At 39.2% G+C, this 139,120-nt stretch overlaps 3 protein-coding genes across 3 annotated transcripts; 2 read left to right on the top strand and 1 right to left on the bottom strand.

The window, feature by feature from the left end:
* Positions 1–1,637: 1,637 nt before the first annotated feature.
* On the bottom strand, positions 1,638–4,411 carry ccn1 (cellular communication network factor 1). The gene is made up of 5 exons (XM_007243358.3): positions 4,145–4,411; positions 3,707–3,920; positions 3,112–3,456; positions 2,800–3,002; positions 1,638–2,674 (listed from the first exon to the last, which is right to left on the bottom strand). Exons 1-5 carry the CDS (start codon positions 4,193–4,195, stop codon positions 2,372–2,374), a joined length of 1,116 nt encoding a protein of 371 aa, XP_007243420.3. The 5' UTR covers positions 4,196–4,411; the 3' UTR covers positions 1,638–2,371.
* Positions 4,412–17,531: 13,120 nt separating this feature from the next.
* Positions 17,532–125,421, top strand: ddah1 (dimethylarginine dimethylaminohydrolase 1). Its single transcript, XM_022677288.2, has 7 exons — positions 17,532–18,021; positions 98,137–98,236; positions 100,236–100,309; positions 102,298–102,417; positions 114,243–114,386; positions 118,901–119,011; positions 124,082–125,421. Exons 1-7 carry the CDS (start codon positions 17,731–17,733, stop codon positions 124,178–124,180), a joined length of 939 nt encoding a protein of 312 aa, XP_022533009.2. The 5' UTR covers positions 17,532–17,730; the 3' UTR covers positions 124,181–125,421.
* A 3,392-nt stretch (positions 125,422–128,813) lies between these two features.
* Positions 128,814–132,275, top strand: c13h1orf52 (chromosome 13 C1orf52 homolog). Its single transcript, XM_007236609.4, has 3 exons — positions 128,814–129,227; positions 130,376–130,577; positions 131,408–132,275. The coding sequence occupies exons 1-3, from the start codon at positions 128,937–128,939 to the stop codon at positions 131,569–131,571; spliced, it is 657 nt and encodes a 218-aa protein (XP_007236671.3). The 5' UTR covers positions 128,814–128,936; the 3' UTR covers positions 131,572–132,275.
* The last annotated feature ends 6,845 nt before the right edge of the window (positions 132,276–139,120 follow it).

Here is a 139,120-nt window from a genome sequence, read left to right as displayed (position 1 = left end):
GGTGAAATATATTTGACGTCAAGGTCCATAGACCCTGTAATAAAACTTTTAGACTCTTTGGCCCGTTTTTCTGCGCTACAACTGCGCACCCTCTCCGCTTTTAGACTCTTTGGCCCGTTTTTCTGCGCTACAACTGCGCACTCTCTCCGCTTTTAGACTCTCTGGCTCGTTTTTCTGCTCTACAACTGCGCACCCTCTCCACTTTTAGACTCTTTGGCCCGTTTTTCTGCGCTACAACTGCGCACTCTCGCTGCTTTTAGACTCTTTGGCCCTGTTTCTGACACCTAGCGTTCAAACTTTGAATTGCACATTATAAAAACCTGCTTAACAGCGGGCCAACTTTCATTCTATTTCTAAAATACCTCGCGCGCCGGTCCAAAAAAGGAAACGGGCCGCAAATGGTTATTCTAACAGGCTAATAGGTGTAGCTGCTAGCTCCAAACCATGCATACAGCATCCCATACATCTATAAATCAGTTATCTGTTATCAGGTAGAATTTGACACAATGTACATTCTTAAAAAATATATTTTTTTATGTTCTTATTTGTGTTTACGATTGCGTCATGGCAGCTCTACGCCGAGCTCCCCTCTCTCTCACTCACTCTCTCTCCTGTATTTTTAGAGAGGGAAGCTCCTCTGTGGCCTAGAAAATGAACAAGCTGCTCTCAAATATTTTCCAACATCTGCCGGCCATCAGCGCGTCTGCATTCCTGAGCAGGCTCCGTTTCACCTGGATCAAACCTCTGTGTAGATATATCATCATCCCGGGTGGGGGAGGAGGAGGGGGAGCGATCCAGACAGACAGACAGCTGCCCCACTGAGCAAAAAAAAAAAACCAATAGGCTTTACATATTTCTGTCTCAGCCATATAGAGGTCAGGCCCGCTCTAATGTACCTGATACTGTCGTCTGAGGCGGCGCGGTTCCTGTGGGACGTGGTTCGGCGCACAGTGGCAATAAAGAGGCCATAAATCAGGCCTGCCGTGTGGAACAGAGGCTGTTGGTGTTGAGCTTATCTTATCTACACTGTTAGCTGTGTTTACTCTGTCTAAAGAGCCAGTCTACTACGGCAGCGTAATGTTTTTACCCTGTTAAGCTCATCCAGGACCTAATCACGGTCCTGACCGCGGCAGGAAGACTTTATGAGCTTTAACGCTCCGGATTACGCAGACACGTTCACAACTCATCAGCATTCCTCGGGTTCTGAGGAGAATCTGTTGTGAAGGGTTGGTTCAGACCGTAAATCAGAAGCCTGAGCGTTCAGGCCCGACCGTGTCTACTTTCTCCAGTGAATGGAAAGTAATACTCTCCCTCAACACAGATTCCTGCTGTTTGAGAAAGCACTCAAGATTCCTGGCATATCTTCACGCTTTTCTCTCGCTAATACAAGGCTTTAATCAGGTTGGTTATTAGCTGACAGCTAATACTTGCTCTACAGAGAGAATGTCAAGTTAAGAATGGAATTCTACCCTCATCCACCTCAGCTCAGATTGACTGTTATATAACCTGCAGGCCATTTTAGATGTTTTTCACTTCATTCTCTTTCAAGTTCATTCACTGGCTGCAGTAAAGCTTATACCTCAAAAACATGTCACGTTCATTCAACAAGGGATACAAAAGATACCAAGACACAAAGATTAATGTCATAAATAAATCTTTTTTTATTTGTAACATATAAAATTAGATCATTTTACACTTTATTCCAGTATGACAATATTCAAATAAAGTAGCTACATTTCTGATAAATAATATTAATAACAATAATAAAAACATTCATTCTTTAAGTCAACTTTGTTGCTAATTCTCTGACGTCGGGATGGTTTTCAATAGCTGCCGAACAATATGAACCCATTTGTCCACATTAGGAAGGAATGTTACCACATATATTGTGTTGGAATACCACAGCATGGCGTAACTGATGAAATGACAGGAGCGTGGTTTTTATGAACGCGAGCGAAATGATGCATGTGCACATATGCATATTTGGAGATACATACACATACAAGTCTACAGTTGTAGGGATGCATTTTGTGTTCAGAGATCAAAATATACACACAAGAAATTGAACATTAACAACTACGTTTTACAAAATGTACTTGACTTTACAAGTTGCTCCATAATGAAGCTACCAAAACGTATTGCTCCACTGTGGAGCGAGTCTTTCAAAAGTTGAAAGTATCGAACGCTGACAAGGCCTCAGCAAACAGTGCACTTCGCCAAACTCCTCAATGAAAGCCCATGATTCCGTGGGAATCTAACGGTGGTAGTCGACTGGCCGAAGGGGGTGGGCCTCCGATTTCCAGCCAAGCTGCGATTGGCCGCTCTGACGTCACCATTGACGTCATTCCATAACCGGGATTCCCTCCCCGCCTTAGTCTCTGAACTTGTGTATGTCGTTGAAGAGCCGGTAGAAGGGGTAGGAGGCCTCGTTGGCGTGGGGGCAGTTAGAGGTGCACTTGCAGGTCTCGATCAGCATCACGTTCTTGTTGAAGGTCTCGCCGTCCTCGCAGCGGAACTTGACGCGAACAGTACGGGTCTGCTGGGGGCTGCAGCAGCGACCATCCACGCAGGAGCCACAGTACTTGGGACGGTACTTCTTCAGGCTGGAGCAGCCGGCGAAGGTGAACTTGACTGGCTGGGCGGACTTTTTGGTTCTGTTGCACTTCTTCCCTTTCTGTTTTTGTCAGAAGAAAAGAAAGAGATTCGAGATCAGTCAAGTCAGTTATCAATCAGCTAATGAGCAATAAATAGAATTTTAGCACAATGATACAGTGCATCATTTGTGGAGGCAGTGCTTACCTTAAGACTGGAGTATGGAGACTGTGTGCAGGGGCGGACCTCGCAGATCCTGCTCTCCTTGACCAGCTTGCACTCTGCGTTGTTGTTGGTGACCCTGGTGGAGATGCCGGTGCCACAGGACTTGGAACACTGTGACCAGGGTGTGGTCTGAACAATGCACTTCTGGCTGCCGAACATGTGGGTCTCAGCATGGACTCTGAATGCTGTGAGTGAAAGGAAGGCAAGCAGTTTAGATTCCACTCAGTCAAGAACGATGGAAACCAGCCAAGATGTTCCAGCCTGCTAGACTGGGAGTTGAACTCAAGAACTTACCGGGAAGAGATTTCAGGCCAGCCTTCACATTGGCCACCAGCTCGTTCCGGTTGGTGAGGTCGTTCTCTGTCTCGTCGGGCATGATCTCCTTGCCGAAAAGCTTGTCGGAGGGATCCAGCTGTGCTGAGTCGTCGCACACCCATTCCTCGCAGCACTGGCCGGGTACCTTGACCAGCCTGGGGTTTGAACAGCCCAGGGTGGGCAGGGACAGTTCCTGGGGACAGAGAGGTATGCAGCCTACTGCTCCGTCAATGCATGTGCACTGGTGTTTGCAGTTGGGCTGGAAGCTCTCTCCATTCTGGTAGATCCTGCTGTTGTACTCGCAGGGTCTGCCTTCGGATTTGGCTGTTGAGAGGAGAAGAAGAGAAGACGTTTGGTTATTGAGAATTCAGTAATCCTTTCTGTTTTAACATGCAAAGCTAAGGAGACATTAATTATCTTACTAAGTTATTGAGTTATATGTTTGTGATTGCTGATTAGACCACTGCCACTAGACTGTGTTAACAACAACGGTTTCTCTGAACACTGTGCCTCTTAACTTTTGAACATTTAACTTATGCCATGCTTAGATTTGGAAGTGTAATAAGAAACACACCTCGGCAGATGCCTCTGGCTGCTCCGAAACTAGCCCCGAAGTTGCACTCCAGCCCTTTGGTGTGGTCGCAGGGCTCTGTCTTGCTGCAGTCTTCATTCAGCTGCCTCGCGCACACCTTGCAGCACCCGCAGGCGTCCGACACCAGGCTGACTCCCGGTGCGCACTTGGGCAGCTCTAGGGGACACTCGCACTCCTCAGGGCATGTGCTGAATACCTGGAGAGCAGGGCAAACATAGACATTAGACATAAGTCCACTACAATGAAGTCCACTACAAATAAAGTCTGCTACAATAAAGTCCACTCAGTTGGCTACAGCTTGGTAATATATCTTACAAGGATTAGAAAAGTTTAATATTTAACATTAGACACTATATAGACCCTCTATACAGTCTACAAAGATAGTCTATAAACAGTTACTGAGTAAAGCTGAAGACTTACCATGCTGAAGCCCCCCAAGAGTATCAAGACCACTGACAAAAGAGACATCATCTTGCTCTTCTTCTTCTTCTTCTTCTTCTTCTCCAAGAAACCCAAACAAAAATGGACAATTCCTTAGGCGTTAAGCTCCTCTTCAGTGCTCTGAGGGTGAGCACGCGGCGGTGTGTTGTAGTAGGTGTGTAGGCTGGAAGCCGGAGGAGCTCCTGTGCTCTCGGTGAGCGCGCTTCGCTGTGTGCTGTGAACGCGCTCCCATCCCTCTCCTTATATAGCGCTGAGCGCGCTGACGCAGAGCGCGCGGCCACTGCTGAACTGATTCCCAAAGAATGCCTGGAATGTTTCTTGGCGCGATTTTCCATCCGAGCTAAGCACCACCCTGTCTAACTTTTCTCTTTTCCTCTCCCCCCTCTTTTTCTCCTCCTCCTCCTCCTGCTGCTTTTTCTTCTCTCTCTCTCTCTTTCTCTGTATTGCCTGTGCTGTGTGTTTGTTGACATCCCTGCTGAAAAGACGAAGAGCTCTAGACTAAGCTCTCGCTGGTATTTGTTTATTTTTTTTTTGGTTTCAGATGGTCTAAGCTGGTACTGGATGGTAAAATAAGAATAAAAAAACTGGTCATATCGTTAAAAATATATACCATATGTTTATCAGCTAGCTGGTTAATCAGTTATTGGTTGGCATACTGTGTATAGAACCTGATTTTGGCTTGTTAAATAGCTTATTAACCAGTATAGTCGCCCTTGGTTATGCTGGTTAGCTTTAACAGGTTGATCCTGGTCCTTATACAGGACCAGGTTATCATCCTTTGGTCATATTGATGCTTTTAGATCATTTAAACAATTTAGTGAAAACACATAATAAAAGCCTCAGTGTTAAATCACTATTTAACCATACTTTTATTTTGTAATGAACGAACATGAACCAAAGGACTATCAGAGTGTATTTTATCAACTTTTTAAAAAGATTCCAAGAAGTTTAGCCTGTAATGTTACAGAAATAATGTTAAAGAATGTTCTAAAAATGTGTGACATAATAATGGTTTACATTACAATGTTAATAACGCAAAAAAATTGAACAAGGCTAAATATATAAAACCTTTTTTTTTTTTTTTTAACAAAAATTGTTAACTAAAAGCTTAGTCCCAAAGCTACATTTTCTTTGGGATAAAAAAAAATATGAGCAAACAAATTGGACAGTACGAAGGTTGTACAATAAACTGTATTTTTTATGTTTATTGCTATATCAGTTTATGTGATACATCACAACACATTGAAAGATCTTTGCATTACCTGCCTGCAGCACCAGAGCAACTCTTCATGCTGCAGACTGTACACATGTAATCATGTGATGTTAAGAAGCTGGAGGCAGAGCGAGGAACTACTTTCCAAACTGGGAAAAATGACTAACATCCAGTCAAATGCTAAGAAAAAAACCTTAAATAATTTTTTTTATTTAAATGTATCTTGATTCACATCAATATTGGGATTTCCAATAATGTTATAACTCCAAAATTGTAAGCAATGAATTACCAAAAAATATTGTTTTATTTGATTCACTTGATAATTATCAACACTCTCAATACAGCTTGCATTGCATGAGCCTTTAATCACTTTAAGCTCTCTTAAAAGCTCATTTCTGTTAACCAGTTCAACTAGGTCACCGTGTACCATCAATGTACGTTAGGTCTTCTAAAACCCTAAAAAAAAAAAGGCGAAGATCGCTGCTTCTATTTCTGGCTTTTTCTCCTTTTCTCCCCCCCTCCCCTCCCTCTCTGGAGCTGTAAGCGCTTCCAGATGTGGAGAACTCCAGACGTAACGCTATGGCCATATTTGGTATGGCAGTAGCCTCCATTATGAACATATTTCTGCTTCACTTAGCCAGCCACAAAGCATTCCTGACAGCTTCCAGGGTTGTTCAATATGTTCCCCCATGGAGGAAATTCCTCAGTGCTAATTCAGTTTCCATACAATCTGTCCTTCATCTGTTTTTTTTTCCCTCCTTCAGGAGAGAGGAGGAGGAAAAAGAAAAGTGTAACAGTGATCCAAGTTTTCCATATAAGATGTTGGTTTGGGTTTGAAGGGGGGGGGGGGAAGAAAAAGACAGAAAGCAAAGCTGCTTTTCTCCTACGTGGTTCAAATAAGTAACATTCCAGTGAAATACAGAGATTAGAAGGTCCTGCATAGAGCTGGGGAAAGTAAACGGAATACACACAGAGAGAAATGGATGATGAGATGAATAGAGATGAAGCAACAGGCTCTATTTAGTGTCCCTCAGTCTCAGTGTTTACTCGTCTTTAGGGGGGTTGTTTTAGTCCTTTCTGGACAGACGCATAGCAGAGAGGATGGGAAGAAGGTGTGCTGAGGTCTTCCTGCTGGTCTACTTCAGGTAAGCCTTTCTCTCACTTAGTATCTGGGTCGAAACACTGACTGACAGGAATCGTTTTGCATCCATCTGGTTGTATAAGATCACTATAGGGGGTGGGTTCAATACTGGAAGTGGTAATGCAGACCTGTAGGTGTCTCTACTTTTGGGAATTAGTTCACTCTGCTCCATAGAGATTAAAATAAAAACCACTTCATTAAACCATGCAGAAGTTATTATATTTGTTCATATGAATGGTATAATTTCACTCTCATCAGGTTTGTTGGATTTGCAGATTGATACACACCACTGCTTTTCATTCAGCACTGTCAGAGTTAAAGGGGTTCTGTATGCGGTCACACACTCATTGTCAAGGAAATGTTTGTTTAGATCATTACGCCCAGAAGGAAGTGTTGGATTGCAGTGTTAATCGGAAGGAAGATAAAGATTATCAGGAAGAATGAATGATAAAAGATTTTTTATCTGATATGGGCAACACTTGGAAATATTTATTGAGCTACACATACAGAAGTAGTGCGTAATGTGTTACACACTTGTTAGGCAACAAGCCAGACTTCTCAACATGTAGAGAGTTGTAGAGGTTCCTAATGAAGTCCTGTGATAATACATCCCATTCAGCTCCAACTTTCTCACACAGGTCAGGTCCTGCAGATTGTTCAGTAGGGGTGGAGTGTTGATAGAGCGTCCAATAGCATCCCACACATTTTCAATCAGGCACTGGAGGGTCTGGAGATGTAGCTGGCCATGATATAGCATCATCATAGCAGGGCTCTCAAGTTTTGAAGTTTGGTGGAAATGTGATTGGAGGGGGGGGTGCTGGGTGCTGGTGGGTGCGCAGAGTTCTTTTTCAGTTGTACCAAGTTGTGGATGCGCCCTGTTCTTCTTCAATTGGTCAACAAGGCATTGGGGGGGGGGGGGGGGGGGTTGCGTGCAGTCAAATCAGACAGTTCTTCGCGCCTGACACTCTGGCTGAAACTCCACCCTCTTTGACTAGGTCTGCCTAACAACAGAGCAATCTATATTCTGATTGGCACATTATATGTACATTATAATGTACAGCCGATGGATTGGCAAGCGAGAGAAAAAACATGTGTGAGCGTGTGAACTCGCTGAGGTGCGTGTGTCACACGCTCAAAGCCTGAGACTTGAGAACACTGATCATAGTGTCTTTTTAGTGTAAGCTCTTGTGATTGTAGCTGTATGTGGATGAGCATTGTCCTGTTGGAATAGTGCACCAGAGTGTGTGGTCAGAAAAAGTAGAGCCACTGGTTGGAGGACCTCATTAATATACATTTGAACTGTCAGATTGCCTTGAATTTAGACCAAAGTAGGAAACAAAATTGTACCCCACTCAGTAGGCCTTCTAGACATGTGATACGTTTTTTGATTAGTATATATGTACACCCTATTAAACTCTCAAAAAGTTCATAGGATACTTACAGTGTTTGTTTTGTTCCATCTGGATTGATATGAACACAATAGGTCTTAGTGTGGTACTAAATTTACTCTTTATAGTAGGTCTAAAGTATATAGTATATATAGAATATAGTATAGTAGGTCTAATAGTATGGTCTATTGGTAAATGGAATAGAAGATATTAGGCTGTTTTTTCTCCTGTTGTTCCTCATGTTCCTTGGTGAGGGCTGGCAACCCCCTGTCTCTGTGCTGATACATTTAGTGTCATATTTCCAGTTAGGAACACTAGATGGAGATGTATTGTACTGAGTGTCACTGCTCTACTGCTTTTATTCTGCCTGAACAGAGAAGTGAAGTGCTCTGAGAGTGTGTTTGTATCAAGGATAAGGGGATGGCAGAATACTTTAGCTAATAAATATTTTATCAGAAACGTTTTGTGAAAGTGTAGTTTGCTGGTTCAGATGACTTTGAATGGTTTTATGTAACTGACATATCCAAAAAGAGTCTTTTTAAAGAGTAGGAGTCCAAGGCAAGACAAGAAATGATAGACACTAACAAATCCAAGACAGGTTGGGGAACAGATAATGGTACATTACAGAATTTTGGTACATTTCAAGGGTAGTCACTTCTGAAAATTTGATCTTAAATTTGATCATTTTTAGTCATATATTTAATAAATACAGGTAATAGACTTTCAAAAAGTTTGATTTGTCAAGCTCAGATATCGAAGCAGTTTTTTAAATTAGATTATGCTATATATTTGGTAACTTACAGTAACAGGGTTGCGAGTAACAGGGTTGCAAATCTAGGCTAAGTTGTGGTTTACCCCAGGAACAGATGCTAACTATAAAATGTAGCTATGTATACAAGATACAAAAAGGACAAACATGGTTATATAAGTATATAAAGTAAATTTTGACTCTACTCATTATTAGTCTTACAATATGAGTAACAGGGTTGCGTTCACTGAGAGAAACTTGAAAATTGTTAGAGCACTTACTCTTGGTCTTGCCATGTGGGCAGAAAATGTCCTTGTGATGTCACTTCCTTTGTGCCAGTAGACAAATATTTTTAACTCTTTCTCTGCAGGTAAAATTCCTTATGGTAACAGGGTTGCGCGCATGTTGTGGGACACAACTTGATAGCATAAAAACTGTAACATGCAAAACAATGTAGACCAAAGAAGTTGTTTTCATAAGTAAAGAAGACGCACATAAACAATATACCAGAGGAAGTCATTTATTTAGAGCTTTTTTTCATTGTTAAATTTGCCAAACGGCCATTTTTTGAGGTGGTCAAAAGGTATTCGGTCTTTTGAATAATATCTAAGGAGCTTATTTTTTCACCATATTTTGTTTATAGTTTGTCTTATAACAAGTACATTTTTCACAAAAAAAAGTAATTTAGATATTTTGGATATGTACATTTGAAATTTAAGTGGTGGGACAGGAAATGTACCAAAATCCTGGAATGTCCCTACTAGCAGTTTAATGACACAAACACTAGATTTGTGTCCAAGATGACACTGAGTAAAATTCTAACAAGTCCAAAACAAGAAATATTAGTGAAGAGTCCAAACAGTTTAATACATAATTAAACCTAGTGTAAAACTACACAGCATTTTAATTGGTGATTATCAGTTGAAAGAAAAATACAGTCCAGCACTTGACCTTATTCCTGGTGGAGAAACTGACTTCATGTATCTAATTCCTACACTACAGGATTTATAAAGACTTAACTGATGTTAAAAAAGACCCACATTTAAAGACATTTTTCACAGATTCTGCTGTCCTTAATTGTTTATTAGTTATCTACCACCATCCCCCTCCACCCCACACCAGTACTTTATTATTTAACTTGTAGTGGTGCCAACACTTTCAGTCATGCCTTTAAGTAACTACAGGGGTTGGACAATGAAACTGAAACACCTGTCATTTAAGTGTGGGAGGTTTCATGGCTAAATTGGAGCAGCCTGGTGTCCAATCTTCATTAATTACACATTATTGCACCGGCAAGAGCGGAGTGTGAAGGTTCAATTAGCAGGGTAAGAGCACAGTTTTGCTCAAAATATTTCAATGCACAAAACATTATGGGTGACACACCAGAGTTCAAAAGAGGACAAATTGTTGGTGCACGTCTTGCTGGCACATCTGTGACCAAGACAGCAAGTCTTTGTGATGCATCAAGAGCCACGGTATCCAGGGTAATGTCAGCAGGATTAACTGTGGACACTGTAAGAGGAAGTTGTCTGAAAGGGATGTTCGGGTGTTAACCAAGATTGTATCCAAAAAACATAAAACCACGGCTGCTCAAATCACGGACGAATTCAATGTGCACCTCAACTCTCCTGTTTCCACCAGAACTGTCTGTCGGCATAATAAATTATTGTGGTCTAAAACCAGGTGTTTCAGTTTCATTGTCCAACCCCTGTAGATTTAAGCTTCAGGTTAAATTTAGGGTTAGGTTGTCTGTACTAGAGCAAGCACTACAGCAGAATGCAGGCTGAAGGTGAAGGGGGAACAGTGTTCTAAGTGAGCTTTACTGCAGTCTTTGGCCTCTTCGGGCTGTAGAGGCCTAAATGAACTCATGCTGTTAAATCCAATTTGGACGCGTGACAGGAGAAATATTTAGCGAGTGAGCCGAGGCGTTTTCTGACGCGTAACACGCGACTCTCAATAAAGCTGTATCCGTCTCCTTATGTCACTCTTCTCTGGATTAAACAACGGACGCATAACTCCCGCTGCCTGGAGGAAGTGAGTGCAGCATATGCAGGATTATAATATAATAATATAATTATGATTACTCTTTACTGCTGACATCTGTTTCTGAGTGTGCTGTTCAGACACCCCCCCCCCGCACCCCCCCTCTGTCTCCCAGAGGAAGCGCTTGTTTTAGGAAACAGTTCTGTCATTGGATTCCAGTGTCTCAGTGGAATCAGCTCAAATTTTTTTCTATCCTGTAATCAAGCATTGAGGAAAAATTACAAAATCCGTTTTGCGTCGGGAATGTTGTAATGGCAGCTATAATACTTTCCATCAACCCAACCAACCCCCCCCCCCCCCCCCCCTTCACTGGAAAAAGGAGCATGTTTTATTGTGGATCTGAATCTGTGACTCATGGCCAAAGCGTGCCCTGTGGGGGGTTGTCCGGAGAACCAGATTTTATGAGACTGGTCAAACATTCTTCATCATCGTCAGCAGCTGCTTTTTGGTTTTGGTTTTCCTAATATAGGTGTACTACAGAGTTTATATTCAGTTATACAACAGTTAGTTCCGACCTCACAATCTGATTGGTTGAGAAGTGTTCTAGCCGTGCTGATATATGTGATAACATCACGGCTTTCTCACACTAAACTTGTATCACTCCGCCGACGCATTGCCGAGTAACGGCGTATACACACAGGACACCCGCAGCAGCGTTAGCTTAGCACAGGCTAGCGCTCAGCCGCGGCACGCTCGCCCGCAGCGCTGGCTCGTCTTTTACGGTTACTGCCATCTGACAGCCAGAACGCTAACCAGCCAGGCTAGGCTAAGCTACGCTGAGCTAATGCTGAGCTAAAGCAAGCTACGCTAACCTAACCACAGTCCAGCTGGCTAGCTAAAACCAACACCACCCAGCAAAACAGGCAGAAATGCTTAAAAAATGCGCAGCTTTGGCTGATATAAAGAGCTGTGAATTATCTGCATAACAATTAAAGTTAACATCATGTTTTCTAATGCTCAGTGGGAGCATGTATAATGTAAATAAAAAACGGTCCTAAGATAGAGCCTTGTGGAATTCCATATCTCACATTTGTATTATTTGAACGTACATCATTAACCTTTAATAACTGATAACAAACAATCAGTTAAGTATAATTAGAATTATAAAAAAAGGCTGTTCCAGGGACTCCTAAAATGTTCTGTAATCTTTCTAGGTGGACAGTATGATCTATTGTACCAAAGAATGTGCTCAGGGGTCAAGCAACACCAGCAGAGATAAAAACAAGAGCCTTGTTTAGAGGCAAGAAGCAGATTCACTGGGTTTTGCTTTTCACACAATCAAACAAATGCCCCTTGATCCCGCTGACTGTTGACTTCTAAAGAGATTGAAAAGCTGACTGTGTTAAATTTGGGTTGGAATTGGAATCTGCAGAAGCATTGACCTCCAAGAGGAGGGTTCTATATTCTTCTTGGAGGATTAGTGACCACTGATGTATTTTACAGTCATAATATTTAAGGAATCAGTGTGCTCTTCATTCTTCTGTCTGCTCGTTCTGTCAGGTGTGACCCATATAAAGCAAGACAGTGACCTAAATGTCCAGCAAGAAATGTTTCCAGTGAGAAACGGCGGTGCCAGACGATTTTACGATTCTATGCTTTGTAGTATAAACAGTGGAGGGACTGGAAATAATGCCAGTCTTACAGTAACAGTTACCAGAGCACCTTGGAATCGCACAGAAGGCAAAAGCTGTAGGCTTGGCTTAAGCTACTGACTAAAGAGCTTTGGGTTGGAATGGCAGGCCTACAGCATTGCTTTAAGCTCTGAGGAGTGTTTTAAATTTAGCCTGAAGTAGATTCAAACCTCTGGCTGGAGCTTCTCTTCTCTTTGATAAGGTGATGCGGACAATTTTGAATTGTTAGCTCAGGTCACCCTACGTACAGAGTTTGAGTTCTGACTTGAATGTAAATATTAGTAAGAGAGGCATTAGCGAGGTATGCATTAGTAAGAGTTTCAGTGAAACCGCACAGTCTGGAGTGATGTGTCAGTCTGTGTGGAGTCATACAGCAGCTAATGGAGGTAATAGGAGAACTGTGGAGAACTTGTGTGGTATTGTGTGGTTGGGTTTGCTTTGAAGTGGAACCAACGTTTTTCAGAGATCATGAAGAATTATCTAATGCATAAATCACATCTGTTTTATTTTTAGTCATTTCCAACCAATTCTCTCCCAGTAGCTAGCACTGTCCATGTACTCATTTTCAGTTCTATGAAAGATATATAAAAACAAAATGGCCACAAGTTGGTGCTTTTTGTCCTGCATGGTAACTAAGGATTCTGTCATGCATGATTCCACCCTGTCACAACAAGCTACAAAACATGGTGGACAATGACAGGGTGGACAGTAGTTTTATCTCAAATTGTCATTTGATGATCAACTTGATTGATCTAGAGTTGCAAACTAGATAAACTGTTCATGGTAACCTTCGAACCCCTGCTCATGCAGCTTTGCCATCAAGCTGCCGGCGCTCAGTGGGAGCACAATTGGCCCTGCTCCCTCCGGATGGGTAGATGGCGCTCTCTCCCCTCCCCACATCACTGCTAGGGTGATGACTGCAGCACAGGGCGTCTGTGAGCTGATGTATCAGAACCGAGTCGCTGCACTTTCCTCCAAGCGCGCTGGCTGCTCGGCATTGCGCTGGCTACTCTATTGATCTACTTTAAGAGGGCGGTGCCCAGAGATTAGATTACAGGTTGCAAACACTGTTTTTTAATAAGCTTCTTGTGCACTTTTACAATTATTAATGCCTCGTTTTAAATGTCAGGGCTCTCCAGACTCTACCAGTGAGGTGTGGAGCTACTTTGAGCTTGAATAACAGTGTAAAAAGCGATTTATCTGCAAGGGCAAAATATGCCCTAAAGCGCCCGTTGTAAAGAGTGCTGGGCAAAAAGCACACAATTACTGAATCTCAGAAAGCTACGGGAGAACGGAGGTGGGCTATTTAAGAAAGCTTAGCACTCTTTATGACATTTTACTACAGCAAAAGTCAATTTTACACCAGAGTTCTCCTTTCTTTGGAAGGTTCTCTACATTTATGGCTTCTTTACAAACCTGTCACTTTGGGAAACCAAAAGTGTTTTTTTTTTCTATGGCATTGCCCAAGAAACCCATTGCTATGTAGCATATTTATTTTGAAGAGTATATTACATGTTGGCGCCATTGCTGGGAGAGTGTAGAATATCTTGTGTTTCCTCTGATGTGACACATTTTTTCTAACCATTTTGCATTTGTGCTATTAGAGCTCAGCACGACTGGATGAGAACATTACAAAATGCAAAAGCACACCTCAGGCGACTCTGTTTGTGGCGTGCTTGCAGAAATGGCTTCTTTCGCATCACTCTCCCATACAGCTTCTCCTTGTGTAAAGTGCGCTGTATTGTTGACCGATGCACAGTGACACCATCTGCAGCAAGATGATGCTGCAGCTCTTTGGAGGTGGTCTGTGGATTGTCCTTGACTGTTCTCACCATTCTTCTTCTCTGCCTTTCTGATATTTTTCTTGGCCTGCCAGTTCTGGGCTTAACAAGAACTGTCCCTGTGGTCTTCCATTTCCTTACTATGTTCCTCACAGTGGAAACTGACAGGTTAAATCTCTGAGACAACTTTTTGTATCCTTCCCCTGAACAACTATGCTGAACAATCTTTGTTTTTAGATCATTTGAGAGTTGTTTTGATGAGCCCATGATGCCACTCTTCAGAGGAGATTCAAATAGGAGAACAACTTGCAATTGGCCACCTTAAATACCTTTTCTCATGATTTTCTCACCTTTTCTGTATTCAAATCAATACTTTTGCACCGGTCAAATTTTTGTTAAATAAACCTCATTTCAATCCTGAAATATTACTGTGTCCATCAATTATTAGATATATCAAACTGAAATGGCTGTTGCAAACACCCAAATATTTAGAACTAAAAATTATTAAGATTAATAGGGGTGCCCAAACTTTGAAGATGAAGGTATAGGACAGTTATATAGAAAGATGATTTGATTATAGGGACAAAAACGGATCAGTGAAGGCACTTTATGTCTGTTAGGGAAATGGCAATTATTTGAACTGTGCTATTAGGGCTTCAGTACCAGTATCTACTCTTCTGGGAGTTTTCCACTGGATGTGGGAACTTTACTTTGACAGGCATTCAACCATGAGAACATCTTATGTACCCTAACAGTCATATCTGTGCAAGATATAATGAAGTTCCATCATTCCCAAGAACGTACCTCTACCTTTCTTAACAGTGTGCATAAGTCTGATTGACATGACTTAACTTACAGTAATTTAACTTAACAGGCAGTCCAGCTAATTCCATCACTTGTTAGCCTGGACTGATTCACCACATTTTGGAGTAAACAGTTCGGTTCAGAGCTGAAATGTTTGTTCCTGAAAAGCATCCTGAGAGGCTGTGAAGCTCTCATCCACTTTTACAGTGTCCCTGACCAGAGCCCAGGTGCACCTTTCCTTCCTGAGACAGAGTGTGTGTGTGTGTGTGTGCTGGAGGAATGGAAAAAGAGAGCGAGCGGAGAGAGACCTGTCTGAAATGGAAGAGCCAGTATGTGGGCCTTCAGGAATGTTTGGAGCCGTCAGGATAATTGAGTGGATTTGGAACCAGGAAAGACCGACTTTGTTCCCGGGGAGCGGAGGAATGCGCCCTGGGACGTCTGCGGAGCACATTCCGGCCCGACTCAGCGGAAAGAAGACACACACAGAGCCCCTTAGATGGCTCAGGAGGACACATAAATACACATACTTACACAAACATGCATGCCAGCATCCTCAGGGAAGCGGCTGCAGCTCCCTGCCACCAAGGATTCAATAGAAAACCCAATATGGTTACTTTAGAGACATTGCATAAACATACCCTGCAGCTCCAGGGCATCCAGCCTTGCAGTGCTTGTGTATTGGGCAGTGCAGAAAGGGTGAGAGAGGCTTTGACTGGGCCTGAATGGGTGATACAGTGGCTTGCAAAAGTATTCATACCCCTTGTTTTGAAGTTTGGTGGGCGCACAGTTCTTCTTCAGTTGTTCAGTGGGGGGTGCGGGGGGTGCACGCAGTCCTTCAGTTGTTCACCGACGTGTGTTTCAGAACTTTCGAATCGAACAGTTCTTCGCGTCTGACACTCTGGCTGAAACTCCACCCTCTTTGACTAGGTCTGCCTAACAACAGAGCGATCTATATTCTGATTGGCTCAACGAGAGTACATTATAATATACAGCCGATGGATTGGCAAGCGTGAGAAATACCATGTGTGGCATGTGACAAAAATGCGAAAACGCAGTGTTCTCAAGTCTCACTCTTTGAGCGTGAGACTTGAGAACACTGCGCTCTCACATTTTGTCACCTTACAACCACAAACCTAGCAATAGACCAACACAAAGTATCACATAATTGCCAAGAGGGATGAAAATGATAGATGGTTTTTAATCAAATAAACAAAAAATCTGTTTACTCTAAGACCCCTAAAAAAATCCAGTAAAATTAATTACCTCAGAAGTGGCTTAATTATTTAATTTAGGACATTTTCACACCAGCATTGTTTGGTCCACAATTCTTTGGTCCACATTGTTTATTCCACAAATCTGGCCTTTAAAAAAACAATGGCAAGAACAAAACCATTGGAGAAAAAAGACATAAGAAGTGCCATTTGCAGTTTTCCACAAGCATCCCTGGAAGAAAACCTGTTGGCAGCTGCAAAAGATGTGGGACTGGGAAGGAGATTCACCTTCCAACAAGACAATGACCCTAAACATACAGCCAGAGCTACAGTGGAATGGTTTAGAATATTCATATATTAGAATGGTCACAGTCAAAGTCCTGATCAAAATCCCATTAAGCTTCTGTGGCAAGACATGAAAATTGCTGTTCACAGACGCTCTCCATCCAACCTGGCTGAGCTTGAACTGTTTTGCAAAGAAGAATGGGCAAAAATTTCAGTCTCTAGATGCGAAAAACTGGTAGAGATATTGCAGCAGTAATTGCAGTGAAAGGTGGCTCTACTAAGTATTGATATAGGGGGGCTGAATACTTTTTTGGGAAAAAAAGTTACACAACATTTTGCTGCTTTTTAAATTATTTTTATTTGATATAAACACTGGAACTTTGAGGAACACAGCTTTTGGAACTCTCAGCACTTCACTGTGCATGGGACAAGATCTTGTTATGGCCAAAAAATGTAAAAAAAGGTGTGAGATAGAGACAATTAAGTCGTGGTGACAGCTTAGTAAGGTATGGAAACAATATATAATAATTAAATAGTGGCCACAAGTTAGCAAAACATGGGAACAGCGTGAGATCTTTCATGTTAAGTCATGGCTTCAGTAACTCATGGCCTAAGGAGCTTCTAAAATAACACATAGTATACATAAATATACTGCTTGGCTACAATTTACTAAAGTGTGGTCATGCATTATGATCTCATTCCATAGCTTTATAGGTTGTGGCCACAAATTATTTTTATCCATACAGAATGTCAACTTACAGGCTCTGCACATAGCAACAGTTTGTTTTAATTTATGTGGAATATCACCAGTACGGTTCTGCACGCAGGTGTGTTCAGCAGGTGCATGCTAACAGTTACCTGGTAGACAGTTATATACTAAATTATTTATTTATTTAAAATGTGCACGTGCAGGCTTAGTATGCATATGTGCATGCATATGCAAAATCTCATTAACATGAGCTTGCATGTATGCACGTGCAGATGCATATTAAAGTGCAGGCAGAACTCTCAGCACTCTGTCACCAGCGCGCGCGCATGAACGCTTGCCGCTTTGCAGGGACGCGGCGTCGCGCATGGTCACGCGAGAGCCGTTGAGAACGGTGTGAGCGCGCGTGCGCAGGCTTGTCCAACGCGAGTTTGATGTCACGGCGGATCCGCGGCGAAGCAAAGCCGCGAGGCAGGAACAACAACAACATCAAAACCGAAACACAAGCGCGCGCTGCAGGGGCGCGTCTGACTGGCACGAGCGGTGCTGTTGCTGTGTATTGTGTGTATTATTGTGTGCTGAGCGCGCGCTGAGGTGTGCAGAACAGCAGAAGCATGCAGGCTGATTTCGGGAGGTTCACGCACGCGGTGATTCGTGCGGCGCCCGACTCGTTAGCGGCGCAGGCGCTGCGCTCCGGACCGGCGGAGCTGCAGGTGGACATGGAGGCGGTGCGGCGCGAGGAAGAGCAGTACGTGTCGGTGCTGGAGAAGACGCTCGGGCTGCGCGTGGTCCGGCTGGAGGCGGACGAGGAGCTGCCGGACTGCGTGTTCGTGGAGGACCCGGCGGTTGTGTGCGGGAACACGGCGCTCATTACGAGACCCGGGGCGCCCAGCCGGAGAAAAGAGGTGGGTGAGGTCAGTTGAGGTGAGGTGAGGTCAGGTGAGGTGAGACCCCCAATAAGTTGTAATAACACGCAGAACCACTAAACTATTAACTGGAAATTACAGCTGCAACTAATGCTCATTTCTGTCGATTATTTTTCCGATTAGTCGATTAGTCTATGTTTATTTCTGTCAACCTATCGTCCAATCCCACATCATAGCACAACCCGTCCCCTTAGCAATTTACAAAGTAATGATCCAAGAAACAAACATATAAAACCTATAAGCTTCATTGCTTAATCTAATGTATTTGTAATTTTAATTAACAAAAACAAATTAATGTTCATGTAATATTCAACATTACGCAAATATGCAAAGATACAGTACCAGTGAAAGGCTTGGAAACAGCTATTCTTCTTCAATGTATTTTCTTTGTTTTTATGTTGTTGTTTTTTTTTTACCTTGTAAAGTATTTAGTATTAAAGACATTAAAGCTATATAGAAACACGTGTAATTGTTTTTTAAACATAAGTGTTAAACAAACCAGGATATGTTTTATAGTCACTTTAGATTCTATAATTCAAAACAGTAGCCTCTGCCCCAGCACTGTGCTGCAAAACTGTTTAGCAGCAAAAATCTAAAAGTTATTAATTGTATGTAATATTTATTTTTAAGTTTATCACAGGTAGTATAATGGTTTGGGCTTTTTACATGGTCCCTTATTTTGACATGACATTATGACAGATGCATGCTGGAGTGTTTTGTGCACTGTGGTGAAGTTAACAACTTAAAACTTGGTCCACACTGAATTAAATAATAGTAGATGTTTGTAAACTTCATTGTCGATTATGTGTATTGATAGTTGCAGCTCTAACTGATATACTGTACAGTAATGCAGTTATGTATCTAAATAATTGAATTTAGGTTCCAATCAAATCCATGGCCACAGGTGTTTAAAACCAAGCACTTAGTCATGCAGACTGCTTTTACAAATATTAGTGAAAGAATGGGTCACTTTCAGGAGCTCAGTGAACTCCAGCGTGTTATCATAATTTGACAGGATGAAGCACCTGCGCAACAAGTTCAGTTGTGAAATTTCTCACTACTTAATATTCCATTTTCAACTGTCAGTGATATTATAACACAGTGAAAGAGGCTGGAAACAACAGCGACTCTGTGCTCTGTCAGTGTAAAATAACAGAGCGCGGTCAGCGGATGCTGAGGAGCACAGTGCACAAAGTTCACCATTTTTCTGCAGAGTCACTACATCACAACAGACCTCTGATAAATTGCATGTAGCTTCAGATTAATTCAAGGACAGTAGAGAAAAGTAGAGAGCTTAATCTAATGGAATTTCATGGCCAAGCAGCTTCATCCAAGTCTCACAACACCAAACGCCATGCAGGCAAACGGATAGTGTACATTTTAAAGCATTTATCATGATATTTTAACAGTGGCAAATATACAGGGGTTGGACAATGAAACTGAAACACCTGTCATTTTAGTGTGGGAGGTTTCATGGCTAAATTGGACCAGCCTGGTGGGAATATTGCAATGCACACAACATTATGTGTGACATACCAGAGTTCAAAAGAGGACAAATTGTTGGTGCGCATCTTGCTGGCGCATCTGTGACCCAGACAGCAAGTCTTTGTGATGCATCAAGAGCCACGGTATCCAGGGTAATGTCAGCATACCACCAAGAAGGACCAACCACATCCAACAGGATTAACTGTGGACGCTGTAAGAGGAAGCTGTCTGAAAGGGATGTTGGGGTGCTAACCCGGATTGCATCCAATAAAACATAAAACCACGGCTGCTCAAATCACGCAGAATTCAGTGTGCTCCTCAACTCTCCTGTTTCCACCAGAACTGTCCGTCACCACAATAAATTATTGTGGTCTAAAACCAGTTGTTACAGTTTCATTGTCCAAGCCCTGTAAATGACAACTCACATCCACATGTAAATAGTTAGCAAAAATGTAGAAAAAAAAAGTTTTTACATGTCCACTGGCATGAACCTACACTGCAAATATTCCACTCATACTGTACGGAGATAATGCTCCAAATATGGGCATTGGTGGAAAAACACTTTAATGCCAGTTAAAGTTAGTGGTGCATTAATAAGCAACTGGGCAGTTTATTGTTAGAATTTAGTCACATCTGAACTTCTCTTTAACTCTTTATCTAATATCCATCTTAATTTATTAGCAGGCAGCTCATTTTCATTCAAACAGAACAACCAAATGAGTAACAGCACCTGTGAGTGCGATTTTAGGCCTCTCTATCCAAAACAATATATAGTTTTTACAGACTTGGTCCAGGCCATTCCATTCATCTCAGTATTTAGTATCAATTATTTTCCATCTTAAGTTGAGATATAACTAAATTTGGAATAGGAGATAAAGCTTTTTGTCACCCTTTTTGTCATCAGGGGTGTCCAAACTTTTTTTGTTGGGGGCCCAGAAGGACTGCGCACTCTCTCCGCTTTTAGACTCTTTGGCCCGTTTTCCTGCACTATAACTGTGCACTCTCTCCGCTTTTAGACTCTTTGGCCCCTTTTTCTGCGCTATAACTGAGTCTAAAAGCGAAGAGAGTGCACAGTTATAGCAGGAAAACGGGCCAAAGAGTCTAAAAGCGGAGAGAGTGCACAGTTGTAGCGCAGAAAAACGGGCCAAAGAGTCTAAAAACGGAAAGGGTGCATTTCTAGCGCAGGAAAACGTGCCAAAGAGTCTAAAAGCGAAGAGAGTGCTCAGTTGTAGAGCAGAAAATCGGGCCAAAGAGTCTAAAAGTTGCCATAATTAAGGAGTTTAATATTAAGTGACATCATGAAATGAAACATCAATTTGAAAAATCTTAGTTTACACAACACTGTCAAAGATAAAGATAGTAAGTCAAGTAAAATGGTGTGCAAATGAAAGTAATCAGGAAAATATATTATTTAAAGGGGTATATTTCATTTGTTTTATTACAGAGTGTGGCCCGTGACTTCAAATATATTTCTTCTCCTGGCCCCCAACAAAAAAAGTTTGGACACCCCTGCTTTAAATGATTGTGCTTTAGTGAGTCATGTTTGGACTACAACTGTCTAAAGGACCTCTGTCAGATTTACACCTGCTTTTTCTTTTTTTCTCTTTAAAATTAGGTATTTATGTAACCAAATGTGGTTCTTCTAAGGCAGGCTGAAAATAGCTAAAATAGTATCATAATTTAGCAATAATTTTAGGCTGGCAACAAAAATCTACCACAAAACTAAAGTGTTGCATATTAGGGGAATGCATATAAATTGCAAACAATTACAAATAAATACAGTAAATAGCTAAACAAATACAAAATTGATAATTTGTTTTAAATAATACAATATGGCACAACCCTATTCTACTGCTCTGTTACTGCTTACTGATCAAAGAACCTTTGCACCGTATTGTTTGTAAATCATTTACCACCACAACTCAAAAACAGACAGTAAACATGGATGAACCTGTGAACCAACAACGATGCTCGATAGATTATGTGCTCATTGTACATTAAAGAAAACCTGAGAAAAAACTGTAACTAGTGTTAATACAGTACTGATATGTCTGGTTTTGTTTGGAGCCTGAACTTTGAAGTGTACAGGTATCCAACTTATTTTAGGAAATTCTAAACAGACTTCAAACTGCTGACAGTAGCACCTGGAAGGCATTACTGACCTAGGTTAAATCTCCTGATTATTAAGTGAACTATGGCATCTACTGATGTAAAATATGGGGGATTTTTGTCTTCCTATGAACCTAGAAAAACTAGTGTTTCTTTTTGTGACCTTGTTTGATCTATTTCACAGCTCATTGCACACAAACAGAATTCTTGTTTCCACTGTGTTACGGAAAGCCATTCATTATGCTCTAACAGGCCGGCATTGTTTGGTATAATGTTTGCAGTGCAGCCTATTTGCCTGGATGTTCTCCAAGTTCTGCTCCAGTTTAGAGTTGAACCAAAGTATACCCAGGAAGGTTTTATGTTGGGGTCGGACCGAGCATCAGGTTTAGAATAAAAATCCAAAATTATCTAAACAAAATTCTATTTGTATAAACTCTAGACCAACATAAATTTGTCTAAACCAACTCTAGACCAGCATAATTCTGTCTGAACCAGTTCTAGACCAGCAGAATTGTGTCAATCAAATCTAGACCAGCAGAAATGTGTCTAGACCAGCAGAATTGTGTCTAAACCAATTCTAGACCAGCAGAATTCTGTCTGAACCAACTCTAGGCCAGCATAATTCTGTCTGAACCAACTCTAGGCCAGCATAATTCTGTCTGAACCAACTCTAGGCCAGCATAATTCTGTCTGAACCAACTCTAGGCCAGCATAATTCTGTCTGAACCAACTCTAGGCCAGCATAATTCTGTCTGAACCAACTCTAGGCCAGCATAATTCTGTCTGAACCAACTCTTGACCAGCAGAATTCTGTCTGAACCAACTCTAGACCAGCAGAATTCTGTCTGAACCAACTCTAGACCAGCAGAATTTTGTCTAAATCAACTCTTGACCAGCAGAATTCTGTCTAAATCAAATCTAGACCAGCAAAAATTTGTCTAGACCAATTGTTGATCAGAAGAATTCTGTCTAAACCAGTTGTAGACAAGCAGAATTCTGTCTAAACCAACTCTAGACCAGCAAAATTTTGTCTAAATCAATTCTAGACCAGCAGAATTCTGTCTAAACCAACTCTAGACCATCAGAATTTTGTCTAGAACAGCTCTTGACCAGCAAAATTCTGTCTGAACCAACTCTAGACCAGCAGCATACTGTCTAGACCAACTCTAGACCAGCAGAATTCTGTCTGAACCAACTCTAGACAAGCATAATTATGTCTGAACCAACTGTAAATTCACTCTAAACGAGTTAAAGATCAATAGAATTCTGTCTTCACTAACTGTAGCCCAACAGAATTCTGTGTGGACTGATTTTAGACCAGCAGAATTCTGTCTAGACCAACTCTAGACCAGCAGAATTCTGTCTAGACCAACTCTAGACCAGCATAGTTCTGTCTGAACCAGTTCTAGACCAGCAGAAGTCTGTCTGAACCAGTTCTAGACCAGCAGAATTCTGTCTTCACCAACTGTAGCCTAACAGAATTCTGTCTGGACTGATTTTAGAGCTTGATTATATGAGTGGATGTTATCTAACTCCTTCCAATGACAGACTGTGCAGTGTGTGTGTGTGTGTGTGTGTGTATAAAAACTATAGTGAAGAAGAAATATGTATGTGTATGCATCTTGTGAGAAAAGAGAGTCTGATTTTTGTTACAAGATGAAAAAAAAACAGAGAAAGAATCAGAAAATTGAGAATATATATATTTTTTCATTTTTCCTGACATTCTCTTTTGGAAAAGGCAGAAATAAAAACTAAAAATTAAATTTCTTTGGAATCGATAAACATGACACTGACCACCTTCTGTATGTTTAAGTGTCTGAGCCACGGTTGAAGCTCATTTAATGATGTTTGTCATAAATGCTCAGGGACTAAATCCTGTTACATTAGCAGTTCCCAGGCATAGCCTTCATTACCAGGCGGATACTGTGGCATTACTTTCAGTTGATTTTCAGGGCGTTACACAAATATAATTTCAGATGCAAGTTCAGATTTGCCTCCTTCTTTTAGTCCTGCAGATAAAAACCAGTCAGGCTGGCTTCCCTCAGTTCTGAAGTACATAAATAACCTAATAATCTAAACATTTCTGTAGAACTTCTCATGAAGTGAAATTTTATACACTGCCCAACAGCTGTTTGGATGCAAGTTATGGCCCTGGAAATACTCAACTCAACTCAACTCAACTTTATTTATAGAACACTTTAAAAACAACAACAGCTGCAACAAAGTGCTGTACATAGCAAACTATAAGATAAAAAACAAAACACTAGAAACAATAAGACAAATTAAAATATAGGTATCAATAAAAATAAATTGCATTAGATAAATATATGAGCCAAGTAAAGTAAAAGTTAAACAAAATAAAATAATAAAAACAGAAAAAAATAAAATAAAAATAAATAAATAAGTAAAAAAAAACAAGAACATTTAAGTCTTAAATTAGGTTAAAAGCCAAGGAATAAAAATGAGTCTTTAGCCTGGTTTTAAACGTGGACAGTGACGGGGCTTGTCTGACATAAAGTGGTAGACCATTCCACAGTTTAGGAGCTGCAACTGAAAAAGCTCTATCCCCTCTAAGCTTGCGCTTTGACCTCGGCACCTCCAGGAGCAGCTGATCAGCTGACCTAAGGTACCGAGCAGGGGCGTGGGGGCAGAGCAGCTCAGTGAGGTAAGGTGGAGCAAGTCCATTTAAAGATTTAAAAGCAAATAAAAGAATACTGTAAAACTGTATGATTACTTACTAATTTAATCTGCATTATACCAAGTCCAAGTGTAGAGCGGTCATTAACGCTCTCCCTTCAGCTTCTATAGGTCTAAATTCTCTTGTCGGCTGCTAATGTTTACAGCCCCTCCCCTCCCCGGCAGAGATTAATGGGATTTAAACATCTCATTGACGGCAGCTAGAGATTAGCATAATCCTATTAGTTTTGTAGACTAAATCGTTTGAGTGGGATTACAGTGTTTCGGTGAGTGGATCAACTAAGAAATGACTGACTTTCTTTATTATTTTTTTATTTGTGTATAATACAGAGTATTTTTGATATAAACCAGCCATAACATTAAGTAAATTTGTTAAAGCATTTAGATGTTTGATTTTTTTTAATTCTGTCATTTTTAATTTGGAAACTTGGATTATATTATCTGTTGTCCTTCCTTTCAGCACTTGTGGAAGGTTCCTACAAGGGATGCATATTTGGCAACCAAAAAATATTCTTACTAAAATGGCAAAAAACAAATGTGCCAAAAGAAATGATTTAAAGTCATATTGAAAGGACCTGTTTAATGTTAGGAATTTTACATGGATACATTTATGATTGTAATGGCACCGCTGAGGTAGCTATCTAGATTAATGTAACTAGAATTGCAAAGCAAAATCAAGTTTATTTGTACAGTACATTTCATACTCAATGCGAGGTGCTTTACATAAACAGGGATGAAATACAAACACCTATTAAAAGCAAACAAGTATTCAAACATCATTCAAAATTAAATCTAATAAAATTAATCATTAAAAAGAGAGATATTGTAACATACAGTATAATCCACTGTCAACTGGTTCCAATTAAAAGCAGCACAGTTGCTTAACAATGACTCTCCATCTTCAGTCTTTACCTTAAGGAGAGCTAACTGACTCTTTTTTTTTTCTCATATTAGATAAATATGCTGGTTCTAATGATTTGAGAGTTTTCTCATCTTATATTGCTGCATCATATCAGAAAAATATGTTGGTCCTAATGATCTGATTTTCATGGCTCATAATGGCTTAATGAGTCGACTCAACCCAAAGCAAGCACCAGTTTTTTAACAGGTAAACCTAGTTTTGAACCATTTCTTTGTCATTTATAGTTACATTTTTAGTAGGGGAAAAATAATCAATTATAAACGTTTTTTTTAGGCCATAATCGCCCAGCACTACGTGACCGCTACTCGACTCAAGCAAGACTCTCATGATTTTATTTCTACACTGTAAATTTGTCTCAGACAGTGAAGTCACTTGAAAATCATTTGGTGTAAGGTTGGCATAAGGTGATAGAATGCTGATTTGGTAATGGCTAAAAAGCATGGCTGAAATAAATGTATCATTACAATAGCACTACTGAAATAAGTGTATTGTACTTGTTGGGATGAGTACTGTTTTTTTTAGAATGGGGACTTCAGAGATTGAGCAATCTGCTCTGCTAAGCATAAACCTATCAGAAGCCCTGAGATCTTAAATAGATAAATAATAGAAGTGAAACTCAGTATGCTGTGATTGGATCTTCAGAATTCATGCATGCAGTATGACTGGCTTGTTGACAGCATTGGCTGAGTGAAGCAGAATTATGAGGGGGGACAGTAAGTGAAAGTAGGATGTGTTATTATCTTTTGTAATGGTTCTGCCGTCTCTGGTTTCTCCTGAAATACGGTTGAGTTTGAGTTTAATAACGAATGCAGGCGGCCGTCACCCTGGAACGCTACTTTTGAACAAATTGCGGCGCAATTCTGTATTTAAACGCTACTCAGAAATATGTAGGTCAGAAATATGTAGGTCACGATGTGCCCGTCAGCGCTGAGGTTCTGAGTCCCGGAGCGAGTCGGTCCAGAAGTATGGTCAGGAAATGGCTCCTGTCTTCGTCTCTTCCAGAAGAGTGAGAGAGAGTGAAGACAGAGATGCACCTGGCCGGACTCGAGTCTGCGTCTGCACAGCGTCCTGCAGACTGCAGACTGCCCTGGAGCACAGCGGTTCACTCTCAGCATCTCGTCTCGGAGAGCATCAGCCAGCAGTGTCTGGATTCAATGCAGGCCATGTGCTGAAATTTCAACCCCCAAAATCAAGACTTTGATCAGATTCCTTGGCTTTTTTTTGTTTCTGTAAATCAGAAGGCTTCTTTTTTTGTCTGTTTTTTTTTTTTTAGAAAAAAAGAGTTGAAAATGTGGAGCCAGAAAGCTGAAATATTTGCTATTCCTGTCAGTTAATGCAAGTTAAGTCATGTGATGAATCCGAAAACGCTTAATGCACGGGTGTCCAAACTACGAGGTATTTTAGAAATAGAATGAAAGTTGGCCCGCTGTTAAGCAGGTTTTTATAATGTGAGATTCAAAGTTTGAATGCTAGGTGTCAGAAACAGGGCCAAAGAGTCAAAAAGCGGAGAGAGTGTGCATTTCTAGCGCAGAAAAACGGGCCAAAGAGTCTAAAAGCGGAGAGGGTGCGCATTTCTAGCTCAGAAAAAACGGGGCAAAGAGTCTAAAAGCGGAGAGGGTACTCATTTCTAGCACAGAAAAACGGGCCAAAGAGTCTAAAAGCGGAGAGGGTGCACATTTCTAGCGCAGAAAAAAGGGGCAAAGAGTCTAAAAGCGGAGAGGGTGCGCATTTCTAGCGCAGAAAAACGGGCCAAAGAGTCTAAAAGCGTAGAGGGTGCGCATTTCTAGCGCAGAAAAAAGGGGCAAAGAGTCTAAAAGCGGAGAGAGTGCACATTTCTAGCGCAGAAAAACGGGGCAAAGAGTCTAAAAGCGGAGAGGCTGCACATTTCTAGCGCAGAAAAAAAGGGCAAAGAATCTAAAAGCGGAGAGAGTGCGCATTTCTAGCGCAGAAAAAGGGACCAAAGAGTTTAAAAGCGGAGAGTGCGCGCATTTCTAGCGCAGAAAAACGGGCCAAAGAGTCTAAAAGTTTAATATTAAGAGACATCATGAAGTGAAACATGAATTTGAAAAATCTTAGTTTACAAAACACTGTCAAAGATAAAGATAGTAAGTCAAGTAAAATGGTGTGTAAATGAAATAATCAGGAAAAAAGTATTATTTAAATTGGTCACGAGCGTGGCCCGTGACTTCAAATATATTTCTCCTTCTGGCCCCCAGCAAAAAAAGTTTGGGCACCCCTGCCTTAATGCATTCCTTTTATTAAAGGGGACAACTGTCACCTTTATGCAAATAAGCTGTTGCTGAGCACTTTTCCTCAACGCATGCCGCAATGCCGGACCTTTCAGCCCGCCTTGTGGGCGTGTCCATGACATTTATGCATGTAAATGATACTACAGAAGTAGGCAATCATAAGTTTAACATTTTAAGATTTTAAATCAACCTCATTGTAATTTATAGTTCTATAAATCCATATTCTGCCTTTTTCAGTTTCTCTTCTGTAGCTAAATGGCACCTGTTCTGTGTGTGAGGCTTGTGTGTTTGTAGTCACAGCCTGCTGTTCCCTGATTGGCTGGACACAGAGACGCAAAGACGCTGATACGTGCACGTGTTAGTATAAACACGCACTTTTTTCTTTAGGCCATTTCTGACACAAATTCTGCGTTTCCTATTTTAAACAGAAAGAGATTTAGTGACATTAAATCAGTGTACTGGAGCTTTCACTTTTCATTGTGGCATGTTTTCCTCACATCAGTGTTTTTTAAAAGCATGTTGTGAGTATTGCATTTTAAGGGGGCATTTATATATTTGCACAGTAGTGTTTGCTATTCAATTTGGCACCAATTCCTCTCTATGCCAGTGTCACAGTAGTGCTGAGAATGTACTCTGAATATGCAGTTGAAATGACTTGACTGTTAGCGGATGTCCTTTGCCGTTAGCTTTGTGCAGCTGTCAGTATGAGTGTATGCTGCAGTATTGACGTGTCTAAGTACTCCAACTCTGAGCTCAGTGCAGTGAGAGCAATAGGCTGTGACAAAACTGAACACTTAACCATCCCCCACACACACACATATATATATATATACACACACACACACACACACACACACACACACACACACCAGTGAGTTGCCAGATTGATTTTGCCCAGCTTGTTCTCTTGTCTTTATTCCAATTCATGCTACCAAACTTGTGACTGTAGAACAATGCAGCCACTGTGACTGGCTAACACTGAGTTGGAGAGCAGTAAGTTAGATTAATATACGCAATGCTAACTGCTAAGCGCTACAGGGGTGTTTTTCCGCATGTTTAATGAGTTCTGGATTAGTGCTGGATGGTATGACCAAAAATGTGTATCACAGTATTTTTCAAGATTTTTTTTTGTATTACTGGACTTTTATATAGGTTTGTGACTTACTGTATTGTTAGAAGTACATATAATATCTAAAATTAATATTGTGTTTACTTGGTCCCACAAAATTACACAATATATGAAGAAATCAGACTTCATTAGCAGAAAAGCAGCTGAAGAATATAAAAAAATAAACCTTAAAAAGAGATAGGCCAATTATTATAAAACTAAATATTTTAATAAATGGTTCAAGCCATTAGAGGCATTACAGTTTAAAAAAAAACAGCCAATTATTATCAAGCTACAGTTTTATTATATTTAAACAGGTCTTTAATTACTGCTCACCTCGTATCCAGAGTTTTAGGATTCAGAGTTTTATCACTTGCTAAATAAATTATTTTGTACTCTTTCTGGGCTCGTCTGGGGGGATTAAGTGCTGTTCTCAGGGAGGATGGAGCGAGGCTAATGTGAACCTACGTCGTAGCCTACGCGTATCCAGCGAGTGTGTGCTACTCAGTGGAGTGTGTTTATACTTCTGCGTGCGTGTATCAGTGACTTTGCGTCACTCTGCAGTTTAAGGTTAGTGTGCAGTGTGTTAGCTTGTTATGCTAACTGGCTAGCGTTATCTAGCGAGCTGTCCCAGCATGCTTCTTTTGGTTGTTTTTGTTCTACACAGCGATCCACAGCGCATCTAGCTTTATGGCAGTGTGAGAAAAATGCATAACAGTTCTAAATTGCCCTGCGGTAGACCATATGAACCAGTATACCACCCAGCATTACTCTGGAATGATTCGGACTGGTATGATTGTCACTTTTCAGCCGTGTTTTTCAGCTGTGTTTACTGTATTAGGACTAAACCCAAAACTCACTGAGCATTAAAATGTTAGACCACATACAATCAGTGTATTCATGATTGAAGATGACTGAGCATAATCCATATGTAAATCTGATAAATGACAATATATAGATTTCATGTAAATGGCATGCATTAGAATGTGTAAGCATGGTAAAAATACTAAAAACTATAAATGCTGCAAGTTTTAGATAGTTTAAGCAGGTCTTGATGGTCAGAGTGTTTAAAAAACTGGTAATCCTGTGTAAAACATACATGCTGGTTATTTAGCTCATTGTAATATTTGTTGAATTTGTTTTTGGTAGGGATGCACAAATACCATTTGTTTCATTGGCTGTTTTTTTAGCACTCTGAGCAGGGTTAATACAAGTCTCTATTTTGGTTGTAATGAGCTTTCTATTGTTGTTTGCTCTTCAGTCTGCTAAGGATACTGCATTTACAATAAGCATTTACTGATTTATCACTCTTTTATCTATTACTCGTAATTAAAGTTGTAATATTACAAGAATAAAGACATAGTATTTTGAGGAAAAGTTTAAGAATGGAGCATGATTATAGGGACGAGCATTTTCCACTCATGATCTGTTACAGGGCTGCTGTGATTATAATCAGTTATTTACATTTATAACCTGCTGATTATCAATGCTCTATTGTTACAGATAAATAATACAGTGTCCAGATTTTGCCAGAATTGATAGAATTTAGATTATATACCATACTCTGTGAGGTGTATTCATTTGTGTTACAGCTTTTTAGAAATTAATGGCTGTGTTGCCTTATTTTCAGAGTACAATAAATTTAAACAGCTATACAAGCTGTACATTGTTTAATTTCTATATACTTGTCCCATCAAAATATATGATAAAATACTCCACTGATTTTTAGAAGATACTGTATTTATATACATGATCATATATCAGATGTCTGTCTGGGAATCCAGGAAACTGTCGTCCCTTTATTAGTATATAAAGGCTGCAGCACTTTTATTCAGTTCAGCTTTTATTAAAACACTGTCTGAGGAAGCTCTGGGAGGGCTGTGCAGGTTGTTAGGTCTGAAGCTGTTCCTGTTTAAATGCCGGTTTAGACACTGTTTTTATTGTACTGAGAACACTTTTCAGTCAGGCTTCTGTAAGCCAGAATTAACATTATCTGCAGACCAAACAACTGTTCCATGCCAACAGTTTTAGTGCTGTTAATTAACTACCTGGCTAATTCTGACCTGTAGTTAGAGCCATACATTTTTAGAGCCATATTTGTTTTCTTTGTTTTAAGTATTTTTGTAATATTTGTGTTATTTCATGTAGGTAATCCTAATGTCAGTGTAATTGAACAGTAATTTTAATACGGGACTCTTATTTTGATAGTGTGCAAAAAAGATGCTCTTGAGCTGGTAGAGCACTAGCTGAGTGAGTGAAGGATTAGAGAGCACGGATTCACACTGTTTTTTGAATGTGCTTACTGTATTTGGAATTATTGGAAGGAAACTGTAAAAAGAGGATTATGGATTAGCATTTTTCTTATATAAAGATTTTTTTTTTGTTAAACTCACAGTTTCACGCGTCCATTACTTTTCTAAGTGTTCTTAAATCCTGAATAACACAGATACTTGATCTGCTGCCATAACACCCAACACCTGTTGTTCACTTTTACTAATAGAAGAAATAACTGGACTGGCTTATTCTGGTTGGTTAGTTCCACAGTTTACCCTGAACCCCCAGCAGCTTCAGTCTGCGGCTGACTGAGAAAACTTCAGCTGTTTGTCTACAAAAAAAAAAAAAGTCAATTATCTGAAGAGTTTTCATTTTGGAAAAGCAGACAGGCAAAGTGGCTACATGTAATATTTGTAAATTAAGCATCCGAGGGGTGAACAGATTAACACCAGCAGTTTGTTAGCCTAGCTAGCTAGCACTGAACCGACAGCTGCATTCTGGTGTTGTGAGGGTATTAACTGCAGACTGGCGTAAACTATAGTCATAATCCACATATTTAATTAAACAACAGGGTCTAAAAACACTAACCAGCACAAACACACCCATCTGCTGTTAAAAACAGTGATTCATTTAGTTGGGAAATACAGTTAGCATGGCCAGTTAGCCATTAGCCATCTCCACTAATATCTGCAGTCTGTTAGCCTAGCTAGCATTGAGTCAGCAGCTGTAATCCGGCATTGTGAATGTAATAAGTAACTATCTTAAAAAAACTACAGCCATAATCCACATCGAATATCAAACCACAGATCCAACCCTAATTCTAACCAGCACTAACAAATTAATCTGTTATTAAAAAAAAACAGTGATCATTTTAGCTAGGAAATGCAGTTAGCTTTGCCGGTTGAATTGTTTAGGTTAATACAGTAGCTTCATGTGGTATTTAGCACAATATCATTGTAATTTCTACAGCATTATTGTTTATTGTTTCCTAAAAATGTTTTTTTTTTCATCATTTATTCATATAACCGAGTGGAAATGTTGTGCCTGAATATCTCTATTAATTTTCTTGGAGAAAATTTGAATAGTAGACTGACAGGGTTGAAAAATAGTGGGGAGGAGGGTTAAATTAAAAAATATTTAAAATTAATCTATTTTTTGGGATACATATACATAAATAATAGCAGTTTTTTTGTCTGGTGTAAAAATAAAAAGATGGTCAGTGGGGACATGCTTATATGTTTGCTGCCTGCTAGTTATAAAAAAAAATAACAATAATATAATAAAAAAAACTCAATTCTATTTAATGATGAGTTTTTTTGGTGACCAGATGTGTTGGTGTTCTGGCAGAATGAACACCAAATTGTGCTTACACCAAGTTAGAATTACTTGATGATGTGTGTGTGTGTGTGTGTGTGCGAGCATGTGTGTGTTGTGGTTAAGCACTCAGCTAGGTACCACCTAGCTACCTAACTGTTATGATAGCACAGCATTAGTCTCTTATGTGGAAGAAAGATGGAAATTGAAGTCCGAAAGAGATGCTGGGTGAGGCTAACGCAGCGCAAACAGTGCTAAAGGTGCAGTACTCTGCTAATGGCGATGCTAACTGGGCAGTAGTTAAGCTGGATGCATGCAATGCTAACACGAGGTAAATTAGCAGTGGTCAAAACTATCCCTCAGCTAAAGACGAGTTCCTTCTGGTAGCTGGTGTCAAATTGTTTAAGTTGTGGGATGAATTACCTGGTTTACCAGCAAAAAGTCCTGTAGTTTTCCTCCAGTTTGTGGATCAGAGCTGCTAAATGCTCCTTCTCCAGCACTCGCTGACCGTGAGCGATTGCTTTGGTATTTCCAGATCCTGTGGCCGAACCTAGTCATCCGATTTTGGATCGCACTAGAAACAATGGCTGGTGAAAGGACTCACTACCTGAACGTCATGCTGATGTTGTTTTAGCCTTGCTGACTTCTGTAGCCTGAGGTATTTTCCAAATGGGTTTCCATGCTGTCGTTTATTAAGTGCCATATACGAGTTTGGCCACCATTGCTGACCTGAGGATGATGAGTCAGAATCGGAATGTTTTATTTCCCAAGAACAAGACGTACAGAAATTCCTGATGGTGCAGATAATAAAAGTATTTGTGGCCAAAATACTATTTGCTTCACATCACTGTGTGTTGTTTGTTGGGTTGGAGCACCAGTCTGGACTGTGTGGAGGTTCCTGCGGATCACTTTGAAAATCACTGGTTTATGGAACATTCACATACTGTAAAACTACTTACACTTTCCTAAGCTGCATTTTTATGAAACAGATATTCTGTATAATTGCTCCAAAGATCCTTGTTTGGTGCTATTATTTTCTGGAACAGTGTTTTTCAATCCAGATCCTGGCACCTCCTTGCCCTTTGAATGTATTGCTTTCTATTCTTTTGATGCAACTAATCAGCTCATTATCAAGCCCTTTGAGAGCTGCAGTGGGTGTGTTACAGCAGGCAACCTTCTAAAACATACTGGACATGGGACCAGGATTTAAGAACTCTGCTTTACAATATATGACCCAGTAGTACATCCTTCAAAATGGGTTTGATTAACTTAATCAATGTTTAAGAGTGTTTGCACATCTGCACTTTTTTGTCCGGTTAACCAGCTAAACCAGGTTGGTTTTCATTCTTGGTGTGATTTCCAATCCAAACCAAAACCAATATTAAATCAAACTTATCCAAACCAATATTAAACCAAACTAATCAAAAGGAAATCAGAGCCAAAGCAAACCAATACCGGACCAAACTAATCCCAACCAAAACAATATCAAGCCTAAGTAATCCAAACCAACATCAAACCAAACTAATCCAAACCAAAACCAGCATCAAACCAAACTAATCCAAACCAACATCAAACCAAACTAATCCAAACCAAAACCAACATCAAACCAAACTAATCCAAACCAAAACCAGCATCAAACCAAACTAATCCAAACCAACATCAAACCAAACTAATCCAAACCAAAACCAGCATCAAACCAAACTAATCCAAAACAAAATCAAACCAAACTAATCCAAAGCAAATCAGAACCAAAGCAAACTAATCCCTAACAACACCAATACGAAACCAAACTTATCACAATCAATGCCAAACCAAACTAATTCAAACCAAAGTAATCCAAACTAATATCAAACCAAACCAATCAAAACCAATATCAAACCAAAGCAAACAATACCAAATTATAACTAATCCAAAGCAAATCAGAGCCAACCCAAACTAAAACCTAATAAAATAAAATACCAAGGCAAACCAAATCCAAACCTAACCAAGGGGAAAATGCTTCAAAATCATTAACTGAGCAATTTAAGCAAATTAACAATAGGTGTAAAAATACATTACGGTTCTTTGCCTGGTAAAATAGTTATTTTGTTTTATGTGGTTATTTGACAAACCTTTGAAGAAAGTGTTTCACTAAAGTTTAGAGCTCAGGACCTCTTTTATTTCAGTATAGGAATGGTCATTGTGTGAGATGTTGACTGGTCTTGTTGCTCATTGGTTCTCCTACTGTTGTCAAGCCTCTTCTGGCTCCTATAAGCGCTATGTTCCTGACCTGAGGTCAGTTTATATTGTAATTCTTTGGAGAAAGCTGGAGGTTTAGACTCGGCACTTCTGAAAAAGTCTGTGGATCACATCCAGTCCGATTGCATCATGTTGTCGGCATTCTTCTGGCTGGTGCGCAGCGTCTTGGATATTCTGAGCGGAACTCCGGTGACCTTTACGGAGCAGACTCAGGAAGCGCTTGTGTATATTAGGTCCAAATTCCCTCCTTCAGGAATGTCTCGGCCAGTGGTTCTTCCACTCACCCACTCAGCAGACATACTGATGTCATTCTGGAGCTGGGAATGTGTTTTTGGATTAGTTGAAATAGTCAGTTGGAGAAGTGATTATAGAGGTAAAGTCAAAACAAAAAATATTTTAGGGACATTTTACTAAAGTTTGTTGCTAGATCCAGCACTGGAACTTCAAGGCTAATTTAGCTAAGAAATAATCAAAGCTAATGTACACAAATTAGCATGGTACTAACCAAACTAACCATGTACTCAGCAATGCTTTTCTAATCATGAATTTACTTAGCAGTGCTGTTACAGTCATAAATATACCTTAGGTGTTCTATTCTAATTATGATTTTACTTTAACAGTGCGATTCCAGTCATAAATATACCTCAGTACTTCTATTCTAATTATGAATTTACTTTAGCAGTGCTGTTCCAGTTATTAATATACCTCCGTACTTCTATTCTAATTATGAATTTACTTTAGCAGTGCTGTTCCAGTCATCAGTTTATGTTACTATCCTCGCCCTGTACAGCTAGTATTTTGTCAGTTTGTAAAAAAACACTGAAATTAAAGAAAACACTAAAATATATTACTTAAAATAGTCCTTGTTTGGCCATATTAGGAAAAAAGACAGAATAACTTAAACCAAACACAGAAAGTGTATTTTTGCAATTATACACTGAAAGATATTCAGTGCATCCCTATTATACATATGTGCAGGATTAATAATTATAAAATAGTGACAGTTTAGAAAGATTTTTTAGTTGGGAACTACTTTTTGTCACTACTTTTCACATATGTCCCATGTATTTTTAAGAACAGGGGATTGAAACTTTATGTAATTCATTTTCCATCGCTGTAAACAAATCTGAGATCCTTTATTTTTTTCCGAATTTAAAAAATCCATTTTAATCTTTAATAGACTTAAAACGTAAGTGTTTTCTGTTACCCATTAACTTTAATTAAATAGTGACTTCAACATAGGATATATGGATACAAGAAATATGATTGGGTACTCAGCATGTGGGATATTGGGAAAAACAACTGACATTGCGGTTCATATTGTTTCTACATTATATATTGCAATATTAATTAATAAATACAAGGATTTTCACCAGATTTCACCAGAAGTCACCAATCTAAAATGTGAAGATAATAATGTGCACTGTGTATTAGGACTATAAGATACATCGATATGAGTTTTCTCGATAAACACCTAGAAAGAGCTGTGATGAGTACTGTTGTTCAAAATATTAATGCAAAAATGATCCACATGCAGCATCAGAGGGAGACTGTTCTCATCTTCCATAACTAGGCTGGAGGTAGAGTGATGAGTGCAGACTTTAGGATCTTAATTTATCCTGTTTCATTTCAGTATTTGGATATCAAACACATTTTTGTCTAAATCATACTATTACCTATTTTATATCCAATATTAAACAAAAAAACCCAGTGGGAATAACTAACGTATATTTCTCTGGTAGATATTTTTTTAAAGAAATTAAGCAGTAAAGTAAGTTTTGCGATGTGTTTTATGATGTTTTGCCTTAATTTAGCATGGATAATATTAGATAATGCAGTGTTATACTGAGTTAGAAAGCAGAGACACAGGTCTATTAGAGATTGCTCAACATCCCCGCTCGGTTTCAGACGTGTGTGTGATGATTTAGGACAGCAGCCTGCATGCTTTAGCCCAGTTGGGCCTCTGGAATAGAATTCCCAGCCACTTTTGCATAACTGGCTGGGAATTCTGCAGGCCGCTCGAGACGTTTGGATGTTTTTTCCTCGGCGTGGCGGAGGATCTTGCCTCAGATCAGCCAGAGCGCCCCTTTTTGTTTTGACTGTCTAAGTGTTGAGGCTGCTGGTTGGGGCTTCTGGCCCGGTTCTGGAAGACATCCTGTGCGGAAGTGACCCCGGTTTCCTCCTGAGCTCCTGGTGTGAGTGTATGTGTGTGTGAGAGAGAGAGTGAGTGAGTGTGTGTGTGTGTGTTAGAGAGAGTGTGTGTGTGAGTGAAAGCGAGAGTGTGTTTACCCGGACGGCGGAGCGGCCGTTCCCACTGTCTGTTCTACATTCCTGCTCTTTAACCTTCCTCACCCAGACCAGGGCCAGGACTGCTTTATTTAGTCCAGACTATACAGAAAAGTGTGTGTCTCTGTGTGTGTGTGCTCTGCAGATATGGTGGAGAATTCTGAATTCAATTGTGTAAAAAAGGATACGTGTCCAGCAGAACGTTGTAGAGTGAAAGGTAATGCCTCAGACAAATATTACTTCACTTCAGTGATCACTCATTCTCTCTCTTTTTCTGTCTTAAAGTTGCCCAACCTTTGCAAGACAATGTTTCCCCCTTAATACGAATGTTTATTTTGGCTGTCCTCGGTGCCTAACCTTAATTTCTCTAATTATCTTCATAATAAGAGTCTCATAGCTTGATATTTGAATTCGACACAGACATGACAAGAGTGATGGAACAGGAACTTATGTTCCATGAAGTTGTGGTGTCCCATAACTTTTGTCATGCCAATATTGGAGGTAGAAACACTGTTGGGCCTCCTGCATTGAACGTAGTTGTTATTTTGACAGCAGTTGCTTGTCTGGAGACATGGACAATACTAGCCAGATGCCGTTGGTCACGATTTTTACCACCCATCTATCATCTATACATTTACCCTCTTAAACCCATCCACCATCCACTCACTGTCCATCCATGTACTCATCTACCCTCCAGTCCATAAACTCATTGATTCATCCACCCATCCATCCAAACATCTACCCCTCTACCCATCCACCATCTACTCACCGTCTATTCATTTACGCATCCACCTTCCAAACCATCTACTCATTAATTTATTCACGTATCCATCCACACATCTACACATTCAATAGTTTTACTTACTGTCCATCCATGTACCCATCCAGCATCCCGTCCATTAACTCATTCATTCATCCACCAATCCATCCACACATGCACCCTTCTACCCATCCACCATTTACTCACTGTCTATCCATTTACTCGTCCACCCACCAAACCATCTACTCATTAATTTATTACATATCCATCCACACATCTACACACTCAATATTTTTACTTACTGTCCATCCATGTACCCATCCACCCACCAGTCCATAAACTCATTGATTCATCCACCCATCCATCTACACATCTAACTATCCTTCCATTTACTCATCGTCCATCCATGTACTCATCCACTCTCCAGTCCATAAACTCCTTAATTTATCCACCCATCCATCTACACATCTACCCTTCTACTCATCTACCATCTACTCACTGTCTATCCATGTACTCATCCACGCTCCAGTTCATAAACTCATTCATTCATCCACCCATCCATTTACACATCTACCCTTCTTAACCCATCCGCCATCTACTCTACTACTGTCTATCGATGTACTCATCCACCCTTCAAACCATCGTCTCATTTATTTATCCATACATTTGTCCACCAATCATCTCTTTTAACTATTCAGTATCTTACTGTCTATCTACGCATCCATCCATCCATTTATATTCCAAGTACCCACCCATCTATGAATCCATCCATCCACCTTCATTCATCTGCTTATCCATCTTTGGAACAAAATATTAATTATGCTATATTGCTTTGTTTTTGTTTGCAATTCATCCATCCACCCCCTTTTCTGCCTATCCGGTATCTACCGGTATCTTATTGTATTGTTAATCTACGCATCCACTCATTTTCTCATCTGCTCATTTACTTTCATACCCATCCATTCATTTACACATCTGTCTACCTAACCATATGTTAACCCAGCTATCTATCTATTCATTCATCTACCTATTTATCCATCTACCCACCCATTCATCGATCTATCCATCCACCTATTCACTAGAGGTGTGCCAAAAAATCGATTCACATAAGAATCTTGATTCTCATTTACTACGATTCAGAATCGATTTAAAATGTCCCAAAATCGATTCTGAGGGGCGGGTTTTAGACTGATTTTGGGCTGGGTATTTTTGTTGGACCTGGCAACCCTGGGGATAGCGCTTGTCCTTTCAAACGGAGATCTTCCAGACACACACAGAGCGTAGGTGTTTGAGAATTACCGGTAAGATGGCAGAACAAGCACTATATTACCTTAGATTAACGTGTAGTTTCAATGTTTTATGGCAGAATGCTTCATAACAAGCATAAAAAAGATCGCTAGTAGTTAGTTTCAGTAACTGTTAGCTAGCTAACTAGCTAACTTTCCAGTTCCACCTTAAATAACGCTACAGGTGGCAGCGGGCTGCAGCATTTAAGGCGGAACGGAAAAATACAATAAGCTAATCAGAGCTAATTTCAGCTCCTCATCACAGAGGAATTAAGGAATGGACCATATGAATTAATTTCTCCACCTCCTGCCCCCCTTCTGAAGAAATACAACGACCTTAAATTAACTAGTTAATCAGCAGCTGCTCCTGAACTTTAGCGCTCCACTGCTATCATCACATCAGCCCAGCAGCGTCACCTACACACCACCGCTAGTAGCCTGGTAATAAAGCAGTGTTATTTATTATTTATTTATTGTTCATTAACGTCATTGTGATATCCCAGTGATTCCTCTGTCACTGAGGACCCACATTCCTGCACATTTTATTGTTTTTGTAACACATTACCTGCTCCAGGACCAGTGTATATTATGGAGGGTTTTTTTTCAATAAGATTCATAAGCCAGAAGCAGAAATTTTTATAATTCAAATCGTTTTGAATCAAAAATCGATTTTGAATCGAATCGTGGCCCCCAAAATCGGAATCGAATCGAATCGTGAGATAGTAAACGATTCCCACCCCTACTATTCACCCTACACATCCAGCAACAAATTATACCCAAAGTTCATTGGGTACATCCATACCCAATGCTCAATGCCTAACCCTTTTTTTTAATTACCTTCATAATAAGCGTTTTCTTTTGGCCTTTGACTCACTATAAGGGTTGGACTCCAAGACAGTATGTGTTTGGATACTGCAATCAATTTGCCTAGCTGGATGTTTGAAGTCTTTTAACTATTCAGTATCAGTCTATCTGTCCATCTACGCATCCATCCATCCATTGATATTCCACGAATCTATGAATCCATGTATCCACCCTTACTTACCTACCCATCTGTGAACCCAGCTATCCATCCAGCTATTCACTTATCTACCTACCCATTCATCCATCTATCTATCCACCCATCCACCCATTCAGTCTACACATCCAGCTACAATTCATACCGGGAGTTCAGTGGGTACAGCCATGCCCCCAACACGCAGGCATACACATGGGGAATGTGGCATGTCCAGTGCGTCTGAGCATCTGCTGCACTGTGCCTTTTAGTCTCAGAGTATGTGTCTGTTTGTGTGTGTGTGTGTGTGTGTGTGTGTGTGTGTGTGTGTGTGTGTGTGTGTGTGTGTGTGTGTGTGTGTGTGTGTGTGTGTGTGTGTGTGTGTGTGTGTGTGTAGGTCACATACCACACAGCTGCACAGCTGTGACAGGCTGAGGCGTGATCCAGCAGCCAACTGTTAACCAACACACACAGGTCACAGAGTTCAGCAGTGCAGGGAGTCTCTGCAGGAGGCTCTCTCTCGTTTTCTCTCATTGGTCCAGGACATTTTTTTCAATCGCTGCAAGCAAAGTCCAGTTCTGATACTTACTTACATAACCGCTGTGGGCAGTGTTGATTGCATGGGCACCAGTATGTGGTGCAGCACTGCTGCACTGTGTGTTTGGATGTGTTTTTTCCATGATGTCATTAAACAGCACTGTTAACAGTTCTGTAGCCTTTCTGTTAAATTTAGTCCAGATGGAATATTTTTTGTTGTCTTGATGCATGTGTCACTAGGGGTGGGACAACATATTAATATCGTGATATATCATATCTTTTTTATTTGTGATTTGACATTATTAATATGTCTTGTGAAATAGGGGTGTGCCATATCGTATCATAGTCAATTTTAATAATAACATTTTTGAATATGGTGAACAATATTATACCCAAATATATCGTACCATTTTACCCACCGCTAATTATCAAATCAGGGTACTACTTTTTTTACTGTTGTTTAGCAAAACAAAATTCACACTGTTCTAATTTTCCATTATATACCTACTAGAGTCCAGTATCATTTATTTTACTTTAATCCTAGATAAATGGAGATATTTTACATTATTAGTATCATGACATTCTGGATTATTGACTTTTATTTTTTTTTTATTTGAATATCTCAGTTAGGGGTGTGCCGTATCAAATCTTGAATTTTTTTTTTTATTCAGTGTTTCTTGTAATATCGCCAATAGTATCATTATTGAAAAAATACCATGAAATATTGTGATATTATTTTAAGGCCATATCACCTAACCCTAGTGTCAAATATTTATATTTTTTATATTTTATTTATATTAATATATATTAAAATATAGCAGCTCTAAGCTCCCTAAGACTTGCCCCTCAATTAGACTTGTAGACTGCAGTGAGTAATTTTGGTGGCAATTTAACAGCACACCCATAACTTAAATATTAAAATCAGATTTGTACCAGAAGTCAATGATCCAGAATGTCATGATACTAATAATGCACTCCAAATATCTCCATATATCCTGGATTAAAGTAGATTAAATGATGCTGAACAGATATAAACTGTGTCTAGTAGATATATAATGGGAAGTGAGAACAGTGTGAATTTTCTTTTAATCTTTTGCATAAACAACAAAAAAGTAGTATCCTGATGTGATAATTAGGGGTGTGTGATATGGCACGATATTTTAGGGTATAATATTGTTCACAATATTCAAAAATGTTGGCAAAATTATTGCCCTATTCTCACCTCTATTAGTGGTGCAGGAAAAAAATGATTCGAGCTCGATCGCGATTCTAACATTGAACGATTCAGAATCGATTCTCCTTTTCAAAAAAGCAATTTTTTTTGGGTGAAGCTACTGTCGCACGGAGCTTTTTAACTGTACCGCGGAGCTCTTTAACTGTCCTGCGGAGCTCTTTAACTGTTAAAAAGCTCCGCAGGACAGTAGATGAGGTCTGCGCGACAGTAGCTGAGGTCCGCGGTACAGTTAAAGAGCTCCGCGCGACTGTAGCTGAGCTCCGCGGTACAGTTAAAGAGCTCCGCGGTACAGTTAAAGAGCTCCGCGGTACAGTTAAAGAGCTCCGCGCGACAGTAGCTGAGCTCCGCACGACAGTAGATGAGCTCCGCGGTACAGTTTAAAAGCTCCGCGCGACAGTAGATGAGCTCCGCGGTACAGTTAAAAAGCTCCGCACGACAGTAGATGAGCTCCGCGGTTCAGTTAAAAAGCTCCGCGCGGCAGTTGGTGAGCTCCGCGCGGCAGTTGGTGAGCTCCGCGCGACAGTGCTCTTACTGCCTCTCCCTATTAGGCTACAAAGGGGTGTGTAGTGTCGTGTTACGCTGTTTGTTGTTGCGCCACTAAAGTATGGAGGATGAAGAAAAAGAAATCCAATCGGAAAAAATCTAATCTTGAACCCAAAAATCGAACCTGAATCGAATTGTGGGATTCCCAAAGATTCACAGCCCTAACCTCAATGTTTTTGGGCATTGGCATAGATGTATTTGTTTCAATATAAACTTTTCTCTCTCTCTTTTTCTTTCTCTCTCTCTCTTTCTTTTTCCGTCTGTATATACTTCATATATACGTGTCAAATTCAGCCCAGCTGACCTCTGCACAGTGCAAGTCGAAGTCAGTCTTCTTGACCCAGTCCTGGGGTCAGACAGTCACCCGGTCGCCTTCCTGTCAGACAACAACAGTCAACACAGCTGCAGTTTTAGCTCACACTGTCTCCCCCTGATCTTTCAGTTCATTTCAGTGCAGGTTTGTTCTTCGTGATGCCACAGAGAATCCTAGAGAGGCTCTGAGTGGCCCAGTGGGTTAAATGCTGCCACTATGATTGGAAGATTGCTGGTTCGAATCCCGTTCATGTAGCTTGCCTTCACCTGCCTGAGCCCTGAGAGAGCGCAATCGGCCTGGCTTTCTCTGGGTGGGTACAGTAGATGGTGCTCTTTCTCCACATCACTTGAAAGGGTGATGTAACCTAACCCTAATGCCAATAGATTTTATCATAGCCTACTTTATATATTTGCATGAATAATTGATGGAATTACTGTAGAAACGATAGGGACGATAGAAGGGAAGTAAGTAGCACGAGAGACACTTTTCTATCGTCCCCACGATATTTATCGCCATATCACACAGCACTACGTCATGTAATTCTCACTTGTTTTGAAGGTAGTTCTGCTGTGTGAGTGTGTGTAATCTGTTCTGAGACCAGACTTAGTCTGTGTACGCCAAACCACACCTTCAGTGAGTGTGTGTTCCAGGCGACGTGCAGCACATCACAGAAGAGTAATGAAGCGAAATAATGATAATGTAGCTGTCTGTCTGAGTTTCATCCGTCTGTGTGTGAGTGTGTGTGCGGATCCTGGGCTTAATCGGACATATTTTACAAACCAGCACCACCCAGTTCTCTCACAGACAGACACACGCACACACACACACACGTACTACTGTATTTCAGGAGATGGATGGGGTCTGCATGAAAGTTCCCAAAACACACCCTAAACTAAATAAATCTAAGATGAATGACTGTGTGTGTATGTGTGTGTGTGTGTGTGGCAGCAGATTCTGGAGAATATGTAATAAGTTACATAAGTTCTGATCTGTTGCGTAACAGTTTATTTAACTTTACAGCAGGTTTCTGGGTGTAGAGGTGGAGAGAGCAGCTACGTCCAAAGATGGGGATTTGTCATCCTTCACAAACTGCATTACGCTTTGGCTACACTGACCTCAGAACAGTACCAAAATACAGAAAATGTACAAGATGCTTATGTTAGCACACTACACCAAAAAAAAAAAAAAAGAGCTGCTCTTCCACTGGTGTTTTCATGTCTCATGTTATAATTGTTAGCATTTCCCAGGTTAGCATTGCTTATGATTATGTTGTGCTATATGCATCGTTTTGTGAATCCCAACACCATAAAAATTGTCTACAGGTAGAAGTTTTTATCTACTCATTTAATGGGCAGTGTTGGGAGTAACGGCGTTAAAATAAATGGTGTTACTAACAACGTTACTTTTTTTCAGTAAGGAGTAATCTAACAAATTACTTTGACTGTAACTATAACGCCGTTACCATTTCCGACACCCCGTTACTGCACGTTACAAAAAGGGACAAAAAGATGGATTAATGGTGAGGTGGTCACTCTAACCCTATAAAAAGGGGAAGTTGGAGGGTTTAGGAAGTCGTTTGCCCTGGTTAACCCCTCCTCTTTCTGGTGAACTTGAGCTTCTGGCCGCTGTGCCTGTAGGTTTACGTGGTTTGGCGTGGTGAAGAGAGGCACAATTGTGACGATTTGCGTGCTCTAATCAATTCAGTGATTGCCTGTTAAACTTATATTAATACCATTTTAACGGTCATTAGATTGTTCTTTTTGTCCATTCTTTTGTTTTGTTTATATATACACTTTTTCCTTTGAGTGTGGTTTGGTTTGTTTAATTTCATCCCCAGATGCGTATTTGGTTTTTCCGTTTTTTTTTTTTTCAGTATTACAAGTCTTAGTAATTTTGTTTGGTTGTGTGGAGAATTTCGTTTTTTTTTTTTTTTTTTTTAATTCGTTAGATTATATTTTTGTCAACATTTTGGGTTCATTTTCATTTGTTATTTTTCTAATAATAGTAATTACATAATTTATTTTCTTTTGTTATTTTTTTTTACGGTGCGAATAACACAAAGTAACGCAATAGTTACTTTTACTGGTAACTAGTTACTTTTATAGTGGAGTAACTCCGTTAGTAACTCAGTTACTTTTTTTGGAGAAGTAACTAGTAACTATAACTAACTAATTTTTCAAAGTAACGTGCCCAACACTGTTAATGGGACACAAGTGAAAAAAGTGATAATTTGAATAATGCTGCTTTACTACTGTCAATGTAGGAATTTCAGCTTGTGGAGGCGATTTGGTGGAAATTCTAGTTCAATAGAAAATAGCAATAATAAATGTACTTGTTGTGGATTTTACTCTTTATTAAAGGATTAAATGATTGTCACTTTGTTTCAGTAAATGTATCATCAAACTATTTTAAATATTAGTCAAACAAAGCAAGTAAACACAAAATGCAGTTTTTAACTCAACCCACATGGCCCTGTGTGAAAAAGTGTTTGCCACCCCCCACACCCTAGCCACACCCTGGCCTAATTACTGTCAAAACTTTTCTCAGTCAACAAATAAATCACTTAAATAAGAACCTGCCTGACAAAGCAAAGTAGACCAAAAGATCCTCAAAAACTAGACATCATGCCATAACAAAGACATTCACACAAACAAATGTGAAAAAAGTAGTTGAGCTCTTTAAGTCTGGAAAAGGTTATAAAGCCATTTCTAAAGTTTTGATACTACAGCGAACCACAGTAAGAACCATTTTCCACAAAAGGTGAAAACGTGGAACAGTGGTGAACCTTCCCAGGAGTGGCCGGCCGCCCATAATTACCCCAAGAGCGCAGTGACTACTCATCTAAGAGGTCACAAAAGACCCCATAACAACATCAAAAAATAACTGCAGGCCTCACTTGCCTCAGTTAAGGTAAAAAATGGCCTACATGGCAGAGTACCAAGACAAAAACCACTGCTGAGCGAAAAGAACAGGAAGGCTTAGTCTTAGTTTTGCCAGAAAACATCTTGATGATCCCCAAGACTAACGAGACTGGCGAGACAAAAGATGGTAGAAGATTGAATGGTGTGTGTCCCATTATATCTGATGTAAAAGTAACACCGCATTTCAGGAAAAGAACATCATAGATATTGGTGGTAGTTTGATGGTCTGGGGCTGTTTTGCAGCGTCAGGGCCTGGAAGACTTGCTGTGATAAATGGAACTATGAATTCTGCTGTCTACCAAAAGATCCTAAAGGGGAATGTTTGGCCATCTGTTTCTGAGCGAACTTGGGTTCTGCAGCAGGACAATGACCCAAAACACACCAGCAAGTCCGCCTCTGAATGGCTGAAGAAAAACAAAGTGAAAGTCTTGACCTGAACCCTATGGAGGAGATACTGTGGCATGATCTTAAGAAGGTTAAAAAAACTCGAAAAAACTCCAATTTGGCCAAATTACAACATTCTAAAAAGAAGAGTGGAATAAATTTCCCCCACAGCTGCTAAGGGTGGAACAATCAGTTGTTAGGTTTAGGGGGCAAATACTTTTTCACACAGGGCCAGAGAGGTTTTAATTTTTATCTAACTTAATAATAAAAACCTTCATTTAAAAAATGCATTTTGTGTTTACTTGCGTTTCCTTGACTAATATTTAAATTACTTTGATGATCTAAAACATTAAAGAGTGAAAAACATTTAAAAAAAAAAAAAAGAAAGAAATCATGAAGGGGGCAAACACTTTTTCACTCCACCGTAGCCCCAAGGTTAAACAGGTCAGAATATGCAAATTATCCTTCTGCAGATGACGGTATTTTCACACAAAAACTTAGTGTGTGGCTCTGTAGGTGTTTTAAGTATGTAATTATTATAATTATGCAGTTTAGCAGTGTTCATTTTGCGTGTTTACTGTGTGTTTGCTTCCTTAGCCAGCAGGCTAATTGCTAAGCTCCCTGGCTGAACAAATCTGAATGTGTGTTCTGCTCCCAAACCACATAATTACCTATTTTTGTATACTAAACATCGGTGTGCAGTTCTGTAGTGTCACACGTGTGTAATTATCTGGTATAATTATGTTTATCTTTGTTTTTTTTACTGTTCATTGTATTAGCTATCCTGCTAATTGCTAAGTTAGGATTAGGCTAAGCACAACAACACATTTTTGCACTGCTGCCAACCATGACAGTTCCTGACAGTTTAATATTAATCATTGCAAAACACAAAATATCTCTCAAGCTTACAGTTTTACACCGATTTGTAATGTGTAACCAATCACAATGTATTATATTATTAATATTTTACAAATCACCACTGGTGGAACAAAAGTTTTTTTTTTTGTTGTTGTTTTTTTGTTTTTAATTTTTTTCACACAGTTCAAATCTGGCAGTTATTTTTTTTACACTGAATCAAAATTAGCAATACATTAAATTAAAAACATTTGATTGAAACTAAACAAAAAATGAATGTATATTTACAGAATGCTGAACATTTTTTTTTTTTTATCATCTCAGCACACATACCTTTAAAATGTGCTTATAACTTCATCAAAAACATAATTAATTGCCTTTAATATTTGCTATAAATGATCACAGCCTAAATCTGATTATGTTTATGGTGTTAATAGCAATCAATTTGCGGTAATGCAACTAAATTTCCTTCGGGATAAATAAAGTATCTATCTATCTATCTGTCTGTCTGTCTGTCTGTCTGTCTGTCTGTCTGTCTGTCTGTCTGTCTGTCTGTCTGTCTGTCTGTCTGTCTGTCTGTCTGTCTGTCTGTCTGTCTGTCTGTCTGTCTGTCTGTCTGTCTGTCTATCTATCTATCTATCTATCTATCTATCTATCTATCTATCTATCTATCTATCTATCTATCTATCTATCTATCTATCTATCTATCTATCTATCTATCTATCTATCTATCTATCTATCTATCTATCTATCTATCTATCAAGGAAAAGAGAAAAAAGGATGGGGGATAAAGGGGAAAATGAACAACAGCAGTGAATGAGGGTTCCAGTGGCAGGATAATGAGGTAAAACAACTCTATATTATATAAATATATATTTTTTTTACATGTCAGTTTAGTGATTTACACTGATTGGTTTGTAGACCAGGTGTTGTGCCGAATTTATACCTCTCTGCCAGAATCAGACTTCGAGTGCAGCAGCAGAATGAGTTACCACATTACCCTTAAATTTCTTTCATTTCTGTTTAGAATATATAATAATACAAATATATTTTATAGGAAAGTAAGGGTTAATGTGCAGTTACAAGATAGATACAAGAATCACCAGTGTAATCTGATGCTCCTGCACATTCAGAGACACATTTTAGCACTTCCCCTATCACTAGTGATGCCCCAACACACCAGGAGGGTGAAGACTAACACATGCCTCCTCCGATACATTTGAAGTCAACCACCGCTTCTTTTCGAGCTGCTTTGCTGAGTAGCCAGCACGCTTGGAGGAAAGCACAGCGACTCTGTTCCGATACAACAGCTCACAGACGCCCTGTGCTGTAGACATCACCCTAGGAGTGATATGGGGAGAGAGTGTCATCTACCCACCTGAAGGGAGTGAGGCCACTTTGCTCCCTCTGAGCGCCGGCAGCTTGATGGCAAAGCTGCATGAGCGGGGGTTTGAACCTACGACCTCCCGCTAGTGGCAGCGCTTCTTTTTTGCTCTGTTTTGTTTAAAGGCTAAACATTGCTAAACAACTTTAACTTCCTGTCAGTCCCAACCATCTAGAAAAGTGTTTTCACCTCTCTTTCTGATTGAATCAAATTCTGGTCTTTTGCTCCAGATCATAGTTCCCAATCCATTTTACACCAGCTCTTGTGGTAGAGACCAAGCTGAGAAGTCAGAAAGTCCAAACCAAACAAGGCAGGAGTGAAAACTTTCTACGTTTAAAGAAACCAAGGATGGTTGAGAGAATCAGATTTGGTTCACTTTCACCGGCTGTCACCTGCTGTCATGTTGGTGACAGGACACTTTAAAATAGACTCTGTGGTTCAATTGAGTAGGTGTGAAAACAGTAGTCTCACTCGAGTGTGGATCAAAAGAACCGGACCGAGACCTGCTAAAAGAGGTGGTCCGGTCCAAAACGAACTCTGATATATTAGCCAGATGACGCTAATTACCACAGGTATGAACAAATGCTATTTCTGTTCCATGCTGTGGGTGCTTTGGGTCAGTTTTGGATAAAGTTTTTTTTGGCTTTGGATTAGTTTTGGGTAGAGTTTTTCAGGCTTTTGGTAAGTTTTGGATAAAGTTTCGCTGGGTTTGGGTCAATTTTGGGTTATTTTGTTGGCTTTGGGTCAATTTTGGATAAAGTTTTGCTGGGTTTGGGTCAGTTTTGGGTTATAACACTAATTACCACAGGTATGAACAAATGCTGTTTCTGTTCCAGGTTGTTTACATTCGCGGTATGTGCTGCGTTCACTGTTAGCAGCTGGGCGACTCTGGACGTTTACTACATGTACATCTGCACTGCATGTCCCATTAAAAACACTGTGTTTGAGAGCACAGTTGAAGCAGCTTTAAACTGCACAGATATACGTGCTGGAACACAGTATCTTTTAGCTATATATACTTTCTTGCTCATGCGCCAAACAGCTCTGACCAATCAGAGGAGACGATGTGCTCGCATGCATTTAGGTATCTGCCTGTTTGAAACCAAACCAAACAGAGGGACAAAAACACTCTAAGTAAACAAACTCAGAGACACTATAACTATAGGTGTGAAAACCTAATGCAACTATTTCTTTAAAGTAAACATAATTTCAGATGAGCTTTTTTTTAACCTTGTTAGTTTGTGGTTTTGCTGATATTAGAGCTGTGAGGTTTAATTCGAGGGGATCAGGGGTCCTGGGAAGAGGCTCGGTTTCCAGCAGAGATGCCAGAAAGTCAGATTTCTGTCTGGGATTTGGTTTAATGTGGACGGACAGCTCTGCTCTGCTCAGCCCGGCAGCGCTGCTGTCCCGGCAGGTGGAAGAACATCCTGGGGAGGATTTCTACTTTCAGGACCCAAATTTTCCACCTCTGGTTTCCTCAGTCAGCGGGAGCAGGAAGCGGAGAGTGCGTCTCGTGATGTGTTTAATGAGTCCTCCGCTGGAGCTCACAGCGAGGTGAGGAGCGGAGAACTGGTCCAGAAGAACAGCTACATAAATCACACCTACCCTGCTGTCAGAACAATTTTATCTGTGATATAGAGGTGTGTGTGTGTGTGTGTGTGTGGCTCTCATGTTTTCTGGTCTGACCTGATCAGCATACACTGAAACACTCTCTGGTTATTGAGTGTTTTTCATTGGCTGAGGTGTCGGTGTTTATTAGCTTTTTATAAGAAACATTTGAGTTTGATCTGTCTGTCTATCTATCTATCTATCTATCTATCTATCTATCTATCTATCTATCTATCTATCTATCTATCTATCTATCTATCTATCTATCTATCTATCTATCTATCTATCTATCTATCTATCTATCTATCTATCTATCTATCTCAAATATATATCAGTTTGTGTGTTTATTTACGTAGCTGCGTATGAGAGATAGAGAGAGAGAGAGAGAGAGAGAGAGACAGGAGCTCTTGACCTGCTGTGAGTTATGACCACAGTTAGGGGCTCTGTATGACATCATCCCCTCATCATCCCCCATAAACAGCACTCGCATGTTCTGCTGGCATGTGTAAGTAACTGTGTGTGTGTGTGTGTGTGTGTGTGTGTGGTAGGTGATGTCAGTGTTTCCTTCATAACCTTTGCAAGGTGGGCTCTGAGAATCCTGACGGGGTTTGGTGACATCACCGGCTTCAGGTTCACACGCCATGCCCTCAGACCAGAGAGGAGATACGGGTTTTTGGAATTTTAAAATTAAAATGATCGTTTTAAATTACTTATTTAAATAAGTTTTGTGATGTTTGTTGGGGTTAGATTTGTGGGGCTTGGGGAAGTTTTAAATGAAGTTTTGCTGGCTTTGGGTCAGTTTTTGGTAGAATTTTGTTGGTCTCTGGTAAGCTTGGGATAGTTTTGTTGGCTTTGGGCAGTTCTTGGGTTGATTTTACAGGCTTTGGGTCAGTTTTGGGTTGTTTTGTTTGGCTTTGGGTCAATTTTGGATAAAGTTTTGCTGGGTTTGGGTTAGTTTGGAGAAGACTTTTGTTGGCTTTGGGTCAGTTTTGGGTTAAGATTTGTTAGACTTGGGTCAGTTTTGGGTAGAGTTGTTGGCTTTGGGTCATTAAGAATAATATTTTGTTGGCTTTGGGTCAGTTTTGGGTTATTTTGATGGTTTTGGGTCAATTTTGGATAAAGCTTGCTGGGTTTGGGTCAGTTTTGGGTTAATTTATTGACTTTGGGTCAATTTTGGATAAAGTTTCACTGGGTTTGGGTCAGTTTTGGGTTATTTTGATGGTTTTGGGTCAGTTTTGGTTAGAGATTTGTTTACTTTGGGTCAGTTTTGGGTAGAGCGGTTGGCTTTGGGCCATTCAGAATAACATTTTGTTTGCTTTGGGTCCGTTTTGGGTTAATATTTGTTAGACTTGGGTCAGTTTTGGGTAGAGTTGTTGGCTTTGGGCCATTTAGAATAATATTTTTTAATTTTACTGACTTTGGGTCAATTTTGGAGACAGTTCCGTTGGGTTTGGGTCAGTTTTGGGTTATTTTGTTGGCTTTGGGTCAATTTTGGAAAAAGTTTTGCTAGGTTTGGGTCAGTTTTGGGTTATTTTGTTGGCTTTGGGTCAGTTTTGGATAAAGTTTTTTTTGGCTTTGGATTAGTTTTGGGTAGAGTTTTTCTGGCTTTTGGTAAGTTTTGGATAAAGTTTCGCTGGGTTTGGGTCAATTTTGGGTTATTTTGTTGGCTTTGGGTCAATTTTGGGTTATTTTGTTGGCTTTGGGGAGTTTTGGGTAGAGTTCTGTTGGCTTTGGGTTATTTTGTTGGCCTTGGGTCAGTTTTGGGGTTGAGATTTGTTGGCTTTGGGTCAGTTTTGGGTAGACTTTTATTGTTTTTACTACACTGTATAAATTACAACAGTAAATATGTCTATTGTTCCAAAGCAAAAAAAGAACCACTCGATTTAGCCAAGAAATGGCAAGAACCATCCACACAGAACCAGACAGCAGCAACCAGAGGGTCTGAGCTCACAGTCACACATGCGCACAGGCTCCTTCTCGATGGTGCTCCTGTTTTCTCCATCATCTTCACGCTGCTCCCCTTCAGTCTGGAGCTCAGAGTCTGACTTCAAACATGAACTACTCCAAGAATGATAATGACAGAAACACACTCCAGATAAAAACACACTATTCTGCTTCATAGATCTTTTTCATATTTCCTTGGTGTGTGAGAGTGTGTGTGTGTGGGAGAGAGTGTGTGTGTGCGAGAGTGTGTGTGATCGGGTCGTGTTTGGAAAGTTTTTTATTCTGTTTTTTTAAGTGATTGATTCGACTGATTTGGAGCTGACGGACAGACGCGGGGCACGTGGACGTGTGATTGGCAGACGAGCTTATATCCCAGAATGCACCTGTCCCATGCTGGAGCTTCGTAGGGGCCTGTCCCACGCTGCACCTCTGCATACCGTTCCTGTGACAACATGTCTGCTTCGGGAAGGCCTCGGCCTGCTCCAAATTCCGGCCTTGGAGCTCTAATCTTCTGCAATTCCGATCAGCAGCCTGATGCTTTTACACAGGCAGTTTTAACCAGCCCAGACTAAATTATTACAAAACTGTAGGAGACTAAGGATAATGATCTGAATTCATTTACTGATTTTGCATTAATTATGGGTTAAATGGTTTTTTTTTTTACTTTTGTTGGGTCAGTTTTGGATAGTTTTGTTGAGCTAGGCTTGGTTTTAGATCAGATTTGTTGACTTCTATGAGCTTTTAAGTAATTTTTTGTTGAGCTTGGGTCAGCTGACAATATTTTTCTAGGGTTTTGGTTAGTTTTGAGTAGTGTTATGGCCATATTTTTTACTGCAGAGCTTTGTCAGACTTTTTATATGGCTTGGATGTTTTGGGCCATTTTGTATGCCTCAGGTCTGTTTTGGGTAGAGATTTGTTGGGTTCTAGTCTTTAAATAGGTCTGTATGACTTGGTAGTTTTGTTGGTCTTGGCTTAGCTTTGGGTAGTTTTGTGAGGCTTGAGTTGGGTTTAAGTAGAGTTCTGTTAGCAACTTTTTCTTTCTTGGTTGGCTGTAGGTAGAATTTGGCTCAATAAGCTTCAAGAGGTAGTAACCTGAAATGGTTTTCCAATAGTCTTGAAGGAGTTCCCAGAGGTTTTTAGCACTTGTTGGCCCCTTTGCCTTCACTCTGCGGTCCAGCTCACCCCAAACCATCTGGATTGGAGGTCAGGTCATCTGCCGCAGCGCTTCATCCCTCTCCTTCTTGGTCAAATAGCCCTTACACAGCCTGGACGTGTGTTTGGGGCCATTGTCCTGTTAAAAAATAAATGATCATCCAACAAAACGCAAACCAGATGGGATGGCATGTTGCTGCAGGATGCTGTGGTAGGAATGCTAGTTCTGTGTTTTCAATTTTGAATAAATCCCCGACAGTGTCACCAGCAATACATCTTTCCCACACCATCACAGCTCCTCCTCCACCATGCTTCACAGTGGGAACCAGGCATGTGGAATCCATCCGTTCCAACATTTTCTGCCTCTCATTTCCACTGGTCTAATGTCCATTCCTTGTGTTTCTTGGCCCAAACAAATCTCTTCTGCTTGTTGCCTCTCCTTAGCAGTGCTTTCCTAGCAGCTTAGCTGCTGTTATCTTGCGATTTCTGAGGCTAGTGACTCGGATAAACTTGCCCTGAGAGGCAGAGAAACAGAGGGGACTCTTGGTCTTCCTTTCCTGGGTTGGTCCTCATATGTGCCAGTTTCGTTGTAGCGCCATCAATGTTTTTTGCGACTCCACTTGGGTTAACATTTAAAGTTTTTGCAATTTTCCGGACTGACTGACCTTCATTTCTTAAAGTAATGATGGCCACTTGTTTTTTCTTTAGTTAGCTGATTGGTTCTTGCCATGATATGAATTTTAACAGTTGTTAGGGATGTCGGCTGTGTAGTGACCTGACTTCTGCACCACTTATCTGATGGTCCCAACTCCATTGATAAAGCAAGAAATTCCAATAATTAACCCTGATAAGGCACACCTGAAAAAACATTTCAGGTGACCACCTCTTGAAGGTCATTGAGAGAATGATGCCAAGAGTGTGCAAAGCAGTAATCAGAGCAAAGTGCTAGTGCTGGGGGGCTTGTTTCTTTTTCATGGCAGCGCTGGGCTGAGCATTGATCTCCACTCCGAGGTTAAAGAGCGCAGAGAGATAGACGTCACTCAGAATCTTTAGAGCCAGTGACATCACTTCTGCCTTGTAGAACGAACGACATCACTCTGAACATCTGAATGTCTGCAATGTAAAACGCTTTTGACCACAACTAGACCTGCCCCCAATAAACAGTCACCTGCTCACACACACACACACACACACACACATACATACAAACACACACACACACACGTCACTAGCCATGACCCCATAAACATCACCTGCTACTGCCCACACACACACACATACACATATACACACATACGCACATGCACATATATATGTCATCAGTCATGACAGCCTCAGATGGACCAGTTTACCAGTGCTGTGGTCAGCGGCTGAGTGTGTGACCATGTTTGGAGTGGATGGTCACCAACACCATGTGGAGATTTGAGAATAGAAGCAACCTTTCAGACTCTGGGATTTGTCTGAACATTATTCTACACTAATGGTTGCTGAGTAGGGGTGGGCCCAAATATCAAGATCACAGTATATCTTATGCCATGCATCAATAATGCATTGCAAATCAAATAGAAATATTTTTAATTGAAACATAGCATCAATTTATTTAGATGTTCAACTAAAATTAAACTGATTATCTATTAAATACAGTTTTCAGCTAAATATTTAATTTACTTTCAGCCAAGAATCCAGAATCATTTAACCCTCCTATTATCTTTGGGGTCATTTTGACCCCATTCAGTGTTTAAAGTCTCTGAAAATATAGTTGACATTAATTTTGTAATTCATTTTTATTGTCTTTTCTTAATTTGAGGCTGTTTTATATGCATAAAACAATAAAACATAAGAACTCTAAATATTTTACGCTCATTTGAATGGTAATTATGTTCAAAGTCACTGCTATAATCAGCTGTATAATCTTTCTCTAAATGTCCCTTCACTTTAGGCTCTATCTTCACACCACAATACTAATAATACTCGTATAATACTAATATAACATTATAATAATGCCAGAACCACTGATAATTCATCAAGAAAACATAAAGTAACTAGTGAATAAACTTCGCTATTATGTTTATTTAAATTTAATTATAGTAATTTTCTGGAGGTTTAAATTGCTGGGATCATATTGATCCAGAGAATAAAGAGTGTTAATAAACATTTAGTTTAATTTTAATTTAGCATCTATGAGGCTTCACACAGGCGCTCTAAACTCCCCAACACTCATACCCCAATCTGACTGACGAAGTTACTCATTCATTACTCCACATGGTGGCGCTAATCTAATGAATAGGGTAAACCTGCTGTGAAAAATATTGGTGGTTAAATTCTGTGAAACTGACACCAATAAATCCATAATTCCTGGTCTTTGTTTATTTAGAAGTATCTAAATGGGCAGCGAGCCCTGAGATTCACACTTCTAGTGATGACTGTTAACTGTGACTGTGATTGTATTGGTTTTGTTATTATCATTGACCCACTGACAGATATAAGACTTTAATTTGCTCTTTTTACAGAATGTTAATTATTGTTATAATAAAGGTATTAATATATATTCAACTCCTGTGACATCAGGGTAGGATGTCACAGTAGGATTCTGTGATGTCACCAGATTCCATTCCAATTCTTTGACATCACCAGATCCTTTGTGGTACCAGATTTCATTCCATTCCAATTCTGTGATGTCACCAGATTCCTTACAGTAGGATTCTGTGACCTCTTTAAATTCCTTGTGGTAGGATTCGGTGACGTCACCAGACTTCCTATGTTAGGATTCTGTGATGTAACCAGGATTCCATTCCAATTCTGGGACATCACCAGATTTTTTTATGTTAGCATTCTGTGATGTCAACAGATTCCCTTCCTATCCAGTTTTGTGACATTACCATATTTCTTATGGTAGGATTCTGTGACATCATTAGATTCCTTGAAGTAGAATTCTGTGTTGTCACCATATTTTATTTAATTCCAATTTTGTGACATCGCCAGATTTCTATTGTTAGCATTCTGTGATGTTCCCAGATTTCATTCCATTCCAATTTTGTGGCGTCCCCAGATTCTGTGACTTTACCAGATTCCTTGCGGTAGAATTCTGGATATCACCAAATTCCATACGGTAGAATTCTGTGATGTCATTAAATTCTTTGCAGTAGGATTCTGTGACTTCATCAAATTCCTTGAGGTAGGATTCTGTGACATCATCTGATTCATTGCAGTAGGATTCTGTGGCATCACCAGATTTCTTACGATAGAATTCTGTGATGTCATCAGATTCTTTGCAATATGATTCTATGATGTCATTAAATTCTTTGCAGTAGGATTCTGTGACTTCATCAAATTCCTTGAGGTAGGATTCTGTGACATCATTAGATTCTTTATGGGAGAATTCTGTGACTTTGCCAGATTCCTGTCCATTCCAGTTCTGTGACATCATTAGATTCCATTCCAATTCTGTGACATCATTAGATTCCATTCGTTCCAATTCTGTGACATCACCAGATTCCATTCCGTTCCAATTCTGTGACATCACCAGATTCCATTCCATTCTAATTCTGTGACATCATTAGATTCCATTCCATTCCAATTCTGTGACATCACCAGATTCCATTCCATTTCAATTCTGTGACATCACCGGATTACTTGCGGTAGGATTCTAGATCAGTAAAATGTTATAATGTTTCTTAATAAGTGCCCGTCTGTGTGTTCCCTTCTGACCTTATGAAATTTCCAAGCCAACCCTACGAGACAGTGTCACAATTACTGCCCTTTCCAGTGGAGCAGTTGTAGTAGGATGCAGTGCTGTATTGGGTTAAGTGCGCAGTTAGATGTCTTGATAATCATTGGCTAATCTTTTTTTTTTCTTCATTTTTTCATGTCTATTAATATTATGGCTTCAGGAGAACAGGGATAGGCTGGGGGTACTGATGCGGTGCATGTGCATCTCTGTGAATGACTGTTTATATAGTATATTATACTAGCTTTTAAAAACTATAGCATGCACTCCTGCAGCCTCCACACACACACACACACACACACACACACGGTGCTGATATAGGAGGTAACTGTGAGTTACGGCAGTGAGCTGAAAAACTATCTGAAGAATATCAACTATCTGAGGAATGTTATCTGTTCCATATGTGTATGTGTGTGTTTTGTGTTTGAATGACTGTGGAGTTTGTGTGTGTGTGTGTGTGTGTGTGTGTGTGTGTGTGTGTGGTTATGTTATGCATACCAGATTTCTCTGCTGTGTTTGAAAGCTGAGAATGGTCTCTGTATGTGTACCTTAGTGTATAGTGTGTGTGTTTAACATGTGTTACTGAGAAAGTGTGTGTTGTACATACCTTTGGCCCCCAGAGGAGTGTGTATGTGTGTTTGTGTGTGTGCTGGGCACCCTGTGGCCCCAAAGCTGTATTATAACTGGTGTCGCTGGGGGGCCACAGTTGAAAGCCGAGGGGCCGGTACTGGTTCTGTTAAATCTAAAGCAGCAGGATGTAGAATTGCTGTTTTTTTTTTTTTTCTCTTGGGCTCCCCCTACAGGTGAGGAGTGTAAATTAATTTTTGCTCCACTGCAGTAAATTCAAATCATGCTGTGAGCGCCCCCTTATGGACAGGTGCTCACATGCATTTGTTGACAGGCTGAGCAGAAGCCAGACCAGCATCTGAAGGGAGTAAAGCATGTAGGGTAACCCAGGCCTATGGTCTGGCACGGATACCATTTTTTTGTTCTCTAGATGTTTGACAATAACCAGAAGCAAATTCTTTATTTATTTATGTATTTATATAAAAAGTTTGTTAAAAAGATACTAAATGCACAAAACATATCATTATTGATTTTGGAGAAGCTAAGTAAATCAGCAAAACAAAAGAGAATTAGGTGAACAGATATAAATAAATTAATTATTTTTAAAAGTAAACAAGGATGCACAGTTCACACTGTTATGATAAAAATAAATCAGTCTTAAATTAGGTAACTTATACCTGAAGCCAGCTGATCTCATAAATAGATCTAGTGATGTCACAGAATTGTAATGAAATCTGGTGATGTCACAGAATTGGAATGGAATGGAATCTGGTGATGTAACAGAATTTTAATGAAATCTGGTGATGTCACAGAATTGTAATGAAATCTAGTGATGTAACAGAATTGGAATGGAATGGAATCTGGTGATGTCACTGGACTTTAATGGAATCTACTGACATCACAAAATACTATCATATGGAATCTGATGATGTCACAGAATCCGACCGTAGGGAATGTGGTGTTGTCACAGAATTGTAATGGAATCTGATGATGTCACAGAATTGGAATTGATTCTGATGATGTCACAGAATCCTACCGTAGGGAATCTGGTAATGTCACAGAATTGTAATGGAATCTGATGATGTCACAGATTTGGAATTGAATCTGGTGATGTCACAGAATTGCAATTGAATCTGGTGATGTAACAGAATTGGAATGAAATGGAATCTGATGATGTCACAGAATCCTACCGTAGGGAATCTGGTAATTGGAACGGACTAAGGTGATTTCACAGAATTGTAATGAGATCTGGTGATGTCACAGAATTGTAATGAAATCTAGTAATGTCACAGGTATCTGCTGACATCACAGAAGCCTGTATAAGATCACTGAAATTGTGTGGTCATTTTGTAGACGGCGCCATGTTGTTTATGACCATTTTTGGGGTTCCATGTCTAAGCTGTTTAAGTGCATAGGGAATTTGAATGGGCTTTTCAAAAACTGGCCTCTGTTACATTTTGTGGTAAATAAATATGTTCAGACCCCTGTATGTTTTATTCTGTGTACATCATTAATAGCTTTTCATATTGTCTCAAATTCTGATCCGGGGTTGTTGGGATGTTGTGTTAGTTGGTCTACATCCAGTAACGACACACTTTATAAATAATTAGACAGGGCGTGCATTAAATGGGCAGTTTTATTGCAATCTGTTTGTGCTTGTGACATCACGTTTGATAGCTTTAATCATGTTGATAGCTTTTAAAACTAATACTGCGTTCCATTCTCCTCAGACGCGGGACGTCAGAGCTGGGAATGACGTCATGTCTGAGCTGACTGCGTTCCAGTCAAACATTCAGATATTAATTATCATTATTAGCATTGTCCTGTTTAAGCATTGCTAATGATACCAGATGATAACGATGAATTATACTCAAATGAAACGCAGCTTAAAAAAGCAGGATAAATGAGATTTTCCAGGCTAGTCTGTGTACATCCAGTGTATTGATCTCAAAGTTCACATGTGCCGTCAATAGAGTCTACAACCTGGAGGTTAATTAGCCAACTCAAATATTGACTGTGTGTGAGTGTATATATTTACACACACACACCAAACACACACACACACACACACACACACACACACACACACGCGTGTTTGCAGAAGACAAGCCTATACATACATTCCAGACGCTTCCATGTTGAGGGCCAGGCCCGAGGCATTTTTCCGCTGGCTTCCCTGAACCCTATGAAGTCACCCATCCCAACAGAGCAGGAATTCCAGGAATGTACGCGTCTCTCAGGCGTCATCAGATAGAAAACGAGAAGTGTAATGGAATTTCACTTCATAAACTTCACAGATCAGCTCAGAGGTTATGAACTTTTACAGAATTAAAGCAGACGCTTTTCTGTTGGCCAGTGATCGCGTTTGTGAGTCAGTGTAATGTTTAACAGTTAAATTTAAAAACTGTTTAAAACTAAATTTAAAATAAAACATTGGTTGTAAAACTCAATAATTTTATTTAGTCTATTTTGAATAGGAAAAAAATGGATTCTAATTTATATAAATGTATTTTCACATTTTTTTGTTTACTCTTTTTTTAGTTTTTTTTTTTTCAATTTTTTAATGCTTTCATTTTTTTTTCTTCTAACACTTCTAACAAACTAACTACTTCTAACCTCATTTCCTTCTTTCTCTCCTTCACTCCTCTATCCCACTATTGCCCTTTGACCTCCTTTAGGCCCTATCTAAATATGTTTTTTTTCTTCTATTACTTTATGTACTTCACTATTGTAAGTCGCTTTAGACAAAAGCAGATTCAGATTTTTTGTGACAAGATTCTAAAATGGGAAAAATCACCATTTTTTTTCATTAAATATTAAGAAAATTAAGAAAGGACAACAATTAAAAACTAGAAATGTGGGAAAACTAATCAAAACTATTTTTTTTAATAATAATGAATCTTTACTTCGAATTTTCTTTTAATGAATTTATCAAATATATTTCATGCTAAACCATATAGACACAATGACACTACAAAAACATTTAACGTGCACTGGATTACTGCAAAACTCTGCATGTAGTCCTGTGTCAGATATGTAAATTATAACTGGACACCGTGTTTTGCCTCAAGAGGGCATTAAGCCTCCCCCACAGCCCCATAAAAAAGCTCTCAGAAGCTACTTTTGGTCAGAGGTGAAAAAAGTACTGAAAATTGTAATTAAGTAAAAGTACCTTTACTTTGCTAAAATTCTACTCAAGTAAAACTAAATGCACCCATCTAAAAATCTACTTGAGTAAAAGTAAAAAAGTACTCAATTTAAAATGTACCTTGTGTAAAAGTTACATAGTTACTTGATTAAATATTTGATGTAAAAAAATACAACTCATGAATTAAACAATTATTAAATTAAATAATTTGGACTAGGGTTGCAGCGGTAACCGGTTTCACGGTATACCGTGGTATTAAAATGCACGGTTATCATACCGTGTGTGTTTGCTTATTACCGGTAAAACGCAAGCCAGCGGAGAAACTCACCCGCGCATGCGCAACTCTGCTCTGCTTCAGCTACTCAGCACACAGCGGTGAGAATGGCAGAAAGTGCATCAGACTAGAGCTTAGATTCTCTGCCCGAACCAGACCTGACCCGAGGCCCGACCCGAGATCGGGTCCGTTCGGGCCGAGATTTCCCACCACATTCCTCGGGCCGGGTCGGGTTGGGCTCTAGAAAATAGTCTGAGATGTAGGCATCTGTTTTTTAATTATATATTTTATTTTTAAATAAAGCTCTGGTGTGATAATCACTATGTTAATGCTAAGTAACCAATTATTATTGTTAATGAAAACGAACCAAATAACGAAAACTGAAACTTAACTAACTTAATTATAAGCACTGTTTTCACTACCGCAGTTCTACAGCGGGGGGTGTTGTGCCGATTCTGTCCGCGAAGCGGGAGTCGGATTGAGCAGGGAGTCGGATTCGGCATAACAGCGGCAGCACGGCTGCACCTCGCGGCCCGCGGTGTTAGTTGTAAGCGCTCGCGATAGCCGCAAAATACGACAGAAAACACTGAGAAACTGCAGAATTATGTATTGGACTAAAATGAGCACGAGGAGATAAAAGAGAACCTTTACCTGTGAGTAGCTCATATCAGAACACGCAAATCTCTCTCTCTCTCTCTCTCTCTCTCTCTCGCACGTGAACTTCTCCGCACTGTGTTTAGCTGTTCTTAAAAATAATTTTAATTAAATAATAGTTCTATGCTTCTATGTTAGTGTTAATTTACATAATTCTGATCATATTTCGCTCATTCAAACAGCTTGAAAACAGACTTGTAATCTTGTAATCAACAAGCTTGTAATCAATGTGGCCGTAAAGTCACAGCTAAAGGAGGAAATACATCAAACCTGTTCTCCCATCTCCGAGAACACCACCCCGCTGTGCAGCGCAAAGTATGTGTTCAGTTTATAATTTTAATCTGAACATAAATAAAACCTCTTTGTAGTCGTGCATAACCCATGCGGTAAGCGCCCGCAAAAGCGCTGAGTTATCCGAAATTTGGGCACGCAGGTACAAGCGTGAAGTGCGTGCTACGATGGATTCACGTGTCCGTGTAAAGGTCCTGGCCGGACTGGATGTGAAAGACGCCATTCATTTACATGCGTTCATTTTCAAATTCTGACGTGCCTGTTTTTCATATGTTGAAGGTTTTAAGGTATGAAAGCCTTAAAATAGAAATCTCTATTGTGAGGATCATGTCAGAAATAAATCCCCTCTTTCTGCAGTATCTGGTTATATACCAACTTTTTTTTATATATACACTCTTAATGCCCTTAAGAGTAGTGGAAAAACATGGTTTCCTTCACCTGACGGTGTAGTTTCTACAATAAATAGTTAATTGAACAAAAAAATAATAATATATGTAACAAACTGTGATACCGTGATAACCGTGATACCGCGGTATTTTCTGAGACGGTTATCATACCGTGAAAATCTCATACCGTTGCAACCCTAATTTGGACCTTTCAGGCAGTATTTGTTCAGACCACCCCATAAAACATTTTTTAAGAACAAGTGGTATAGGTTTCTATGATACCTTTTTTTCTTTACTGTTAAAAAGTTATGGTCATATAGTTGACTATAAACCATATTTTTATAGTTTTACAGTTAATTATTATTTTTTAACTTGCCATTGCTATGCTTTAACTGCTATTTACATTAACATTCAAGAAGATTGTTTAATGTTCTCAATAAAAACATAAGGAATTATCATTAAAAACATGAAATCATACAAAAAGAATGTTGGTGGGAGCATGCGCAGTGCCGTAAAGAAGCTCATATCGATGGGTAGCAAAACTCGACAGAACACCGGTGCCCCCGAGCCACGCACACAGACCCCAGACAAAGTTCAGCTGCGCTGCCATGGAGAACAAAACTCTTTTTTTTTTTCTTCTTTTTTTTTTTTCTTTTCAAACAATTGCTTTTTTTTCACCCAGCATTTTATTATTTACTCAGTAACGGGGAGTTTTCCAAAGTAGTGAAGCAAATTACTTGTGTCAAAATGAATGAGTAAAAGTAAAATTACTTAATTTAAAAACTACTTTAAAAATTACAAATTACTCATAAAATCTGCTCAATTACAGTAATGTTAGTTAATGTAATTAGTTACTTTTCACCTCTGCTTTTGGTTTTGGTTTGACTTTGTGAGGGTGTAAATCATTGGATTGGGAGATGTAGGATCATTTCAGTGAATGTCCTGCTGTCTGTCAGTGCAGAGGTTTTGTGAAGGAGAAACCTGGAATGCTATAAACTGGAATTGCGTCATCTTTGCTGATAAATTACTGTTTTGTTTGGTATTTGATGATGGTTGTGTTTTGGTATGGAGAGCCTGTTGATGACATTTTTTGACCAGAACTTATTGCATCACAGTTAACAGAATGTAAAAGGGAAAATGTAATGCACTGTGAGTAAGATTATTATGGATTAATAAATATATCCTAATTAGTATTACTACTAATAAGCACTTACAATTTAAATATATTTATTTATATATAATCCTCTGGAATACAATCAAGAGGAAGATGGATGATCACAAGCCATCAAACCAAACTGAACTGCTTGAATGTTTGCACCAGGAGTGAAGGCATAAAGTTATCCAAAAGCAGTGTGTAAGACTGGTGGAGGAGAACATGCCAAGATGCATGATAACTGTGATTAAAAACCAGGGTTATTCCACCAAATATTAATTTCTAAACTATTTAAACTTTATGAATATGAACTTGTTTTCTTTGCATTATTTGAGGTCTGAAAGCTCTGCATCATTTCTCATTTTCTGCAAATAAATGCTTTTTATTTGGAATTTAGGAGAAATGTTGTCCGTAGTTTATAGAATAGGATCAGAGAAACTGATTCAGAAACTGAAGTGGTCTCTTAATTTTTTGAGAGCTTATTGATTGATTTATTTATTCATATTTATTAATGCCCTTTCAGAGCATCTGAAAGCAGCCTATTACTAAAGACAGTGTAATCAGAGTGTGAGTATGAGCAGATTTACAGGCAGCTTCAGTGTGATGGTGTTGAATGAATGGGGGCTTTTCTGTTTCTGCAGTTGCTGCTGTGTGAACAGTTGGCAGCTTACTCACAAACACTACAGTACATTTATCACGTCCTTACAGTTGGAGATCATCCCCTCTGCAGATGGTGTGTGTGTGTATGTGTGTGTGTGTTTATGAGAACGGGTAATGAAGTTCAGTATAGCTCATGAGGGAACTGGATACGAGTGCTAAGAACTCATTATGCTATGATTTTTTTTTTTTACTTTATTTCCCCTTAATTTAGCTTAAATCTTTTTTTTTTTTGAAGTTTGATATGTTTCATTTGATATATTATGGAAACAATGATCCATATTATAAGCTATCAGACTTTGTAGCTTCTTTAAATTTGTATACGGGGCTTTTTTTATATTTCATGTCCAGAAAAAAAAAGTGCAGTATTTTGACTGAAAGGAGCACAATTGGACACAATTGTCTTACTTGTGCAATAAAGATTTTGAGAAATATCTATTGAATAGTTAAACATTGTGTATTTTATGTCCATTTATAGTGTTTATGGAAGCTGTGTTAAAGTTGATGGTCCGTTTTTGGCCCGTTTTTCTGAGCTACAACTGCGCACTCTCTCCGCTTTTAGGTTCTTTGACCCGTTTTTCTGTGCCAAAACTGAGCACCATCTCTGCTTTTAGACTCGTTTGCCTGTTTTTCTGCTCTACAACTGCGCAGGCCGCAGGCCGTAGTTTGGACACCCCTGATTTAAAGCCTTTTATATTATATGAACTCCTAACAGTACAGTAAGTCACAAACCTATATTAAAGTCCAGTCATGCAAAAAAAAATAATAATAAAAAGTAAATAAATAAAAATACCATGATATACCGTGAAATCGTCAGGATCTTAAAAAAAAATTCAGTGATATGCATTTTTGGTCATACCGCCCAGCACTAGCATTTACAATAAGTGGGCGTGGCAGAATAGTGTTGCAAGCTGCTCTGTGTCAGAGTGACAAATTGACAGAGGTGGAAAAAGTACTGGAAAATTGTAATGAAGTAAAAGTACCTTTACTTTGCTAAAAATCTACTCAAGTAAAAGTAAAAGTACCCATCTAAAAATCTACTCGAGTAAAAGTAAAAAAGTACTCAATTTAAAATGTGCTTTGAGTAAAAGTTACATAGTTACTTTTAATTATTTGATGTAAAAAAAGTAAAAACAAATCATAACTTAAATCGTTTTTAATGAACTATTATTCCAAATACTAATTTGGACCTTTCAGGCAGTATTTGTTTCTTTACTATTAAAAATTTATGGTAATATAGGTGACTATAAACTGTAATTTTATAGTTTCACAGTTCATTTTTATTTTTTTAACTTGCCATTGCTAAGCTTTAAATGCTATTTACATGTTTTTTTTTTACATTTAAGCAGATTGTTTAATGATAAAAGTACTTACACAACATGCTTTTTTTTTTATTCAGACAATTGTTTTTTTCCCCCCAGCATTTTTTTTACTCAGTAATTAGGAGTTTTCCAATGTAGCGAAGTAAATTACTTGTGTCAAAATGTACTTGAGTAAAAGTAAAATGACCTATTTTAAAAATTACTTTAAAAATGACAAATTACTCAAAATCTACTCAATTACAGTAACTTGAGTAAATGGAATTCATTATTTTCCACCTCTGCAAATTGAGTTGTAATTTTTTCAACTTAATGCAATTGCCAGAACACATCCACACACCACAACAAAGCGTGTGACCTCAAACACACACACACACAAGAGACAAACTCGGGGTGATTCAAGCGACTCAGACAGGAGTTCCTGGGGAACACACTCTTTCCACACTCTCTACAGCTGGAAGCACCACTCTGTACGCTCCAGCAGACTGTCTGTAAGAGGAAGAGGCCACTGGCTGTTAGTGTGTGTGATTGTGTTTGATCATTGCAAGTTATCATTAGTGTGTTTTGTGTGTGTGTGTGTGTGTGTGTGTGTAAAACCCCCTGGATGCTGTGGTGTTCCACTTCTACCCAGACAAATGTCTGTCTGAGTATTACAGAGTAAAGCTGGAATTACATGTGTGGCTGTTACATCACTTTAAATTAACCACTACCTGTGTGTGGAATAGTGTGTGTATGTGTGTGTGTCTGAGAGAGAGAGAGAGAGAGAGAGAGAGAGAGAGAGAGTGTGTGTGTGTGTGTGAGTGTGTGTTTCTTTTAACTTCACCCTTTCTCTTTGTAATGTGTTCAATCATTTGCTCTGTCATCTATGCGTAATGTGTGCAGTTAACCACTGCCAAATCTGCGGAGCTATTTCCTGGAATAAGAGATTTGGACGTGTGTGTGTGTGTGTGTGTGTGTGTGTGTGTGTGTGTGTGTGTGTATGTGTGAGAGAGAGAGGGATGGGGAATGGGATGGTATTAGCAAAAACACTGTAGCTATTCCCATAAGTATCTGGAAGGTGTGTGTGTGTGTGTGTGTGTGTGTGTGTTAGAGGTGTCACGATTCTCTAAATCCTCGATTCGATTTTATTTCCGATTTTAGGGTCACGATTCGATTCGATTCTCGATTTTCCTTTTTCTATTTGTTTTTACAGCAGAGAGGCCTATGCCAGTTTTAGCTTAGTCTATGGACAGTCATTGGTTTGATTCATCAAATTTACAATATCTTATTTTAAAAGGTGAGCTTGATATAAGTGATGCAAAGTGATGCAAGTGATCTGTAATACACCACATCAGGCACTAATGGTCAAATTTAAATAATTTAATTAAGATATATATATGTAATGCCATCTAGTGGCTTTTTTTTGGTAGCAGCAGTGTGCACTATTAAAACAGCAATGTGCAACATAAAATAAAGAAGAAAAAAAATACAGGAACAGTCATGTAAAAAAATAATAGAACAATTAGAGCCTTAACAAACGGAACTCTATCCTACTATAACAGTTAAACATGAAAAATAAGACTTTAAGACTTTTTAGGTCCCTGCGAATGACAAGTTTTTTTTCTTTAATAAAGATATATTATTAACTTTATCTGAGAGAAAGATACTTCTTAAGGTACCAAAACTATTAACATATTTGAGGCTAGAAAAACAACTGTTATTTTTATATTTTCAAGTTTTTCTTTAAGCAGATGAGATTGTCCACATTCTCTGGAGAAAAGGCTGCTCTTTGAGCTACAGCGTGCTGCGCCATTTGTGTGTATATGTATATATATATATATATATATATATATATATATATATATGTGTGTGTGTGTGTATGTCAGTGTATGTGTGTGTGTGAGTGTGTGTGTGTGTGTGTGTGCAGGTTTGGTGCTTTGCTGGTTGTCTCTCGCCCGCTCCCTCACTCACTCTATCACTCACTCTCTCACTCTGTGGGTCATTAGCGTGATTTATACGCCTTTCTCTGGATGGTTGCTAAGGTATGTATGGACCGGGTGATGAAAGTGTGTGAAAGGTGACCCGGCAGGATTTTACGGATCACACGGATTCTGTCTGGTGGGTTTAGCGTGGACAGTCTGGCGAAACCGGAACACCGACTTTTCCATGGAAGTTTTGTGGATGAAAGACTCTTATCCTCAGGGAGCGTAAACACCTGCTCAGTCTTACCCAAGCTTTTTAGGGTACAATACATGACTATACACCAGTTTGACAAGTGATTAGAGCGTAACTTTGTGTTAAATGGCAAAACACGAACAAGCTAGTTAATGCTTAACTGTACTAGAAGCCCAAAACTCTTCCTCAACTGCTGACTTGCCATAGAAAGTAGGTACAGATCCCTCCCTCAGACAAAGTCTACTGGCTCATCCTGCTATTGTCTGTCTGAAGTTCTCAGCCAGCAGACGGAAATGGCCTTTCTTGAACTGATCTAGTGGGTTCAAGAAGGGCCAAAAAGCTGTTCCTGGCCACGGCCCATGTTTATGCTGAATGTAACCCTTGTGTTAAATGGCAAAACACGAACAGGCTAGTTCATGCTTAACTGTAGAATATATATATAGAAGCCTAAAACTCTTCCTCATCTGCTGACTTGCCACAGAAAGTAGGTACAGATCCCTGCCTCAGACAAAGTCTGCTGGCTGATCCTGCTATTGTCTGTCTGGTCTGAAGTTGTCAACCAGCAGGCCGAAAATGGCCTTTCTTGAACTGATATAGAGGGTGAGACTCTGATGGCGGTTGGCAAGTAAGGGATGGTGCCAAGGTGGTTCTATGCAGGTTTACTTTTTGTGACGTCAGAATAAAGAAGCCCTCCAAACAGCTTATAGAAGCATTTAATTTATATGATTATGACACCAAACACTGTCAGCTGATTTACAGAAAACTGATGGATGGGTTTTTTTTTTAACTTGGAGTGTTTATAGGGACAGTTGAGACGTTTTGCATTATATGTTCACTTTAAAGATAATATAACAGCATAATAATGCAGTTTCCGCCATTCAGTGATAATATAGAAGATTTAGCCATTTAAATTGGATTATAAAAATATATATTTCCTACATAAATGGAATAAAACCTGTTTTTGAACAAAGTCGACATACGTCCTTAATGTTCATGAGCTTTCTTTGCTATATACATACATTGGGCATATTGACTTTAAGTAAAAAGTGCATAGATGTGAGTAAAAAATGTGTTCCTCTTCCAATAGGACTGGTTTACTGTACATACACATTCCTTCCAGGCATAGAACTTTATTTTCAATAACTTCTCAAATACCCAAATACTATTCAGTAGATCAGTACTGTAATCAGGTTTTCCAGTATTTATTTGAGACCCTGAGCTACACCTTCACACTGAATTAAGTAAAATAGACCTAAAAATAGCTTAATTTAAGTATTTAGACACATCCCTAACCTGATTAGTCTCTTGCTGCTGTTCTTTCCTGTCTGCACCAGTGTAGTACACTAGCACAGGGGCCTTCAGGTTGATAGGACTCTTGGCGTGAGTAAGTGTGAGTAAGTGTTAAAACAGAGGTGGGCCTCTCCTGATGGAGGACTGTAGTCACATGGAGCACACGTTACAGACCTGAAGCTGTTTACACCTCTAAATCTGGTCCAGCCTGGTCAGAGAATGCCCATACAACAGTTTATATGCTGGACGTGTGTATATTTTTAACTGCCTGACTTCCTTTGTGAGTTTGTGTTAAGATTTTGGGGGCATTTGGCTCTGTTTTGTTCCGGATATACCGGAATGTGTTTAGTGTTTGGCTCAGTGCAGCTAAGCTAGTGCTAAAACCCGACTAAAGATGACTTAAGCAAACATCAGCAGAGCAGACAGACTTACGTAATCTGAAATAAGACCCTAATGTAAACGTGGTGAAGATGCTGTATATATTTTAGGCTCTTAGTGCAGAACTAACGTCATGACTGCCCTCAACAGGTATAGTTCCAAAAAGGTTATTGTGAGGAAATGTCATCAAAACTTGTAAGGTGTTATATTTGTTTTAGGGAAATTAGAAAAGCCAAGAAAAGTAGGAAACCTGTGTAGCCAGGTGGTGAATTGATTATACACCTTTAAAGTGTGTGTCTGTAACTTTAAGAAACACAATCAGAAGTGTTGTCACCCTGAGAGAGGAAAGGGAGGAGCTAAGAGCATGGTAGAGAAGGAGGCTCAAGCTGCAGTGAATGGTGGTGCTCAATTTTAGGATTCATCCAGAGCCATCCTAATGAAATAAGAGGTAAAAACCAGGAAATACTGAACAATATAAGGTTTAGTTGGCCTATAACAGTAGTAGATGCCTATATTGCCTTTCTAAACATGTATTTTGAATGAATCACAACCAGATGCGGGCAGATGGCATTGTTTCTGTGGGGTAATGTGCTCCTCGTGTTCAAGCCTTGTATTTTTCTGGGTTACAGAAGCTGTTTGTCCAAGTTCTCTTGATGAAATGCTCAAGTCTTGTTGAGTAAAGCTGAGTAAATTGAGGTGAGCTTAAAAACAAATATAAAAAGAGCTTTGTTAATGGTATTAAGGTGGTATTAATGTTATTTTCTGTTTTTAGTGCCACTACCAAATACTGTACTGTGTTCTTAGTTAGGGTTTTTACAGTGTATTCATTTTTATTTTTATTGTTTTGAGTTCAAATTAAATCAGAATAAAATACCCGAAAAACAAAAGTTCTTTTGTCATTTGGTGTGCGTCCTTTCCCCGGTGACACCTGTATTGCTTACAGGGACAGTAAAGGAAATTACAGCTCAAGAACAATATATCGATATATTGAAGTATCGATATTTTGTTAAGACGTAAAGATTGGTGTCCGAAGTTAATTTAATGTTGTTTAAACCCCTACCACTAGATAGCAGTGTTGCACTCTGTCATTTGATTCCACTCTTCTGATTGGATACTGATAGGGTGTACTGTAGCACAATATTGCCTTGCTTACAGTATCGCAATGTATTACAAATTACAAAGCCTTACAAATGGCCTACAAAACCAAGAATGGACCATTCCTTCTATACTTGATGGCATTGTTCAAAAGCCAGATCCATAACAACAGCTCCTCCAGCTTCAATTACAGTTAGCCCACACCCACTATGTTTCAAGACTCATGGAAGACAGTCATCCAGGCCACTGTCATTAGGTCCTTACCACTGCTGGCTGGGAGTTTCCAGATACCAGTTTGTCATACAGAGTCAGAAACCACTTAACCAAATCTCTTAGATATTATTGAACACCTCCACACAGTCTGAGGGGACTATAGACCTATCCAGATGGGATTAGTTTCTCTGGGGGTCCTGGGGTAATGTTCTCTTTTATGGGGGTCCTCTGTGATTTTATTCTCGTCTGAAACAACCATGCATGTGTTTTTTTGCTGAACTTCGTGCTCTTCCGGTAATTTTAGTCCTGTCCGGATGCACATTCTTGAGTTTCGTCGCCTCGTGTTTAATAAAATAGCTATTTATCCACTACCACACATCATAATTACACTTTGGGCAGGCGTTTCCACGGAGATCCACGTAAACACAACAGCTAGTGGAAATGGTGGAGCTACTGAACGTGATGATGTGACCGAGAAAGCCAAAAAACTCACTGGTCCTCCTGTTTTTCAATTGCAGTCCAGATGCATAATATACACTTACAGAAAAAATGAAACAGAAATACCTTATATATACAGGGGTTGGACAATTAAACTGAAATACCTGTCATTTTAGTGTGGGAGGTTTCATGGCTAAGTTGAACAACCCTGGTGGCCAATCTTCATTAAGAGTGTGAAGGTTCAATTAGCAGGGTAGAAGCACAGTTTTACTCAAATTATTGCAATGCACACAATATTATGGGAGACATACCAGAGTTCAAAAGAGGACAAATTGTTGGTGCACGTCTTGCTGGCGCATCTGTGACCAAGACAGCAAGTCTTTGTGATGTATCAAGAGCCACGGTATCCAGGGTTATGTCAGCATACCACCAAGAAGGACGAATCACATCCAACAGGATTAACTGTGGACGCTGTAAGAGGAAGCTGTCTAAAAGGGATGTTCGGATGCTAACCCGGATTTTATCCAGTAAAAAACATAAAACCACGGTTGCCCAAATCACTGCAGAATTCTATGTGTACCTCAACTTTGCTTCAGTTTCATTGTCCAACCCCTGTATGTATATCGATATTTGAAGCCACATATCATCCCTACTGTTTTACATCTAAGGGGAATCTAGAGCTCAGACGAGCTTCTTTTAAACACTTCTTGATCCTGGGTTTTATCTCTTCTTGTTGGAACTTTGGTTGATGTTATGTGCGAGTAGATCTGCTGTCGTCATTGTGGCCTCCCAGAGAGATTGTGGGTCGGATGATCTGTCTGATGTTGAACATCTGCAGGAAGTGCTTCCCATATATGGGATTGCTTCTGATCACAGACTAAAATTAGAACTGTAATGCAGTGATGAAACAGGGAGGATGGTTTAGCACTATCGCTAGCTCTAGCGCTAAGTGTAGAAGATGACCTGGTTCGTCCGGGGCGGGGGCGTTGATTGCATCAGCGCTGCGGAGAGAGAGAGATGTTAAGGCTGTGTGTATCTTACTGTATAAGCCTCTAATGAGTCCGGCAGGGCGGGTTTGCTGGAACGCTGGAACTTGTATGGTTTGCATCATTCATTGGAGTCCATTGTTTAAGACGACGAAAATGAAAAAAAAAAAGAAAGAAAAAAACAGGCAGGACTTCTGGGAAAGCCCCTCATTAGAGCTTATGGGAAACTCCATGGCTCTGTTCAACATTTTTCCTCACCTTTTCTTCCCCCCCATTATAATTTCTCTTTTCTTTTTCCAGAGCTGGAGAGCAGGGTGCTGCACCCCGCACCGTTTCCCCTGTCAGTTTCTCATTTTTCCTCTCGTGTTTTTTTTTTTTTTTTCCCTGTCCGAGTCTTCAGTACCTCACCCTGTTTGCGGCCTGTTGGAGAAATCCCATGCCGAGCTTCGGTTCGTGCCAGAGGGGCCACGGGCCAGAACATTCTGAAGTCTGGGTGGTGTTGCTATGCTGTTGTGGAGTTTCCTTTACAATGGGGCTTTGAGTTCTGCAGACTGTCCATAACTTCCGAACATTAGACCACTGGGACTTCTCTCCTTCTTTAGGACAAAAGTATGTTGCATTTCTATAAACAGTCGTCGCAACCAAGTTAAAAAGCCTGATTTTGGTACTTTTGTCCAGATACAGTCTGTCTTTCAGTGTCAGGAACCAGTGAGGGATCTTTAAACGTACAACACTGTCTTAAAGACCAACACACAAACTGTCATCATAGATTGTCCAGACTTCCATGTGTCCCTAAGCAAAATTCTGATTAGTTGCCCTCCTACCTAAAGTCTATGAGCCAAAATGTGACTATTTTTTGACAGTAGCATTTGACTTTCCTCTAATATTCTCTCATTTAAGGTAGAATAGGACAAAAAGACCCCAACATAGCTGTGTTTCTCCAGTTTATATCTTTGTGCCACCTTAAATGGTGCAGCAGTTTCGTTTAAGGTGTAACAAACAAATCAAGTAAGCCAGAGTTGGAGTAATTGATTGTGTGAATATAGCAGCAGCATTTAAGGTGGAATTGAAACTCAATTTATCTTAGCACAATGGAATAGTAAGGGTCTTTCTGAGTGTTATGGGTGCATTGGGGTTTGGAGTTCAAATGAACAGCTGCTAGACAGTATACAATTATCAGTATATCAGTATGTGTTCCTTTTTTACTTTTCTGCTTTAGAGTTTGGTTGATGTATGTTTACTGTGGATCTGTGAGGCTTTTAAGGTAGTGGAGATCTGCTGTGCATCTCTAAATATCTTCCAGTGTTTATGGTTCTTACACTATTATTTATTTTTTTAACAGTCACAACGCAAGAAGAACCATCTCAGGTTTACCTGTCCTGAAGGATAGTTTTGCTTCATCGTCTGATTGATATGGGATACTAACTCTCACTAACTTAACGCAAAGGGGAGAGCAGGGGTCTTTGCTAATTTGTTGGACCTCAAGCTGAAAGAGTTGGGGTGTTGGGTTATGCAACAAGACAATGACCCAGAGTACACAAGTCAACCAACTAGAGAACAGAGCCCAGAGCTTATCTCTTTATTAAGATGCTGTAGAACGACTGGAAAAGTACTTGGTTTTAAGGCTTCTCAAGGCTTTTGTAGGCTGTTGAAGGAGGGGGGGGGTATTACTGAAGATTATTACTGTAGTTTCACATACTTTTCTAGTCTAAATCGTTGATGTTTACTCAATGAGCTAAATTAGTTAGATTGTATTTGTAAATAATTGTGACTTCACAGAGGCTAATGCAAAAATTGAGGTACTTCCAAATGGGTTCACTTACTTCTTTGTGCAACTGTAAGTCAATAAAGCCAGAAACTCTGGGCCTTTATGGTACTGTTGTAGTCAAGACCGGTAGAGCTGATTCAGAGTCAAAACCAAGACTCGTCAAGTCAAGACCAAGACTGGAATAAGCTAAGACTGAGAGAAGACCAAAAAACGATGACAGTTGGTCTGCAGGTCTAGGTTCAGCAACAGTATGTGCTGAAAGAATGAGGTCAGCTGACTACCTGAATATACTATATATATATTATAGACCAGGTTATTCCATCAATTATTTTTTTCTTTCCTGATGGCACGGCCATATTCCAAGATGATAATATCAGGAGTCATGGGACTGGAATTGTGAAAGAGTTCAGGGTTCAGGGAGCATGAGATCATCATTTATCATTTTCACACATGGATTGAGAGAGTTTACCACAGAGTCCAGAGCTTAACCTCTTTGGGATGTGCTGGATGGAGAAGAGAGGCTTTGTGCAGTGGTCAGACTCTACCATCATCAATTAATGCCACAGTAAATTCGTGCCACAATCAAAGTTAAAGTTATATTTGGTCCAACCAAATATAAATGTGACCTTTATGGTGGCATTTTTTTTTGGCCAGGCAGGAAATTATAGTCTTAGTTAAACTAAGGCAATGTAACATTTAGAAGGAAGTAGAGAGCTGAGCTATTAAGTACACAAGTTTTTACAATGTTACACATAACTGTTGTTCAATAACAAAGGAAAAAAACGCTCCATTTCTGATTAATGTTGCTTCGGAGAGACTTTTGCCTTTGTTTGGTTGGGTTATGCAACGGGTTGATGATTAGGTATTGTGTTCAGGGCATTGTTTTAATTTGGTATAGCCAGTTTATCCGAAGTTAGCTTTGTTCCAGCAGTTTATTGAACACAGGACGGACGTAAGGAAAACGTCTTATCAGATTGTGTGTTGGGTCAAACATCATCATATCAGATAGATCAGAATATTATACAAGCTCTGGAGAAGGTACAGAAGCGGGGCTTACGTAAAGAAGAAGAAGAAGAAGAAGAGCATGGAAATGAAAGGAGTGCTTCCAGTCGAAGGGGAGGCCTCATGGCTACATCTGCTGACCATATGGACCACAAAAATGAGATGAATTTGGAAGAACTAAGACCACATCTGGCATCTTTTCGCATACACACTCGCACTCTCATAAACACGCACACACACACGTACACATGGGGGAGTGGAAGGTCAGGCAGGCCTCCAGTGTGTTGCTAGAGAAGGTGGGAGTGAGGGATTCCCTTAAACGAGTGTTATTTTTTCTCACTATCGCCCCTTCTTCTTTGAAGGTCGTGGTTACAGAGTTGATGAACCATTTCCAGTTTACAGGAAAGTGAATTCGCTTGGTTTTAATCTTTCGCCAGTTTTGGAGGTTGAAGTTTTTCTAATTGATTTCTCATCATTTTTGCTTTATTAATAACTTCATCGCATTACACAGAAGTTTACAGTATCATCTTATCTCATAACTATGGAGCCCCATAGCCCCTATGGAGACGTGGTGAATTTTTTATTTTTTATGTAGAAAGTGGTGAGCACCACTTACTAAGTCGTGATCACCACATACTAAGTCGTGAGCACCACTTACTAAGTCGTGAGCACCACTTACTAAGCCGTGAGCACCACTTACTAAGCCGTGAGCACCACTTACTAAGCCGTGAGCACCACTTACTAAGCCGTGAGCACCACTTACTAAGCCTTGAGCACCAATTACTAAGTCGTGAGCACCACTTGCTAAGTCGTGAGCACCACTTGCTAAGCCGTGAGCACCACTTACTAAGCCGTGAGCACCACTTACTAAGTCGTGATCACCACTTACTAAGTCGTGATCACCTCTTACTAAGTCGTGAGCACCACTTACTAAGTCGTGAGCACCACTTAGTATATTCACTTGTCTGTACTTCACAGACTGCTACGTTGTGCTGTGCACATGCTCCTCCATCCAGTTATCAAAATCATATTTATTTAGCTGCCATTTGTGATCTAATGTAGGCTGCTTTTACAACAATCTAGCTAGCTAAGCTGATGCTAGATAAGTTAGCTTAGCTTTAATGCTTTCATTGCTCTCTGTACAATATATGGTAGGCTTGGGTGAAAGTAGCTGCTGTGTTTGGGGTGTGTGTGTGTGTGTGTGTGTGTGTGTGTGTGTGTGTGCGTGCGTGTGTGTGCCCAAAAGCTTTTTCTGTGCACATCTAATAAGAGTTAGCTGGCTAACATTAGTTAAAACATTCCACACTGAAATAAAGTAGTTGACATTAGCTAACCTAGCTAACATTAGCTAAAACATTCCCCACTGAAATAAAGTAGTTAACATTAGCTAACCTAGCTAACATTAGCTAAAACATTCCCCACTGAAATAAAGTAGTTAACATTAGCTAACCTAGCTAACATTAGCTAAAACATTCCCCACTGAAATAAAGTAGTTAACATTAGCTAACCTAGCTAACATTAGCTAAAACATTTCCCACTGAAATAAAGTAGTTAACATTAGCTAACCTAGCTAACATTAGCTAAAACATTTCCCACTGAAATAAAGTAGTTAACATTAGCTAAAACATTTCCCACTGAAATAAAGTAGTTAACATTAGCTAAAACATTTCCCACTGAAATAAAGTAGTTAACATTAGCTAACCTAGCTAACATTAGCTAAAACATTCCACACTGAAATAAAGTAGTTAACATTAGCTAACCTAGCTAACATTAGCTAAAACATTCCACACTGAAATAAAGTAGTTAACATTAGCTAACCTAGCTAACATTAGCTAAAACATTCCCCACTGAAATAAAGTAGTTACCATTAGCTAACCTAGCTAACATTAATTAAAACATTTCCCCCCCGAAATATGAACATATGCCAGTTTAAACTATAGCTTGTTGGCTACCATTATCTGGTGCTCACGACTTAGTCAGTGGTGCTCACGACTCAGTAAATAGTGCTCAGGACTTAGTATGTGGTGCTCACGACTTAGTATGTGGTGCTCACGACTTAGTATGTGGTGCTCACCACTTAGTAAGTGGTGCTCACCACTTTCTCCGTACATAACAGTCGAATTCATACTGAAAGACCGCTTATCCAAGAACCACTTTTTATTCCACCATTAAAAAAAAGATCTATGCTTGTTGTTAGGGGTTGGCCAAAATATTGATATCACAATACATTGTGTTGATTTCCTTTGTGATTGTTTATCGATATGTGGCATAAAATGCAGATATTTTTTATTGAAAGCGTTGCTGCGCTTTCCTCCAAACACTCTGGCTACATGGTGATGCTGCATTTGCAGCAGTTGGAAAAGAGGCGGAGTCTGACTTTACATGTATTAAATGATGCATGTGCTCGTCCTCACACTCCTAGAGTTGGGGCATTACTAGTGATAGTGGAGTCATAATGAGTAAAGATTGGGTTATTGCCTTTCCAAATGTTTTAAGATGAAAAATATATGTAACAAAAAATATAAAGGATATTTGATACTTGATGCAAAGGTTTTGTATCACTTTATTTATCAGTTTTTGCTAGTTTAATTTTGCTTCTATCTTGAGTTCATTTGATTATTAGTCATCATGTCATTCATTACATTTATTATACATTATGTTTTACATCATAAACTCATAAACTGTGTGATTTTCAGATTCGGCATGGCTGCTGCGCTTGGTCAGATCTCCACAGCAGCAGGGTGGAGCTTCCCCACTAGCTCTCCATCTCTTCTGCACTCTAAGCAAGCTGATTGGCTCTTTTTTTAAAGTGCAGGACTTTAGAAGATCTGCTCTGGATTCTTTAGTCTTTCTGAGCTCTAAACAATGTTTGTGACCTTGAAATGTCCTAACAGTGAAATCAGATCCCAGCCAGGCCTGCTTTACCTCAGCCTCAGATAGTTTCCTCCCTCTCAGTCTTCTAAGGCTTGGCGGAAGGTGAGGTGTGCTATTTAAGGGTGCTGCTCATTACAGCAGAGTTACTCACTCTCTCTGACTTTCTGCTGATCTCTGACTCAGTGGATGGTGGGTGAGGGTGGGTGATGTTGGGTGATTGGGCACAGCTGTTAAAGCCGCTCTGTGATGTTGAAACCAAACATGGTGTTTCTTTATATACAGTAACCTCCCTCACAATCAGTTAGATTTATTAGCCAAGTGAGATCATTTCAGTTTATATGGAAACCATAGCAACGTACATCTCTCTCGCTGTCTCTCTTTATCAAATTTGCCCAGAACTTTCTACCGTAATTCTCTTTCTCCAGACACTGGTGACATTTGAGTTTTTAGCATTTTTAAAGCGTTTTAAGCTGTATTTGGAGAATCAGTGTTCGTAGTTAAAAATATACAATTAAACAAATATATTTCATTATAAATAAAAACTTTGTGTTGATCTTAAACTAGTTAATTCATTTCACATTTAAAACTGCCACACCATTCACTGCCACACCAGTCCCCCCCACACCAGTCCCCCCACACTAGTCACCACCACACCAGTTACTGCCAAACCATTTACTGCCACACCAGTTACCACCACACCAATCGATCCCACGCCAGCCACTGCCATACTAGTTGCCGCCGCACCAGTTGCCACCGCACCAGTCGTCGCCAAACCAGTCGTCGCCAAACCAGTCGATGCCACACCAGTCACCGCCACACTAGACGCCGGCACACCAGTCGTCGCCACACCACCCGAAGCCAAACCAGTCACCGCCACAACAGTTACTGTCGAACCAGTTGTCGCCACACCAGTTACTGCCAAACCAGTCCCTGCCACACCAGTCGCTGCCACACTAGACACCGGCACACCAGTCGTCGCCACACCAGTCATCGCCAAACCAGTCACCGCCACAACAGTTACTGCCAAACCAGTTGTCGCCACACCAGTTACTGCCAAACCTATTACTGCCAAACCAGTTGTCGCCACACCAGTTACTGCCAAACCTATTACTGCCAAACCAGTCTTCACCATACCATTCGCAGCCCCACTAGTTACTGCCAAACCAGTTGCAAACACACCAGTCGAGCCACACCAGTCCCTACTACACCAATCGCCGCCACACCAGTTAATGCAAAACCAGTCATTGACATGCCAGTCCCTACCACACCTGACACCGCCACACCATTCTCCGCCACACCATTCACCGCCACTCCAGTCGCTGCCACACCATTCACCGCCATACCAGTTGCAGCCACACCAGTCGCTGCCACAACAGTTACTGCCAAACCAGTTGTCGCCACACCAGTTACTGCCAAACCTATTACTGCCAAACCAGTCCCTGCCACACCAGTCGCCGCCACACCAGACGCCGCCACACCAGACGCCGCCACACCAGTCGCCGCCACACCAGACGCCGCCACACCAGACGCCGCCACACCAGACGCCGCCACACCAGACGCCGCCACACCAGACGCCGCCACACCAGTCGTCGCCACACCAGACGAAGCCACAACAGACGAAGCCACACCAGACGAAGCCACACCAGTCTTCCCCAAACCAGTTACTGCCAAACCAGTTGTTGCCACAACAGTTACTGCCACACCAGATTCCCTCACGCCAGTTGTCGCCACACCAGTCGTCGCCACACCAGTCGAAGCCAAACCAGTCACCGCCACAACAGTTACTGCCAAACCAGTTGTCGCCACACCAGTTACTGCCAAACCAGTCCCTGCCACACCAGTCTTCACCATACCATTCGCCGCCACACCAGTTACTGCCAAACCAGTTGCTGCCACACCAGTCACTGCCCTACACCAGTCACCAATATTTAAAATGAACAGTATGCTGAAAGCAGAGTCTTCCCCTCTTAACATCAGTTTTAAGTCAGCACTATCGGCTCATATAGTGAACTCATATAACCGTGCCCACCCTGAAATAGTGCTTCAGATAACGCTGCCCCCCCCGAACCCACTCCTGTTTGTTCTACAGTGCAGCACGGTTCGAGGGAAGTGGGTGTATTTGACTGGAACTGGGAGGAAAGCCATAATTCATGTTTTTACATTACTTTTTCTGTTTTTTACTGTAAGAAAGTGATGCACTCAAGTTCTTGGTAATAAAATCATCATTAATGATTTTTTCTCACGAAAAAATAGATCCAGAAGTCCATTTTCTTTTGCAAAATACTAAACTGAATTCAGCAGAATTTAAATAGAAATGTCAACAGAAACAGAAATATGATAGGACTGTGTTGGTCTGGTCATAATAATCTGATAAACATGCATAGTTGACAGCTGTCTATTAATTGCAAACACACGTTTGTTTACATGGCTACCATGGCAATGTGTACAGCCTTGAGACAGAGAAGCATAATTATAATAATTGGATTGCTGCTGCTGTCTGCCTCACTCATTTTCTAGCCCCGTAGGGATTTCAACTATTCCTTGTAGTGACCAACAGGCTACTGAAAAAATACTTTTTATAAGACATACATATCAATATACAGGGGTTGGAAAATGCAACTAAAATACCTGTCATTTTAGTGTGGGAGGTTTCATGGCTAAATTGGAGCAGCCTGGTGGCCAATCATCATTAATTGCACATTGCAGCAGTAAGAGCAGAGTGTGAAGGTTCAATTAGCAGGGTGAGAGCAAAGTTTTGCTCAAAATATTGCAATGCACACAACATTATGGGTGACATACCAGAGTTCAAAAGAGGACAAATTGTTGGTGCACGTCTTGCTGGCGCATCTGTGACCAAGACAGCAAGTCTTTGTGATGTATCAAGAGCCACGGTATCCAGGGTAATGTCAGCATACCACCAAGAAGGACAAACCACATCCAACAGGATTAACTGTGGATGCTGTAAGAGGAAGCTGTCTGAAAGGGATATTCAGGTGTTAACCTGGATTGTATCCAAAAAACATAAAACCACGGCAGCTCAAATCACGGCAGAATTCAATGTGCACCTCGACTCTCCTGTTTCCACCAGAACTGTCCGTCAGGACAATAAATTATTGGGGTCTAAAACTAGGTGTTTCAGTTTCATTGTCCAACCCCTGTATATAACACAGTGTGATTTTTTTTTTTTTTTTCCTGATATTGTGTTTAGATATTAATCGTGATCAGGTGTGTCAGGTTGTACACAGTGCTAACAGTGTGCATCGTTACCTCGAAATCAAGCACAGAGGATCCAGTTTCTTAATCTTAAGCACAGATAACGCTCGAATGTCCGTCCACCTGAATGCTGAGTCACGCCTGGCTTCTCACGTCTTTTGTTGAAAGTAACAGACGTTTTGTCTGAAGTCCTGGCTAATACCAGTTTAAGAGGCATACTGGGTCCGAGCCACGGTATCGCCTGGAAACTGAGGCACTAACTTGGAGATAGAGTGGTCTTTCTTGGGCTTATGTGAGTGTCAGTGAAAGACAATGGCTGCCAATTTCAGGCCTCTCCCTCCGCTGGGGCTGGAATAGCTGTGGCTATTGAGGCCAGAGCCTGTTAGACACACATTCTTCCTCCCCCTGGAGAGGGCACATTCTCTGATCACTCCGATAAGGGAACAAAACACCCCCTCTCTGGCCTTTCAGCCCGAGTGTTTGTCCAACCTTTCACTCTTCTGTGCGCAAACCCAAACAGCGCTGGTTATACAAGCCTCCGGGAAGGAGAGAGGGAAGAAGGAGGGAGGGGTAAAAAGAGAAAAAAGAGGAGAGAACTGTAAATTCTTAACCAGGTCTAATCTGATCTGGGCTGAGAGTGGGTTCAAGCATCTGACAGTATTAAGTGAAGGCCCATTCCTCCTAATTGCTGAAGCTTGACAAAGCCCCTGTCCCAGGATTGACCTTGGGGTGCCACGGCCCAGCTCTCGGACCTAAAGACGGCCCTCAGAGAACCTCCCTAATGGCTCCCCAGGGCTGGAGGTGCAGGGGCGTCTCAGGCCTCAGCACCCTGGAGAGTGCACCATTGCAAATACGACTTGGTGGGGTTAGAGGGCACCATCATGGGGGGTCTTTATTGCATGGAGGAAAGAAGAATTTTAAACTGTCTCTACTTCTTTAGGGAGGTATCTGTTGTTTGAAGGCCACTGATCCATCCAATGGTCCATAGGTGGGAATAGGGAAAAGAGATGCTTTGGCCTAGAAGAGAAGCCCTTGCATTCTGTCCACTAGGGGTCCTGCAGTAAGTAGCTCAACCAGAACTGCTTATGAGACAAGAGTGGGAAAAGATATATTGAATTTCAATTGTTTACAAAAATATGTGATCATTTTTTTTTAACTTATTTTTCTATTTTCTCCTCAGTTTACATGGCCAATTACCCAACCCACTCATGAGGACTCCCCCTATCACTAGAGATGCCCCAACACACCAGGAGGGTGAAGATTAGCAAATGCCCCCTCTGATACTCTTTTTGAACTGCTGCTGATTGCCGAGTAGCCTGCGCTCTCTGAGAAACTCAGCAGAAGCCACCCACCCAGAGAGAGCAAGGCCAGTTGTGCTCTCTCAGGGCTTTCAGGGCTCTCAGGGTAGCCAATGGCAAGCTACATAACCAGGATTCAAACCGGCAATCTCCTGATCATAGTGGCAGTGCTTAACCCACTGGACGACTCGAAGCCCCTCTTGTTTGAACATATAAATAAGTCTGGTCTGGTCTCTTCTGGACCAATGCAGATTCTGTCTATTTTAGAAGGCAGGGGGCAAAGCCTTGCCCCTGGGCAACTGGAGGGACCATCCTGGAGGAGATGGAGAAGGAACGGTGGAGAAAAAGTAAACTTTTAATGGGAGCTAGAATCTGGTGACTGGTTGAGAGATTACATGTCGTAGTGTGGAGTTTATTGATAGTACTTAAACAAGCTTTCATTGCCATTGAAAATGAGAGTGATGATGCATTCAAGTACTCAAAAGTTCCTGCTTTTTACATGATTGTAAGCATAAATATGTGAAAGTTTGAGCCTCTATAAATCATCACTTCAACATCTTCAAAAACAGGACCAGATAAAATCAATTGGGCATCTTTGGTGGGATTAGCTTTGAATAGCAGTGCTGTTGTGGCCTACATTTGAGAGCTATATGTAATCAAAGCCCTTGACTTGACTCACAGCAATTAAGGATGCTTTTACACTAAAAGAAAGGGGTTGTATCCATCTACTGCAGGGGTGTCCAAACTTTTTTTGTTGGGGGCCAGAAGGAGAAATATACAGCTCTGAAATAAAATAAAAGATCACTTAAAATGATGAGTTTCTTTGGTTTTACCAAACTAAAAAAACTCTGGAACATAGATGATTACAAGCCATCAAACCAAGCTGAACTGCTTGAATTTGTGCACCAGGAGTGGCCAAAAGTTATCCAAAAGCAGTGTGTAAGACTGGTGAAGGAGAACATGCCAAAATGCATGAAACCTGTGATTAAAAAGCCAGGGTTATTCCACCAAATATTGATTTCTGAACTCTTAAAACTGCATTATTTGAGGTCTGAAAGTGCGGCATTTCTCATTCTCTGCAAATGAATGCTCTAATATTTTAATGCCACGATATTTTAAAACAATAAAACAACGATGTTTATTTGACTCAAATATATACCTATAAATAGCAAAACCAGAGAAAATTATTCAGAAACTGAAGTGGTCTCTTAATTTTTCCAGGGCTGTATGTGCGGTCATGGGCTACAGACTCTGCTGTAATAAAACAAATAATTAAAAATACTACTTGATTACTATCATTTTCACAGCATTTCACTCGATTTATTTTTCTTTATCTGTCTTTAACAGTGTTGTGTAAACTAAGATTTTTCCATTTTCACTTACCAGTCAGATGTTAGACTGGTTGTTCAGTGTCATCAGAGAAAATGTTTGTTCACATATGTTTGTCGAGCCAAACAAACCGATCATTCTTTTGGCGTGGCGCCTCCTGTGTTGAAATCTGGACTTTTCCAAACTGCTGTAGAATTCTGGAAATGGGAGCATGTGGTGGCGAATACAACGGGTTTCATCACATTGCAATTCAATGAGTCCTAACTGAGATCCTCCTGTAATCCTTCCACAACAACACAGAAAGGGCTTGAGAACAATTGGATGTCTTTTTCAATGTCAGCAATGTCTTGAAATTGCTGGTTAAATTATGTGATCAGTCATCAGTAAAATCACATATTTCCCCATTTTTCCTGGAATTTTGGCATTTGGAAAATGTGAAAATTTCCCACAAAGCAGGAAAATATGCAGTTACATGATCGCGTACTTGCTTCTCAAAAAAAACGGAGCTTCACTGCAAATGATTTAATGTGTGCTATAATTATAGTCACGATACCAGAATTTTGATTATGATACCAATACCAACTGTAATATCACGATTCTCGATACCAAAACGAAAAAAAAAAAAAAATTGCAAGATGGATGTGTAGCTTAAACAGTTTGATTAGCAATCGCTAGTAAATCTTATTAAAACTACAGAGTGTTTCTTAACTAACTCCGTTAGTTAGGAGAGATTTGTAACACTTTTTAAACTGGGTTTGTGGTGTTTGTTGGGTTACAAGCCTTCATTAGCGATTTAAGCAAAACATGACCCCTTTTTTTTTTTTTATTCCTCGAGCCTGTTTTTTCCCCAGGTCACGGATGAGAGAGGAGGTATTTTATCTCAGCCATTGCCATTCTACGCATGCTGCTACTCTCTCTCTGCTGGCTTGCATGCACGTGTGTCGCTCAACTGAGTCAAATGAATACTTGCGAATTGATTGATTCGTTCACAATACTAGGTTTATCTTAACAATGCGACTCTGACCGGGGTGTGAATCAGTTTTCTTATGAAGTAAATCAAATCTCGCTAATTTGACTCCTTTGAAGCTAGTAACTGGGCTTTATACAGTATTGAAAGCATCGAACGCTATAGAACCGAATCGCTTGTGATGAATAAGTATTGAAGAAGCATTGAAGGTTTGGTGCAGCAATGTGTGCATACATTTGAGACATAAGCGCATCTTTTTTTTTTCAGGGTGTTCAGATTGCTCAAGAGGTCCAATTAAAACGTCAGGTATGCTAACCATTTCAAGTCGCTCAGCTACATTTAGTCTGATTAGATTTGGTTTCAGACTGCAGTTTAGTGAATGGGCACACCAAAGAACTTTAAGTTAAATAACTTTTTGTGTTTGTTTATTATTGTGCACTTGTGTGGTTGCATCATTTTGCTGTTTAAACCATGAAGGCAGGAATGTGTGGGCGGGAACTCAAGGCTCAGAGGACCAATCACAACTTCTGCTGTCTGTGTTTTTCTGTAACACATTAAGAATAAACATAGTCTTTGGCTTAGATTTGAAAGTCTGAACCATCTAAAAAGTTATTTCACACTGTGACCATCGTTCAGTAGATCCAGACCAAGGTACTCTCTTTTGGGTGGACCCAATTTTGGTTCTTTAGCTTGAGCCATGGTTCATGGCACCATTTCCACCTGTTATTTTCGGTTAGAAATTCAGAAACTCAGGTAACTCAAGGTATTAAGTACACAAAAGGTCGGCACCAAACAAGGTAGGCTTAAAAGTCGGCACATGTTTAACGTTAAGATCAGTGACGGTTTCACTGCGAGTGGAAAAATAACGTGACCCTAGTAACTGAATGTCCTAGTCTTTGTCCGTGTGCGTGATTATTATAGCGTGCGTTCCTAAACCAGTGCGTGCACACGAGCCTCACAAGCAGAATCATCCTGACGTCAAATGCTGAATATCGGATTCCTTCGCTGATCTGATAACTCTTATCTGTCCGCGTTCCTCTGCTTTCCAACAAAATTTAAATTCTTCTGGACAGATAACTTCAGAGTTTTTCCATTCTTAAAGCCTTTTCTTCTGTCCGCTCTGGTTCTGAACCCCACATCAGGTGCAGTGCTTTATCTTTATAATTTTAGCAGCAGCATTGCCAAAAAGTTCCTTTGCTGATGTCCAACCAAGCGTCTAGAGCTTCGAGCCTTAAGTCTGTTTTCATTGTGTCTTTTCGTTGGCTTAACTTGGATGGATTACTCTTGTTATCAGTCTGAAGACTGTGACTGGGTTACACCTGCACTGCATACAATGGTAGAAGAAAAGGATAATGTATTAACACTCAAATTATTGGTCAATCGCCTATTATATTGGTTATGACAATTAATAATGACTTTATGTATTCAGAATCAAATCTGAGGCCGTGAATCTCTAAAGCAAAGTCACACGTTGCCACAAGTCTTGTATTTGGAATCAATAACTAAAATTATCTCAGTATAAACATGTTTCATTTAACGTTGATTTTGGTTGTCTAAGCCCAAACCTCTGCACAGCCCAGTGGGATTCCCATCATATTCGCCAACAACCAAGTCATATCGGAATAGGCTAAAGCAGTCATTTTACTCCCCCTGGCATCTAGGGCTGGGCAATATATTTCGTTTTATTTAGTATATTGGGTATATTTTCATACGAGATGAACAGATGAAGAAGGTATAGAAGAGAAGCTATTTAGTCGAAAAAAAAAAAAAACTCAATGGCTCAGTTATTTGGAGATGGTTGGGATTCACAGTGTCATATGAGCAGCAGAATAAAGTATTTTGTACAGCAGAGGGAGGCGGAATTAGGACTAAGACGTTGCCCTAAGCCAGTGGTTCTCAACGTTTTTAGACCATGTACCACCACTGACCAAACTAAGACTTCCAAGTACCTACTACAAGCCATTTAGCAGGAACACCTTTTATTACACAGTAAAGCTAAACATCTAATCCGCACATATACAGTGGTGCGAAAAATTATTTGCCCCTTACAGTTCTTGTACCTTCTTTTTTTTTTGCATTTTTGTCATACTTACATTTTTTAGATTATCAAACAAACTTTAATATAATGCTGCTAGAACTTATAGGCTACTTTGATATAAGTGCCTGTATAAAATCTGCAACATGTAGCTTTGTCTCAGAACATTTTATCAACATTCAGAAAATAATATCAAGACATTATTTTTTTTATCCATATCGCCGAGCCCTAGCCCAATTCCATTTCACCACTTGGCCCTACCACTTAGCCCTACTCCCCTGTTTTGTACATGGACGCCTAGTGGTAGCATGTCCTGATTCTTGTTAGTCTGTGTAGGTTAAGGGTATAGGATCCTTCAAACAGAGATTTTTCAGTGGCACACTCAAAACAGGGCTGTGAAAAGAGATTTGTTTAAAATTATGAAAACCACTATATTACCATAGTTTAATATTTAGTTTAAACGTTTTATTGCCATTTTCTTCATAACAAGCATAACAAATCCCTAATAGATAGTTTCATTAGCTAGCTAGCTAGCTAACTTTCCCGTTCCACCTTAAATGGTGTAATAGGGGGCTCTGAATGGTCCAGCGGGCTAAGCGCTGCCACTATGATCAGAAGTTTTTCGGTTTGAATCCTGTTCATGTAGCTTGCCATTGGCTACCGGAGCCCTGAGAGAGCACAATTGGTTTTGCTCTCTCTGGGTGGGTACAGTAGATTGCACTCTCTCCCCACATCACTCTAAAGGGTGACGTCATTCAGCACAAGGCATCTGTGAGCTGATGTATCGGAACAGAGTCGCTTCGCTTTCCTCGGAGCGCGCTGTGATGCTACTCGGAAATGCTGGTGGTGGTGGCTGATTTCATGTGTATTAGAGGAGGGGGCATGTGCTAGTCTTCACCCTTCTGGTGTTGGGGCATCACTACTGATCGGGGAGGCAGTAGCAGACTCTTGTAGTGGCAGAGGCTTTTAACTGTTCCAAGGGTGTACCGAAGAGTTGCACTCAAAAACAAGGGGTAGAGAGGAGGGTTAGCTAGGAAGTCACTAAACCGAAAACTGTGGTGGCCTTTCTTAATGGCTACCTAAAGAGCACTGAATTGAAGCTTTATCCAAAACCTGGAACGCCAGAGAGGCCAGTGGGTTTGTTCTCTGTATCACTCACTCATCTTTCCATCCTCTCCTCTCTCACCTCATCTCTCTCTTTCCCCTCGAGTCCTTTTAGTGCGAGCTTCAGATACACTTCATCAGCGGCGTACACAGTTACACAAGATAGTTTATGGTAACCTGCCTCTGTCTGTCTGCTGGGAAGGTGAAATCTGTTCTCTGTGGAATGGCAGGAATGTACCCGAGTGAAAGAAGAAAAAGAGAGTGGGTAAAGGAGGGGGGTTCTTGGCAATTGTGGAAGGCTGTAAAGCAGGGCACGGCTCAGCAGGGAGTCCTGTCCAGCTTTGGCACCAGCAGCAGTGGCCTTCCCTGGGGACGGTGGGTAGAGTTGAATCTGGGATCAGGGAGGCCGTAGGGAAGGTAGGGGTTCTCCACGATCAGGTTGCTTAGCAGGATAATGGCCGCGAGTGTTCCTGTACCCATATTGCCAGGTGCATTTCTCAGCCTGGCGGAGCGTGTCCAGAGACAGAGAGACACTAAGATGGGTCGGGAGTTTGAGGAGAGATTAAGTGATTAGGCCTCACAGTGTGGAATGCAGCGAGAGAAAGTACATGGAGAGATACCATGGAGATGCTGAAGAAGAATGTTGCAAGTCATAAAACGTAGCCGGGTTTAATGTGGGGTGAAAATTGGGCAGAGGTTTAAGCAATAGGTGGGAATGGTATTGAGACTGGAATGTGCTTGATACAACAAAAACAACAGATCTTGGTTAGATTTTGGTGTAGAATGGAATAGAAACAGTACAAAACAGTAGAATAAAAATCATGGTATGACTTTAATTCAATCATTCCATTCAATAGAACATCACTTAAATAGAGCTATTCACTGCATACCTGTAACTCTACCTCTTCACAACTTTACAACTGATGCTCTCAAACACATTGAGAGGCAAGAAATTTAAGTAACTAACTCTTGACGAGTTCAGCACAGCTATTAACTGAAAGGTTGAATTCCAGGTGACTCTAACTCCTAAATCTGACTAAGAAAATCCAGCCAAGATGTTTAAAGCTGTCATCTAAGCAAAAGGTGCTACTTTGAAGAATTTAAAATTTTAAACATTTTCTGGTTTGTTTAACACTTTTTTATTTACTTAGTAGGGGTGGGCAATATGGCTCTAAAATAATATCACGATATTTCAGGATATTTTTGCTATAACGATATACTTGCAAAATAGAAAAACTGAAAAATAATTCATTAATTTCAGGAATATAGTATAATAGTATAACAGTATAATCATAATGTGGCAAAATAAATAATATAGCATAAAATAATATTATGCAGCAAAAAATATTGCAGAATATTTCATGCATATAAACTGCAAACAAAAACTATAAACTAAAACAATTATACAATAAATACCTAAAGCTTCACAGTAAATAATAGACTACTTTTAAGACAAACCAGCCTTATTATCACGATATGGATTTTTAATATCATGATATTTCTGTGTCACAATATATTGTATATGATATGTAATTACTAAGTAATAGGGCAATATTATATGTTTTTTTATAGTTTGGACAACTTTAGTATTAAAAATACTGAAAAAGGAAAAAGTGGTGTCCAATTTTTGGACTGGTGCTGTACATCTTCATTTACTAAATATCAGAACATTTCATATTTAAAATGGGCATTTCTGGGCACTTAATTTTATTTAGAATGTAAAAAAAAAAACCTAATAATAACAGAACTTATTCAGTGAAATATATGAGCAAAACAATAGTGAACTTGTTGGAATAGTGTGGTCCAGCGGTCTAAAGCGCTGCCACTATCAGCAGGAGGTCGCAGGTGCGAATCCCCGCTCATGCAGCTTTGCCATCAAGCTGCCGGCGCTCAGAGGGAGCAAATTGGCCTTGCTCCCTCCGGGCGGGTAGATGGCGCTCTCTTCCCACATCACTCCTAGGGTGATGTTCGCAGCACAGGGCGTCTGTGAGCTGATGTATCAGAACCGAGTTGCTGTGCTTTCCTCCAAGCATTACAAATGAACTATTAGTTTACACTGTCTGGAGTCTGGAGTTATTTTTTATAATCGATATTGTCCGTTTTATTAACTGATTGTTGTAGTGCTAGTGGACATTTGAGTCTGATAGAGGGGATCTGATGGCTGTTTTGTAAAAGTGTAAGGCACAGAGTAGCTTTCTTCAGAGAGCAGAATGTCGCTGTCCAATAAAAAACACTCTTTAAAGCTCCAAAACAGCAACTTTACAGGAGAGAGAAAAACCTTATAAACTTTCAATGGAAGTCAATGTAAAAAGAGTTATTTCAGGTAATTTTGAAGAGTCTCTATTGGTCCGTTTCAAATTATGTAGTAAACTAAATATCTAAAAAATCTAAAAAATCTAAATAAAAAAAATGGAGATAGGTGTTTTTCATTGGACAGCGACGAGAAGCTTTCTGTACATCATTGTTGTTTTCAGTGTCCTAATTTACATTTCTTTTGAACATACTGTAAGTATTATAGCATCTTGGTTGGAATCTAAGGATGAGAATGTTTTCTCTGTATGTTCCAAATTAATACAGGAAATAGCTTTCTTGTTTGTTATTTGGACTGTCTGTCGTTTACTGTTGATGCCTAGTCTGTAAATTAGATTATACAGAAACAGCAGCCCAGTCAGCCTCCGGATATGAATAATAATATTGTTTGAACGGAGGCTTAGTGGATGCAGAGAAAGAAAGAACATGCAGATAGGTCTATATGTCTGTCTAGAGCTGGGCAATATGACAGTATTGTATTTTATTGTGATAAGTTTGTTATAGTGATAACTAATAGGAATCTCTAATTATACTGTGGATTTCATACGTTTTAAGCTGCTCATTTCATTGCAATTCTAATTAATTTATCTGTAATCGGTTAAAAGTTATTACACAAATTAACAATACACATGATGATAAATACTATGTATTGTGACATATTCTTTAAGTATCTTTTTTTTTTTTTTAACCATATCGGTAACTAGTTTTTCAGCAATACTGCTTAATCCACTACAGCTTTCAAAATGCCATACCAATCCAATAACATACAGTATAAGATTTAAGACTGGCATCAACATTTGTGATGTTTCTGTATTTACCATAATAGTTTATACGGTGTATTTATCATGTAATCACATGCATTCAACTGTAACGTGCATAATTATAGTTATGGTTCAGTACAAACACATGTACATTCCAAGTTAGATAGCTAGATGTGTCTTGAGTAAAACTAGTATGCTAAATGTATTATTAGAATTGCACTGCTGAGGTAAATTTAGGATTAGAACTGCACTTATGAGGTAAATTAATAGCAAAAATGGTTGGTTAGCTAGCTAAATAATTGACTTGGCTATAACCGCTAAGGAAAACTTAGGATTAGAATTGCACTGATGAGGTAAATTAATAGCAAAAATGGTTGGTTAGCTATCTTAAATTTTGACTTAGGTAGCACCGCTGAGGTAAAGTAAGGATTAGAACTGCACTGATGAGGTAAATTAATAGCAAAATGGTTGGTTAGCTAGCTAAATATTTGACTTGGCTATCACCGCTAAGGAAAATTTAGGATTAGAATTGAACTGATGAGGTAAATTAATAGCAAAAATGGATGGTTAGCTAGCTTAATGTTTGACTTAGGTAGCACCGCTGAGGTAAAGTAAGGATTAGAAATGCACTGTTGAGGTAAATTTATAGCAAAAAGGTTGTTTAGCTAGCTAAATAATTGACTTGGCTATCACCGCTAAGGAAAACTTAGGATTACAAGTGCACTGATGAGGTAAATTAATAGCAAAAATGGTTGGTTAGCTAGCTAAATATTTGACTTGGCTATCACCGCTAAGGAAAACTTAGGATTAGAAATGCACTGCTGAGGTAGCTAGCTAACTAAATGTACTGCTGAGGTAAATTTATTGTTGTAATAGCTAACTGTTGACTATGGTAGCACTTCTGTGCTTTTTGGTATGTCTGCTGGGATGTTAAGTGTTATTAAATATTTGTAATAAATAACTGTAGTTTTGCTGCTATGTTTATTTAATGGTAAAAATTTTGAGAAATTTGAATGATGCACGGTGCATGGTGCTGTCAGTGGGAGGGGATCTGAAGGGGGGGTGTAGTAGTGCTGGGCTGGTCCTGCTGGAGACGGCTCATCCTACTGCAGTGAGAAACGTGAGACTTGTTGAAAGTCCTGTCGGCCTTTTAGCTGTGCCCTCAGCTCGCCCGCGGTGATGCTGAACCCTGTCCTCTAACCTCCTGCAGGAGCTCACTGGGGTTTCAGGGGTCAGAGTTCAGAGGTTAAGCTGAGGGGCAGCAGGGTGATCTACCACACACATACACACACACATACAAAACCTGGCTATATTTATATATATATATATATATATATCAGAATTCTGCAATTAATCACAAATAATCACACTAATTACTAGGGGTGGGCGATATTCCCCTAAAATAATATCACAATATTTCATGGTATTTTCGCGATAACAATACTTTTGGCAATATGACAAAACACTGAATTAAAATTAGTTTCAAGAAAATGAAAATTAAATGTTATTATTGCATACAGTATGATATGGCACAGCCCTTACTGAAATATAAAAATATATAACGTTTTTATCAGAAGTCAATGATCCAGATTGTCATAATGCTAACAATGCACTCCATATATCTCCATATATCCAAGACTAAAGTAAAAAAATATATATTATTGGCAAAATTATTGCATACATAATGGTACGGCACACCCTAACTACTACTATCATACAATTAAACTTTAAATAATGGGTATTTAAATAAAAAAATTATTAATAAATAAACATATGAATTAATTACAGCAATATTTAGTGAATAATCATGATTAAATTTTTTAATGCTAGTATTTGTATTTTTGGGAGAGGGACAAAAATAAATGAGAGCTTTAATGGTGGAAAGGAACACTAGCTAGCCAGCTGAATGTGTGCACATGTGCGTGTGTGTGAAATTAAATTGTAATATCCTTAATATCCATAATGCCATTTTAATAAATTATATATTGAAATTATAGTGTCCACTGCATGGGGTCAGTTTATACTAGAGGGGTGTGGCTAAAACAAAACAAAAAAACATGAATGAAATGCAAGTTTAAAAGAATGGAAACGAGTTTTTGTATGCAACCTTGTGCATCACTGACGACAATTTATATTGTCTTGTTCCATCAAATACAGTTTATCCCATTGGGAGAGCACCTTTAGGACATCTCATTACATTTAATCCACTGATGAGATGCATTTTTATTAGGGGAAGACTTAATTGAGCACTTTTTTTTTTTACCTGTAGGAGAAACATATGCAGCACAACATTCCAGTGACTCTACTGCAAAGGGCATACTGTCTAGTATGGGTGGCATAGAAGACACTTTATAAAGGCACTATTTACTACTAAAATGCGGACGGAGACCCAAAGACTGGCACTCACTATTTGTTGCAAAAAGTGGCACTTGAACACTTTGGCAGCCAGGATGGCAGCCAAGAGGCCACTTAATCTCTTTTGTGCCACTCTAGAATAGTGCTGGGAATTACAGGGCATCCAGAATACGATATTATCATGATTCTGTGATTCTATTTTATATCACAAGACAATTGTCTATGATACTTCATGGCCTCTGTGTTACTGAAGAGGATAAAATACTCCTAAATAAACAAATAGCAGCAATTATTAATTAATTATTCATAGATCTACTGGTGATAGTGTCACAGAATTTATCAACCAGTATGAAACAGTGCACAAAAAAGTGCATAGCTTAGCTTGACTGCAGCTCTCATTATTCTATAAATGCTACATTCACATTGAAGGCTAAAGTGTCTTAAATCAAATTTTTTGCTCAACGTGGCTCAGATCTGATTTTTCTCATGGCTGTGTGAACGTGCCAAACCCGATTTTTTCATCTTACATCTGAGTCACTTTCATATGTGGTCCTAAATCGGCTTCATATACAATCCATGGACATGCGACATGAATTTGAACGGTCAAATCCGAATTAATTTATCTTTTTGCTTTTACGCATTAGCATTAGCATTAGCGCTACGTGCTTCTCTCTCGTACCCACACATCTCTTGGTGCAGCTGTGCAGCTATAGCTGCTAAAAAACAGCAAAAGCAAACCGCCTGGCCTTTTTTCACCTCCTCGACCTGAGCATAAATTTCAGACCAGCTGTTTACTGTTTACTCTCCACTCCAGCAAAAGATGCTCCACATATGAGCTGCTAATGCATCTATTTCCCTTTATAAAGCTAAGAGTCATCTCTCAAATATGGTGTTTTTTGTTGTTGGTAAAGAAGACGACGTTTATACATTAATGTATTAATGTGCGCATGTGAGATAGCGTTTCAGGGACAGATTTGTTCACATTACACACAGATAAAGATCACTTACATGTGTGAATGTGAACCGTCAAGATGACTAAATCAGATCTGAGCAAAAAATCGGATTTGAGCCATGTGGCTTGTAATGTGAACGTAGTCTAAAACAGTTCTGCTGCTGTTGAAGTGTGTAGGCTTACATAAAATAATACATTAAAACTAAATATATTAAGATACATTAAAACAAATGCTAATATTTAATGGCACCTATTGATATATTATATTGATATCAATAGGTGTATGTGACAGAACAAACAAATTCGTTTTCAGTCCTGTTCTGTCCCTACTCAGTGCATACACATACACAGCTATTTTTTCCATTTAACACTAATTCACCTTTAAAAAGTTATACATTTTGCTAGCTTGGGACATTTAACATATTTTACAAAGTATGCTACTGAGACACACATTTCTGTTTTAATAGCTGCCGGTACAATTTTCACATTCACACACTCACCTGTACTCTCTTCCTGGTCTGGCAAAGGGCCCAACCATTGTTTTAGCTGCCCTTATATAGGGCCTGAGCACAATTGGAGCATGCTCACTGGGCCCATTTTGGGCCATACCATTTTGAGGGGGTTCTTTGAGGTTTCAAAATATTTTAAGTTTTCTTTCCTTTTCTTATTTTCATGTGTATTTTATTGGATTGTGGCCTATGGTATGCTTAATGATTATTTTGAGAATTTCATTTTTCCATTGTATGTTTATTTGATTTATTGTTTGTTTTGTTTATAATTGTATCCCCCTGCAGTGGAAATATGTTGGTGGTGTGTGGCTGGGTTGGGTGGACCAGTGGTGGCCTATTTAAGGCCTCATTTCATGTTTTATAGAGGATGGTAAAGGTATGGTTGAGGTATGCCATGGTTGGTTAATATACGAATAAACGTTACACATTTGAGGAAAAAGTTGATTCCTCGTGTAAATTTTGTAAATAGATTTTATTTTTGTTTATTTTTGTTTATTTTTGTTTATTTTTCCATTTTTGTGCACCTTCAAGCAGTGTATATATGACAGTGTATATATCAATATATATTGGTATATATTGCTGTGTGGATATTTTGTCCCACCTCTACACTAGAGGGTATTTAGGGTCACTTTTTCAACCATGTGGGCACCAGAGGAGGCAGCTGCCTTTAACAGTGACACACATATAGAAATAAACACACACACACACACACACACACACACACAGGCTGCTTCTAATGCAGGACATCAGCAGATAAAGAGGCTTTTGTGGTTCAACATATTGCTGCACGGCGCATCAGGCTTCATTTGTTCCAATTAGAGTGGTGTTCTGCTAGGCCTCGCGGAGGAAAGCGGCTGCTACGCTAATTGTTTTTCTCTCTCAGGCGGAGAGAGAGAGGTAGCTGTCAATCAAACGCTGTGCAGCACAGTGAAGCTCTGTAATTTTTGCCCTCACGTCTCTCTTTATAAATGCCTCTGCAATTAGCGTCTTTACACTGGGCTTCACTTTATAAGGGGCCTCAGCACTTATCTTTAGCAGTGTCTTCTTATCTGGTCAGTGGCTTCTTCACTGCACAAGAATGCAGCCTTGTTAGGATGTAGGTGGGCATTGTCTGGACATGGATCAGGTCTCTAGCTCAGTTCTCCTGGGGATACTGATCGTCTTCTGGAATAATTCCACCTTTATGTTTTCATTATCTCTTTTCCTGCCTGAGAAAGTGAGTCTGAATCAGGTTTGTTCATAAGAATAACAAATCTATTTACAGCTTACAAATTAGCTCTCATTTTTTAGTAGAAAGCTTATCTATTAATTTTTTTTGTTTTTAGTTAACAAATTAGTGCCAGTTCCAACAGTATGATAAGCAGTTAAAAAGTGCTTTGGGAGTCCTGTGAGTCGCTTTGATTGTATTATTCACCCGAGAAAAATAGAATTATCTGGGAAAACATGAATGAAATCATTAAAATCTGTGTGTGTTTGTCTGAATGCATATAAGCAGCACATATTGATAATTAGAACTCGCCAGAACACCCTAGCTAAGCTAAGATACGCTATATGGACTAGGACTGTATTATTGGGTGCACTATCAATATACGTCTATTTTCTGGTCTATTTTCATACATAAGTTGCTCTGGATTATAAGGAGCCTAAGTGATAGTCAAACGAGGGCTGGATGTAAATCTTCACAGATTTCTCTCTTGAAAACTGTTTATTTGGGTAAGTAAAGCGCTTCCGTTTATTTACAGTAAGCTTAGATTTTTAATATTTTCAACAGCGCGATAAGCAGCTGCGCTAAGCATTACATTACATTACATTACATTACATTACATTACATTACATTGCATTACATTTGGCAGACGCTTTTGTCCAAAGCGACTTACAATATTGAAGTGCAAATAATAGAAGAGGTTAAGTACAAAAATAATAGAAGTTAAAAATAAAGCATCTATAGATAGGGCCTTAAGGAGGTCAGAGGGAAATAATGGGATAGAGGAGTAGAGAAGAGGAAGAAGGAGATGAGGTTAGAATTAGTTAGTTTGTTAGAGGTGTTAGGAGAGTAAGTGCTCTTTGAAGAGCTCTGTCTTCAGGAACAGAACTCTTCTGCGCTAGCAGCGGTTAGCAGCAGCGGTTTGCAGCAGCGCTAGCCGCAGTTACTGCAAATAAATACAGCCTGACAGCGCTACACTCTGAAACATTAAGGGTTTTAGTAAGTCAGGGTGCTATCAGCTAGCAGTTTGTCCCACATAGCTTGTTTTAACACTGTAAACATGCAGACTACAGTCCGATATACTCACCTCTGAATGATGAAACAGCTAGCCCTGTGATTAGCGGCTAAGATTAATACTGCTCCAGCCTCAGCACTGGAGAAACTTCACTGACACTCCTTTATAATGCTGCTTTATAAGGCTGTCATAATGATCATTTATATATATAAATATATATATACAGAGGGAACTCTTGGTCTTCCTTTTCTGGGGTGGTCCTGATGAGAGCCAGTTTCATCATAATGTTTTTGATGGTCTTTGTGACAGAACTTGAGGTTAGTTTTAAAGCTATTGAATTTTTTGGAATTGACTGACCTTTATTTTCTGAAGTATTTTTTTTTCTTTACTTAGTTGGGTATTTTTTTTTTTTTTGCCATAGTATGGATTAGAACATTACTCAAATACCAACTTTCCTCTTCACAACTTTACAACTGATGCTCTCAAACACATTAAGAGACAAGAAATTCAAGCAATTAACTCTTGACGAGTTTAGCTCAGCTGTTAACTGAAAGCCTGAATTCCAAGAAAGAATTGCTACTTTGAAGAATCTAAAATAAATAAAAAAAAACATATTCTGGTTTAACACTTTTTTTACTTACTAAATAATTCCATGTTTTTCTTCATAGTTTGGATGACTTTAGTATTAATGTAGAATGCAAAAAAAAAACATTAAATAATGAAAAAACACGTGATTTCTATGACTACCTATTTTATACCTATGTACCCATGTTTTTCTTCTAAAGTAAGAAGAAAAACAATTGTTGCCTTCTTTATTTCTATTGATCATTGGAAAAGACAGATAATTTTGGCAGACACAACTAAAAAATATGTGTGAAAAAAAAAAGCAAGTGTGCAAGCAATCTTATGCAATTTTTAGTCTTTCTCTATAGCTCTTTTTTTCTCTAACTCTGTTGTTGAGTGGATCCAGAATAAAGTTGGCACCGCTAAGCTAAAGGATGTTCTGCCAGGCCTGGCTACAGCACAGTTTAATTGTCTATGCGTGTGTGTGTGTGTGTGTTCAAGTGTGTGTTTGTGTGTGTGTGTGTTGGCCACTTTCACCATTATATGCATGATTGTGCTTTATTTGTGTTGGTGGACAGGGTGGTCTTGCATTATCTAGGAAAGGAAGGCCGGGGTCTTGCGGTTACCGTGGCAGCGTACCTGTGTGACCTCATGCTTGGCTTGTTGTGAGCAGAAGCAGAAGCATTCGATTAGCAGCGCGCTGACCTCACCACCAGATATCGGCGTGGAAACACTGATCTGCTCCTGTAAAATCAGGGCCCCCGAGACCAGCCAAAAACAGGCCTATAAAATCTCTCTCACACACACACACACACACACACACATGCAACTCAACAGATGTGTGACCTATCAGGATCAGCTGATCAGCTGACCGGCTCCCGTGTCCAGACTGGACGAGCAGGAGCGTCTTTCTGCCGTGTGTCTTTATTTTACGACTCATTTTTGTCCGACTCGCTCACTTCCTTGTGCTTCGCTTTCCTCGTAAAAAAAAACTTTAACATGTTTCCTTTCGTAATGACATCACCCTGTGGCCCCAAGTGATGATGTCATCCAGATATCTTGGACGGGCTGGTAACATTCTGTCATGCGGTGCAACGCTGTCCAAAAACACAGACGTAATCTTTCTGTCTCCGGACCAGCGGCTGAAAGGCTGTGAGAGTAGCGTCTGCTCTGTCTCTCAGTAAAGCCACTTAAACCGAACCCCTACATCCATAGTAACATGGAAAAAGCAGCTATGTACATGTGTTCATGTCAGTGAGTAAGTCCAAAGCTTGGAATCAGCCCTTCTTAACACTGTAATAATATATATATATATATATATATATATATATATATATATATATATATATATATATGCGCCTATATATTCACAGCATGCCTTTAAAAACACTGTCCAGTACCCTCTAGGACCTCTAAGATAATGACACTGTTGACCTACCTTGCTACCTACCTTACCAAAGACCTTTCAGACCTTTCATATTGTGTACTATGTGTTTAATTTTTTCAGACTGAAGCCCTGAAGACTGCACTGGCTAACCTAGACCTGAACATTGTGGAGATGACGGACGAATCGGCTACACTGGATGGAGGAGATGTTCTGTTCACAGGTGACAACAAGATTTGACATTTAGGCTTTAAAATTGATGCTTTATATCTACCTACCTACCCACACATCCACCAAGCCATTCACTAACACATCACACATATCCACCATACCAATTAACCCACACACGAACACATCCAGCCAAGACACGTATCCATCATACCAAACACCCCACCGACTAACACATCAACCAAGCCACATGTTCCCCATATCAAACACCCCACCGACTAACACACAAACCAAACCACATATCCACCATACCAACAAAACCACCCACTAACAGATTAACCAAGCCACATATCCACCATACCAACCAACCCACCCACTAACACATCAACCAAGCCACATGTTCCCCATACCAAACCACCCACTAACACATCAACCAAGCCAAATATCAGCCATACCAGCCAACCCACCCACTAACACATCCAACAAACCAACAGACCAATTCACTATCCCATTCACTAACATATCCACCAAACCAACAAACCAACCCACCAAACCAACCAACCCACTCACTGCAACATCAACCAAACCAACCCACCCACTACCACATGCACCAAACCAACCAACACGCTCACCATCACATACACTTACACATCAACCAAGTCACACATCCACCAAACCAACAAACCCATTCACCATCCCGCCCACTACCACATCAACCAATCCCCAGATCCACCAAGGCAAACAACCCACCCACTATCATTTCCTCCAACATGCACATCTACCAAACCAGCCAATCCACAATCCTAACTACCCACCTATCCATCCACTGCACAGTGTTAGTCTGGATAAATTATGTCTATAGTTATTGTTGCACTAGAGGTTTATATTTGAACAAAAAATGTATGGCTTTCTCTTATTGTGTTCAGCTGGATTATGGATTTTAAGAAAATGAAAAAGCAGAACACTTCTTCTCTCTCTCTCTCTCTCTCTCTCTCTCTCTCTCTCTCTCTCTCTTGGACTGTTTATAATGTACATTTCGCTCAGTTTGTTGTGCGTGTTAAATATGGTGGCTGTGTTGAGCTGGAAGAACGGCGAGGAACACTTAATTGAGTTTGTAGACGTTTGGCTCATGGGTTTCTGCAGCTTTTCAAGGTTCAGATGAGTTTCACATGGTGGCGGGAGAAACACTTCCTCTTGGCTTTAGCAGGGCTAATATGTCATTTGTAAAACATTTGGCAGTCATGCTCCACCCGCTGTGTTGCGTCTTATGGGCCTTTCTGAGGCTTTTATTCTAATCCGGGGCTAATCTTCACTCCAAACCCAGAAATGAAACATTATTAAAACAGTTTGGTAGTGTAAATGCAGGACATTTACCAGTATGCAAGTTGGCCATGGTAGCAAACGCATAATGCAAAAAGATTACTGATCGCAGCGCAGCTTGATGTCATTGCTTTCGGAGATGAAGATTAGTGCGCAGATTTTGAGAATGAATGCCATCTGCCTGTTGCAGCAGTTTAACATAAGTTTCACTTATTCAATCAGTTTGATACTGTAAGCAAAAAGAGGCAAGACAGGGATGGTTGTCATGTGTACCACTGTAGCTAGGAAGCAAAATAAAGCCATGGAGATGGACCGATCAGTGATTTGGGGTCAATCAATCCAATAATCAATCCAATAACTAATCTTCGCTATCTTTAAGAGACTCCTGAAGACAGAGCTCTTCAAAGAGCACTTACTCTCCTAACACCTCTAACACACTAACTACTTCTAACCCCATTTCCTTCTTCCCCTCCTTCACTTCTCTATCCCTTTATTTCCCTTCGACCTCCTTTAAGCCCTATCTAAAAATGGGTTATCTAAATTCCTATTACTTTGTACTTCATTATTGTAAGTCGCTTTGGACAAAAGCGTCTGCCAAATGAAATGTAATGTAATGTAATGTAATAATACTTTGGTATTACACTAATACTTTACTATTAGAGATGCTGCAATGAGTTATTGAGTAGATTGAAATGGCAGTGCAAAGGTGTTTAAATGTATTCTTCTCTCTGTAGGTAGAGAGTTCTTTGTGGGTTTATCCAAGAGGACCAATCGCAGAGGAGCAGAGATCTTAGCAGATACCTTTCAGGTGGGTGTTTAATAGTGTACCTGAGTCCAGTCTCAATCTCAAGATCGAGCGGTGTAAGTCTTAACCTCATTAGGAATTGGTCTTGCCATTGGCCTGGGTTGTCCAGAATTGGTCTGAGAAATATTCTCGAAAGTGCCATCGAATGGTGTGTTCCCCATACCAAACCACCTAGTAACACATCAACCAAGCCACATATCCACCACACCAATCAACCCACCCACAACCCAACACATTCAACCAACCAACATACCAATTCACTATCCCATTCACTAACACATCCACCAAACCAACCAACCCACCCACTACCACATCAACCAAACCAACCAAATGGTGTGTGCCTTGCATAGAGACCTGATATGAGCCCAATCGAACAGTGATTGGATTTGGTGAAGAGGAAGGTCTATTCAAACCTGAGATCCAGACAGCATGGATTCACATCCCTCCTGGTGTTGCCTGTCTAAGCTAAATTTGTCCAAGAGCAGAATAAATGAGCTTTTCAAGACATCACATTCTGTTGTAAATAAATGTTTCAGCAGCTCATACTACACGACTAAGCAAGGACAGAGTGATACCGTATATTTTAACATACAGACTACAGGCCGATAATACTCCCCTCTGAACGGCCAAATGGCTAGTGCTTAGTGGGGAATGGTAATACTGCTCCACCAGTGCTAGCCAGGGTTAGCAGCAGGCTACAGGCTGATAATTCTCACCTCTGAACGGACGAATGGCTAGCGCTTAGCGGGTAATGCTAATACTGCTGGAGAACTAAACTGAAACTCTTTTAGAACTTTGTACTTCAGAGGAGTGGCTTTACTAATCCTTACAACCTGATTGGTAAATTCATACATAAGGCACACTGGAATAAAAGGCGCACTGACGATTTTTGGGAAAATTAAAGCATTTTAAATGCACCTTATAGTGCGAAAAATACAGTAAATAGACATTATTGTTATTCGTTTGTGTACATTACTGTGCAGTGCAAAATAGCATTAAAACTCAGTGATTTTTTTTTAAATGCCTGTGTCTCAGAACGCCTCACTTGGGACAGTTTTGTGCTATCTTCCACCAGATCATCTTCATTTTGAAGCGTCCGGTCTGCAGATACGGAGGCCAGCCGGAGAGCAGCTTTTATTCCTGAATGAAAGACAGAAGGCCAGACCAACGGCTGGGCATTCTTCACTAATATGCTAATAATTCAGATGATGTTCAGTTAAATGAGCAGGAAATGGATGTTTGTGCTCAGAAGTGCTTTGAAAAGGTTCAGCTTCCTTATCGCTGCATGTTTTCTCCACCATTAGCTTAATGTTTATGGAAACTTACCGAAAACGAGGCTTATCTGAGGAAAATCTCTTAGAGCTGCTCACAGAAGTCTTTTAACCCTGGAGACGCATGTTAATGAGCCTTGCTTTTTGGACGTTTTTCTTTGGAGTCATTATATTTTTGCAGAGGTGGAAAAAGTACAGAAAAATTGTAATTAAGTAAAAGTACCTTTACTTTGCTAAAATTCTACTCAAGTAAAAGTACCCATCTAAAAATCTACTCGAGTAAAAGTAAAAAAGTACTCAATTCAAAATGTACGTTGAGTAAAAGTTACATAGTTAATCATACATTAAATTGTGTTTAATGAACTAGTATTTCACATCCACGCCAGTTATTATTTTATTATTAATTCACACAATTGTTTTTTTCCCAGCATCTTATTTTTACTCAGTAACGGGGAGTTTCCCAATGTAGTGAAATAAATTACTTGTGTCAGAATGTACTTGAGTAAAAGTAAAATTACCCATTTTAAAAACTACTTTAAAAAATCTAAAATCTACTCAATTACAGTAACTTGAGTAAATGTAATTAAGTACTTTCCACCTTTGTATATTTGTGACAAAATGAGCAGGGGGTAAAAAATGTCCAAAAAAATATGCAAGAACACAACGTTTCATGTTGTGCTTCGTGACCTCATGCTTTTTTATTTTTGTATTTGGTTGCAGGACTATGCTGTGTCCACTGTGCCTGTACTGGGCACTCTGCACCTGAAGAGTTTCTGCAGTATGGCTGGTCCAGGGCTTATTGCGATTGGCTCCAGTGAAGCAGCCCAGAAAGCCTTAAAGGTAAAGTGTTTTGGGGGTTCTGAAGCTCATCTCATCCCACTCAGCATTTAACTTAATTAAAGCAGCAGTCCCTGTGAGGTTTTTCTTTTCAATTTAAAGTGGTAGTATTCTGATTGAGAAAGGAAATACATCATTTAATTAATAGTATCAATGTCCTGGCAAGATCATCCCTGCAACGCATTATATATAAATTAACTTATGAAACAAATTAATATAATTAAATCCCTAAACCCCAAAAATGTACAGACTGTTGCTTTAAAGAGCTGAAGTTCAGCATCAGGGTCTGCGAAACCTATATTCACAACATATTATGTTTTATTATATTGGCAATAAATGCATTCATACTAGTGGTGTCAACTAACTAAATAAAGTAATTGGATTAATCCCAACTGAATTCTGGGATTAAATACAATTGATCACACTTTTTCTTCTCCTTAAGGCTAAGGGTTAAATAATGGTATATTTTAATGTAAATAAAAGAGTGAGTGTTGGATTGGCAGCATTTTATTTATTATTCATATTAGTGGTGTAATTTGCTTGAAAAAAAATGTGTACACAATATTCAGTGATCAATCACTGAATATTATAAAAAAAAATATATATATATATATATATATATATATATTTTTTTTTTTTTTACATGCTGATACTTTGCTGTGGTTGTTTGCTAAAATTATATATACCCGACTTTTTGATTATAAAATAATATTTTAATCACTTATTAGCCAATTATTAATCTATATTTTGGAATAAGAATGCTCATTGCCTCATCGTTTGGCATTGAATTAGCTATCCACATATATCAATCGAATTTATATTCATGTGCATGTGTGAGGCTGCGTTCCAATAAGGCTGTTTCCCCACACGGGCTTCCTCCAGCAGTGTGCGGTTGGTTGTCATGAGGACACGCTGCCTCTCCTGCAGGGCAGGTCCTCTGTTAAAGGGCATAGACTCTGAGGTGCCGGCTTTGTGATTCCACGGCACTCAAGCCGATCTGTCAGTGTGCTAACTGGGACAATTCTGTCCGTACGACAAAGAACTCCAGCAAACCTTTAACACGTTCCCACATACCGGAGCACAGCCTCCAGAGAGTCCAGAGAAACAACCAACACGCCAATCTTAAAAAAGATATCCTCACTGTGTGCAGAAACTTTTATTTTACATTACCTGCAGATCTAGTGCAGTCCCAGTGTGAGGAAAAAAAACACAATAACTATATTACAGTGGTTTCAACAACTCCTGAGGTCCCTCTATGCCAGGGGTGACCAAAGACCAAAGGCTTGAGGGCAAATGTGGCCAGATTTTAATTGGCCCACGGCATCAATCTTAAAAATACATTGCAGTGTTTCTCATAACCTGACAATAAAAAAAAGTACATTACTGTTTTTTCAAAGCTAGCCAGCAAATGTTTTAACTAATCATGATTTTGTGAAGGCTTCAGCAAAACAAATCAATGTTTTTGTTTCCAGCAAGTTGTAGCATCGTGTTTGAGTATAGTTCGTGAGGTCTTGTAATGCATATAGGGAATGCAACAGAGAAAAAATAAAATCTACATAATGTTCATCCTGTGATAATTCATCCCATGCAGTTCCAATATTCCTACACAGTTCCTGCAGATTTTATGGTAGGAATTGGGTGGAGTTGGGTGGTATGACCAAAAAAATATATATATCTCACGATTTTTTCAAGATTCTGATGGTTTTGCAGTATATCATGATATTTTTATTTTACCTTATTTATTTATTTATGTATTTGTTTGCATGACTCGGCTTTTATATAGGTTTGTGGCTTACGTTACTGTTAGGAGTATATATAATATCAAGGCTAAAAATTAAGGCTTTAATTAATATTGGGTTTACTTTGTCCCACGAAATGACACAATATATGAAGAAATCAGACTTGGAGCCACCGGGTTAGCCCGGGTCTAAAAATGGGGATATAAAAATTGGACAATATAAGCAGAGGTTACACTAGCTGTTGCATTTAAATAATGGAGGTAGAATTACAGTATATTAGAAAAAAAACGTGATTGAAAGTTGTCTGTTTTGCCATTGAAACCTATGGGGGTTGCACAGCTTTCTGAAACCGAACAGCAGGGGGCGCCCGACCTGTGGTGGCTTCACTTTTGAGAGACGATGCTCTGTCCAGCTGTACACAGTCCCGCTGTACACGCTGAACGAGACAGCCAGTCACTCCAGACACTATACCCGGGCTAACAGCACCAGAGAGTGGGCTGTTTGGATGTTAGCCTAGCTAGTTAGCTAACTCTCCTGCTGTCCTTATTTCTCCGCCATCCTCCGGCTCTTGGAGGTAGAACTTGAACTTGAATTTGACAGGAAAATAAAACACCCGGGAGGAGAAAAATTGAGCTCAAGAGCAATATTCTGTTCAGCGCGCACAATTCTCCTTTTTTTGCTCGTGAGCTTCACATAGAAGTTAATTTACACACGCAAAATGTTAAAACACGCTGGTTAATTTTTTTACCTGGTATTTTTGGGCCAGTTCACAACTTTTCTGAACTAGTTCAAGTTCAGTTCATACATGCTCAAAGTGAACAGTTCACGTTCAAAGTTCACAATTTTAATTCTGAACTAGTTCAGTTCATTTTACTTTTTTCGTGAGATATTCAAATAAATACTTTTTTTCACACTACAAGCTAGAAATCACTATACGTTCTTTGAAACTGCTCTTTGTAGACATTTGCTCACGACACTGCAATTGTGGGTTTCTTACCAGGTGATGAAAATGTTCATAAGGAGAATCGGTGTCTGTCTTCGTGCATCACTTCCACTAGCTATTTTTTTTTATTGCAGCGCTTTCTCTCACTTCCGTCATTGGTCTCTCTCTATCTATCTCTCTCTCTCTCTCTCTCTCGCCCTTGCGCTCCGCTCTCTCGTCATTGGTCTCTCTCTCTCTGTATCTCTGTATCTCTCTCGCCCTCGCACTCCGCACTCTTGTCGTCGGTCTCTCTCTCTCTCTCTCTGTCTCTCTCTATCTCTCACTCTCTCGCTCTCTCACTCTCTTAGTCTCTCTCTCTCTCTTTCTCTGTATCTCTCTGTATCTCTCTCTCTCTCTCTCGCCCTCGTGCTCTGTGCTCTCGTCGTTGGTCTCTCTCTCTCTCTCGCCCCCGCGCTCCACGCTCTCGTCGTCGCTCTCTCTCTCTCTCTCTCTCTCTCTCTCTCTCTCTCTCGTCCTCTTTTGCCGTTCATGACACATAATGTGAACTAATTCACGTTCAAGTTCTTTATTAAAAAATGTGTTGCGTTCAGTTCAACGTTCACGAAAAAATTAGTGTGTTCAATGAACGCACAACACTGGATGTGACGCCATTCAGGTTAAAGGTCACTGGTTGGCGGACCTTATTAATGTGGTGAATGTCTGTAATAAAGACAGAAAGTGATTTGGCATTGTGTAAAATTACACCCGACACCAAGATACCAGGCATTCCGGATGTGTGACAACCAGCCTTTGATCTTGGGGCTGACCAAGGTGCCTCCACACATGGACTCATCACTCATCATGACTCGTTGCCATTCTGAATCACTCCAAGACAGTCTGGCATGACTACCCACCAAGGTAGTCAGCTAATTCCTTCTATGTCATATCTGTTTCTAAGTAAGTGTAGCTTCTTACATGCCCAACACTTCTGGAAAGAGTAAATCTGTTGCAACAATCTAATGCAACAATTAGCAATGAAGCTCTTTAGCCTCACTTTTTTTTGCCAAGCATCAAATAAATTAGGATGCAGCAGCGGAATGTTGGGGCTTTTTCAGGGATTTGGAATGCTGCTGTTGCCCAAACAAACACTCAGGGCTCTGATTTTGGTGATGTCTGTCGTCATGGAAACTGATAGGGCTCTGCCGCAGCTAAGTACTGTAGACTTGATGCAGGGACGGGGTTTTGTTTTGTTTTTCGGGGCTTTTCTTTGGGTTCCTTGGCTCGTCCCCAGATCTCCAGCGTTCCAGACACTCCAGATTAAACATTGCAACAGAAGCTGAGAGTGGCAGGACTTCACACGCCCACAGACGTGCCATGCAACCTGGTCGTGTTCTAATATTTACTTATATAGGTGTGATACGCCTCACCTGCTCTGAATCTGTGTCTCATCTTGTCATGTGAAAGGAAGATCATAAGCGTAATTAGCTTTTATTATGCTCAATTAAAACATGATTTTTATACTGGTAATCCTCCATGCTGTCACTGGAAAGCTGGGCTGTATTCTGTCAGAGACAGGTCATCTCAGACTGTCCTCAAAGATAAATGTGGCTACTGTGTTTAACAGAATAAATTAACATGTGTTCCTGTATATCTTTAATGTCTTCAATATAAAATTGTAAAATGTAAAAAAAATAATAATAAAAAGAAAGAAAACACAAGATGTCAAGAGATTTGTCTAACTTTTGGCTGGTATTGTACATGCAGGTCCATTGTGTCGCAAACAATCGTCCCCAAAGAAAACGTATTTTTAGATTTTCCACTATTTTGTCATAATCAGCTTTACGTATAAAATTTATAACACATCAAGGTTCAGTGGTGGGCTTGGAGAGCAATTAAAGTAAGAGATTCTCTTACCAGATTTTCTAATGTGGTTTCTGGCACTGTGTGACACATGAGCCAAAGAACAGCCAAAACCAGCCTTCAGTATGAGTGCTACCACTGTTTTTAGGTATGTGACATAATTCAATATATATATATATACACAGATAACGTTGTGTCAAACAGTGTCAGAAACCACATAAGCATGAGTCATCAGACATTCGACATCATCATCATCATCATCCTCAGCTCATCTGCATCCTCAGCTCATCTCTTCTACCCTAGTTCAACATCGCCCTCTGTTGGCGGAGGGTGTCAGTACCCGTCTCCTCTTACCTGCAGGCTGACATTGTCCTAAAATTAGAATTAAAAACATCATTAAACCTGAGCACCGCCTGCCAGCTCCTGTGCACAAGCATGCAAAGCCGGCTGTTACACATTAGCCACTAAATATGTAACAGCCTGCTTCCCATGCTTTCAGGCATTGAAATAGCAGTGAGCTCATGTGGTCAGTTTGGTTAGACCGGGCTTTTATAAGGCACTAGATTGAGCTCTGCAGTTCGGGCCTAATTCAAAGCTGGCGTAGGCCCTGCTTAGCTCACTGCGGCCGCGAGTTACAGGCAATTAGCGAGCGATTAGAACAGGAGCACGGTGGTTTGGGACAGAACCAGAAAGACTGACGACACACTGTCTAATAGAACGCGCTAAATAATGTGCTTACACACACACAGTGGGGCTGCACTTGTGTTATGCGGGAAGATAATGCGTTTTAGCAGCTAATTCTTTAGACACTCTTTCATTCTCATGAAAAAATACTAATGCTACCTTCTAAAGCTAGTTAATGTCAGTCTTACTGTACATAATTCCATGCTTTTATTTCCAGGTATTTACATGTGGATCTAATGCACAGTTCAGAGGATAGCACCTTCAGTCTGAACCCACCCATTTTTTTTGTGAGCAAAATTATTGGAACATAATAGTGATAACATGATAGTGGGTGCAGGTGTATTATGGGAGTTGTAGTGAGGTCTGATAGTGGGTGCAGGTGAATTATGGGAGTTGTAGAGAGGTCTGATAGCGGGTGCAGGTGAATTATGGGAGTTGGAGTGAGGTCTGATAGTGGGTGCAGGTGAATTATGGGAGTTGGAGTGAGGGCTAATAGTGGGTGCAGGTGAATTATGGGAGTTGTAGAGAGGTCTGATAGCGGGTGCAGGTGAATTATGGGAGTTGTAGTGAGGTCTGATAGTGGGTGCAGGTGAATCATGGGTTTTGGAGTAAGGTCTGATAGTGGGTGCAGGTGAATCATGGGAGTTGGAGTGATGTCTGATAGTGGGTGCAGATGAATTATGGGAGTTGTAGTGAGGGCTGATAGAGGGTGCAGGTGAATTATGGGAGTTGGAGTGAGGTCTGATAGTGGGTGCAGGTGAATTATGGGAGATGGAGTGAGGGCTTATAGTGGGTGCAGGTGAATTATGGGAGTTGGAGTGAGGTCTGATGGTGGGTGCAGGTGAATTATGGGAGTTGGAGTGAGGGCTGATAGTGGGTGCAGATGGATGGGTTGTTTCATTTCTGGAGTTCGGTTTCAGGTATTTTACCATTCCTGTGTTTTGTGTACCGGAAAAACACCATAGAAGACAAATTTTACTACCCACAGTGGACAGTGCAGTGGGTGGTAATGCCAGTGAATGGCATATACACATTTATATAATTAAATCCATTCCAATTACAATACAACATTTTTATATTAATGCTACATTTATAGTTATATTATAGCTATATGTACTCTGTTCTATAGTTACATTTATACCCAGTACCATATCTTATACCCACTACTATAACTGCACATAATATAAAACACCATTTTTATGTATAGTTTTGCCATATTTAATTTCAGTCTAGGCCTTTCCCCACTGCTCTCAGATCTGCCGTGGCTTTTTCTTCGAGAGTTCTGGCTCTAACTGGTGTTTTTGGACAAAAGATCAGAGGCCACAGAGTGACGGCATCTCCCTTAAACAGATCTGTCCAGAATGTTCGCTCATTCCCACTTAAACTAAGTGTTGCAACAGGAGCTTCTGACTGATGTTTCTAAACTCCTAAACAGCTACTTCTAATAACAGATATTGCCTTTCACTCTGAATTTCTGTGTGTGTGTGTGTGTGTGTGAGCGAGCGATTCTGTAGCCAGGAATGACTCCATGTTTAGTATTTAATGGCATGGAGAGCAGAGATTCCAGCAGTTCTACTCATAACAAGCAAATAAAACTGACCAATGAGCATTTGGCTTTAGCCATGAGGTCATCAGGCTCAAATACTTTCACAATGACACCCCCTCTCTCTCTCTCTCTCTCTCTCTTATATAAAGCAGTGTTGACAGACTGTAGCTTATCAGAAAGACTTAAGGAGCCTATACTCAGAATCATGGCTCATATAGATCATATTTGTTGCCATGCGTGTGTGTGTGTGTGTGTGTTGGTACTAGGGTGGGATAATATATCAATATCCCAAAATATATTGCTTAGAACATATTGAATTATATTGTGATGTCAAATACTAATATTTGTATTGAAACACAGGCACTGTAAACTACATGAATAGGGTAAACATGCTGTAAAGAATATTTTGGGGTAAATTAACACAGATGCCAGGAAGTATCGTGTATTACAGAATATCCCCGATATTAGCCCTTACTCCATCTCCCATAATTCACCTGCACCCACTATCAGCCAGTGGTGTGCAGTTAGGCCCTTCTAATAAATGACAATAAATGCATGTAAATAATTACATAATTTTTAATCAGGAAATATATATCATAGCTATTGTAAGTGTAAGAATGTATTTTATAAATTAGCTAAAATAAAAAAAAAAACACCAACTAATTCAAAGCATTAGTCTGTGTTTTTCAGTTGCTACAGGACTCTTTTATCTGCCTGACAGCGGTTCTAACCAATCAAAGCTTTTTAAAATGGCTTCTGCCCCCACGTGACTGCGTGGACCCTTCTCCTGATTTTGAGAAGGGTGTAATAATGAATCTATTAGCAAAGTCGCATGACAATCTAACCAATCAGCTTCATGATTTTCACTACGGGGCGGGGCCATGGCTGTCTAACCCCTTCTCGGCGCTGTGTCATAAACGGCACTAATGCGTTCAATAGTTAGCTAACTATCATGGAATTGCGGCTGCAAAAGAGACAGTTATTGTGTCATATCATATTAAAAAGCCTTTTTAAAGGCTGTCCTTCAATGTGAAGCTAATTCACAATAATAGGCCGCCTGACTTGTGAGTTTTTGTGTGTACTTAATGTTTTGGCTGTTCTGGCGTACTATAGACATACAAACGAGTGGTATTTGTTAAACAGCTGTACTTGTAGGAAAATTAAGCATTTATTGTTGTGGTCTATTGTATACTTTTGTAGTTTGTAGCTGCATTTGTGGGCTGTTGATTTGTATTAAGTCAAGACAGAGAATATGTAGTTATTGTAATATGTATCTATGTGTCAGTTGGCCGGCGGCGGGGTGGGGGGTATGGGGGGGGTGGTTGCAGAAGGGGTACCCACTATATTCACTGCACGCCACTGCAATCAGCCCTCAGTTTATCTCCCATAATTAACCTGGCCTTACCATTAGCGCACTGGCCGTCCCCTGAGGTAACGCTTTATGATTAGTGTATATATATTGCTGTTCATTCAGTGCTCAGTTAATGTAAAACTCTGAATGTAATCAGAATTAAAATCTGATTTAAAGCAGTTCTGCTGGGTTTGGGTTCTGTCTGTGGTGAATAGAGGCCGTGTGTGTGTGCTGCTGCCGTGCTGGAGGCATTATGATGGGGTGATGGTGCAAATATTCTCCTTCCTTTCCAGAATACACACAGTCCTAATGACCGCAGGGGGAAGGCATCCGCTGCAGTAAATACTGGCATTTTTGAATCCGCTGGTTGCCTGGAGCGCATTTCATGACTTTCCCAGTAAATATTTGTTTAGCGGTTCGAGCTTTTAGCAGATTTCCTTCTGCTGCTTTTACTGCAGTTCATATAAACCCAGCACTGAACTGATACGGCCAAGACTGACACACACACACACACACACACACTTTCTGAACCGATACAGCCAAGGCTCTCACACTGTATGTCACTGACATATTCAGACACACACAGCTTTCGGGGTAATTTCTGTCTATTTTCTTGGTATTGCTCTATAGTGCTCTATCCAGCTCTATAATTCCATAATTCTATATATTTTGCAGTAATTCACAGAATACAGCTCTATAATTCTCTACAACTCTCCATACTGCTCTATAGTACTGTATACAGCTCTACTATTCTCCCTACCAAACTACAATGCTCTGTAATATTCCATAGCCTACTGCTCTATGATTACCAATAGAGTAGAGTTGTATAATTCTCTTTTTTATTTTCTGTACTGTTTTTTGTTTTTTGTTTTAAAATGCTGTATACAGTTCTGAACTTCTTTTTTTTATATACCAGTCTACAAAGCACTGTAATATTAAATATAATGCTGCACTATAAATATCTATAGTTCTCCATAATGCTTTATGATGCTGTTTACCGCTCTGTAAATCTCTGTAATCCTCTGTGCTGCTCTATAATGCTTAATAAAGTTCTATAGTGCGTTATCCAGTTCTATTAGTCTCTTTAAAACTAAAAAAGGTCTAAAATGTTCTATATACTGTGGCTCTGTAATTATCTATACTATATACTGCTCTATATTACTGTATACATATCTAAAATTCAAATTATTAGTCTACAGAACTAGTAGAAAAATCCAGTGTTCTGTTTGCTACTGGTCTGTAAAAAAATGTATATTTTATATATTGTTGTATAATACTGTATACTGCTCTATATAATTTTCTATACTAGTCTAAAATTCCATAATAATATTAATAATAATTTTACATTGCCTGCTGCTCTATAATTGCCTCTGCTCTATATATTTTTCTGCAGTAATTTACAGAATACAGCTCTATGATTCTCTACAACTCTCCATACTGCTCTATAGTGCTGATTACAGCTCTACTTTTCTCCATATCAAACTACAATGCTCTGTAATATTCCATAGCCTACTGCTCTATGATTACCAATAGAATAGAGTTTTATAATTAAATTTATAATTACATTTTCTGTCCCGTTTTTTTTTTGTTTTGCTGTAATATTAAATATAATGCTGCACTATAAATATCTATAGTTCTCCATAATGCTTTATGATGCTGTTTACCGCTCTGTAAATCTCCATAATCCTCTGTGCTGCTCTATAATGCTTATGAAAGTTCTATAGTGTGTTTTTTCAGCTCTATTAGTCTATTTAAAACTAAAAAAATGTTCTATATACTGTAGCTCTTTAATTACCTATACTATATACTGTATATATATATTTTTTTTATATATATTGTTGTATAATACTGTATATTGCTCTATATAATTTTCTATACTAGTCTAAAAAGCTAGTGTTACTAGTCTAATCTAATGTTTTATTTGTCACTGTTCTATATCTATCTATAATAATAATTTTCCATACTGCTCTACAATGCTCTGCCCAGCTCTGTTTTTATCTATACTAGTTAATATAATGCTCTTTACTGCTCTATAATTATCATTAAATCTCTATATTATTGCACTATACATGTCTGTAGTTATGTGTATCACCCTAAAGTCATCTGTACAACTCAGTAGATCCTCAGAATGCTCTATTCCACTTTATAATGCTCTATAATTCTCTGTAATGGAACATATATTTAGCACAATTATTCAAATTACCGTTAACAACCATTCGTTTTTATGGGGCACTGAAGCAGCAGAAGCCATATCTCCCCTACACATTCTGTAGTTTATCACAGTCTGTGAGAACACTCGTACACTCGTATGATCATATGAATATGGTTCAGCTCATAAGTGACGTTTATTAGTTTTCCAAATTATTTTGTAATTGTTTAAGCCCTAATCCCAACTGTGCCTGAATGATTTATTACCTCCACTACACACACACACACACACACACACACACACACAAACACACACACAAACACACACACAGCATCATACTATAAAACACATGCCCCCTTAAACTTTGGCCCGTGTACAAAAATCTAACTGAAATTTATGAACCCTTTCCAGAGTATGTTATATAACACACCTCACCTGAACTCTGTTTACCCTTCACCTCCCAAATACCTGACTCTCTCTCTCTCTTTCTTTCTCTAACACACAGTCTCTCTCCCTCTCTCTCTCTAACACACAGTCTCTCTCCCTCTCTCTCTCTCTCTCTCTCTCTCTCTCTCTCTCTAACACACAGTCTCTCTCCCTCTCTCTCTTTTTTACTTTCTTTGCCTCTCCTTTTTTACTCTGTCCATCTTTGTTTCTTTCTAGCTGTCTTTTTTTTTACTTTGTCTATCTTTGTCTCTTCTCTTTCATTTTATCCTTTCTTTCTTGCACTCTTTTTTACTGTCTGTATTTCTCTGACTTGCTCTGTCTGTTTCTTTCTCTGTCTCTCTCTGTCTACTGTTTCTGTCTCTCTCTATCTTTCACTCTCTGTCTCTCTTTTCTGCCTTACTTTCTCTTTTTATTTCTTTTTTGCTCTGTCCTTATCTTTGTTTCTTTCTTGTTCTTTTTTGTATCTGTACCTCTCTGATTTGCCCTACTCTTCTGTCTAACTCTCTATCTCCTGTTTTTCTTCCTTTTTCTTTGTTTCTTTGCCTCTCCTTTTTTACTCTGTCCATCTTTGTTTCCTTCCAGCTGTCATTTCTTTCTTTGTCTATCTTTCTCATCTTTTTCTTTTTATCCATATCTTTGATTCTTTCTTGCTCTCTTTTTTACTGTCTGTATCTCTCTGACTTGCTCTATCTGTCTCTTTCTCTGTCTCTCTCTATCTTTCACTCTCTGTCTCTCTTTTCTGTCTTACTTTCTCGTTGTCTTGTTATTTCTTTATTTCTATTTCTCTCTTTTTGCTCTGTTTTTATCTTTGCTTCTTTCTTGTTCTTTTTTGTCTGTATCTCTCTGATTTGCCCTATTCGTTTCTCTCTCTCTCTCTCTCTCTCTCTCCCCCTCTCTGGGCAAAGTGTCTTTGAGTGTGTTGTAGAGACAGTTCTAGCAGTCAGCGATTTTTCACCAAGAGGTACACTACCCAGACCCCATCTTCAATCAATTACATATCAGACACAAGTACATGCTGGGTTTTGCAGCGATCTGAGGTGTTATTTTTATATGTATTCATGTACTGAACAGTACTTCACTATACTCTCTCTCTGTCTCTTTCTCTCTCTCTCTCTCTCTTTTTTTTGTAGACGATGCAGCAGATGAGTGATCATAAGTATGATAAGCTTACGGTTCCTGATGATCTCGCTGCAAACTGCATCTACATGAACCTGCCAGATAAAGGCCACGTCCTCCTCCACTGCACACCTGAGCAGTTTCCAGAGAGCGCAAAGGTTACACACACACACACACACACACACACACACATACATAAAGTTTCATAGTATAAAAAAGAAATACAGTTTAAATACAAAATCATTTTATTTAATGAAAAATTAAAATAATTAGAATATCTTATTATTCATAGAAATTCCTAGAAAGGTCTGTTGTTTAAAAAGGATGTCTGCCAGCATTATGTAAAAATCTGCACTGCGTTTTTGAGGTTTGTGGGCGGAGCCTGATTAGATCAGTTATTATTCACAGAGGGAGGCTCTGGTTAAGATGATAAATCAGTAATGTTCTGCAGCTAGGTGTGATTAGTGTGTGATTTGGTTCAGTAGATAATAAAAAAGCAAAAGAAAATTTTCCCATACCCCAACACACACACACACACACACACAGTTACGCTGTCTCTCTCATCTGGCCCTAAAGCAGAAAGGCATTTTCCTTTTCCTATACTGCGTCCAGAGTCAACAGGTGGAGGTTTTAAACATTGATGTGTGCCATGAGACCCTCAAATCCCCACTCACACCGGGGAGCCTTACAGAGGAGCTCAGATTCCTCTCTCTCTTTTATTTGACATGAAACACTCTGGATGCTTTTTATAGCTGCGCTTATGTAACACACCCGTCCCCTCCTCACTCCCTCCGAATCCTCAGAACTAAGGTGCGAGGTCAAGGGATGGAAGTAATAAAACCAGAGAAAAACAAGACTAACCTTCAGAAGCAACACAAAAGACTCTTGTCTTTTGTGAAGAGCCTTTACATAAACTCTAGTTTCAGAGGTTATGATTAGAGTTAGGGTGCTTTCACACCTGAAAGTCCGGAGCGTGGTCCGAAATAGGGTTCATGTGTTTTTGCTACATTGTATTTATTTGGTCTGCTTAATTTTGTTTTCACACTGCAGTTTAGGGAGCGCACCAAAGACCTTTGTGTGATACTCCTACCTCCTTTCATCATCACTTACGTATCGATGCGTTTTCCTTAACTTGCCGCTGATTGGTTTTAGAAGGACATGCGTCTGACGTTGGCGTGTTGACAATTCAGCGGGTGGTTAATTCGGCGGGAAGCCTTTCCAGGATCAGGATAAAATGAATGAACAGATTCATTTCATCTCCATAGTAATGCTGCTGCTATTGTGGTTTTAATACCAGCAGCAGCAGCAACTTCAGGCACAGTACTCTAGGTTAGTTCAAATTGGCCAAACAACGTGCTAGTACTGAGGCAACTGTATCCACGGCTTATTTTTTCTGCTTTTCCAGTTATTTTGAGAGGGTCCAGTGCATCCAGCTCCGCCCACTTTGTCAGCATCATGTCCTAGCTCCGCCTCTGAACGGAAATAAACAATGTACAGGGCAGTTCGCGGACTTTAAATATAATGTGCCGTGTTGTCCGGCTTAAATACTGTGTATATACACTACAAGCTTGCGAGACTGACGAGGCGTGGCGTAGACAAAGTGGGGGGGACTGGACGTGCTGGACGTCCAACTCCGCCTTTCCGCAGGCTGCAGTCAGTAGTAGTTGGTTATTATTCCTTCTTCTGCTGCCGTTGTTGAGGAACGCCTGCTCAGCTTCCTGTAATTGGTCCGAAAGTTCGAACCATCCAGAAAAGCGCTTTCACACGGCAGGAGAACCGGACCATGGTTCAGAAGATCCGGACTGAGACCACCTCTCTTGGTCGAACCAAAATCTGGTCCTTTGTTCCGGACCGTGGTTAGTGGCCACTTTTACACCTGCTACTTTGGTTCGGACCAAACTGAAACGTCCGAAAGTCCGGACCAAACGTGGCAGGTGTGAAAGCAGACCTTATCTGAATATAGACCTTATTTTAGTAACTAGGATCTCTGTTAGACAGTAACTGAACAGTCCTTGTTGGATGTGGGTCAGATCATTATGGTGAAAGACAACGAAGTCAGGGGAAGTCAGTGGCTCTTGTATAAAAAAGGCCAGACTCACACACACTGCTGATTTAGAGCCTCTGGGCTCAAAACACTAAAAGTTATCAGAATTTGCTGCTACTTGGCGGGAAAAAAAACAGACAGGAAGAGCTGGAGCTTTACTTAAGAGGTTCACAAGAATATTTATGTATTTATTTATTTGTTTGTTTTCATTGGGCAGGTTCTGCACTGCTCATGAGTCATTCAGAAAGAGAAAGATAGAGAGAGTGAGAGAGTAAAAGAGAGAGAGAGAGAGGTATTTTCTTTTGGAGGGCTTGTAGGAAAACACTGGTTTGTTGCTGGAGAACATCCACACAGTTACGTATCTCTTCAATTTTGTTTTATTTATTTATTTTATTAAAATATACTGCTCAAATTCTCTCCATTTCTTGACACTCAGTCCCAAAAGCTGTCAAATGATCTTTAACAAGCACCCTTAATTAAATGGCCCTAGATTGATTTTTTTTTTATGTGTGGAATTAGCTTTAGCTGATGTTAATTACAGTGGTAAAGCTGATGAATTTGCCGTCATTAAAATACTTGAGTTGAGTCAAACTGGGGCTAATTAACTGTCATTCATTCTTTTTAGTTTATAGATATGTTGGATCTAGTATTGATTATTATGTAATGAAACTGATTTCATTCTGATTCTATTCTTTATTAAGCATGCAGAAATAATCATATACAAAAGTAAATGAAAATGAACACTAGTGTCTAGAGTGATAAAAATAATTAAATGTAACACTTTTGTTAGTTGTTCTACATATAAAGTAAACATGTGTTAAAACTGATTAGTTACATAGAGTTAATATATGACTCAGTGTGGTGTTAAATTATTTCTAAAAGAGTGTAAATTCCAGAATATTCCATGTAAGAGTATACACATACTGAAACATCCCACAATACTCCAGTTAAGAGTATACACGCACTGAAATATCCCAGAATACTCCAGTTAAGAGTATACATGCACTGAGGTAAGGAGGATGAAAAATTACATAAGTATAAATAAATAAATGCACATATAAATGAATAAATAAATGAATACATTTATTTATATAGATTTATTGATTAATGTATTCCTACATTTATTATTTCTTTATATGTTTCTGCATTTATTCATTCATTTCAACATTTTTTCTACATTGATTTATTTCCATTATTTTTTACTTTAGGTATTTATTCACATATTACCATATTTATACGGTGGCCGAGAAAGCCCAACGCAGTGCAAATTGAAAAGCGCTGCAAAAGCACAAAACACATCCATCAAAATTACAACACAGGCGCAGCAAATAGAAAAACGCGCTGCAAATAGAAAAACGCGCTGCAAATAGAACCACAACTCAACGGAAGTGAGTCACAACACAACGGAATTTTCCCGGGGGACCTTAAAAGATACTGTACCAGCTAAGCTGCGTCTTCAGTAACGTCTCGGACTTCACTATGTGTACAAAGGACAATAAGTGGCAAACAAGGCGTTTTGTGAAGCAGAACTTTTAATAATATGCACACAACCGTGGTAATCACAGGTAATAAACATTACTTACTTTTCAGAAGCTTGCCACTTATTGTCCTTTGTATACAGCTGGTACAGCATCTTTTAAGGTCCCCCGGGAAAATTCCGTTGTGTTGTGACTCACTTCCGTTGTGTTGTGGTTCTATTTGCAGCGCGTTTTTCTATTTGCTGCGCGTTTTTCTTTTTGCAGCGCGTTTTTCTATTTGCTGCGCCTGTGTTGTAATTTTGATTGATGTGTTTTGTGCTTTTGCAGCGCTTTTCTATTTGCACTGCGCTGGGCTTTCTCGGCCACCGTATATTTATGCATTTGTATGTTAATTAGGTAGGCGATCCGATCTTCACTCCAAAGCAGGATTGGTTCATGAGCTGCTCCTGCCTTGGCCTGCTGCGGCGACATCCTGAAGCCTTGCTTAACATTGTGCTTAACTGTCAACAAGCAACAAGTTGTTGACCGTCATTCATTTTTAGCAGTTCTTTTTTTATTAATGCTGTTTTTTGGGTTTTTTTGACTAGCTATTGCAAACGATTTAGGGTAATTAGCTAATGATTTTAAGAGCCATGTGCCAAATGACTACCTTCTATTTAGTTTAGAATGGGTAATTGATCAGCTTTGCCATTAGCTGCCAGCGCTCAGAGGGGGCACTATTGGCCTCGCTCCCTCCGGGTGGGTAGATGGCGCTCTCTCTCCCCACATCACAAAAGGTTGATGTCCGCAGCACAGGGCGTCTGTGAGCTGTTGTATCAGAACTGAGTCGCTGCACTTTCCTCCGAGTGCTCTGTGATGCTGCTCCGCAATGATGCATCAGCAGCAGTTGGAAAAGAGGTGGCTGACTTCACATGTATTGGAGGAGGAATGTGCTAGTCTTCACCCTCCTGGTGTGTTTGGTCATTACCAGTGATAGGGGGAGTCCTAGTGAGTGGGTTGGGTAATTAGGCGTGCAAAATTGGGGGTAAATGGGAAAAAATTGGATGGTTTAGTTCAGCTCAGCGCTGATATGGACGTCGAGATTGAGGAGATCTTACAGCTCTTATAAAGAAATCTCACTGCTGTTTTTGTTTCTGCTGATGTGCTGCAGGTGTTTGAGAAGCTGAAGGACCACATGCTGATCCCTGTCCCCAACGACGAGAAGAGGAAGGTGGACGGATGTCTGACCTGCTGTTCTGTTCTCATCAACAAACCTAGCAAGGTTTAGCTCAAGGGGCACTCTTCGGCCTTTAGGGCTGGAACTGGAAAACCCAGCAGTGTGTGTGTATGTGTGTAACTTCTAATCAATGTTTACAATCCTTTGAAAACAGCCACTGGAAGACCTGATCACTGTAGGCAGAATGCCACATTTAATATATATATATATATATATATATATATATATATATATACAGTGTTGGGAGTAACGGCGTTAAAACTAACGGCGTTACTAACGCCGTTACTTTTTTTCAGTAACGAGTAATCTAACTAATTACTATGACTGTAACTATAACGCCGTTACCATTTCCGACACCCCGTTACTGCACGTTACTTTAGCAGCTCTATGAACTTTTTTTTTTTATTTCGCTTTGCCCTGGTTAACCCCTCCTCTGTCCGGTGAACTTGAGCTTCTGGCCGCTGTGCCTGTGGTTTGGTGTGGTGAAGTGAGGCACAATTGTGACGATTTGCGTGCTCTAATCAATTCAGTGATTGCCGTGGACAACCCAAGTTCCGAATTAAGGACGTTAAGCTCTTTTTAGCTGCTCCGGTTTTTGTGGTGCTGCTGCTTTCTATTTTAGAGCTTAGATTCTCTGCCCGAATCCCACCTGACCTGAGGACCGACCCGAAATCAGGCTCCTATTTTTATTTTATATAAAGCTCTGGTGTGATAATCACAATGTTGCTAAGTAACCAATTATTATTGTTCACTAAAGCGAACGAAATAGCGAAAATTGAAAGTGAAAAACATTTGTGTTAACTGAATCTAATAAAAACGGTAATTAAAAGGAAAAACATAACTATCTCGAACTGTATTTTGTGTTTATAAAACTAACTAAAACGAACTGAAATTACTGATAGAATACCCTCATTTTTGTGTTTAATTTATTTATAAGCGCTGTTGTACAGCGGAGTTGTACAGCGGGAGTTGTTGTGCCGAGCGCGCGGCACTCGTGGTCCGTTAGTTCTTGTGTAAAGCGCTCGCGCTAGCAAGCCCACCCTAAAATGAACAGAAAAAATAAAAACAAAATAAAATTAAACTATAATAAAAATGAAAACTGTAATCACGTAGCTCTGGGCGCACGTGAACGCCTCCGCGTTTGACTTGCAGCACTGTGTGTAGCTGTTCTTAAAAATAATTTAAATTAAATAATAGTTCTATGCTTCTATGTTACAGTGTTAATTAACATAATTCTGATTATATTTCGCTCATTCAATCAGCCCGAAAACAGACAGTTTATGGGGCGGATCGGGTCAGGCTCATAATGACAGTTTATGGTTCGGGCTTGGGCAGAATGTGCACGGGCTCCGGCTGGGTCGGATTTTTTGGGCACGATCTAAGCTCTATTCTCTTTTGGTGAAGCTGTTATATTAATACCATTTTAACTGGCATTAAATTGTTGTTTTTGTCCATTATTTTGTTTTATATATACATATTTCTTTTGAGTGTGGCTTGGTTTGTTAAATTTCATCCCCAGACGCGTTTTTCCGCTTTTTTCAGTATTACAAGTTTTAGTAATTTTCTTTGGTTGTGTGGAGAATTTCGTTTTATTTTTTTGAAATTCGTTAGATTATATTTTTGTCAACATTTTGGGTTTATTTTCGTTTGTTATTTTTTGTTATTTTTCTAATAATAATAGTAAATGCATAATTGATTTCCTTTTTTTGACGGGCGAATAATAAAAAGTAACGCGATAGTTACTTTTACTGGTAACTAATTACTTTTATAGTGGAGTAACTCCGTTAGTAACTCAGTTACTTTTTTGGAGAAGTAACGAGTAACTATAACTAATTACTTTTTCAAAGTAACGTGCCCAACACTGTATATATATACATATATATGTAACTCAAGCTAAAAAGTATAAGTACGATTTCAATCAAAGAGACCAAAATAAAAAAAAAACACATTTCAAAATTTCCTCTGACTGCCTAATGATGCTCTGTTTCTGTAATTATTTACCAGTTTCTGGGAACTGCCATGAAATTAACCCATTTACGTGGTCCACACTCTTCATTATGTGAATAAATTCTGTTAATATAGAGTTCGGTTAGTACAGAATAATGATTATAGCTTATAGATTAGAATTATGGATATAAATAATGTTGTGGGTCTGTCTGTGTGTGTGTGTGTGTGTGTGTGTGTGTGTGTGTGTGTGTGTGTGTGTGTGTGTGTGTGTGTGTGTGTTAACTGTGCACCTAGCTTAAACACTGATCAAACACTAATCTAGCACTTCAGCTCTCATCTGCAAGCTCAACTCTGAATTGCAAATATTAGTTTTGATGTGCAAATCTACCCTTACAGTCTTAAAGTGGTCCTGCAGTGCTGAGGGGACAGGCTCGGGACAGGCTGTTTACTCTTTTAGCTAAAAGATGGACTGCTAGCATCACTAGCTACGCTTTTATTCTGGAAAAAAAAACATCAGTGTGTCCTATTTGTACACTAAAGGCTAATTATAAGTGTTGAAATTGATTTATACTGTGTAAAGATAATGCGAACAGTTTAACATACCGTATTTTACAGTCGCACTGTATTATAAAGCGCATTTTAAGTGACAATACTAAGGAACAACAGTGTCACCATGTTTCCTGTCCAGATTAGCAGGTCTCGCTGCTGGGGGCACATAAGTAAACAAAATTCTAATTCCTAAAAAAATATATATATTTTCTTTCAAAGTCAAACAAGCACTGGATTTTAATCTGCCCTTTTCTTCTCCTTTATTTGGGTAAGTAAAGCACTTTAGTTTATTTACAGTAAGCTGTTTCCAATATTTTAGCGCGGTTAGCAGCAGCGCTAGCAGTGGTTAGCAGCAGCGCTAGCAGTGGTTGGCAGCAGCGCTAGCAGTGGTTGGCAGCAGCGCTAGCAGTGGTTGGCAGCGCTTAGGGCTAGTAAACACCACCCGACAGTGCTACACTGAGGAACCCTGAGTGTTCCAATAAGCCAAGGTGCTGTCTGCTAGCGGTTAATCCCACGTAGCTCGTTTTACCACAGTAAACACGCAGGCTACAGTCTTATTAAATTGACCAGGAAGGAAAGCCATGTAATGGAATATTTACACTGGGACTTGACTGATACATTGTGTGGCATAAAAGTGAAAAAATTGAGAAAGTGAGAAAATTTGCATAAAATATGAAATCTAGGTTTCCAGAATGAATCTTGTCATAGATTGTGATTCCTGGTGATGCCCCAGCCATCCATAAACAGGAGTCCCATAAAACATAACTAACATCACTCTCCTGCAACCTGTAACTCAGTGTGATAATAGCTGTAAAACTGTATAATTGATCGCTCAGTTGGTTTAAAAAAAGTAAGTAAACAAGTAAATTCCATAAATGTATCAGCATTAGTAACACTTTACAATAAGCGTACATACATTAACAGTCCTAATGACAACATAATAAACATTGTTAGATGGTTAATTAATGTCTTATCCAATTATTTATTGACACTAGTTAAAGGTACAAGAAGTTATAATAAGGTACAAATGAAATCTACATACTTTACCTTTAAGACATTATTGAACAATAAACACTAAACTCTTCATTTGAATGATTAATTTATTAAACACATAATAAATAAATTGGTTACAATGCTAAAATGATAATGTCCTAACTAGTATCAGTTAATTAATGTAATCTATTTGCAAAATGTTACCAATACAACTGCCTGTATAGAACAGACTGTGCTGTTTGACAGCAGTAATAGTCTAAATGATTGGATAAATTGAGCCCTTTGTGGTGTAAATCGGGTCTTCAGGTGCAGACGAAAGGCAGAAACAGTCAATTCTGCAGTGCCTTGATCTGATCCCTCTCTCAGATCTCCATCTCTGTGTCTCTCATGATGAAACATGGAAAGAATTCATCATTGGATGAGCATCTTCTCAAGTCAGTGTTCACGTTTTTTTTTTCTCTCACCGTTTCCTTGCTCGGCCGTCCCCCTTCTCGCTCTCTCTCTGCCGCCTGCTCGGGAGGACTTTATGACAGTGATGTCACCCAGTCTGGTAGGCCACTGTGATGGGGAACACAACTTTGTGACACAAGCAGTATATTTTACAGCCTGCGCTTGGCAGACAGCGCAAAGATGATGCCATAGCTGCAGAGATTCAGAGAGAAAGAGATGATTAATGTCTTTGTTCTGTTGTTGCTTTATATCGAGTGACCTATCGATTCTCTGCCTGCAGATATGTTCCTTTATAGCTAATGTTACGAGGTAGGACAAGCTTCACAGAATTTGGGCAAGCATCCCATCACATTATTACATGTGACCATACACAGAGAGCACTGTGTTTATTAGCATAGCTCTTCTGAAAATACCAGCATGGCCAGCTCGAGTTCGCCAAGCTGTTTATGCTGATTGACCACCACAGGGTATGTTGTGTTAGTGTTTGATCGCTTGGCCTGTTTACCATGCGCAATTAACCTCACCAAGCCAAAAACCAGTATAACAGGGGTGTCCAAACTACGGTCTGCAAGGTATTTTATAAATAAACTGAAAGTTGGCTCGCTATTAAGCAGGTTTTAATCATTTGCAATTCAAAATTTGAACACTGGGAGTTGCTATCACATAAACCCAATCTAAAACGCTCCTCATCATCTTTCTTTCCTTCATTATGCCTACATTAATGTACCTTTTGGAAGAACATGGCAACTTCAAAGAAACGGAAAATAGACAGTGAATCCAGAAGATTTGAGGCACTTTGGAAAATTTTAAATTTAGAGGGAAGTGTGTATGTTTAAGGAGTATGAAATTAAGAGACATTATGAAACGAAACATCAATTTGGAAAATCTTAGCTTACCCAACAATGTCAAAGATAAAAAAGATGGTAACTCAAGTAAAATGGTGCATAAAGGATAGTAATCAAGAAAATGTATTATTATATAAATAAGTATATTTCATTATTTGTTTTATTACATAGTCTGTGGCCCATGACTGCACATATATTTCTACTTCTGTCCCCCAGGAAAAGTTTGGACGCCCCTGAACTATGACCAAGACTGACTGTACTTTAAATTCTAGTGTCTAATTTTCACTTGAACAACATATTTTACATTATTATTATTTTTTTTTATTTCCAGCTCATTCTGACTACTTCACTTGCACAGATCTCCATATCGAGGGAGGGCTTATCCACTAGCACAATGACGTGCTCCACTCATCAGCAGCTTGGTTGTTGAAGGGATACTGGGGTTGAGCATTATGAGAACTCAAATCCTTAGAGCAAATCGCCATGATGTAAGAGCTAGTGATGTAATGTTCCTGTTCCTGTCATAGGCTAATCCACTTCTTACATATATTTAGTATCTTTCAGGTGGTCTAAACTGTTTTAAAAGGTCAGTGTGGTTATAAAAATCATTTGAAAATGTACTGAACACTAGTTAAGCTGTTATGTTTTCGTTTGAGTTTGATGGTTTACCTTGAATGACTTTACCAAGAGGGTTCTCAAGCAGCTCAATCTGGTTGAATAATTGGATAAAGTTTGTTGATCCTTTTGGTAAAACTGTGTAAATGTGTGGTCAGATTGATCATACAGATCAATCCCTAGCTTGATCATGTCGGTAGACCAGCCAAACCATCAGACTCAGACTGAAAACAAACACAGTGCTCATTAATAGCTTAGAAGGTCTCTTTCTTGAGCTGGCCAGGCAGATTTGTTGAATCTATGTATGTACTTTAATTTAAACTCTAAAATAAGTAATTTGTATACATTTTGTCTGCAGTCTGGAAAGCTTGCCCATCTTGGAGACATGTTTGTGAGTGGATTATAGTAACATAATGATCATAAAAACTTTGGTTGCTTTAGTTATAAGGCATTTCAAACACTTACTCCAGAGAAACCTCAATAAAAAAGCAGGGATAAAATTCTACATAGAAATAATAATAATGTTGCCTTTAAGATAGACTACCTCCCAACCACAAATACTTATTTATTCTGACTCCAATCAACACAATGAGCCTTTATTAACACACCAGTTCAGAATCTTACTGCTACCAGATGCCTTTAGCATTGCTAACTAGATCCACCTCTAAGTTTCTGAAGTGGGAGTACAGCTGTTTAGTTATCTTACAGAGTTTAAACTATAAAAAAAGACTACACTAATAGCTTAGTCAAGAATGCTAATGCTAATGTGTTAGCATGGGAAGTTGAACTATTGTTAATGATGTGAGAAATCCTGTGGTGCGTGATGATCCTTTCTACCTTTGCTGTTTTAAATGTATGATGTAGCAACCCGTTTATATAGACTATAACTCAGGTTCCTTCATTTTAGACTTGTGTGATCTGTGAGATTAGCTAGATAGCTATATGCTAAATGTGCCATTATAGACCTGGGTGATGCCCACCTTGCACTGTGTGTTCTCTTTATTTTATGTCACAATTTTGATTCGATTTAGAAAATAAAATTTTGCGCAAAACTGACATCTAGTGTGTTGCCTGTTTCTTAAATATGTATACATATGAATTTAATGTCTAGAAAAACTAGATAAATAAGACATATTCTATGCTTATTCATGCCATCACAATATATATATACAGCCACCATTATAAGACACAAATAAGGGCCTGGTTAGCTAGCTAACACAAACACAAGCTTGGTCAGGTAGTCACTGATGGACTATTAGCTTTTCACAGGTTAGTTTAGCTAACTAGCTAACAAATTAGCACCCTTTTCTCTTTAGTATAAAACAGACGATTAGGTTTACACAGGTTGGTTTAGCTAACTGGCTAACAAATTAGCACCCTTTTCTTTAGTATAAAACAGACGATTAGCTTTACACAGGTTAGTTTAGCTAACTGGCTAACAAATTAGCACCCTTTTCTTTAGTATAAAACAGACGATTAGCTTTACACAGGTTAGTTTAGCTAACTAGCTAACAAATTAGCACCCTTTTCTTTAGTATAAAACAGACGATTAGCTTTACACAGGTTAGTTTAGCTAACTAGCTAACAAATTAGCACCCTTTTCTTTAGTGTAATTTAAAGCTGTATCAAATTCCAGCTTTCAACAAGATAACATCTTTTTTTTAATCCAAAATTCTCTTGTGTGTAAATATGTGTTTTGCAGGGTGCTTTATTTATTACTAGAATCCCTTCTAGATGGTTAGATTAGCATAGCGTAGCTAAGTTTAACCTCTCAAGTTTAAAATTCATATCAAATTCTTGCTTTCACCAAGATTACATATTTTAATTCTAAATGTGTTTCAGAGAATGTGCACCTTGCTAAACCCGTGAATAAACAATGATGCTGGTAAATAAAACCCTCATGTTTAGTCGTTTTAATAAAAATAATATGCTATGTGTTTTCTTAGCCAAGTAGCTAAGCTTATGAATTACCAATACAGCAGGCTGTTGAAATAAAAAAAAAGCATCTGTTTGTTGCATATGTTTTATGTGTCATTTCAATGTTGGAATGGGTGCTAATATGTTAGCTAGGTAAGTCTCTGGATTTGTGTTGTCTTGTCAGTAAGCTCAGATTGTATAAAAACAAGATTATCATAAAAAAACGTTATACTGACCAGCACACATTTATAGCCTGCCTTTTCCAATAATAAAGCAAATCTTCTTCCTTTATTGCTTATCTGTGTTTTGTTAAGACCTTAACATTACTTTCACACGCCTAAAGTGTTCAGACACAGTCTAAAAATCTTTCAGTGTAAAAGCACTTCCACCATGACCCTGTAAACACTCTGTTTTTGGTAGTGTGACCCTTTGTCTGAAATCAGATAGGATTCAGTCATGTCTGAATAAGGGTTTAGTAGTTTAGTCTTCTATCTTATTGCTCTAAAATGCTAATAGCTAATAATTGCTCTAAATCATTGTTTAGAGTCTCTATCAAAATGTGGGAGACTCCCTGACCTTCCAGGAGGGGTGGGACCCCTGAATTTTCCACAGTTGACATAATTTGATATGGTCTATGTCACTAGACTGAGAATCATAATCTGTATTTGTGTAGAGGTGTTTTAACAGAGAAACCTAGAGTGCTACAGACTGTTATTAGCAATCTAGGTAATAATATTAATACCTGGCCACAACTTACTATGACTGCCTAAGGAAGGTAAACAGGTCTGCATACTGTCTGTGTCTGAGCCAATCAGATTTTAGTATGAGAATTAAGAGTCTTTTGCTTAGAATTTTGCTGAGTCTCACTACAAGAGACTCCAAAATATCACCATAATTCATTTTAAGATAAAAAATGAAAAGAAACAAATTCACTCTCCATTTTCTTACTAAAGAGTATTCTTGGATTGGAACTTTGATGTAATATTCAGTACACAGGTACATGTAAATCTCTGGCTTTATGAATATAGACAAATATATAGTCAAAAGTTTGGATACACCAACTCATTCAGTATTTTTATTTGTGTGTTTTTTTCTCTATATAATAATAAATTAAGTCTAAAGTGATCCAGACTATGAAGGAACACATAAGGAATCATGTAGTAACTTAAAAGTGTTAAACAAACCATATTACTCTGTAAAGCATTTAGGTGCTCTTATCTGGGGAGCTGTTAACTTGCAGTTTCTGAGGCTGATACTTTGATTAACTTATATTGAGGTAACTCTTGGTCTTTTCTTTCCTGGGCCGCTCCTAATGAGAGCCAGTAGTAAAGTATTTTTTCTTTACTTAGTTGACAAGTTCTTGCTATAATATGAATTAGAACATTATTCAAATAGAGCTATTCACTGTGTACCTGTAACCCTACCTCTTCACAACTTTACAACTGATGCTCTCAAACACATTAAGAGGCAAGCAATTTAAGTAATTAACTCTTGACAAGTTCAGCACAGCTGTTAACTGAAAGCCTGAATTCCAGGTGACTCTACCTCATAAAGCTGAATGGGAAAATCCATTCAAGTTGTGCAAAACTGTCATTTTTGAGCATGAGGTGCTATTTTGATTAAAAAAAACATATTCTGGTTTATTTAACACTATTTGCTTACTAAATAATTTAATGTGTTTTTCTTCATAGTTTGGATGGTTTTAGTAGTAATCTTCAAAGCAGAATAATAATACAATATTGAAAAAACACTGCATTTAAGGTGTCCAAACGTTTGACTGGTACTAAATATATAACTTTTTTTTTTTTACTACATAACACATTAATTATTCAGTGTTATAGCTGTAGGAAGAGATTGGTAAGTGTGTGTTGTGTCTATTAGAGAGAGCCTCTGGTGCTCCTCTTGGTTAAGGGTCTGATTTGTAGTGCTCTGTCTCCATCTAGCGGTCAGAGCCGCGCGGTGCGCCTGGAGAAGAATCCCTGCTGGAAGAAAGTTGGTTGGACTTCACGTTACTGTCTCGACCCAGAGTTGCCAGGTTCGCGGTTTTCCCGCCACATTGAGCTTATTCAAAAATCCAGTCGCGGGTAAAAATTCAGGGGTGGTGGGGTACGTTTTTGGGCTACTTTTAAAATTATTGCGGTCGTCAAAAACAACAAAAAAGTGGGTGTCGCCTTGGATGTTACGTAAACACGCGTAGAAGCGAGAACAGAAATGAGTAAATAAAAGTCAGCTCTTTTTTTGCTAGTTATGTTACTGTTAAATGTTATTGACTGGGATATAAACTGTTAATTATAAATAACTAATAAAACACTAATGTTATAATATTATTAATAACTAAGATAAATAACAATACTGATAATAACTCAGAAAACAAAATAATAAGTCGTACACTTATAGTTGTTTTGACATTTGCTTTAAACGTGTGACAGACATATATTTTGGCCTAATTTACGCTTCTGAAGGGCGGGTTTTAGGCTGGCTTTGGGCTGGAGATTTTTTGTTTTGACCTGGCAACCCTGGCTTGACCTCATCAGTGTGCGCCTCTATCAGCATGTCCGCTGTTTACCGCGGGGGGTTCTGATTCAGCCGCTGGTCGGTGTGGGTCAGTGGATTAGTTGTTTATATAGTTAATCAGCGGAGCGCGGAGCTGCAGGATGGGCGACAGTAAGCAGAAGGAGCTGCCGAACTTCTTCGGGCTGGGCTGTGATGATGTGAGCTCCAGCAGCGACAGCGAGGAGGAGGAGGCCGGGGAGAAGCAGCGGCGGCGGCGCGGGGATCCGGCTCCAGCCGCCCCTGCAGCTCCTTCAGGTGGACACAAAGCGGCCGCAGCGCCGCTACCCGGCCCGGACGAGCTGTTCCGAACCGTCAGCAAACCCGCCTTCCTCTACAACCCGCTCAACAAGCACATCGACTGGGAGAGCCGCATCGTTAAAGCGCCCGAGGAGGTAAGAGAGCTCCGGTGTTCTAACAGGAGCAAACAGGAGGAGGTCTGCAGATAATCACTGTTCTGGGTAGTCGACTAATCTATCGAATTTTTTTTTAATCTATCGATTAGTCACGATTATACGACGGCGTTTTAGGGCCATGCAAAAAATAAATAAAAACCGTTCACTTCGAGAATAAAAACTTAATATTACGAGATTAAAGTCCTAATATTACGAGAATAAAGACGTAATATTACAAGAATAAAGACATTATATTACGAGATTAAAGACATAATATTACGAGATTAAAGTCGTAATATTACGAGAATAAAGATGTAATATTACTAGATTACGTCGTAATATTACGTCGTAGTATTTTAAGGGAAATGTAGTTCTAATTGCGTGAGTTGCTGTTTAAGAGAGGAGCACTGAAAGGAGCATTTTCTGTTACAGGACTAATTGATATTTATAACCTGCTTTATTCTCGTAATATTACAACTTGTGTGATCATATTAGTATAAAGTCGTAATATTATGAGAATAAAGTTGTAATATTACGTCTTTATTCTCAAAGAGAACTGTTTTTATTTGTAATTTTTTGTATGGCCCTAAAACGTCGTCGTACGATTATCTCTGCCATGCCCTGCATCTCCATCTGCTTCCTGTGAGTACATTCCTGTGGGTGGTTTTCTAGCTTTCTCTATCACTTCAAAACAATAGAAACAGCTGAACATGGGGATTAAATCCTCTTTAAACGCCCAGAAGATAAATTAACTTAAGGAATAATAGCAGAATTTATATATTAACACCGAAATACACTCAAAAAACATAACAGGTGTTCTGTTGTTGTGTTATCCTGTCAAACCGTGCTACCCTAATATATATTTACACGTTACAAAAAAAAAAAAAAAACAGAAAAAAGCACCATATTTCAAAATGCTCCCTGCTGAAAATTGGGTAGGATATTGGGAAAGCCTGACTTAATACATCAGGGTACAGTTAATGGAATAGGGGAGATTAGAACATGTTTTTTTATTTTTCTTTGTTGTATTTATCATATTATTTTATTATTATTATTATTATTATTATTATTATTATTATTATGGTCACTTCACGCCTGTCTAATGTTCTGATTCTAACAGTCTGCTTTTGCTGGTTTCTCTGATTTAGCCTGCTAAGGAGTTCAAGGTGTGGAAGAGCAACGCAGTCCCACCTCCACAGAGCTATGTGACGGAGGAGAAGAAGGGACCTCCACCAGGAATGGACATGGCAATAAAGTGGTCCAACGTGTATGAAGATAACGGAGATGATGCTCCACAGCAGAACACAGGGCGTGCTCTTTTCCTACCTGAAGATGAGCAGCAGGAATCGGGTAAGAAACACACAGATCTTCTTCCTGTTTTTATTTTGTTTCTGTTCGTCCAATCATTGTGACATTGAAAAACCACATGGATACTATCACACTGTAACTCCCTGGGAGTTTTTCTAACATCCCTTAGTGTTTAACAATCCACAGCGTTTGTGTTGTTACTTAGAGTTAAAATTCAACTCCACACAGTGTATTTTCTCTCTCACAGGCTTTTCCTCCTGATTTTGTTTCACTCCCAGCATGCTCTGTTGCTACCAGGGCGTACACGTGTGTGGATGTATGTGCACGTGTTTGTAGCTAAATGGGATTTAGCTGTGGTGGTTCCACTGGTGCAGCATTATTCACACTCTTGGTGTTGGGTTGGAGGGTGAATAAGGGAGAACTGGCATATTATGAGAGAACCTCTTGTTTGGCAGACTTTTATGGTCTTTCCTGTTTTAAATAAAGGTTACTCCGGATAAATAGTTGTTTTATCCTGGAGTATAGCTAACTTAATTTAACTCCCTTTTTTTACACTTACTTTCTCTCTTTGCCCTTTTTGTTTAATATAATTAATTCCCTATTGATATTCTGTTTTATAGTTTTGGGACATTAAGTATCAGTATGTGTGTTATTTTGTAATATTATACAAAAATAAATTGAAATGTACAATGTCTAGAGTTTGAACTAAATCATTGTGTGTTATTTATTTTAATTAAACACTTGAGAGCTGTTCTATCTGTGAAGTAAAAAATGTGTTAACACTGATAAGTGTTAGAGTTGTGGTAGAATTATTTTTTTGTACAGAATATGTTATCTGTAGCTTAACACTGTCAATTTTACTGCATGTGCAGATGAGGAGGAAGATGATGATGAGAAGCACTCCAAGTCAGCTAAGAGACGACGGGTGGAGACCTTCCAGCAGAAGGAGAAGAGGAAGAGGGACATGGGCCAGGCTACGTCTGACAAGAACTTTGTGGAGGAAGAGAAAAGGATCCTGCGGCAGACTGCGGAGTGACAGGATCGGGACTGGGATTTTTTTTTTTGTTTAGAGCCAAAAATACATTCACAGAGTGTCTGGACTGATGGACAGTGAGCTGGGTGAACATCTCTTGAGGCTCTTAGGTTTAGTTGGACTTGTGTGATCAGTTTTTAACAATCAAGTTTGTTTTCCGCTTGATTAGTTGTCTCATTTGTATTGTATTTTTGTATTAGGCTAGAGATATACTTTCTGTTTGGCCCTGTGTTCTCATAGACGACCTGCTGCATCGTCAGGGTAACTGTTCACATATTTGCTTGTGTGCTATGCATGTTGCTGGAGTGTTCCACTAGAGGGCAGCTCAGGCTTCCAATTGTGCTTCGTCCCCACTCCGATTCTCAGGCATTTCCTGCTGTGCACAGATATATCTTTTTTCGTATTAGTTTCCATTTTTATTTACAGGTTTCCATTCCCCATTGAGTACACATCACGTTTAATTTCTGAAGGACATGCAAAACCAATGCTCCAAACAGAAGCAGGATACACAAGGCCACCATTCTGTGTACATGAACACATAGATAACAGCAAGTACATCTCTACCCTAAATTAAACATGATCAACAAATCTGGAGATCAGTAGCTCAACCGTTAATGTTCTAAGAGGCTTGTAAGAAACTTTACATTGTGTGTTTTTATGTAAATTCACCACACCTGCTGTAAATATTAAACTGACTCTGAACGAGGGTTACTGTTTGATAAGGTTATTTCTTGTGGACCTTTTCTGAAGACCTGTAAACACCTGACCCATTTTAATTCCATTATAATTCCTTTCTAGAGTTTAAGTCTTTTTTTTTTAGTTTTGACTTCCATATGTGGGACTTAATTTCTGGCTTTCCCAATGGTAAATAGTGAAAGATGGTTACATTTATCCATCTTATCTATCTATCTTTCAGAACAAAAACTCTGTTATCTTAACAAAGTGAATAAAATAGGTATATAGATATCTAGGTGTGTATATACTAGTACCTTCAAAAAATATATATAATATTGAAAAGTTACTGTTTTATTAATAATACAGTTCATATATTATATAGATGTAATACACCTAGACATTTTTTATATTATATCTCCATGTGTATGTATATATATTAGTACTTTTGGCAGTGTGCCAAGTCCATAAAAGTTGTCAGCAGAGGGAAGCATGAATTGGATTTTCTGGGAAACCACTGCACTGACTTTGGGCTTAATATAACACAGTCGTCTAACACCAGCAAATTTGGAAATCAAGGGACCGGAGTTTGGAGGAAGAGTGGAGAGACACACAGTACAAGCTGCTTGAGGTCTAGTGTAAAATTTCCACAATCAGTGATGGTTTGGAGAGACATGTCATCTGCTGGTGTTGGTCCACTGTGTTACAGTGGTGTGAAAAAGTTTGGGCACCCCTGAAAATTTTTATGATTTCCTTCATAAATCATTGGTTGTTTGGATCATCAATTTCAGTTAAAAATATAATATAGCAGATGAACACCGATGAAGTGAGAGGAAGTTTATAGGATTTACAGAAAGTGTGCAATAATTTTTAAACAAAATTAGACAGGTGCATATATATGGGCACCTTTTTTTTTCGTTTTATTGATTTGAATACCTTTAGCACTAATTATTGGAACACAAAATTTGTTTGGTAAGCTAATTGATCCTTGACCTACATACACAGGTAAATGCAATTATTAGAAAGGGTTTATGAGCCAATTGCAAGTTTTTCTTCTCTTAGCATCTTCTCTAAAGTTTGGGAACATGGGAGCCTCAAAACAACCTGAACTCAAATCACTTGAAAACAAAGATTGTTCAACATAATGGTTTAGGGACAAGATACAAAAAGGTAAATTCTTAATTTCAGCTGTGAGTTTCCACTGTGAGGAACATAGTGAGGAAATGTAAGACTACAGGCACAGTTGTAGTTAGGGCCAAGTAGAGTAAATGTAAAAGTTAAGGGGTTGCATTGATTTCAGTCAATATTAGCAGATTTTTGAGAACAATGTTCAAAAATCAGTAAAAAAAAAAAAAAAAGTTGAAGTTGCGCCGGGACTGGATACTTCAACAAGACAACGACCCTAAACACTGTAAACTCTGCTCAAAATCTACTAGAGCATTAATGCAGAGGAACAAGTACAACATTCTGGAATGATCATCTCAGTCCTCAGACCTGAATATTATTGAAAATCTGTGGTGTGATTTCAAGGGATGTCTATGCTTGAATGGTCCAAAATACGTTGAACCAGGCCAGACTCTCATTGGAAGAAATAGGAAGCGTTTAGAGGCTGTTATTTCTGCAAAAGGAGGATCTACTAAATATTGATGTAATTTGTCTGTTAAGGTGCCCACATTTATGCACTTGCCTAATTTTGTTAAAAAAATATATTTCACACTTTTTGTAAACCCTATAAACTTCATTTCACTTCTCAAAATCCAAATAACCAATGATTTATAAAGGAAAATCATGAAAATTATCAGGGGTGCCCAAATATGGTTGTTTATTTACAAGAGCTACAGTGGTTAGCACTGGGGGTTTATTTACAAGTTTAGCAGAGTCAATTTTACCACAATTTGGAATTGACATCCAGAAACCCTTAGCTTGCAAATTGACGTTCTTTGGATTTTAGAGAATTTACAAATGTTATGTAGGTAAAATTACTGCAGAACCTACTAATTTAACCAACACAGCACCATCCATCGATTATCATACATCAGCCATTAATTCAGCTCAGAAAAGACTCCATTATCCTCTGTGGTGGTCTTCATAATAAAAGTCCTCAGGCCAGATCATATACTTATATTAATTAAACATTTGATCAATATACAGTACCAGTCAAAATGTTTGGACGCACCTTAAATTTTTTTTCATTATTTAAAAATGTTTTGAAGACTATAGTACTAAAGTCATCCGAACTATGAAGAAAAACATGGAAATATTTAGTAAATAATATATTTTAGACTGCTTAGATGACAGCTTTGCATATCTTGTCTGTTTTTCTCAGTTTTATGAGGTAGAGTCACCTGGAATTCAGGCTTTCAGTTAACAGCTGTGCTGAACTCGTCAAGAGTTAATTACTCAAATTTATTGCCTCTTAATGTGGCGTTAGTTGTGACTGATAATGACCTCTGTTATATCAGATTAATTCATAACCAGAGTTACCAGCCTCAGAAACCACAAGTTAGGCATCGCAAATAAGAGCACCTAAATGCTCCACAGAGTATTTTGGTTTGTTTAACACTTTTAAGTTACTACATGATTCCTTATGTATTTCTTCATAGTCTGAATGACTTCAGTATTCATTTACAATATAGGAAATAAAAATCATGAAAAGGTGTATCCAAACTATTGAATTGGTACTATATGGTTAATTATCTAAGTTGATTAAATAATTCTGCAAAATTATGACAATGCTTGTATGAGTCTTCTTTCTCAGAACCTTTCTCTTTTCTTACAGTGCAGCCTAAGAGACTCCATGGTTTAAGATTTTTAGGTCCTGAAGCAGGAGTGGGTAACGGGTTTAAAGTAACAATAAAAATAAATAAATATATATATATATATATATATATATATATATATATATATATATATATATATATATATTGTTATCTTACTTAAGTAGTAATTATTTATTATTGAGTAATTATTTTCCATAATTTTCACATAATTATCTAAACTTTCTACTCCTTACATTTTAAAAATAGCCTCTCTCTACACTCTACACTACTTCATTTCAGCTCGTTTTCATTCCAGCTTCTCATCCATCAATAAAACCCCTATCCAGATCAATCTCTCTATCCAGATAGAGTGAATCTAATTGTGATTGGATGTAGAAAAGTATAAACATTTACCATTCAGACACCCTATTGGTTTGTACTGTGATCCATCACACCTGCACACATCACGCCCCCCCACACTCCAGCAAGAACATAGCAGACATATGTAGCCTAGTATGAAGATGATCCGTGCAGAGACTCAAGAGAACTCCAGACAAACTCCTGTCCAACTAAGCTTTTTTAATATATTTACATTCTACTCAAATACATTCATTTACAATGGGCATATATGCAGCTAAAATAGGGAGCCTAGTGCATCTCAAATGTATCAACATTAACATTTTAATAATATAACATTATAGTCATTATAGTTTCTCTGATTTTGCTATTTATAGGTATATGTTTGAGTAAAATGAACATTGTATTTTTATTCTAGAAACTATAGACAACGTTTCTCCCAAATTCCATATTAAAAAAGTTGTCATTTAAAGCATTTATTTGCAGAAAATGAGAAATGGCTGAAATAAAAAAGATGCAGAGCTTTCACACCTTAAATAAAGTTTTAAGAGTTCAGTAATCAATATTTGGTGGAATAACCCTGGTTTTTAATCACAGTTTTCATGCATCTTAGCTTGTTCTCCTCCACCAGTCTTACACACTGTTTTGGATAACTTTATGCCTGGACTCCTGGTGCAACAATTTAAGCAGTTCAGCTTGGTTTGATGGTTGTGATCATCTATCTTCCTCTTAATTATATTCCAGAGGTTTTTAATTTGGTAAAATCTAAGAAAATCGTAATTTTTAAGTATATGTATGTATGTGTGTGTTTAGTCTGTATACATTGAAGGTATGAGAAGTGTTTTCATCAGTTCAGGTTTACAAATGTCATAAATATAGCTTTTAATACAACAAAATTGCACCAAGTGTCCTTTAGGGGCCATCCATATGAACCATGCTCCTGTGGAATGTGTTACCCAGCTTTACTAAGTCATGCTTTGTGAAATACCCTCAGGTGCATCTGAACAGGTAGGCCTTTAATTCTTCTTTAAACCTACTGACTGCTCAACTATTGCTCTTATTACTGCACCAAGCTCACTCTCTTTTACTGCAGGACCAGTTAACACTTTCAACCACTCCACCATAAAACACAGGCAGTGCTTAGACGTCCCTGTTCATCACCTGGAGGTGTGGAAAACACCTGTTTAAAATGCTAACAGTGGTTACGCAACACAAGCTGATGGATAGACACATGAATCAGTCACGCAACAGCAAAGTATTTTCCTCCCTTCTCTCTCTCTCCCTGTCTTTCTGCAGAACTGTATGCCTGTCTGTGAATGTTCTCCTGAGTGATGGTGCTGAAATATGGCTGGTGCCGTAGCTGCAGTGAGGGTGGTGTTTGGGTGAATAATGGAGTTGAGATGCTGCTGTTTTCTCTTTTCCTCAGGAGTGGGAGGGGAAAATGTTTCCCTCATTTTTCTCCTGAAAGCGCTGCTGATCAGAGGAATTCCTGCCCTATCTCTCATCTCACTCGGACGTGAAATTCTGGTAAATATGTCGGTGATAAGACTGCAGGCGGCAGGTATGTGCCTGGCCTTGTCCTGCAGATATGATACCGCTCCAACAGGAAGGAGAGTATCAGAGTATCATCGCCGTCACTCGGCTACTTTTTTTTAATCTGCTTTCTTCCTCTGATATCTGTTTAAAGTTTTAGCATCTTAGTCAGATTTATAATCACCTTCTAAACACATCATACCCCAAAGTATCAGTGAACATTTTTGGTCATAGACTGTAAATAAGTATGAACAGCAAGACAGGGGTTGAAAAGTGAAGCCACTACTACTCTTACGCCCTCTGGTTTCTGGCTCCATTACAACTTTTAACCACACCTATTTTTATTAATCTGAATGAGAGATGGTGGAATATTTAATCTAAAATTACACATCCAGGTTTTTTTTTTTTTTTGGAAGTTGAGTTCTGTTTGGTTAGCACTTTTTTGTTAGCTAAGTAATACCATGTTTTATAATTATGGATGACTTTATTAATAAACAATTAATAAACAATTAATAAAACTACAAACATCATTTCTCCCAAATAAAATTCCAATTTAAAAATATTGTCATTTAGAGCATTTATTTTTAAAATACAAATTATATACAATATATAAATATTATATACATTAAATATATTATAATATATTATAATATATTTATATTATATACATTATATATGTACATTCTGCAAGCCCCCCTCCTGTGTTAATAACCCCCAATGTTTTTTTGTTTTTTTTACAGTTAATACGTTTTATAGGAGTTATTCCGTGATATTTAAAGGGGTGTGGCGATGTGGTGATTGACAGCTGAGGGCAAGTTGATTGACAGGTCGCCTGAGAGAGTGAACGCGCACCGCCACTGTGGTTCAGTCACAGAGCTCACAGTCAGATCTTTCTAACATTTGGATTTTACTGTTAAAAATGACATTTCTGAAGTAAAGCAGTGGCTTGTTCAGTAGTTAACTGTTGTAACAGACCCTCAGGGAAATGTTCTCTGTATTTTTTTCAGTAAGTGGATCATTTCCCTCCATTAATTCATTAGTATTCATACTTTGAACTTCTCCCTAATTTTAGTATCTAGGTTAGGGTTTTTAACCTAGCGTTAGGTACTTAATGCTAGCTAACTAGTTAACTAGCTTAGCCAATTCAGGTTAGCTTAGTTAAGAAACTTGTTTGGTGAAAATGACCTCTGCCGGGCAGGGTTGCCAGGTCCAACAAAAATATCCAGCCCAAAGTCTAAAATCCGCCCTTAAGAAGCATAACTAGCCCAAAATAGACGTTTGAAGTAAATGACAAAACAACTATGAGTGTACGACTTAGTATTTTGTTTATAAGGGATTTATTATCAGTATTGATATCTTTCATTAATAATTGTGTAACATTAGTGTTTTGTTTTATTAGTTATTTTATAACAGTTTATATCCCAGTTAAGTAACTTACATTTAATAGTAACATAATTAGTTAAAAAATGATTTTTACTTTAACACCCACTTTCCCGCCACCCTTGAATTTTCACCCGCGACTGGATTTGCAAACCAGCCCAATTTGGCGGGAAAACCGCAAACCTGGCAACTCAGCTGCCGGGTGTTCTGTCGAATTGTCCTACCCATCGATACATGCTTCCCAAAGGTACTGCGCACGCGCCGACCTACACAATTTAAATATTACTCTTGTTTTTTTTTTTTTTTTATATATAATTAATCTGTCTTAGGGGGGTTATGTGCATTAAATAACCTGGACACACTGACATTGCGCAAAAGTGTAAATGGAAACTAAAAAAAATTACAATTATTATCATAAATAAATACAAAGGCAGTTTGTAATGAGCTATATTTGCCATAACTTTGCCATGATACAATGATTTATGCAGTCCAAATCTAATAACGTACATCTACTGGAATTTCACTGGGTACATGCCCAAAAATAATGGTTCTTTTGTATTTTTACAGTTAAACATACATTAGGGCAGCATGGTTCGACAAGGTAGGACAATTCGGCAGAACAGCCAGGTTCCATTTAGGCCATATTTTGGCTGCAAAATGCCTTAATGAGAGTGAATGGGGACTTCCTGTCCATACTTATATACAGTCTATGAAGTGGACATGCTGTGGAAAAAATATTTAAATAAAATAACACATATGAACACCCAACCTGCATATTTTGTATTTAAATGACATTAGCAGTACAACATTTTGTATTTTTTACCCAGTTTTTGGTCTGTTTTATGCTATAA

The sequence above is a fragment of the Astyanax mexicanus genome, chromosome 13, assembly GCF_023375975.1.
Source record: "Astyanax mexicanus isolate ESR-SI-001 chromosome 13, AstMex3_surface, whole genome shotgun sequence".
Lineage (NCBI taxonomy): Eukaryota > Metazoa > Chordata > Actinopteri > Characiformes > Acestrorhamphidae > Astyanax > Astyanax mexicanus.
Note: the sequence above shows the minus strand (reverse complement) of the source record. Positions and strands in the feature narration are given on the sequence as shown.

Bases quoted from the DNA above. Each gene is read 5' to 3' on its own strand.
- ddah1 (XM_022677288.2), top strand. From the start codon at position 17,731: ATGCAGGCTGATTTCGGGAGGTTCACGCACGCGGTGATTCGTGCGGCG. The intron at 100,310-102,297 runs GTGGGTGTTTAA...ATTTGGTTGCAG, and splicing joins TCTTAGCAGATACCTTTCAG to GACTATGCTGTGTCCACTGT. The intron at 114,387-118,900 runs GTTACACACACA...GATGTGCTGCAG, and splicing joins AGTTTCCAGAGAGCGCAAAG to GTGTTTGAGAAGCTGAAGGA.
- c13h1orf52 (XM_007236609.4), top strand. From the start codon at position 128,937: ATGGGCGACAGTAAGCAGAAGGAGCTGCCGAACTTCTTCGGGCTGGGC. The intron at 129,228-130,375 runs GTAAGAGAGCTC...TCTCTGATTTAG, and splicing joins TCGTTAAAGCGCCCGAGGAG to CCTGCTAAGGAGTTCAAGGT. The intron at 130,578-131,407 runs GTAAGAAACACA...CTGCATGTGCAG, and splicing joins AGATGAGCAGCAGGAATCGG to ATGAGGAGGAAGATGATGAT.
- ccn1 (XM_007243358.3), bottom strand. From the start codon at position 4,195: ATGATGTCTCTTTTGTCAGTGGTCTTGATACTCTTGGGGGGCTTCAGC. The intron at 3,457-3,706 runs GTGTGTTTCTTA...TCCTCTCAACAG, and splicing joins AGCCAGAGGCATCTGCCGAG to CCAAATCCGAAGGCAGACCC. The intron at 3,003-3,111 runs GTAAGTTCTTGA...TTTCACTCACAG, and splicing joins TGGCCTGAAATCTCTTCCCG to CATTCAGAGTCCATGCTGAG.